Source organism: Coloeus monedula, assembly GCF_965178545.1.
Source record: "Coloeus monedula genome assembly, chromosome: 3".
Taxonomy (NCBI): Eukaryota; Metazoa; Chordata; class Aves; order Passeriformes; family Corvidae; genus Coloeus; species Coloeus monedula.
In genome coordinates this window covers 97,623,382-97,767,560 of record NC_138783.1, presented here as the reverse complement: position 1 = coordinate 97,767,560, position 144,179 = coordinate 97,623,382, and the positions used below count along the sequence as shown (strand labels likewise).

The 144,179-nt window shown below is 35.5% G+C and overlaps 1 protein-coding gene across 3 annotated transcripts; it reads left to right on the top strand.

Moving 5' to 3' along the window:
• Nucleotides 1-27,816: 27,816 nt before the first annotated feature.
• Nucleotides 27,817-142,972, top strand: NLGN4X (neuroligin 4 X-linked; the record flags this gene model as incomplete). Of its 3 annotated transcripts, XM_082278674.1 has the most annotated exons (6): nt 27,817-28,288; nt 71,176-71,235; nt 74,677-74,829; nt 130,541-130,726; nt 132,623-133,412; nt 142,123-142,972. In XM_082278674.1, 6 exons carry the CDS (start codon nt 27,817-27,819, stop codon nt 142,970-142,972), a joined length of 2,511 nt encoding a protein of 836 aa, XP_082134800.1. The 3 variants fall into 3 exon arrangements, with proteins under 3 accessions (XP_082134800.1, XP_082134801.1, XP_082134802.1); XM_082278675.1 differs by lacking the exon at nt 71,176-71,235; XM_082278676.1 differs by lacking the exon at nt 71,176-71,235 and having other exon boundaries at nt 27,958-28,314; nt 74,691-74,829.
• Between the last annotated feature and the right edge of the window lie 1,207 nt (nt 142,973-144,179).

Here is a 144,179-nt window from a genome sequence, read left to right as displayed (position 1 = left end):
TCTTCAGAAGATATGTTTTGTTTTGATTCAAAGTGAGTCTAATGTCTTTGTTTCCAGCCTGGTTGTTGTATTTTGGGTTTGTTTTGTTGTTGGGGGTTTTTTTAGTTGTTTTTAGGTTTGTTTTGTCTTTTTTCCCCCTCAGCATGGCTTATGTTTTTTCTGCAAATTTTCAGGTTTTGACCTGTAGTATTAATTACTAGGCTTGTTTGGAACCTCATTGAACCAATATTGTCGTCCTTTCATCCTTTGTTTTGTAATGAAATGTGTATTCTATTCAAATATTTACCTTCATTTATTCTCCTGATGAGGAAGAGTTTTTAATCTTTTTTATATGCTAGATCATTCATGATATCTTTTTTTTGATAGGTGGTTCAGGATGTTTCTGATGTGGCCCATGTGAGAAATTAACCTGTGTTTCGCCAGTTGGTTTAGCAAAAATTCATATCCAAATAACTTTGAAGGCAAGACTTCCCAAGAAATGTTAGTACTTTATGGAAAAAGTAAGCATCACTGCAAATTCATATCACTTGTTCCTAGATGCCATCATGCCTTACACACAGCTTCATTTCTCCTCTCCATCTGCATCCTGTGGAGATAGCCTCAGCCTTTCCATTCCTGTGTTACTGCTTCTTTGCTGCTGCTGTATCTTTGGTAGCAGCCCATTTTCTCTGAAGAGCAGTCTCTGTTTATTGTTTGTGTTAGGCTGTTCTGCCTACTTCCTCTGTTCATCTTTGGTCTCTGCTACACTTTTTCCTGCCCTTAGACCTTGCCAAGATTCATACAATCCTAATCTTTTGTTTTCTTGTAGTTTCTCTCTGAAGCCACCCACCTGTTTTGTAGGATATTTTAGTTATTTGTGGCTGAGGATACAGTCCCTCATCTCTGGCTTCAGAGTAGTGTCAGTCTTTTTTCCCTGCTTTCTCTGACTATTGCTGCCACAAGGGCATCTTTATGGGACAGGCAGAAATCAAAACTAGAGGTACAGAAAGGTTCAGAGGTTCAACTACTTAAAACAGAAATAGATGAGCAGAGAATCATGAGGAATGTATATGGGAGAGAAAGAAGAAACACAGGATTCACGTCTCTTTCTGATCTGCTTGAAGACAAGGACTGTAACTCAGAATAAGTACATTGAGAGGGAGTGTGTGGATGAGAGGCTTCCTGTCTTCTGGTGTGCTGCTTTCGATTGAAGTTCCAAAATGGGTCTGCAAAATGGGAGGTTTCTTCTAGATGAATTTCCTCCCTTTAGGCAAAGAGAGAGTTACTGCCTATTCAGCAAAGGAGAAGTTACATTTCACTGCCCTTGCATTATTTGATAATTAATTATATTTGGTTCAAGTAAAGAAATTAAGATACCACCACTCATTTCTTAGATATCTCAAAATCAACTTTACCTCAGCTGTTATATGTGCAGAGTGGGTTGTTCATTTTCTAATTTGAAGCCCACACCCTTTGACTCATGAAGATTAATAAGTCTTCTACATTTCAGGATGTCTTTTTCCCCCCCACTAAAATACAAAGGAAGCCTATGGTCAGATTTAGTTATTTTGCTTTCATATACTTTAATTAGAGGAAAAAATGATTTCATTTGCATATCTCTGATACTCCTCTAGCTGGTCTGTGTATATTTCCTGCTGTGAGATCTACCTCTAACTAGCTTTCCTCTTCTGAATGGCGCCTTCCTCCCAAACTGTCCAGGCAATAAGGAGTTGGAATAGCAACATCTGCTTATTTGATATTCTGGCTTCTGGACTATTGGTACTGAGGGAATATCACAGAACTGCCTGCATGCACTTACCCATGCTCTTAGGCACATGGTGATTCTTGGGGTGTCCTGCACAGGACCAGGAGTTGGATTTGATGATCTTGATGAGTCCCTTCCAGCTCAACATATTCTATGACCCATTGTTTCATTACTGATTTTCTGTTTATAGTTAAAAAGATTCAATAATTTAATTGCTGTGAAATACAATTGCTGTCACTACATATGAAATTTTTCAGTTTAACAGTAGGGAGAGCTTATTGTGAAAATTTTCAAAAGAAAGAACTTGGTATGAAAATGAATTGAAAGGGAAAAGTGTATAAACACTGTAAAGGTTACAGATTTAAAGATGTTAAGATTAAATTCAGAAGGGTGCATTTTCTTAGATTTCATGAACCTATCTACTCAAACAGAAGTTAATTACAATAGTCCAGTAATTGTGTTGAATAAATTTGAGCATCAAAGAATGAACAAATGTTTTTAGCTTATATCTAGGTATTTCCAGGAGCTCTCAGGGGTTTTGGGGATGGCTGGAGAGAGTGGGTCATCATGTTCAAAACAAAATGGTATTTTTTAAGAGACAGAGATTTTATTTCTCAAGTAGACTGAGATAACTGTACGCAATGACAGAATGTTGGTATTAATGGGTTCCTGTTGTATCACCTATAAAATCAGAGACAGTTGTGGTAATTCTGAGAAACTACTCAAGTAAGTAAGTTTAAATTGGGTAACATTAAAACTAGGGCCATTATAGCACCATCAGATTTAAGTTACAAATGCATCTGTGAGATGGTGAGCAAACCTGTTAAAAAATTTCAGAAAAAATATGCTTAGAGGGACTGCCAGATTCCCATAATATTTTTATTAAAATTTTGTGGGTATGAGGAAATCAGTTGTCACAGATATGAAGACAAAATAGCTCTATAAAAAAGAAAAACGTGTGTAGACAATGCCTATATTGTCTTAGGACTGAACTGCTATTCTTTTAATGTGTGCCCATGCTTCCCGATAGAAAGGAAGTACAGTATTTACTGTTGCTCTTTTGAAAGCAATTGACTATTGCAGAGATAAAGTCTAAACATGATCTGTAAATGGACATTGTGGTTTACTAAAATATATAAAGTTTAAATTATAACCTAGTCATCTACAATCAAATTCAGGCTGCCAAGGACAACTAGAAGACAGTGTAAGATAATATCAAGGTGAAAAGGATAAACACATAGGTACAGAGGTAAACTTGGAAAACCTAGTTCACAAGTAGTACTTTCTTAATTCATATTTATGCTTTAAAGTTGGAGATTATTTTGGTATCAAGGGGAGACAGTAAATGCAGTCCCTGTGTTTACCAGTAAAGCTGAACTCTCTTCTCTTTTCTCTTCCTGTAGCAGTAATTAAGCTATAAAGGATGTTGAAATAAAGAAACACAGGTTTAAAATAACTGAGAAGTGAAGCTGTGTTAGCTTTAGCTTATTTTCACTGCCATTCACAGCCATTCCTTAAATCCTTCCTTATTTCTTATACCCTAGGTTTAATCACATACTGCTTTTGGAGAATTGGAATGACTGTCAAAGTCTATGTGAGCAGTGAAATCTCCAGTAAAAGTGCCACTGTCATGTGGATAGATTTAAGACATTACCATAGCTTGGAATAAAGATTGTCCTAAACTTCAACATCTGATTCCTCAATGGGTGTATATGAAAAGCCACACTGTTGCCAGGCTTCCCCTGCAGCAAGTGTCCAGATGGACACTTTGACAGTTTAGCTAGGATGTTTCACACATTCCTTATTCATAAGGAATTCTGCTTTTCTTCATATTTCAGAATTTCTCCTTTTCAGATGTATATTCACATAGACATCCACTGGTACTTGTTTCCAGCCTATAAAGATAATCACTGTGTTTACACAGAACTGAGGCCTGTGTTTGCAGCTGTTACAATGAATTGCACTTACAGGGAATGGTTTGGCTGTAGAGAGTCAAACCATTCATGAGGAAGTATTCACTGTGATTCAAATTGCAGAATCTACAATCTGTGTGCTGAGCAACTTAATTAAAATAAGAATAAATGATAAGAAAGAAGTGCCTTTAAGAGTGATGCAAAGAAAAGTAGAGTGCATATTTCCCATAAAATCTGCTGGCTTTGGAGGGAAGAGAAGTAATTAAGGTATTAAAGTCTTGAAAACTATTAAAATTACCTGAAATACCTTTCTTAACACTATTAAGGTTTGAGTTTTAAATCACAGTGTCTCAAGATACTCTTGACAGAACAGACTGATGATAAATACCAGTATTTATCTAAATAGTCTATCTAAAATGGATAGTTTCTTCAGAAATGGTCTATCCATTAAAACGTCATTTGAAGTATAAACTATAGTTTTGAATTACACATAGGAAAGAATAAACAATAGTAAAATGGCTTAAAAAATTGATTATTTAGATTAAATTGAATATATTTTAATATATTCGACTATTCAAATTTTATATTTGGCTATGCATAATATATGTTTACAGAAATATTTAAAACCAAAATGTTTGGTCATGCTTTCTTCTGGTTCTTGGATTTCAAATTATTTACTTGCCTTAGCAGCTTCTCAAAAATGTATACTTTTGTGGTATACAGGTTTAAAGACAATTTTGTCTTCGTAGCAGTGATCAATCTGCAAAGAAAAAAATATTGCTAGCAATTTTTATGACAGAAATGAATACACTATGCTTAATGTATTTATTGTGTGGTAATTAATATTGTGACTTCCCTCTTTTTGGAATCTTGAAAAACAGCATTACAGGTGATTTATTTAAGTAACCTATTCACCATTTGTGACTCATAACCATGCATTTCTTTTCTTCATTTACTGAAGAACACTATATATTTTTTCCTAACAGGAAAAATTCCTGCTGTAACTAAAATGACATCATGCTGCCTCCTATGGGGGAATGCTGAAGCCGTCTCAAAAATACAACACAGTGGTAAGTACTAAAAGTATGTTCATAGCAATTCCTTTTTTCATAAAAATATGTAAAAGAAAGATGGCAAGTCTCTGTTGCTGTGTTTGAAATATCTTTGCAATATATTGTACTAGTTTGAACACAATCCAGTGGGAGGCACCAAGTCAGAATAACAATTTAAAAGGGAAATTTTAAAAAAAAGGCAGAAAACACTAGTTCAAACTGACAGGGTCAAGATACAGCCTGCTAGTCAGGGTGGTGGTAGCAGTCCGATGAAATGGTGGCTGCAGTCCTCCTGAAGTGGTGATCCTGTAGAAGGGTCTGCTCTTCCTTGGAAGGTCCAGTGATGGCTGTGTAGCTCCTGTCCTCTGGGAATCCCGTGGAAAGGGTGTCTGTGGTGTTTGGAATCTCAGATTATATCCTGGATGGAATGCTTGGTTCCTCCCTTTGGGTGGAGCATGTCACAATGCGATGATGAGTCATTAAGCAAGGCATTGATTGGGCTCATTAACAGAAGATAGTCCAGAGGGAGGAGGCAAGGAAACACTGCCCCACCTGGTTTCAACAGCTCATGAGGATTGTAATAGAATACACTGCAACCCAGGACATATATACATCCAGTTGAAAGGTTTGTTTACCGTGTGTTCATTCAATGAGACAGGGAATACAGTTCATTGTAAGCGTTAGCACTGTTTATGTGCTTACTAATGATAAGCATCAATTGTTATTATTTTTCCATTCTATAAGTATTGAATGATGCCAATCAGTTTGTAGTTAAAAGACATGAGATTAAACCTGGCTATTGTGACACTGCTACTTAGTAAAGTTTGGGGGTTCCTGGCCACACTGTACCAGATAGAGCTGACAGTCTTCAGTTTTCATTACAAGGTTGGGTTCCAGAGTTCTTGTGGGGCTGTACTAAAAAAGAGGCTTGGTTGCTGTTTCCATATTGTTACGGCAAGTGTTGGGGTCCCTCCCCTGCCATGGAGCCCTGGCAGAGGGGCCCTGAGGGCACAGGCACGGGGTTTCCCTGCCCCTGCTCAGCCTCGTTCCCATGGGTTGGTTTGTGTTCCCTGCGCGGGCAGAAGGACCCTCAGGTGCCGTGACTGGAACAGTTCCTGGGCAGAGCCCCGGCCATGCGGCTGGGGAAATAAACATCTCTGAAACAGCTACCACGAATCTGTCCATAGATATTTCTTTTCCACGGGACTCCTGGTTTGATATATGCGTGTTACAGTAATCCCCGCTATAGCAATAAGGATCTATTTTTTCTTCTCAGTTTTTAGCAAAATATGAGAGAACATATTTTAATGTATGGCATGCACACAGGTAATGCATGTAGTTATATGTATGTGTATATACATGTACACAGATATGTAAACATTCTTATATCAATAAGAAATACGTGCCAAGGGTTTTATTTAGAAATCTATGCATAGAATATATTCTATTTATAAAACACCCTAATCTAATTACCATTCTTCCATACTGTGCCTGACACATTGATTAGTGAGAAGGGAATGAGATATAAAAGAGACCAGAAAAGTTTCTCTGGTGCACATTCTTCCTTTTCACTTTATATTATCCATGAACTTCAAAGCAGATGTGACTTTTTCTGTAATCATTACACTAGCTGTAGTACAACAATGTTTCAATTTTCTGTTGACACTGGGACCTAAATTCAAGGAGATGGAATAATAATATATCTGATGTGATGAGAAAGTTGTGAATAAGCAATAATTCAAAGTGTGACAGGCTAGTTATGAGAATAGAGGGTACCATTATGTGAAATGTAAAATTCAGACAAAGAAAATAACAGCTTTGAAAATTCCTGTGATTTGCACCACTGAACCATGTTTATTCCAATTTGTAGCAATTTACATGCAATTGAACAAAAAATACTTTATGAACAGCGGCCTGTTTAATAGTTTAGCATCCACACTGATTGTGATAATATCTGAACTCTTAAGGGTTATATAGTGAGTAATACAATATGCATGAATGACATACATAGAATTCACTTACTCTACTTCAGACAACTCATGACTTTTTTTTCAGGAATGAGAAAAGCAAGTGATATAAAGAATACAAGGCTCATATAAAGCTAAAGTCAGGGTTGAAATAATAACAATTCCTTTGGGATTAAAAAATTGTGGTACATTTACCTTGTCTGGCACTAGAATAAGCCACAGCCATGTTTCAAGAAGGGAAAGTCTCATCTCAAGATAATCACAGTCCACTGAGATAGACCACAAGACGCTGGGGAGAGGGCTCTGAAGGGGAAACTGAGGGATGGTGTGATTTTAGTTTCCTCTGTTTTCTCAGCATTTTGTTTGTTCTTCATAACGCACAGCAGGAAAGTCAGAGAGAAGGAGAAGAAAAGGAAGCAAACAACATTAAAACAGAAAAGTGAGATGGAGCCTATTGATGTCTGGCTTTTAACTCACACTGCAAGTTAGTGAACATCAGAAGCCAGCTGTGCCTTTTGAAAATTTCCTTGTTCATGTGAGGTGATAATTGGACTATACATTAAAAAAAGCAACCAAAGGAAAAGAGATTAGTAAATGGAGTTATAAATCAGGATAAAATTTATTTCTGCTTCTCTGTTTGCTAATTTTCTGAAGTAGCCACAAATATTGGTGTTCAACTGCCAACCCTGAGGTACTCCAAAATACACAATAGAATTACGAAAATATTTGTTAATTTCCTTTTTTGTCTAGAAAAGGTTTGTATTGAGAATATTTCAGGAGACAAATAGAAATGGATCTGAAAGCCTTCATGAAAATGTATAATTCAAGCCAAACTAGCATTAAAGTTGTATCTTCAGAAGACAATAGGGATCCATTTATGAACAGAAGAACAAAAAAATTAAAAAAATAACTAGGGACAGTAACTTGGACAGGTTTTGACTATGACTTTGGCTATGTTGTACTCTTTTAGTTAAGAGAAATACAGAAAGAAATCCCTAAATTTTGAACATTTTAACTGCTTACTTGCTATCTTTCTCATCCGTAATTCCAGATAAAATTCTTCAACATGATAAACCCATGATCTTTCTCAAGAACAGAAAACATCAGTTTATGTTTGGGGTACATGAAATGTATTTTCTGGAAATGCACAATATAGTAGCAAAAATTGAAGCAAACAAATGGCCCGTGCCTTGTCCTCAGATTTTGATCTTACATCAGAAGTGTAAAGCGAGTTTAAATGGTGGAATTTCATTCTAGAATCCCAGCCTGACAGCTGAATGTGCAGATGGAGCCCTGTGGTAGTCTGTGAAGTGCTGTGTCTTTTCTTTGATATAGCCACATACTGTCAGATTCTTGATCATGTTCTCAGATTCTGATCAAACCTTCTGTCTTGTATCATTTATGGTAACAAATGTGAAGGAAAAATAAAGCCTTTATATTAGAAGGCAGGAATAAATTGCTCCAGTTTTAGTCTTGGGAGTTTTAGGAAACAGATCAACTCTTTGTTCTCTGAGGAAAATCAGGGCACAATATATTCTCATTCTTAGAGCTTTCAGCACTCCTCAGCTTACTTTTCAGCTCTTGGGATTCAGATAAGAATCTTTGCCTTCCTCTTGTCAGGATTTAAGGCTGTATGTGAAAGTGTACTCAGCTGAGCAGTCCAACTTCTGGTTAAGCAGCATCTTCAGCTCCTCCAGTTTTCTTTTTAGGCTCTCACTGATTTTATACTTGTAGGTGGAAAAAAATGCTCCCCACATTTTTTCTGTCTTGGTGAAATATTTGCACAATTTTAGTATGGAAATCTATCAGTTATGTAGGCTCCTAAGACCTGTACTATGATACATAGGCCCTGCTGACATTATAGTGTTCATTCTTCCTACCAGTTCTTAATTTTGAAACACAAGGAAGGAAGGAAGGAAAGAACCCAGTTTAAAATTCTTTCCTTTTATAAAGATAGAAGGTGTGTTTTCCAGACTGAAACATAACTGATAAGCAGAAGCAACTAATGAAGTTACCAACTGAACCCAGACTGATGGTCTGGTCATGTCAATTAATTGAGGCTGATGCTCAGCATTTCAGTAGGTTTCCAAATTGGAAACTGTATCTTCTTCAAGAAATTCCAGTAGTGTGAATTGAATTTAACACCTACTGTTTGGAAATTTAACCAGGCTTTAATTAGAGTTTGTCTAGATTTGGTTGTAGGATGTTCCAAAGCTCTCTATGCATCTACAAATTTGTTTCCAGGGAGAGTATTCTGAAATCATAAATCCAGTGCGTCTCAGTTGATCTAGAAAAAATAAATTATGTTGCATCATCTGCTTTGCTGTGAGATGTTACTGGTAAGCCTAATCTTAGCAAATCCAGTACATCACTGATATTAGGGTGTGTTTTCCATTAAAGGTAGAGACCTACTGTGAATAGTGGAATCAAAATATTCAGATTCTTTAATGAATATAAATAATTCCTTGCTTCCATTTGAATTCAAAGCGATGTATCCATTAATTTTTTATTCCAATATTTAGTTATGTATTTTGGTATGACTGACCTAAAGTACCTAGAAGTAGGTAAACTCTGATGACCTCCACCAATATGTGAATATCTGAAGAACCCAAATGAGAATGGAATACATTTTCAAGTATTACTCAGATATGAAATAGCAAACACCAAAACTTTTCAGGTCATTAAATTTACTTTCAGGTGGCAATGTAATTAAGTAATTTTAAAACTTCTACCTAAGATGACTGGCTTTATTAAAAGCTTTGGGAAGATAGTTAAACAATTTTATAAAAGTATGAGTCATGATTGTCTTGAATCTTTAAGACTCATACACTGTTCTTATCTAAGTAATGCTTCCAGAAATATAATTGATTTTGTAGAAAATTAATTTGAACGTAACATTAGACAAAGTATTGTACAACAATAATAGAGAATGGCTAAAGTTGTGTAATTTCAACATTATACAGACTTCATGGATAATGGGAGTTCACTGAATCATAACATCATGAGTAATAAGTAAAAGTGAAATAAAAATAATCACACTCTTTTGCACAGACAGCTCATTTAAAGTTCAGTCATGTTCAATTCAAAGAACTAGAGTGCAAATTTTACTATCTCAGTGTTTAAACTTGAAAATGTTTTATCACTGTGACTCATAATTTAAATCTACTGTACTGAATAACAGGTAGTGAGTGATGTTATATCTGTTATATCTGTTTCTACAGGGAACTCTTAACTCTTAAGAAAGTACATAATAACTCAGTGTTGGGGTTTTTTTTCTAAGAACAGTAAAGCTTTTGAGCACAAGTTTCCAGTGTAAATGAATTACAGGCAAGCAGTTGTCCTCTTCCTGTCAAGGTTCAGAACACACTGAATCTGCATTTTTAACCACAAGACCACAGTTTGTTTTGTTTGGACAACTCAGTAGCTGACAAGAAGGGACGACCATCTATATCTCTTAACAAATATCCCTTTACCTGCTGTACAGCAGTTATCTCCCTCAGTTTTCATATAAAAGGAATAGCTCTGTGTAATGGCAAAATCTTGTGTCCTTCTAGTATCCCCATGACTTAATTTGAGCTCTGCACCCTGAAGTTCAAGTTTCTTTTAGAAACAACTGACAGAAGATGATTTCTGGGATCATCAGCTCCAGCTTCTATAACAGAGGATGACCATATCATGCAATGCTTTTTATACAGGTTGTAATCTAGGTTTGGAAACCAAGGGCTACATTGATTACTGGTGGAAACCAGTAATGAATGATGTCTCTCAAAGGTCATACTGGGACAATGCTATTAAATATCTTCATCAGTAACATAGACAATGGGATTAAATGCACCTCAGCAAGTCTGTGGATGAGTGGTGCAACTGATTCACTTGAAGGAAGAAATGCCATCCAGGGGTACCTCAACAGGCCGCAGAAATGCGTCCATGAAAACTTAATGAAGTTCAGCAAGACCAGCATAAGGTCCTGCACCTGTGTCATGGCACTTCCAGATCCATTATCAGTAGGGGCTGGATGGTGAATGGATTAAAAGTAGCCTTGCAAAGAAGGACTTGGAGGTACTGGTGGATGAGAAATTGTTAATGAGTCAGCAGTGTGTGCTTGCAGCCCTAAGCCAACTGTACTCTGGGTTGCATCAAAAGAAGTGGCCAACAGGTCCATGGAGGTGATTCTGCCCCTTTATTCTGCTCTGGTGAAACTCCACCTTGGAATGCTGTGTCCAGTTCTGGAGTCTTCAACACTAGAAAGATGTGGACATGTAAGAGCGGGTCCAAAGGACAGCCACAAAGATGATCAGAGGACTGGAACACCTTGCTTGTGAAGACAGACTGAGACAGTTGGAGTTGCTCAGCCTGAAGAAGACTCTTATGAGGTCTTACTGCAGCCTTTCAATATATAAAAAAGGGCTGACAAGAAATGTGGAGAGATACTTTTTTTCAGGGCCTGTAGTGACAGGAAGCAAAGGGGAATGGCTTTAAACTGAAGTAGCATAGATTTAGAGGGGCTGTAAGGAAGAAGTTCTTTACTTTAAGGGTGGCGAGACACAGGAACAGGTTGCCCAGAGAAATTGAGGATGTCCCATCCCTGGAAGTGCTCAAAGACAGATTGGGTGGTTTTGAGCAATCTGGTCTAGTGGGTGGCATCCCTGCTTATGGCAGGGAGGTTGGAACTAGATAGTCTTAAAGGTCCCTTGCAACCAAAACCATTTTATAATTTTATCATATTTCTGTATAGTCTCATACAGTGATTATCTATGCATGTTTATAAAACATGCAAGAGTATTAAGGTAAATAGCTGAGAGTATACATGACTGATCAATTTTAACACTCATATAGCGCTAGATGTAGCGCTGTATGCACCTCAGCATCAGAACTGGAATGTGGAGATAAAGTAGAAAATCAGTAATGATGGAATCATATTCTGGGGTTTTTTTATGATTTTTAAAGCAATTATATCACACTGAAACCCCTGTGAGAAATGCCCTCAATGTAGCTATTTGCAGTTGATTTCATGGTTGTGTGCCCTAGCCATAGTACAAGGTTGTTTGTCAAACAGCACATCAGAAGAATTGAGGTTTTTTATTTTTTCAGACAGATTTGGGTTTTATAAATAGGCTTTCAGTACAGTTTTAGGAAAAAAACTTCCAGCACCACTCCAGAGGGCCTGGATATCCCATACATTCTATGTCATATCTGCTAAAATACTGAATTACTTCCATTCTGTGCCAAATGCAAGTAATCCACCACAATTATGCTAATCACTGCCCTGAAAACAAATTGATACAGCTGTTGAGTGACTAGGGAAGATGATGGCATATTTCTTTCTTTTTTGAAAGAAAAAAATAAAATGCTTTTGCCAGCAGGAAGCCAAACTGCTTGTAGAAATTACTTAGAATTGAAAATCACTATTTGATTCTGAAGGTAAATATGTTTGTTTGTATATATGAATACAAAATACATTTAGCTTTAATTGCATGCCAATTTAGACTCAGATAGTTGGTATTGTACAGCATTTTTTTAGAGCATTATTCTGTTTTTATTTTCTGTTGATGTTGTGCAATATATGTATACACACACACCCCCACACACCCACCGTGTTTTCTATTGGATCTTAAATACGGAAGCTGAAAGTATCTAAACCACTCTTTCTACCAGGTTTATTATCAACAACCCCCCCACATTTTCTTTCATATATACTGCTCTGCATTCCATTTTTCTTTTCCAAGAAAAAAGCCAGAGAAAGGGAACACAACACAAATATGGTAATATTATTATCCACAACTTTAAAAAAAGCTCAGAATATCTGAGTGCAAGTGAAACAACTCAGGTTAAGTAAAATCAGATTCTGTCAGCTTTCATTAGAGGCTCTGTTTCTTCTGAAAATGTATGAAGTAGTACTATTCTCTTTTTCACCTCGTTGCAGCTGTATTAATAGTGATGGAAATTCGCTCTTCTGCGCTCACAGCATGAGTGTGGATTTAAAGCTTACACAACTATTCACAGAATGTTAGAAAAACCAGCTTAAATTTTTATCTTTCAATATGACTTCAGGAAGTAACTGACAAAATTTGGTGCCTTGTTATAATCTTAAAAAGCTGCATTTTTTCTTGGTGTAAGAAATTAATAACCTGCAACCAAATATCTATTAAAATTGTGGTTTGTCTCTCCATGGTGGAAACAAAACTCTTCTATCTGGAACTAAATCACACATTTAATTCTAATGTAGTTTGCAGTCAGTGGAGTTAATTATACTGAAAAACTGTGTTGCTTCTATTGTTTGAGGCTTTTTCTCTGCTTTAAAGGTACGTAGGTGATATTTCCTATTCTGTATCATATCATTGTGACTACTCTTATGGGTAGGCATATGTCATGAATTTGATTCATTAAGATGAGATGCAAATCCTTGAAAACTAGCTCTGAATAATGAGCAATCTGGCTGGTACACTGAGACGCAGTCTATTCTTACTTAAACAATGTTACCAAAACAGGCTGCAGGTATCCCTCCTTGAGCAGAGGGGCTGGACCAGATGAACTCCAGAGGCCCATTCCAACTTCAAACAATATGTTCTCCTGTGATTTTCATTTAAGAGCAATTCAATTTTTCTTTCGGTGAATTTAAAATAACAGTATGACCCTTTCATTATATGGAAGTATCAAAAGGGTGGAAAAAATAAATAATGATGCTGAGTCACTTGAAAAGTTAGGTGATGAATAATTAGAGACTTAGTGTTTCTGTTGTTAATAAATGTTTAAAGGAAGAAAGTTAAAAGAAATATACTTTATTTGACCAAATGAAACAGAAGTAAATATTTTAAAGACTACTGAAATTGTTTTTGTTTAATATTTTTTATAAAATATTAGTGAAATACGACTCATTGAGTGGAATGGTGTGAGGCTACAATACAAAGTTCAAACAATGGCAGGAGTAGAATCTGTTTTCATTAGAAGCCATCAAAACTAAAATGTATAAACAGTGAGGTAATAAGCTATATAAAGGTACAAGATATTCAGATCTGATATATTCAGCATAAAATGTATATTAATTTGAGAGCAGAATTCATTAAACATCTGAAAGACAAAGCTTTAGGCTAGTGCAGAAATTAAGCAATCTAAGTTTATTAAGAAAGCAGGAGTTTCAATAGATGGGCTTGACAAAGAAAATGGATGTATTAGAATTTCATCAATGAAAATTGAAGCTGGGACAGAGCAATCACAGAAATTACACTAATAGGTCATTCTCTTGTCATCTTCATTGTCTTTTGGAATATGGATTATCAGTGCTTTGAAATATTAGTATAGTATTAGTACAACTTTGTCTGAGCTTGTTGCATTTTAAATATTACCACAGTATGCTATGAGGATAACTTAAAAAAAAGGTGTTAAAGAGTCATCAAAACTTGTGTTGACCTTTATTTAAAAACAAATTGAAAGTCATTTGATGCAAAGTTTTATTTCTGTGAAAAAATATCTCACGGGGAACTTAATTTCATTCCTTAGCTGAACAATTTTTCCCTATAGCTGTTTATGGTTTATCATTTGAAATCTATATGCTGGAAATCATCAAAATCAGAATACAAAAAAAACCCAAAACTCAGTTTCTTTTCTGTTTGAAACACAAAATATGTAATTGATATTGCCAGAATATGGGAACGACACTTACAGTTTGTATTATTGGCAGTGTAGCTCCCATGTCCAGAAATACCACCATCTTGGTGTAAGACTTTAGGAAAGATAATTGTTGCAATTACGATGAAATTTAGGGCCAGAGAAATAATGAATCAGGATTCCTTGATGGTTATCTTCAATACCTATAGAAGACAATATTAAATTCCAAAAAAAGTAGTTAGAACCTTGCCAAGGTGATAGCTGTATCATCCTTTTGAGGGGCGGACTTCAAGGAGCAGCTGTCTAAACAAAGGCAAAAAGGAGATTTGATTTGCTTGTTCTGAGAATCAGTAAGAATACTGCTGAAAAAACATGTGTACACTATCCCACTATTTAAAAATAAATAATTATATACAGCTACAAACAAGACCTTTAGATGATGGATTTTTTTTCTCTCATGCCAAAGAAGGCATTATGGAAGGAATTATTTTGAAGAATAAAGTGTAAGTCAGATCACACAGGAATTACTGATATATCTCCAGTATGAGGTAGAATAATCTTCTCCTCTGTCAATGGAATTTAATTGTCTGCCCTGACCTCCATCTGTTCTATTAATTGACTGCATTAGTTTGTGGCAGATATTTTTGGTTGGTATTATGTTTTATTGGTGAGATTTCTTAAGATGATATAATAGAAGCACACAGGAAGCTGTAACTCCTGCCATGTGACAAGGTATATTTTTTCTCAATCCTGACCTAAATCCGTTGACCGAGGGCAGGAAAAAATAGATCAGTCCTTCCTAGTCAACCTGGCAGCTGCAAATTGTTTTCTGGGTTTTTTTCTGCAATATCATCCCATATGGATATGATACAAGAAAAAAAGGGAAAAAAACCCAATCCAAAACCAAATAAATAAAGAAAACAAGAAACCCTTTACAAAATAAATGAAATAAATTCCTTCCACAAATTAAAAATCAATTTTGCATTGATTGATTTGATGGGCATATTACTTTTCCTGTATACAAAAGAAGCTAAAAACAAATGACCAGGGAGAAGAAAAGAGTCACAGGAAAGAATTATGATTTGGAGAAAGGAATATGCTAGCAGTGTGCACTCTATGAGAAAGATTTGAGAATTAGAAAAGAACTGAGAAGGCTATGTGCAAAAGAGGAAAAATATAGGTACTTTTATAAGACGACATTTTCAGGCAGGGAAAAACAAGAGTTAGACGGGTCTTGAAAAGGTACCAAGGCATAACGTTTTGTCATGGAATCATATTGTTAAAAAATATTTCTCCTCATTTTTTAAAGTGCCCATATAGTTTTGCAGTCTTGTGAAAGCACGTAGGTGTGCTAAATAGTATGATAATAATATTATTGTATGGGTCTTGTCAGAAAGTCATTCATAAATGGTACTCATTGCAACCAAAAAATCATGGGAAACATGTTTTTTTAAAAATAAACAACCCAAATGTTTCTAACATAATACTGTTTTTCCACAAACCTATCAGTTCTATGTTAGTAAAGGCTAGTATTAGGTGAAGATGGTACACCAGGGAAGATGCATTGCAGCAGTCTTTAAAATAACTTGAAGATGGCTATGGGAATAACAATATTAATGGCAATAATAATAAAAACAGCCCCAGAAAATAAAATTAATTGGACGTTAGGTGAGAAAATATCTGAATTTCAGTTTTAACTCTGCATACTGAATTTCCTACCAATGGATGCTACATCATCTTTGATAAACTATCAGCACAATTAATGATAGAACAGACAAAAACTGTTAAGAAATTCACAGCTGAATAAGATCTTCCTGATTTTAGTCATGAGGACTTTGTTCATGTATGAAACAAAGAGTGAAGTTACTAATTTCTTAACTCTGTGCTTATAAAGTTGATTCTGTATATATTGGTAAGAGATGAAAGAAAGAATCATCTTGCTACAGCTCAGTTAGGACAGTTACCTGTCTAATCTAGGCTAATCACTTGGGCTTTTTAAACATAATCTTCAGGATGTTTTCATAGTGGTTGACTTCAACTCATATTTAATGTCAAATACCTATGTTACAGTAGGAAGAATTGCTGCCTGAACTATATGCTTCTGGTATAGACAGAATATCTGACTTTCTCATATACAGTTTGGGAGATGAACATGAGCTTTAGTATGTGTTTCCAAGGTAGAGAAGGTACCTTATTCATTGGGCTAGGCAAAGATGGAAACATTCCAATAATGGGAGTGGAAGGATGAGCAGGAGGAGAAACGACAACTTCTGTGGTTTTTGTTGGCTTCCATTTCTGACTCAGATACAGCTCTACACATTACAAAGCAAATACAATATGTTGCATTAGATTTCTGAAAACCCTTTGATGCAAGAAAATATAATTAACTACATGTGAGATGGCTTTGAAGTTTCCCATGTAGTAGAATGATAGGGGTTGTCATGCAGTTAATTCTGAGAAATTTTTTTTTTTAACCTAAGAGAAAAGCATTTATTTATTATTCTGAGATTTCTCTTGGACTTGTTAAAAGACCATGAAAGATGACTGGATTTTTATCATTTGGGAGTGTGGGATCTGAAAGGTAGGACCTTTTTAACTGAACAGAAAACTACCTGAAAAAAATTTTTTATCTTTTCCAAGCTTAGCTTTCCTGCTTTTTTTGGCATGTTGTGGCATGTTTTGGCAACCAATAGAAAATAATAGTGATTAAAAAAACCTACACAAAACTCAAGTAACTGGCATGAAGACATTTTTCAAGCTTGTGACTATATGGAATTATTCTTTGTAGCATATCTTGCTAGTTTTTGTAACAATTTTAGAATTTGCATTTCCAAGGTGGTGGAATTTCAGAAGTCTGTTTCTTAGATTTCTACATGTTGCTGTTGGATTCTGCTTAATATTTTCCAGGCTTTTATTGTTGTTTTGGAAATAAATCTCACTTTTGTTGTTGTTGTTTTGTACATCTTTTCATATTACAGGTTTGTCAATATCTCTGATGTGAGATGACAGTCATATATCATTAATTTTCTGGGGGAACATAGCCTCTATTTTTCCCCCTAATTTTCTAGATTTAAGCAAAAACTGTACATTACATAAAAGTAGGCACAGTCAAACTTGGGGTTCAGGCATCCATCAGTGGTGAGGAAAGATATCTCTGGTTCTGCCCATGAGGTTATATCTCTTAGTAAGTAAAATAATCCAGCTCCTGTTCTCTGCCTCTGAGGCCACGTAACACAGCAGAGCATGCATGTCTATAGTGAAAATCTTTCATACTGAAAAGAAAAAAACCTATCTGTCTGTTGAGGAATACCTCTGGCCTATCCTACTCCCTGCTTATTCCTGTGCATTGGCTGGGAGGTATGAATACTGGGGCAGGACAATGTTGGAGTCCATGCTCTAGCCCTATCTAGTTTACTGCTTAGGCCCTGAATGCTTAGTGGGAAAAACAGCCTAAGATATGGATCCATAGTGGGACTTCTGTATGGTAATATTATGCTTAACTTTTAGTGGTCCACTAAATGTGATATAATTCACATATAAAGTATGTGATATAATTCACAACTCCCAGTACTTATGTCAGCTAGAAAATCAAGAATTTCATCCTTCATTATTGAATTCAGCATAGACAGGACAGTAAGCAGATGATATGCCACAGATTCTCTTCTAGGCAAACTCTTAAACTGTGTTTGCTGGGAAGAGGGGAAGGCAGCAGGCAGCACAGGAATGGTCTCACTAATGTTGTCTAAGGTCATAGAACAATAGAATCGTTTTGGTTGGAAAAGGCTTCTAAGATTCAGCACTGCCACACCCACCACTAAACCATGTCCCTAAGTACCACCTCCACCTGCCTTTCAAATGCCTCCAGGGATGGTGCTTCCATCACTTCTGTGGGCAGCCTGTTCCACTGCTTAGCAACCGTCCTGGTGAAAAAAATTTTTCCTAATATTTAATCTAAACCTCCCCCACTCCAACTTGAGGCCATTTCCACTTGTCCTATTGCTTGTTATTTGGAAGAAAAGACTGCCCCCCACCTTGCTAGAGCCTCCTTTCAGGTATTTGAAGAGAGCAAGGACTACCCCTAAGTTTTCTTTTCTCCAGGGTAAATGACCCCAGGTCCCTCAGCCACTCTTTGTAAGATCTGTGCTCCAGCCCCTTCACCAGCTTTGTTGATCTAGCAACACTGATCTAGAGTGATTCTGGTGATCCCATTTTTCACATTTTGTGGATACTTATCTTGCTGAGACATGTTCTCTCACCTCTTAAATATAAGTGGTCCAAGACAGAATTCATCGGGTGAAAGCCCACTAAGTTAGGAGGAGAGTCATAGAGGAACAGAAGCTGGAGGACACTCTTCCTTATGCTGCTGAAGTTGTCCTCTTTCAAGCAAAGAAAGAAAACCTAAGGGAAAGATCTAATTGATAAAATTTGATGATGTAAAAGCATAGTAACGATAATCTCCAGTCACAATTTTTATTTTATGAAATAATTCTCCTACAAACTGCTTGAGGCTTGCTTGAAAAAGAGAATACCTGTCCAAGGAAGTTTGTACTTTATGGGAATGCAACATTAGAGTTTTCTCAAAGTCCAAGGGTGAGAATCTCAGAATCAAGCCTTGTGGTTCAGGATTGAGAATGCTTCACAGAGTCCTCACAGCTATCCCGGCCTTATGTGAAAGCTAATGTTTGTAACTTGAAAGAGGAAGGTGTGGGTTTAGATTTCTTCATGTTAATGAGGGTAGCCACTCAACTTTCCCATTCCCAGAATGAATGCATAATTGTGACATTATCATATGAATGCAGGCAGTATCACCACCTGGTAACTGAACCAGGTAAGGCAATGAAAATGTCTTGCCTGTCTCCTGTGTAATTCAGTTCTAAGAATTTGTATAATAAAGCAGCAACTTTTTTTGGCCATATATATTAATGTGTGTGTGTGTCTGTGCTTTTGCATATGTTCACATGCCCAGCTGATTTAAATTGCTTTTCCTACCCTGTTTCTGGTTATTGTAATATTTTTAATGTCTCTTCTTCTGAGACTGGAATGCCAAGAGGGAGATATCAAATTCTAATCATTAAATAGCCTCAAGAGATCAAATTGCATATCAATCAGTCCCTTAGACAGTTTCTCAGTTGGTTCAGACTAGAGTTTTAGTTTCTTTCATCATTGACAAGGGCATGCACTTAAGTTCAATGGTGAAGACAAGAAACAGAGGACTGAGACCTGTGAGTTTCTTTGTATAATATTTAGACAAAACCTGATAGACTCCCTTAAGAATTTTTCTCTTCAGTCATTTGACCTTTCTTACTGGAGAGGTGTTAAGACTCATTCCATGTTACAAATGGGGTTTTTTTTAAGGTCTTACAGTGGTAGCAGGTAATGAACTTTGATTTTTTTTTTTTTTTGAGGGTTTATTCAACTTATGAAGGCCTATTCTGTAAGCCTAATGTATAAAATACTGATTTTTGTGTGCATGTTTTAATTTTTTTTCATATCCATAAATTAGTGGTTTGCTCTGGGCATAAGAGATTTTACTCTACAGGAGCTTTGCCTTACAGAAACTCAGGGCTGAACATTCTGTTTCAGATCATAATCTTTTTATTTTTGTAGTATCATTTCTGAATTTAAGCAAACACAGGTGCATAAAAGAAACAGAGACCCATACTGTGTTACATTTCTTTTACAAGGTTATATCAGAAGTAGAAGCTGGAAATTATGCCATCAGTTTTGCTAGACTGTACTGATGCCATTTTTTGTACATTTCCCTGATATGTACTAGAAATGTAGTATTTTCTTAAGACTTTGCAGCTGCAATTAGACCACAATTGAATGGCTTCAGTGTTCAAACGTTGATGGGAAACTTAAATTCAAATCACGATTTGAGCCGAATGGAACAGACCTGTAATTTTGGGATTATTAGTTATTTCAGGCTTATGTTTGTAAGCAGTTTATGCCGTGTTTTTCCCTCCTAATACTGACACCTCATATTTATTTGCAATCTTCATCAATTTATCTCAAAAAGCAGCAAGTATCATGAAAATTGTCTAACCACTGAAATTCTTCTATACTTACATGTAATAGCAGTTGAAATTACCGTTCAAAAAGTCAGTGAGATAAGTGCAACTGTCTTATCTGAGCATTCCCGGTTAGTCTTGGGTCCTTCTGGCCATACTGTTTTTTTATAATTTCAAATACAGGAAAAAGTAAGGGAAACCGTATCTGTGATTGTTCAATAACCCCCTCTTATAATTAGATCAAAACAGCTGATTTTTAGAAAATGCTGAGGTGAATTTCTTTGTTTTTTCTTGAAAGGGAGTGATAATCACATGTTTTCTTTCCCCCTGCTTGCTTTTCAAATTGTTTACATTATTGAGAGAATTGCAGTTTTCAAAAACATTGCAGGGACCACACAGCTTTTTCTTATAATCCCATTGTTCTTTTTGATAGTGTATCAGATTTAGAAATTCAGAATAAGAGTGGTAGCTCTGGGCAAGAAGCAATGATATGAAAGAAATGTGTGCCGGTTTTCTGAAAAGTGAATGATTATTGTAGTTTCTAACCTGAGGGATCTACTGAAACTGTCCAAGCCTATTTAGGCCTATCTATTTCTCTCACTTGGAGAAATTCATAGAAGGGTGAATGCAGCATGTTCTTTAAAAACAACACCCAAGCCTGCGTAATTTAATGTTTGTATGTAATTTTTGTTCCTTTTCAGTCTGTATTTCCATATTAAAAAAAAAAAGAGTAAATTATCTATCTTTGTCTTCAGTTACTTTTAATCATACAACTAAGACCAACTTCAAGGTCCATAGTGATGTTTGTATATCTGGCATTTATTTTCACTTTAAGCAAGGGTACATCATAGTTCTTAAATTTGTTTCACTTTCTTCTCAGTTTAACTTTTGAAGGAATTTTTTTCTGCAAATAAAAATAAATATAAATAAATACGTGATCCTGTGACACATTATTCAGATACTCATCCCTAGTGAAGTTTATAATGCTAAATTAGTGTCATGACCCACCAGTACAGGGCATGATGTTTGTTGTAAGTTCTCATCAGGCTGAACAAAGACACTGGACTACGTATCAGGGAACTCTTCTGCTTTATGGTATAGTTGTCTTCTTAACTGCAACCACCAGGTAAAGAGGAAGAAAGAGAAGAGAAAGTGAGAGGGGGCCCAATCTGCATGCCTCTTATGTAAATTAGACTTTTTGCGTGTTTTGTTCACTGCTGCACAGCCAGCTCTTCCCCAGGAAGTGAGTTGGGATGGGGGGAACTGAGCACAAGTCTCAAGGTAGAGCAGGAAGCTGGCTCAGGACAGCACTGCCCCATCTCTCCTTTGATCATCTTTCCTGTAGCAATGCTTGCAGTGTTTAAGAAAAAACATGCTTAGATCTGGTTGTCTACAGTTAAGATTATTAGAAGTCTAGATTTTTTTTTTGTTTTGTTTCATTTTGTTTTGAGGGTGTTTTGTGTGTTAGTGTGTATTTTTAGGAATAACTTAATAATAAATAATTTATTCCAGTTGGGAAAATGCTTACAAAAATACAACAAAATACATATATATGTTGTATTATGAAAAAGAATTTCTCGTAAGACTTAACTGCATGTCAATTTAAAGCCAGACATTGCTTTAGTTACAGTTCTGAGATTCAAAAATATCTTATGATTGGCCAGTTTTGGTAAATAAACTTCCCACCAATGTTCTAAGTAATCCAGTCCAGAAAGTGCACATAAGTTCATGATTGGTGCTCCTCTGTGTTGTTCACTATGATTTTGTCTAATATGTCTGAATAACTTTACGTAGCATAAGGAAGAATGAGGATTAGCTCATTTCAGTGTATCAAGAAAGCTTTAGAAGCTCAGAAAAAAAAATCTCTAAAGAAGTTATAACTGCTTTTTTTTTTTTTTTTTAATTTGAAAGATCGTAGACAAACCCAGTATGCATTTACTGATATTTGGAAAAAACTGTTTTTTTGTTATTGAACAAACATTTGAATACAGTAACTATTAAGAGGGTTATGAGGTAGATGTGCATTGAAACCAGCTTCGGGAAGAGGTTTTATGGAAGACAACTGTGTGATTAGTTTTCTGCTAATATTTCAAATCATATGGACATATTGCTAAAATTAGTACTGCAGGCCTGTTCAAAAACGTCTGTGTCTTGGGTAGCTCTTATTTACAGTATCATACCACAACATTAGTTTATTACAGAGCTTTATGTATGTTATAATATGATAATGTTTTAATTGCTTTTGTTTAAAAACAATCAACCAGACAAACACACACAGAGACACAAGCCAAAACAACAAAGAAAACCCAAAAAGCAAGCAACCATATATTCTCTTTCCTTAATAATTTCAAAATTACTTATTTCAAGGGGACAAAGAGAATGGAATGAAGATGAAACACAGTTCATGTTCTTGGTAAATGTAGTATTTTTTGAATCCCCATATTCTGTGAAATGCATTAAATACTTAGCAAAATATCAGTATGAGGAGAATCTGAAATTTTATTGATTACATCATTTGTCATTTTTTTTCTACTGACTAGCTGGTTGCTCTTACATTTCAGCTAATCAAGCTGACTGTATGCTTTCAGAGTGTATGTCTAATGAAAGGGATGTGAGTCTTTAACCCTGACCCCCTACTAATGTCAGACTTACGAATGTGCCCAAAAAAACCCTTGGGAATATGAGTAGAAGGAAGGGCCAAAGAGTAAAGGTGGTCAGCGACCGAAAGCTGAGGCATACTGTTGTGCACCAGTTGTTTTAGATAAAGCCTGAGAAATCCTGGTACGTCTGTGCAGTCTTCAGTTTCCTGTGTTCATATAATTTATATTTCTGTTCAGTTTTCTTGTAACTGTCCATGACCTGGACAAGCAGGTCAAAAAAACTTGAAATCACTTTAGTTTTCTACTCTATGCTGGAACAAAGAGAACTTCTAAACCATGTCTTCTATACTCCTAGCAGCTACAGAATAAGTGTAGAGCTACTGACAATCTTCTCCTCAGGTTGAAAAGTGGTAACTGCAGATCCTGGAAACCATCAGTTTAGCCCAAAGGCCTGATTCATAGACTATTTAAGCATCTCTAAGTGTGGCTTGGGGCACAGATTAATAAACAAGTGCAAGTGGTATTTCTAGATACAAATCCATGTTAACTTCAACCTGCATTTTCTTCAAAGGCCATAAATGTCTCATTAGCCTCAAATTACACTCCTCTGCCAATAATGAAATCATGTATGAACATATATGATTTCAGATCCTCCTTGACTTCTCTTTGTGTGTTGTGCTGCCAGAAGTTGTCATTTTAAACTGAATATTTTGATTTGGATTGATTGTTTTCGATTGTTTGAGTGAGTGATACTTCCAACTAGAAATTTTTTGCAAGGAAGTTTGTATGCATTTTTGTAATATTAGAAGCACTAAAAAAAAAAATGGAAAAAGTGCAACACTATTAGTGATAATAGATAAAGGTATGACAAGTACATGTCTTCCTGTAGACTCAGTATGTAAAAGCATATTAAATATCTGACTGTATACATATAACATCAAAGTAGTTTTGATATATCTAAAAACCTTTCTAGAATGTTTACAATTTTCTATTTAAGATTAACCTCTAACTGAAATCCGTGACTCTATTTACATCTTCCAACCTTTTCAATTATGTATCTAACATCATAGCATAGCCCTCATAGTTCACAAATTAATAGGTAGCATGCCTTCTTCCTTGCCTCTCGATGTTATTACTGAAAATTATTTTGTGTGTCTTTTTCTGTGTATGAGTGTGCATACATTTTATATGTGAAACTAACCTTAGGAAAATAGTAATTCCTCTAGTAATGTCAATAAACTGAAATGTGTGATATTTTCTGCCTAAATGGGCAGGAATCCCACCCTAAACAAGATTTTTTTTGCTTTTCTTGCCTCAGTCTGGGTTCTTTGCCTCAGTATAATACCAAAACCAGTTATCCCCAGGATGCACAGCTCCCAGAGCTGGAAGTTGAAGTATGGAAAGCTAAGTGAAGCCCCCACAAAGAAATGGTTAGTGACTTGATACTTATTGACCCATAGCCAATTAGACACCCACAAGTCTGTGGGCTCAGATGGGATGCACCTGAGAAAGCTGGTGAACAAGCTTATCAAGCCACTTTAAACCACTTACCAGCAGTCCTGGTTAACTGGAGAAGGTCAGGTTGACTGAAAATTAGCACATGCAATGACCATCCACAAGAAGGGTCAGAAGGAAGATCAGGGAACTACAAGCCTGTCAGCCTGACCTTGATACTGACTTGATACTGGGGAATGTCATGGAGCAGATCGTCCTGAGTGCCATCACATGCTAAGTGGTTTATAAAAATGGGTTTACAAAAGGCAGATCCTGTTTGACTAACTCGATCTCTTTCTATTGTAAAGCAACCTAGCTGGTGGATGAGGGAAAGACTGTGGATTTTGTTTATCCAGATTTCAGTAATGCATTTGATACCGTCTCCCACAGCATTCTCCTGGGGAAACTGGCTGTGTAGGGCTTGGATGGGTGCAGTCTTCACTGGGTGAAAAACTGGCAGGATAGTCAGGCCGAGAGAGTGCTGTTGAATGCTGTTAAATCCAGTTGGCAGCTGGTTACCAGTGATGTTCCCTAGGGGTCAGTACTGAGGCCAGTCCAGTTTAATGTCTCTATTGATGATTTGGATGAGGGGATTGCGTGCATCCTCAGTAAGTTCACAGAAGATGCTAAATTGGATGGGAGTATTGATCTGCTGGAGAGTAGGAAGGCTCTGCAAAAGGAACTCAACAGGCTGGATTGACTGAGGCCAGTTACATGAGGATTGATAAGGCCAAGGCAGAGGTCCTGCAGCTGGGTTGCAAAAACCCCATGCAATGCTCCAGGCTTGGGTAACAGCATCTTGAGAGCTGCTCAGCTGAAAGGGACTTGGGGGTGCTGTTTCAAAGCTGGCTGGATATGAGCCACCTTGTGCCCAAGTGGCCAAAAAAGCCACACTATTTAATATGTCACTTTTTTTATAGTTGTATATTATCTCTGCTGTATCAGTTGAGGATTTCCACTTTCCTTCCTGTTGTCATTTTTGGTTCTCTCCCTGCTGGTTATGTGTTTACTCTTGTTTGTTTGTCATTCCCATTTTCTTTTCTTGTTTTGTGTCCTCTTTTTTCACTTGCTGTTTGCCCAGAAAATTTTTTTCTCTATCATTCATCATCTGGATCACTGTGTTTCCTTCCACCTTGTCCATTTTCTTAGTGCTGTATTCCACATTTCTTAGAATGCCATTACAAACTTCTGCAGTGTGGGTGTCAAGGGAATAAGATCTGTTGCTCCTCCCTAAGCACAGATTAAATCTTCAGTAGGATATGACTGGAAAATCTGATTTGTGCTGCATGATCAGTAAAGTGTGCTGAAGTCAGCATGGGACAGAGCAAGAGGAATACTACTCAAAATCAATCACCTGCTGCTGACTTCCATTGTTAAAGATGGTAGCAGAAATCAGAAGAGAAAGTGATGCTTGAGGAGGAATTTTGGGTGACTCGTAGCTGGCTGACTACTCTGAGTGCCAGGGAGCAGCTGAAGTGGGGCTGCCCATGGGGGAGGATGACTCAGGAGCTGTGGACACTGCAGAGCTGTCAGGGCAAGACTCTGAACTCCTAAGGCCTCCCATTGAGGGTGGGTTGAGAACAGGGGCAGGACCCTGCCACCATCCAATAATCATCAGGCCAGGCAGGGTGAGGAGTCAGGTCCAAGATCTGTCTGGGGACTCAGTGAGGCCAAGGTCCAGGCTGGGCATGGAATTGGGCATAGGGCTTCCTGCAGCATAACTCAGATAGGGACTGATGGCCCTGGTGGTGCCCTTGGGGCATGAAAATTACAGCTGTTAATGATTTGTCCTTCAGAAATGGCACTCAAATTGCAAGTCCTAGAGAAAATGTCAATAGAAGTTTTGGTCCATCACGAGTGATATGTATCTGGTATTTTTCTGGCCTCTGGTGTTCAGGTGTTTCAACAGTTTTGTGGTAAGAGTGCTAAAATGAAGTAATTGAAGAATTCTAGGAGTTTTGAGAGAATAAAAATATCTTTCAAATTATTTTCCTTATCAGAGTCCTTATTGAAAACAGGACCTGCTAGTCCACTTATGTATAAGTTGGATATATAAATGTGTGTTCATCCTGCAAAATATAAGGTATCAATATCAGTTTCCTATAACAAGGCATTTTTTACCTGTGGAATTGTTGTCTGTCGTTTTGAGTTGAATAATGGGTAAAAAGGAAGTCCTTAATTTCTTTGGGCCGGTAGAAGAATGTTGATGTGTCTTTATTTGTACACTTGTAATGGTTAGCATATGAATGTAAGGGACTTGTATTTCATTAAAAATTAACAGAGTTATTGTATGAATTGCCTTCTACCTAAAAGTAAAAGTAGGAGAATGCAAGCAAGTAATGTTACATAATTGTAACATTATGTAGGCCAAAAGCTGACTTAAGAGACTGTATCATGGTTTATTTTTTCTTTTAGTTTTCCATTGTTCCGTTTGTCAGACATAGGATAAAGATATGAAAAACAATAAACTTGTATCTAATTTTGACTAACTCTTCTCACACTTGATTTGAACTAATTATTTTTTACATTAATTGGAATTTCTGAATTAGGTGGAGGTAAGTTAGGCTGTCCTACAGAAAATAAGTAATATCTGTGAAAAATACTCTGTAGTCATCATCTCATAGCAAAAAGAGATTATCCAATACAGGAAACAAAAGTAATGAATGGCTCCTGTGGGAGTGCAAATAGGCTTAAAAAGAAGATTCTGTTTATTTAGGGCAGAAAATATCCTCAAGCTAGCACTTAAATGTGATACTCTTCCTGAAATCAGAAGTGTTTGGACTGTGGTTTGGTTTGGAAGCATAAACAGAAGCAGAAATGTTTGTTTTGTGGTATAACCTCTGACAAGCTTATGGCTTCAGTTTTAGATGTCCTACCTTACATGTCTTTAGAAATACGCAGCCAACCACGATGTCTAAAGTTCATAAAACATCTGTGGGCCTTGACATGGAAGTAGTGTATGAATATAATTTTTGGTTTGTTTATTTATTTTTTTGTTTTAGGTTTATGACAATATAAATTTGTCTGTTGATTTGAATTGCTTGTTTTCTCTTGCCTGCAGGCTGACTGAGTGGGCTGGACATCACTGAAAGGAGCCATTTCACTGGGGCAGTGGAATAACTGCGGCTCTCTCACCACTCTACTTGTTGGGAAGTGCTGTGCATTGCCAGGATTAATTCAACACTACAGTCTGGGATGGGCCTTAGGGGCAAACACTCCCTTGTTTCTTCTGACACTGGGATTTGTCTACAGCCAGTCAGCTGAGGCACCTACCACACATCAGCTTTTGTTTTTTTGTAACCTGAACAAGGTTACATTTTGCCTCACTTCATCTCCTTTTGACTACTTTTTTATTAGTTTGCATTTTCCTTGACTGATTAATTTTCTCCTGGCGGTGGAAAAAAGAGCCCTGCTGATGTTGATTTAAATAATGTCGAAACCAATGGGACTCCTATGGCTGCCTTTGATCTTCACACCAGTGTGTGTCATGTTGAATTCTAACTTCCTCCTGTGGATAACTGCACTGGCTATAAGATTTACTCTCATTGATGGCCAAGCACAATACCCAGTTGTTACTACGAATTATGGCAAAATACGTGGTTTAAGAACACCTTTGCCTAATGAGATCCTTGGTCCAGTGGAGCAGTACCTGGGTGTTCCTTATGCTTCTCCTCCGACTGGAGAAAGGCGATTTCAGCCCCCGGAGCCACCATCGTCTTGGACAGGTGTCCGCAATGCCACACAGTTTGCCGCTGTCTGCCCACAGTACCTGGATGAGAGGTCACTGCTCAACGATATGCTGCCAGTCTGGTTTACAGCCAATCTGGATACTGTGGTGACATATGTTCAAGACCAAAATGAAGACTGTCTGTATTTGAATATCTATGTGCCCACAGAGGATGGTAAGTACCCTGAGACCTGCACTGGAGTGCGCTTACCAGTTCTACACGAGTAATGTCCAGGTCTTCAAAGCATCTTACTGAGTTTCCTCCATGTTTTATCTGTGGAAATGGATAATGCCTCTTAACATGCGTTACTAGTAATATTGTGTAGATTGAATATGCTGGCATGGATTCTCTCTTACATTTCAGTGCAACACCAACCTGTAGTTCAATTGCAAGTGGTGGCTAGGGTGTGTCTGCCAGTCTTAAGTTTACATCTAAAATACAGCTGAGAATCATTCACAAGAGAGGAAAGGGGAAATAAACACTAATCTGAAGTAACATAGTTATTTTTCCATTCATGAATGGTACAAATATACTGTTATATACTAATTTTTAAAGGACAATTTACCTAATTTTTTTTCTTTACTTTTATTATAAAAGTTCTGAGCCTACTGTTAACTCTGCTTGATTTTAATAGATAATAGAAAATTGTTATAGTAATTCAGTCAGCAGAGGGCTTTTTAGGATTTTCATCTGTGAAACTTTTCAGTCCAACTTATTTTTATTCATTCACTAAATTCAAAATGAAGTAAAGGTCATTTATTATGCAGAGCTGAACAGGTGGTTTTAAACATTCATCTGTTTTGTGCAATACTTTCTCAAGAGGGCTACTTTAAACCACTTTGTATAGACAAAAAGGATGAACACAATTGGTAATACAGAACTCTTTGAACATTTACATGATCTCAGTCTTAAAAAGTGTAGCTGCATGGCATGATGAATGTATCTTTGGTCATTTTGAATAGTATTGCTTCCTACAGGCAAGAAGATCTGTTTTCATCAGGCCGCAAATGACCTATTATTTCACAAGGAAATAAAAATATTACTAGCACTTAGATTTAATATTCCACTAAAAGCTCATGCTTTCTGCTAATTAGAATGCAGTTACTGATGTATAACATGACAGATTTCTCCCAGATATGCAAATCCCTTCACTTTTGCTGAGGGTTTGATTTACACAACCAAGGCATTGTTATTTCTCAGTAACCATACTCTAAATATGCAAATTTTCTACTTTGATTGTTATAATCCTTCTGCCTTGATTGGCTTCTTTACTCAGAATTTCCAAGCTGTCTGCCAGAAATAAACATTCCACCTTCTTTTCCTGTTCTCATCAGCTGAAGCAAAAACTTGAAAGCTAAAAATAAAGGGGTAAGGTTTGGGAATACTGGGAGCTTTGCAAACGTAAATACTACCAAGCTGCTTAAGGAAAAATGCTAGAAAGGAAAGCTGCATTTATGGGGGCTCCGTGTGCACGAGTGTGTGTCTGCATGTGTGTGTGTGCCTCTGTGCGCAGACAAAGGAGCAGCTCTTTTCAACCCAGTTCTTTCCCTCTTCCAGACTCATTGCACTCCTTCTTGGATAATTTTTTCCCAAATTTGTTTATGTTCTGGATTTGGTCCTTCATCTTTTAATTAGTCACCGGGGTAAGCTTGCTCTGAGAAAGCATTCTGGGTTAAGATTTTATTTGTTTTCACTGAAGGAATATCAGCTCTGCTAACTAAGTCTTATTTTAGAATCCAGTTTTAATAAATGCATACGTTCCTCCAATCTAATAGGAGGTTTCATTCATTAATTAGGGAATACAGGAAATTAGACATAGAAAAATATATGTGAATGTCTAGGTAAATAATATTTGATATCAAATGAAAAATAATGAAATATTGTGGGCTGAACGACTAGCAACATATAACACTCATCTTGCTATAATAGCTAATCACATTTGCTGTTAGATTTAAAACAGAAAGGACTGATAAATATAATTTTACCTTTTCTAGATTTTGTCCACTTCTGCAAAAAAGCATGGTTTTCTCTTCCTGATTTTAGATCTTCTTTACTATGATAGCATGTAAATAGTATGTAAATGGTAGATAGAATGTAAATGGTATCTATTTGCTTTTGTATCTCCTATTGAAAATATAAACACATGCATAAAAGAATATGTAACTGAATAATGAGAAGACAAGGTTTGTGTCAGTGATGAGGTGAAGGTAAGATTGCTCCTCTAAAATATGACAGGCATTTTTAAAAGGTTCCATTGGGGAACAAGAAGCTTAAGTACACAATGTTTTAATTGTATGCTGCATATCTTATCACTTATTAATAAAACTTAGTGGCTTTTTTGGTGAGGAATATATGCAATTTTCTGACCATAAAGATGCTTAAAGGGAACTGACCTACAAATCACATGTCCTCAGTTACTGTGTCTCCAAATCACTCTAAACTCTTAAATTGTGGTCCATGCAGTCTGGGTAAACATGTTATGCTTCATTATATGAGTCCTAGTTGGCAAAAATAAGCTATGTCGTTATGGAGACAGACCATGAAATTAGTTTTTGAAGCAAGATCTCAAAGTGAGTGACTTTGAGTTAAATTCACACATTTTTAATTCTTTCTTCAGTACAGGTTGATTTAAAAGAGCTTTGAGGCTGTTTTCTAGAAGAAAGGGTAGCTGGAATCATCCAAATCTAATAAATGCTCTGATTATGAAACTTAATCATTTTTTATGCTTTTTTTTTTTTTTAACTTTGGTGAGAAGAATAGATGAAGAACTAATGAGTTAACTGCAGTCATTTGCAATGCTTACTTCAAATTAATTCTAGTGAATAACCAAAATGAAGCTCAGGTTTGGGGGTTTTTTCATTGTTTTGTTTTGTTGCAGTTCTTTTTCACATATAGCATGACCTGTTTCTTATTATTTGTGTGGTTTGGCCAAAGGGAACCAAATTTTGATCATGTACTTTCAATAAAGGATTGAGGAATAAACGCACATATGCCTCTATCTGATTTCAGAATTGCTTTACTGGAATCCTTCCACTATAAACTAATGGAAATAAGAGTAGAATACAGTCACTTTAACTAGGTAGGTAAGTTTAGTTAGTTATAAAAAAATAGTTTAAAATGTTACTGGTTTTGTCTGAAGAAGTACCATGAAATGAAATAACAAATAAATCTATAGTTCCTTAAAATAATTTGAGCTTCTAGGATAAGAAATTAAAATGACCTGTTACACAGTCTGTGTCTGTATTAATCATAGCCTCTCTTTAGACCCGTAAGATTCTGGATTTCAAATGTCAAATAGCAGGAGATTCCTGTCAGAATTTCCCATGTTAAAAATGTCCTTATAAAGCAAAAACTGTCTTCGTTTTTAGGGCCTGTCTTTTTTCATTTTAGGTGAAAATATTATTTATCATAGAAATTAATACACATACCTAGCAAAATATTTCTGCAATTCTGTCCATGTAGATTTTTATTCTTTTTTCTGCTTTTCACTGGACAAGTGTTTTTTCCTTACAGTAATACTTCTGTTCCAGAGCACCTAAGGTAGCTGTAAAATTTCACTCTTTGGTATTTTTTGCCTTTGGAAGGGAAGGAATTGCAACCACTATAGTACTTTTTTTTTTTTCTTTTTTTTTTTTTTTTGCAATAAGTATAAATAATAATGCAGTTATTTCAAAGATACACAGTACAAGCAATAAAGATAAAATCTAGGACAATTCTTTTATATGTCAAACCTATAGTAATAATAAATTACTCAGAACTAAAGCAAATAAAATATTTATAGTGGAACTATCATTTTATCCAGTTGCTTTCTAAACATTTGGCTTGATCTTCAGAATTATTTGTGTGGGTGTATATTGTCTGGGCTGCTTTTTCAGTTACTATGAACTGTAATTTTCCACAAGAATACTTGAATGTCAGTTTTGAGGAGGTCATCTAGGGAAATGATATTGAGGACAGTGTGTTTATTATAACTTCAGTCTGAATATGGGTTTATCTACAATGGAAATGCTAGATTGAAGAGGACACAGACTGTTAATCGGCTGTGCTTAATCCCTGGCCTTTATCATTTCAATCTGTGGATTCTGAAGGAGATTGCTAACTCCTATCATAACTGGGGAAAGAAACTATAACAAGAAAAGAAAAAAAGAAAAGACCCTTAATTTGTATTTCTTTCATGATAAACTTCAACATTTTATTAATAACAAAGCAAGATTTAAAAAAAAATCAACACAGCAAAACAACAAAGAACAAAACCCACCAAGGACAAATCTTTTTATGTTTATCTAAAACCTGCTATGTTCAGATCAAAAGAGAAAATAAAAAAGATGACTTTTTGTGGTCTTTGCTTGATCAGTAGTAAGCATATATACTTTTAACTTATTTTGGCATATGAATAGAGGGTACATTTTGCACAAGTGTGGAGATCCTTATCCACTATATATCTGTTACAGATTAACTAATGAAGTATTTAGCATCTTCAGTGGTTTGCTCTTGTTTCTTTTTTGTGAGCTCTTGTTTCACTTACTTCAGAATAAATACAGCTGAAGTGCCAACAAAAGGTGGGAGACCATGGCACTTATTAAGGCTGAATGGAAATATAACTGCAGCTCTTGACTCTGTGTCTATTTGACTAGGAAATAACAAAATGAAAAATTTGAGCAAAGCTGATCAAGATGAGACTTAGACTGTCACTTTTGCATATTATGAAATGTCAAATATCTGCTTAATTTATAATTGAGTGTTTTCAGCCTTTTTGTCATTGCTGTTGAATTGTAATGTTTTTAACTTGGAAAAAGTATTTTTATCAAAGTTATTCTAATAAAACATAATTGATAAAAAACTGCAGTTTTTTTCCTTTTTCTTTGAGGCAAAGAAAAAGGTAGTGTAAAGATTAGTCTCTTCATTGCAACTTTTTGATGGCATAGAATAAAAAAGTAAGCCAATCCAAGGCCTCTTTGTTACTACAAGAAATAAGGGATCATACATAGAAATAATGTCGTAGTGAGCAAGATAGGTGCAATATTGTGCAACATTATTTTTATTGAATTATTAGGAGGTAATAATAATAATAGTAACTTTTCATTTCCAAATAAACTCAATTTTATATACAATAGATTCTTCTAAACCGCATGTAGTTTTAAGTTTCCGTAGATGTATATAAGTCATTTTTCAGATAATCTTAAAATTTTAATTGTCTTGTTATCTCTTCACTACTTTTCTCAATGTAAGTAGCGACCTTAGAAATCAAAGCAAGGATTTATGTATATATGTTTAAGGAATTAAGAATCCAGTATCTCTTCTCTATATATTTACAGTTTTTATTCTTCCTCAAAATCTTTACTACATATTTTTAAAAGTCAATTATAATTTCTGTAATTGTTATAGGAGCACAGAGTTTTACCTATGTTATCTGAAGTTTTTTTAAAAGCAAATTTTACTTTCTTCTAAAAATATTTAAAATCTGTTTTAAAACATATTTTGGACTTTTATAGGTGATATTGTTTAAACAGTTTCATATTGCAAATAATATTTTTCTGAAAAGAACCCAAAAATATAACAAAACTTTGTTTTCAGTTTCAATATAGTCATAGGTTTCGTCGGTGACTGGTTTATTTTTAACCCCCACCCATTCAGTCAATTGTTTGTTTACTTTGGAAAAATAAAAATTAATTATTAAAATTTTATTATTTAAATGCATTTCAGCTTATAAAAACCTATATAAAAATTACACAAAATAAGGCATGTACTTTTGTAGAATGTTTGTATTGCTTTCCAGAGTGAGAAGGATTGATAATCAAATGACAAAATGACGGTGTTTGAATTATCGCATACAGTACCACCAGTTGAACATAAACATATACTTTTTAGCATTAGAGAGAAAATTGCTCTCCATTGTGAAAGATAAACTCCCTGTTGTGTTAGAGTGCCTCAAGCCAATTTTTTCACTGTTAGGGTCCAATATATCCCCTTCTCCTAATCCAGAAATATTGCGACATCTGTGAGAAAGAAGGCGGCATATGTCTGGCTGTTCTCTGCCTACCAGGATAAAGCTGTGGGTAATCCAGGCCCTTATTTTACATTCTTGCTTTTAACTGTCGCAAATACCTTCTGACACCAAAGAACAGGACACTAATCTAGATGAAATAAAGTTCTTAAATCCTTAGAGATAAATTCAGATTTAGTTGCTAATTTCAAAATGCTGTCCTTCCCTCCAGGAGCTGCCCATTCCACAGGCACTTTACAGGATTGCACCCAAATGGCCTTCTCAGGAACTGATATGCAGTGAAGCCTAGCAAGAAGACTCAGCATTCCATAAGACTTTATTTAATCCCAACAGGATTTTTGGCACCGTTTCCTAGGGCCTCATCATTACTTCATATTGAAAAAGCTGCTAGAATGGGGGGAATGTTCTTTAAAACACAACAAATTAATGTTTCTTCTGCAAAGGCAAATTAATGTTATCATCCTTTTAATTAAAGAACAGTGCTTTTTGAACTGTAGAGGCTGAGCATTAGGCTCAGTGACACAAAAGAAAAAGTCTTTAGTCTTGTGGGTCATGAAACAAGATCAGATTTTACTTCATTTTGTCCATGGAATCCCACTTGTCTGTTCAAGGTGCTTTTTGTTTTGGTTTGGATTTTTTCCTGTGTGTTTGCTTGGGGTTTCCTTTTTGGTTTTTTGGGAGGTTTTGTTTTTAAATGGAGCTTTCCTCCTCACTCCTGCAAAACATGTCTTTGTACTCCGCTGCTGTTCTGTGTGTCTCTTCTTGCTTTCTGTCCGAACACAAATCAATGTGACACCTGCTAACACTGAGGCGGTGCCTCTGTCCTAGAGCAGTGCAGTGGGTCCTTGGCAGGCTTCTGAGTGGTGAACAGTGCGGAATACATGCAGTCAGATCTGATCAGTGTCTAATACCATTTGTATTAGCTTTGATTTCCTGTTAAGGCTTTGTGATATCATTGGTCTTCCTTCAGGTATTTTTTGCATTGGTGTGAAACTTTTGAAAGCTATTTGTATCTTTTCATTAAAATTTGATTCAGTTTCCTTTAATTTGCACATTCATTGCAGGTTCAAACAAAACTGACATATGCTGAATAGCTCAGCTAAATCACAAGGCTCATAAATCAGTCACATCTGTGAAAATATTTCAAGGAATTGTACCCACATCAATGCTACAGTCAGAGGTAGTTTGTCAACTAGGAAAAGTTACAACTCTCTTCTACAAATGTTTAGCTATCTGCAGAATAAATTAACACAAATTTGAAAAAAAGCAAATGCTCATTATTTGCTCCTCAGGATTCCTGAAAAAATTTTCAATAATTTCTCCTGAAATTTTGCACAGTACATTGGTTTTCCATCCTTTGTAGAGGGAAAGGATATTTCTGGCCTTTATTCAGTGCTTCTTGCTTACAATTCCAGATAAAATTCTTAGAATGGCATATAATCTATTATGTATGCTTACATTTTAGCATAGTATTAGTTGAACATATTAATTGTAATCCAAATAGAACAAAGGAAAAAAGGAAAAAAAGAAAGTTAATGATAGCAAATTTTATTTGTGATCTTATCATCTGAAGAAATATGGATGAATTAATTTTCTTGGGGTTTAAGGCTTTTTTAATCTGCACCTTGCTCCTGGTACCCAAAGAGAAAAACAATAAGAAATAATTATTATGAAACCGTGAAAATGAACTAATGCTTATAGCTATCTGGTACTGATGTGTTAAAAATCCATTACAGAATTGTAATAATAAAAGGAAAATTTTTCTTTTACAGTTCATGCTGTAGGCAAACTTTTAGTGAAGAATAAATTTACTTGTGATGCTAAGCCAAATTCCTACACTATATATAGGGAATTGTAGTTACAAATAGAATCTCTGTTGCCTCGTTCCAAAATGCTTATAATTGCTGGGTTGTTGTTAAATACATTTTTCATTGACAGGGTGTGACATATTTAATCTAATGGAGGGAAATTGCTTTGTACAGATTCAAATGACTATTCAATTAGTCACTGGTAATGTTTACAAGCCATCATAGCTGGAAATCATGGATACATTGTCTGTTTTATTAAATATGCAGTAGGGCAAATGAAAACCCAGTCCAAATATATACATTTCATCCTCTTTCAAATAAATTAGAATCAAATTATCTTTTGTGTAGTATTCTTAGGGTGTCCAGGAAATTCAAAAAATCATTCTGCATTTGTAATACTGCCCCCATGGTAGTGCTTTTGCTGGCTTTTTATGCTTGATTCAGACAGCAGAGGGAGCACAAGTTTCCAGCAAACTAATTTTCTGTCCCTAAGAATCACTGAAAGAGACACAAATAATGCTAGTGAATGCAGTAGTAAAACATTCAAACAGGTGCTTGTTTTTGCTGTTTAAACAGATAGGAAGGGATCTGATTCCACCTTTCCCAAGCTGCAAGTTAATAAAGTTGACAGTGTTGATTCTGGTGTTGTGAACCGATGAATTTATATGAGGGATAGAACTTTTCCAAGCAAAACATACACTCGCACTGACAAATTTACACAAAACTATTTTTTTAATTGTAAAATAATAAATGTTTAGGTGATAAGCATACTGTCAATGCCCCTGTTTTTAATTGGATAATACTTGCAAGGCATTCAATGAAAGAACAGATTCCAAAGTAGAGAACTTGATCTGTTTGGTTGTTAGTATAAACATGGTGAGTTAGTATAAACATTCCTGCCTAAAAAATTATTGATTCGGTTCTTCCATTTCAAAACCAAAATATAAAGAAAAGCAAATTTTTTTTTTAATGAATGCCATTCTCTTTCCATCTTCTGTTTTATAGTTATACAGCTAAATCATGTAAAGTGCCAAATGTGTTCTGCCTCCTTCTATTTCACTGAGACAAAAAATGTTGAGCATGTTGAAGTTTCATTCTAATTTAAAATATTTTTTAAGTTTTTGCTCTCACTTTGTTGGAATTAACAATATAACTAAACTATATTAAGTCATAGAAAGTGCCAAATTACACAAATGCTGGAGGGCTTCCCCTCCAAAATACCTTGCTTTTGGATTCATAATGTATCTGATTCAAAAAGACAGTTACTTTTCTGGTCCTAAGGATTTGAGGTGCTTTTCTCATCTACCTAAGCCATAGACCCTGTTCTGCCTTCAGGGATTAGATGCAATAGGCTGAGATGCAATTGATGTCAAGGGTGGTCCTTGGGAGTTGGATCAAATCAGATGTTTACTGTGATGATGCATAAAACCATCCCTATGGAGTAACTGCTATGCTTTGTCACTAACAATTACCTGAAAGTATACCTAAGTCAAAGAAAATAACACAGACATCGTACAAAAGGAGCAGTTCAGTAAGACAATCTCTCAGTGGGAATATTTTAGTGAAAACAAATTGAAGAAATAACTGAATACAAATAAGTGCATTAATGTGAATGTAAAGAATGGGATAAGTTTCTAAAAGTCATACTGCATAGTGTATTCTTTATTCTCATTCTCACAGGGTTATCCGTAATGCTTTCAATGTTATTCCCAGGAGTAAACTGTAGTAGATGGATTAAATAGGTAAATTTTTATTCTTAACTCTGTCCATTTCCAAAATAAACTGCTGAGAGATGTTCAAGCTTTATTTCTTCTCTATCCAATTTCACTATTCCTTGTAACCACTTCTTCTTCCCTACTTTGGCCACTATCATTTTATAAATGAATCCATTTGCTCACTGCACCAAGTAATACTATAAAGTGTAAACTCGGTTTCCATTTCCAAAAATGGTGTTATCTGCATATTCTTCCCTATCTATTTTTTTACCAAAATCACACAAAAGAAGCAGCAATAGGTGAGAAAACATCAGCTGTGATTCTTAAAAAATTTTAGCAAGGGTTGCTATGCATATATAATAGCTAATATATATTAAATACGCAGTGGAGGTAAAAGAATCAGGCCAAGAGAGAAAGCCTGATTCTCTTTCATGTATTAGTCCTTCTGTACTGGTTTCCTTCAGTGGGCCACTCAGCTATGCTTGCCAAGCTGCATTTGCCCCATAGGATAGTGCATGAGGATGATAATGTACCCTGCTGTAGTAAGTTAGGGTTTGCTTTAATTTAATTGTTGTTGTTTGCTGCTGTTTTCATTTTTCATTTTTTAGCTGAACAGTTCTTCCTTGAATTTTAGTTGCCATCATAAAGTGGTCACCCCACAGCCCATGGTATAAACATGCCTAGAAAGTATTTCGGATATTGCAAGATTCAAGGGGAAGGATGATGTTCAGATACTGACTTTTGAGGGTTTTGTTAAATGTCAGGTCTATGCATACAGTTTTGTATAAAAATGCCTGAGCATCTAGGAAGGCCATGAAAGATTTCTATCATGTAACACTTATTCTGCTTTAGTTCAAACAGTAGTTTTCAGTTTTTAGCACCTTCGAAAGTGTGGCCTGTAGTGCTTAAGTTAATTTTCTATTATTCTTAAATAAATGAAGAATTTAGTAAGAAATTATAAGTTCAGAAAGTACTAGGATGTATCAAGATTTTTTAAATATTATGAAATTAATAGTTTACTCCATTTTTGAGTGCTACTTCTGGATTTGTTGCTTCATAATACTGTATCAAACTTCTAAATGCAGGCTACTTTACCGTGCTTGTTTTGCATGTCTAATACAGTAAATCAAAATGGCTTGGTGTTGGGATTGTTAACTAAATTCTTCCAAATTCTAATATATAGCTTTTGTATCTGATTGCCTATATTAGTTTTCTTTTTCTTCTTGTGATTTTTTTCCTATTTTGCCTCAACACAAATAATACGATAGACACTATTAGTTCCTAAAACCAGATTATAAAACAGTTATTTCTGCATTATAAGTGGAGCTCGTTTAAGCATTTTTTCCTTCATGATGTACTAAGTGAAAGTATTATTTTGGCACAAGTTACTTTTATTTTTTTTTTTGTTTTGCGACTTTTCTGTTTCTTTTGTAAGCCTAAATTGGAACTACAAACACCTACCACTTAACCTACCGTTTTCTCAATTTCTTGTACAGAGAGGCTTTTTTGTTTAATAACGAGATGTGAAGTAAAATTGCCTTGGGTTTCATTCTTTTTTTTTTTCTTAAATAAATTACCAAAACCACCGTTATTGCTTAGGTACAGTGGCACTGAGGAGATCTGAGGTCTGAAAGAGAGAGACGTGAGATCGATCATCTGTTGCCTTTGTCCCTTGGTTGTCCATTTAGAAAATGAGTATCACAGTTTTTTTCTCTGATTAGGATTAGAAATAACTGCAAGAAGGAAGTATGTCTGGGTGAAAAAAGGCTCAAATTACTTCCCATATACTTATAACATAAAAGACTCGGTTCCTTTTTTTTTTTTTTTTGTGTGTGTGTGTGCGTGCAAAGTGTTTTTCTAGGGTCTGTCTTACTCTCCTTGGTAATCCATTTTCTGGCAGCACTTGGCATATCATTGCATTGTATTGTAACCTCCAAGCAAAACTCTGAAAGGTCTAAAGAGCAATAGATTTGGGTGCCATTGTACCATAATGAATTTAAATAATTAGGTAAAGACATTTAAAACTAAGGCATCTAGAAATTGATCTGACTCATTTACTGATAGAAGATTGAAGCCTTTCTATTAAAAGTTTGCATTTAATTCTTTATTCTCAATATTCACAGAGTAGTCAAAAATGAGACAGCAGATAGAATTTCTCCAAGAGTTAAAATACATACAGGCAATCAGACTTATGCCAGAAGAAGATCCCAAGGCATTTAAATACTGAAAGATGGGGAAGAATTTGTGACTGGGTAAAGTGTATAAGCTCTCAGTGTAATGTGTTCAAACTCAGAAGGGATCAGATAACCTTCTGAGGAATGCAAAGAGGTTGTTACTAATATGTGATGCATAATTAATAGGTTTCTCTCATAAAATTTACTGAAAGCAAGATGTCAAAAGTGGATTTTGGAAGAAAGTATACTCTTTGCAGATGCAACAAATGGCTTGGAATGTTTCTGTGAGTCCTTTAATTTTCTTCAGTATCTTTCAAGTAGTAAAGAAATTACTCATGAGTACAATATTAAGTGTTTGCTCTAACAAATCTGCCAGATGGCTATGATCTAGCTGGCATAACCCTTGTAGACCATTCTGAAATGAATACTTTGCATGACGTATAAACCCCCTCCTGAGAATGGACCTAATGGTATATGAACTTTTACACTGGGTCCAGAACTTTGGGGACACCAGATGCATTCTTTATGCACAGGATTTGTTTAGTACCCTTTTCACTCAGCTAAGATTGTGTAGATCAAAGACCCTAACCCATACTGACTATTTTTACTTTCTTGTGGCTGCTAAACCATCCTTGAGGGAGCAACCGACTACTTCTTTTTTCAGAGTTTAATTCTTCAAAGATATTGTATTTTGTATGCAGCACACTTACTTTGTGTTGAACTAGAAAATGTTTGGTTTGTACATAACCCGGGAGGTGGTTATTAAAAATATCCCACCTTTCCCTGGTTCCCATTACCTAAATAAAGCATTTGGTTGTGTATTCCTTAGCTTTATTCCTCTGATCAGTTAACTGTAACCTTGTCTGTAACCTTGTCGTGATTCCACAGTCTAAATTGTTCCATGGAGGATGTGTCCCCTTGGTACTACTGGCAAGTGCATTTCTCCGTCTTCCTCATAACTTAGAAGGACTGAAAAAATTTCAAACACAATTGGGCTATTGCAGTATAAGAGATAGCTGCATGAGTTGACTATGCACTTTCTTAGTCTATTATAAATGTCCTGGCTTTTAACCTAGGTGTAAAAAACCCTTAATGGATGATGCTTAAGCTAGCATGTTTTATCAAAGTTTGTTGTGAGTCTAAGGTACACATACTATGAACAGCCAGTTTATTTAATGTGTTGTAATAGTAATGATTCACACCCTAAGAACTTAAGCATGTGTCAGCTTTTGTAATCAAGATGTGTATCAATATGTAATTGGTAATTTTATGCTAGCCATATCTGAAGACAATGTGAACTACAGGGTAAACTGTGGAATATGGGGTTATATTTGTTAAAGTGGTTGAAGTGTCCTTCTTCTGTTAAGTTCTGTTAGGCTTCAGCTTGGTTTCAGTTGACATTAAGGGTATAAAGAGGGGGTAATTTTTGGAAAAAACCGGATCTTCTTGGGACATACAAGGGGGCCTGTCGTCTTTGCTCCCCATTGCTACATGAAACAGAATAAGCAGCACCCTTGTGTGTTCATGATCATAAAACAACATATTGGTCATGTTGAGCACCACCCCCAGTGACATATTGATGGGCAAATGAGAAGATTTTATGGGATTATTTTTAATCAATAATATGATTTCAGTAATTTGGAAATCACAGATAGATTATACGTGCGATTTGCTATGTTCTTTGTGGAAATTTTAGACCTGCATTTATTAACACTTCTTTTTTAGCCAGACAAAGCATGACATACTCCTGCAGGCTTAATGCCACTCAAATATAGCCTATGATAATTCCTGAAGTTTATGAACAGATTATTTTAAGAGCCTTGCACATTGTTTTCAAAAAATATGTTGGCTTGCCTGTAACCCAGAAGTTATATACACCCTTGGGAACTTTTCATAAACGATTAAAGTGCACTAACCTCTTTGCCTGATAATTGCCTTGAAAATTACATTCATATTTGTTTGGCATTTCCTGCAAAATTACCCGTATACACTGATAATTTGCATTACACTTCAGTACTTCCTAATGCAAAATAGGGTAGCATAGGTGAGCTTTCAGGTAAGAGAGATAAGGACAAACTCTACATTTTTACTGAAAAGTTACATTTCTTAGGTAAAGTCACTGACTAAAGAAATGACTAGAGAAAAATAAAATGTTCCTTTATTCTCTTACAAGCTGTCAATGCTTCAGCTTGGAGGAAAGTATTTTAGGGAAGCTGGTAGACTTCACAGTTCTCCACCTAAAGGAAAGCTTCTGTTGAGTGCAGCAGCCCTCATGGGAGGAGTCGCAAGCTCAGTTAGATATATAAGCACTGCATTTGTTTTCTTAAGGCCACAATGGAACCTTGGGCACTCCGCTGTCAGAACATCCAGTAAAGGAATATCTGATAGCAGCCAAATCTCACAGTGTGCCCAAGTTAAATACTTGAGCTTAATTATGGAGAAAGCTGGTTTGAGAAGCAATCCAAAGCTCTAGCAAAGTGGGGAAATGCTAACAGTTAGCAAATGGTCATGACAATACATTTCTCTAGTTTGAACCTCACTGAGCAGGACTGATTTGCTAGACCAGATTGCTAAAAGACGAAGCAGCCGTGACTGCAAGAAAAGCAATTTTCACCGTCATGGGGAAGCCTGGCCTGAATTCCTACCAGAACAAAGAGTACACAGAGAGCATCATTAATCCTCTCTGGTGAGACTGGACCATGGCAAAGTAGATCTAAGCTGCTAAAGAAAACGTACATTTTCCCAGAAATAACAGTACAAGTGGATAAAAAACAGTTGTGATAGGACACAGACATTTAATTATGACCTTTCCCACTTTTTTCTTTTCCCAAGTAGCACAGCATCTTCACTATTTCTTAGCTATGGTCCCTTTACTATATCTATCTCCTTTTTTTTCTCTGCAAATAAAGTGTTTTTATGAATCAACCTTTAGCTTTTAATTTTCTCCTTTTTGGACTTACATTCACTGGTCTGAATAGGCATATTTAGTAGTTTTTATTTCATCTTTTAGTGTAGGCCAAAAGCAGTTCTTTGTTTAGCCACAAGTGTATTAATTTTATGTAGAAAATTCATACTCTGTACTATGCTTGAGATATTTTCTTAGTGTTTTATGAGCAAAGTGATTTTTTTTTTGAAGTAAGCTGTATGATTGGACAACATTGACTTTTAAAGAATTTTGTCATACTTAGAAAGTTTAAATAGACTGCAATCAGTAGAAATATCTTTTTGTCTTAGGTCAAATGTATTTGTTTCACAAACAGTTGAAATTGACTTCTGCATAAGGGAGCACTCAGTATCTAATATATCCTGAGTGTATAAACACACATGCATGCACACAAATAAATAATACCTGTTCATCAAATTTCTTCTTATCTGGTGCATTCTTTAGTAATCTGAGATTAAAAATTTTAATGGAAGGTGCAGCCTGATCCCTTTCTAGACCAGAATTCCCATCTCAGAGAAGATCATAACTACTTTGATTCATGAAATCAAAGTAGTTCACAGAATCAGAGAATGTTTGAGATTGGAAAGGATCTATGGAAATCTTCTAGTCCAACTCTGCTGCTAAAGGAGGCTCACCTAGAGCAGGTTGCACAGGACTGTGTCAAGGTGGGTCTTGTATATCTCCAGAGAAGGAGACTCCACAGCCTCTGGGAGTCCTGTTCCAGTGCTCTGTCACCATCACAGTAAAGAATAGATTCAAGGGAGTCTATTTCCATTTGCATTCAAGTGTATTAATTATGCAGTTATTAATGACCATTTATTGCCATGGTAGTTAGAAACTTCTCATGTTCTGCAGTTTTAAGCATCTTGTGTATTCTCTCATGAATTTTTCATTCTAATTCTTCTCCTGTTGTGGTATTATGCAGGATATACCCAAAAAATTTCTTTTATTTGATTGTTTTCCTTCATTGATATATCATATAAACTTTGTTATAGAAACATTAGTAGCTCCTGGACTTTTGAGAAGCTTTGTCTTACATATTTGCTATCTTGTGGATTTTTTTTTTTCCTCAATTCATTGGCCTCTTTTCCAGAATTTATTATTGAACCGTTTGAAAATAATACTGCTGGACTTTCTTGAACACAGTGACTGCCTGCCTATCTGTTGCATATGAGTAGCCATGTATTCATCCTTGCAGCTTTTATGCAGCCTTTTCTATAATTCAATTTTACTCTGTCTTTTTTAATGAACGCTTCAATATATATATACTCTATCCCCCCAATTATTTTCTGTTTAAACTACAGAGCATATAAAGTTGTTAATGATCTTTTTTGTTGACAACAGTAGGTCTAAATTTAGCTTCAGAACTAGCAGGATAAACTTCAGTAGAAAGTCCTTGTTTTGAGGGTGTACACTGCCGATAATTAGTGTACTGCAATAATTAGTGTATTAGTAGCCATGTGACTTGGCAGATTTATATTCCAATTTTATATACTTGGAATCTCTTGCATTTTTAGGCATTCTTTTTTCTTTTTCTATCGAACAAGAGCAGTGCATCCAAAAAGGAGGAAGTCAAGCTGTGTGGACAGTATAATTTCTTTACTGCCAACAGCTCTTGCATGGACCACGAAGGCTAAATTCTGTGAGCAAAACACTACTACCAGTGTGTATAGAAAGAAAAAACATAAAAGAAAATAATGAAAATGTTTTCATAATACAAGCAAGAATTTGCTTTTAACTTGGTTCTGTGGAATCACCATATCTTAATTTGTATATATTAACAGATGAAATTGATAAGAACAGAGGAATGTTGCTGCTCCATGCCCCTGCACTGGCCCTCACAGATATTTAATATGAGAGCTCTTGCATAAATAATAATAATTTGAATACCAAAAAACCAAACCACCTTGTTCCTTAGACATTTGTACTCTTTTGCAGTCTCTCTGACTCCCCACCTTTCACAGTGTTCCCAGATCTTTCCATGTCCTGTGTGACAATTCAAGGCAGCAAGAGATATTTTCATTTTGGGTAGTCCTGACTTAAACGCCGGCTGTGCTAGACTGGTTAATATGGTCATGCTGGTTGGGCTGCCAGTTGTTGCAATAGAGAAGGCAGAGTTCCTGAGTCAATCCTGGCTTTCCTCAGAGGAAATATTAGTTGCTTGATGAACGAGTTCTTATTTGTAAAGAACAAACTATGTAATCTAGTATAAAAGAGCACTAAATTGTCAATTATGCATGTAACACAAGCCAGTATTGATTACCACTAATAACAGAGAGCAATAACTCTTGTGGACCAAATTTAGTCTCTGACTGTGATGTAAGAACAAAACTATCACATGAATATCAACATTAGATACAGAACAGAAATGAAAGGACTTTTATTTTCTCTTTTACAGCTTTAATTAAAGCAGCAGGGTAAATGCTTTTGCATAGAAAAGAATTTTAATGGTGAAAATAGAGTAAGAAAATACTTCTTGTCTTCCTGTATGAGACATTTACTGTTATCTAAGGATAAATTATTGTTAAACGTTGAACTTTACTTACTATTACCAATCTTGGTTCAAAGATATGGTACAACTAGTGTTTTATTATTATTATGTTGGTTTTGACCAAACTGAACACAACAGTAATTCCAATGATGCAATTATCTGTCAGGATTTTTTTGAAAATTATATGTTAGCTATATTGTGTTTTCAGAGATAGTTCTTTTTGTAGGGAGTACCCAGTATGAAAATAAACTAGCAAACAAATAAAACCATTGTGGGGATACCAGCTTCCTTCAAGGTTTAGTATGGTAACTTTGTATAAATATTCAACTCTAATGTGACAGGTATTTCCACAGAATTGAATGCTAGTCAAACTTGGATGGAGCAGGACACCGTGGATTTATGAGTGTGTATTAAATGTGTGGCAGCCTTCCCTTCTCTTTAATTGTATCTAACTGGCTGTACAATTTGATTTTTTTGCTGTTACCTAAGAAAGTCTCAACATTAGAAAAGACAGCCCCCACAAAGCCTGCACATGACATCCATCCCAGATAGAGCTGGCTGTGGTGGAAGGCCTCAGGGCAGTAGATGTGGGTGTAGCTCAGAGCAGGAGCCAGAGACATGCACCCCACATGTGAGCTTTTCACCACGGGGCTCCCTGCAGATGCATTCCACAGGAACAGCTCTGTGCCAGTGGAATGCATCTGCAGCGGCGTGGGAGGGTGTAATTACAGGAAGAGATTGTGAGGCCACTATGCTTGTCTCTGAGGGATAGCAAAAGAGCATGGCATTTGGAACTTCACTGATCTGAACCTGTTTGAAAGTAATACAGATGGATAAATAGGAAATAATACAGATAGATGAATAATGAGTATGTTTACTCTGAGCAATAAGAATACAATATACAAATGAGGAGGATTCAAATACCGTAGCTTGCACTTTGGTGGTGCATTTTCAGTGATTTTCATCTACTTTAGCTGAGTTTTCTAAAACAAAATATATGTTTATTTTATTTTTTTTTGTGTATTTTACATATATTTTTGCATATATTTTCTATTCCATATATATTTGTTTGTACATATATATACATATATATACTTATCTTGGAAGAGATTTCAAGTAAGAGACTGTCTAATAGAGTTTATCAATTTCTATTTGGAATTCTAAGTTGTAGTGCAAATTTAGGCCTATGAATTACACTAATGTAGGAATCAATTTTTGTAACAACACAGCTTGTTTTTACAAGGGAAAGAGAAGAATAATCTTTAATTGTTTATTCTTGTTCATAATGGTTAGAAGAAAAATAATAAAAATAATATTTCATTCAATTAAATAAGCAAAATAATAGCTTAATTTTTTGTAAATAATAATAACTAACTTTGAGAGTATTGGAGAGTCATTAGAAACAGATTACTTCATGTACAGATATTCATTTAAATTAATGCTGCATTTACCTCAGTTCTGCTTGACAAAGAAAGCCTGCATTCTTTCATTGAATTGTGAAAAAAAAATACATTTGTAATAATAGCAATATAATAATAATGTAATACTGCTACTATTTCTACTACTAATAATGTAATAGTAAAAAGAATTTTTCCCACTCCAGTGATTTTTTTACCCTGAGTAACCATTGCTATTTGACAGTACCAAATTACTGGTAAGTGCTCAAAACAGACACTATTAAAAAGAAAAGGATCTGTTTGTTAAATAGAGAATTTAACTTCATTCATTTTGTTTAAAGAGGCTCCACCTAAACTATATAAGTTCTCATCACTTATCAGACCTAATTAGATTAAGTAGGAAGAATGTGATAGAGGTTTTTCTGCTTCTTGTCACCAGTAAGTCTGCTTGGTTCTAGCTCAGGGATACCTGTATGCTGCTACTTTATATATGCCAGACAACCTTTTAGGGCCTCATGGAAGCTGCTTCTTTCTTCCACATACTTGAAACTTCTGTGTTCTTCTGAAAGCTGATTTGCATTTTAGTATTATGGGGGTTGTTTTTTCTATTTTCTTTCTAGTCATTGCTTTACCACTCGTTAATGTAATCTATAGGGTTGGTTGTTTTTCTTTTAAGTAGTAAACTGTACAGCAGAAATGGCAGAAACTCTGTTCACAAGAGAATTGTAGATACACATTTTAGAACTAAACTACTTAATGAGGACTCATAAGGCCTTCCTGTTACCTTTGGCACTTATGGCATAAATTGTTTTCGGGGGGGGACTTCTTCTCTCTATTACTCACTGAGGTGTAGTGCTCACTGAGGCTTTTTTTTTTTTTTTGATTCAGAATTTTTAGACACTGTGTGTATTATAACACTCAAGCTTAGTTCTCTGCTCCCTAGTCCTCTGTTATATTTCTAGCATTGCACAATAAATATTTACATCTGTGAGCAATTACATTGATTTCAGGCTATTCTTAGTAATTTAACATGTAGTATATGGAAAAACAGCAGAAATCTCACTTTGAGTTCAATAAGGGTTTAAACCATCTTCACAAAGAATGAGACATTGATGTCGGCCAAAACCCCCTATGAAATAGTTAGGATCTGAAACCTGATGCCTGGAGTTGGAGCTACCTCTAGTAGTCACTTTTCTTTTCCTGAAAAAAATTTTTTACAGGTTTCCACTTCATTTGAATGCACTCATGCATGGCTTTATGCACTCATGCATGGATTTCTGATTTTTGTTGTTCACTGACTCTTCCTGATGTTTTTGAACATAGTATAAATTATGGAAGTATTACACTATGTTCACTTATCTGAAGCTTGCTCAAATGATTACCTTTTCCTCTAGTTTTTGACAGGTTATTGGTTTCCTGTCCAATTCCTGCCCTCCAGGCAATACAACTACTTTATATGATATCAGACGTAGCCAGGTTATTCAATCATGTGTGCTATGTATAGTCTTTGATTAAGTTGTCCAGGTTTTTCTAAAGGAAACTTGACAGCAACTTTTGGTCCCATAGCCATCACACTGTTTCCAGAATGAATTTCCAAAGGAACAGGATAGAAACTAGGGAATTTTAGCATGGTCTAAGGCAACTAGGGAAGAAAAGGAGACATTGAAAAAGAACATGCATCTTCTTCTTTGTACACCACTAATAACTTAGGTCTTACTGGAGGTTTCATGGAAACATGGCTAATGTTTATTTTTTTTATTGCCTGAACTACTAATTAAGGTCCTCTTAGTCTGACGTGCTGTCTGCTTTTGACATATTCTCTTCCAGTCACGTATGGAAAGGGAGTTTAATTCTGGAACTTTTAAGGGTTTCTTATAAGAGCTTGTCGTTGAGTTTTGAGGCCATGTTCTGCTGTTAAAGAAGCTTCTTCAGAATTCAGTCCCTAGCATATAATTTCTGTTTATCTATAGGTGTCAGTGTGGATATCTTATCTGAGTGGACTATCAGAAGGAAGGAGTTAGCACAAGTTAGTTTCTTCTTGTACAAATTCAATATTTTTCTTTTAAATTGCAGGTAGACTTGAGATAGTAGTTCTCCATTAACCTCATGCTTTCCTTGGTATCATTTCCAGGTTTACATTTGCAGCATGTGTATAAGCAATGGAAGAAGCAGAACTTATGGTCTGTCATTCTAGCAATGCTTTTAGAACACATACGACAGTCGCCCTAACAGGTCTTGCAGCAAAGTTCACACTGTGTTTCATTGTACTGAGAGTAAAGCAAGGATTAAACAACCTGTTTGCCTTTCTGCTACCTGTTGACCCTTCTAGAACTTTTAGGATCCACAAACATACGTTTATGTGCACATACAATAGAATGCATTTCAGAAAGAGCAGATACCAAATTTAATGAGGGTTGAGGAGGCAAGTTGTTAATATACTAAATTTGTCCTTTTCTAGCTCATTTTCCCTAAGCTGCCAGAGGCCTACTTTTTCTTCAATACTGTCTTATTTCAGCAAATGGATATAACAAAATAGTCATCATCTCACTCCAGCTACACAAAATAATAACAGTATTTAGTGTGGAAACAAGACATATTCTTTCATAATGCTATTGAATGTAATCTCTGCCTAGGATAAAGTCAGTGGTTGCTTTTGCTGCTTATATGAAGATGCATTTCTACAAATGCAATAAACAGTAAGATTGTCACATTTTAAACAGGGATTAGAACTTCAGTATAACAGCAGTGAAAATAAGGACAACATAATGATTTAGGAAAAATCATGATGAAAAGAGTATATCTACAGCATTCAAGATAGTAAATCTTGTTACACAAAAAATGTGTAGTGGGTTCAAAACTACGTAAGACTGGATCTTTTAAAGGCTTTTTTAGATTCCACATGGATCTGATCAACTATTTAGGTACTTAATTTTCAGTTTCAATTAAATTTGACTTTGAGATTAGTTTGCAAAGATATGAATGTGACTATAAAGAAATATCTGTGAAGCTGTGTATCAGTAAAAAAAAAAAAGAACATACTTATCTGCTCATAAATTATTTTTTTTATGCCAGGGTGCATCATTTTGCAAAGAATTCTCTTGTGTGTGACAAACTGCTGAAGTTTTCACTCTGCTACACTCTACTTATTCCTTAAGAGCAGAAGCCTGATTATTTTAACTTAGCTTGTCATGTTGTGAATCCTTGCTCCTTGGGTGCAGGAAGAACACAGTGCTTTTCACTAAGGTGGTAGAAAATTACAGAATAAATTGTCTTACTGATTACAAGGAAATGTAGATGTTTTAGCATAAGCCTAAGAGCAAGTTAATCCATAAACCTAAACTTTTCCCTTAAAGGCTTTACATAATCTACAAAGGAAGCTTTTTCAATTTACTTAATGTTTATGGGATTCTGACCTGATTCAGAGTTGCTTAGAAACATTCTTGCTTTAGAAAAGAATGAGTCCTTGCTGGATTCAATGATATGAGTATTTATTAATATTTATATTAATATTATGGCTAGATTGTGCATTTAGGCAAAACCTGGAATGAAAGCTGATTCATAATTAGCATTGTCCCAGAAGGAGCCCTGGAAGGTATAGTGCCTTAGGAACAACCTTCAGGCTCAGTCTCCTTTCTTTTCACTTCCTGCTTCAGGGATTCAGTTATTTTAATACATCAGCTTTAAAAATTGATTGCTGTTCAAACACCGCATCTAAAGATTGTATTCTCCACATAAACCTAACCATATTAATAGAATCAGTCTGCCTGCACCATTGTATTTACATTGGCTTTGGTTTTGTTTTCCTTTAGAATGGGTCATTTAAGATTGTAGCACTTTACTCTTATTCCACTTGAAGTAAAACTGCCTCCAGTTTGACCTGATTTCAGAGAGGCCATATGTCTGATACATATATAGACTTCTCTGAAGTACCAGGATCAAGATTCCATTCCAGAAATGTCTTTCTCTTTCTTCTGTCAGTCACGGTTAGTCACTTTGACTGTGTTGTGATCGGATTCCAAGCACTTCATTAGTATTGTTTTACTATAGGGGGATTTGATTTGTCTTGTAAAGGTGAAGGACTAGGAAGAATATGAAGATAAATGAGATTAAATGCTTCTTTTGCAATTTGGAGTCATATATTTTTGAGGAACAGCTATATTGAGTGCCTTCATTGGCATCTGCTGCTTTGTGGCTCCTGCTTCCTGATAGCATAATACCGCTCTGTGTTCTAACTTGACTCTCAGAGATTGAATTATTGTTTATCTTTCTCCAGTAAATTCTTAATCCTTCCCTCTGTGCTAATCACTTCTCACCTGCTTAAGTATTTCAGAGAAGCGGATGCATCCTCTTCATACTGCAGCTGTGGCAGCAAAGAAAGTCACTGCTTGCCACCTTCCAATATAGCAATTTCTGCCTCTGCTTGTGAAGCTAGTCAAATGATTGTCTCCTAACCTATTTCAGTCAGAATGTTTTAGCTTAATCAGTTTAAACAATCATTCTTTGTTAACTTGACACATTTCTGTCTGAGACAAACTCTGAAGAAATCACATGTGCAGTTGAATTAGCTTCTAGCAAGAAGACAGTTACAAGCAAATGACAGAAAGGGTGGGATTTAGTCAAGAAATGGTAAACGCTTTCTTGACTATAACCTCCAGTGGAGGAGAATACATCTTCACATCTAAATTGAAGACCAACTTTAAAAAATTATTCTATTTATACTCAGTTCTTCAACAAAAAGTGAGATTATCAGTTTTTGTATGCATGTGTGTTTGAGCAAGTTGTGCGTGCATAGAGGAGAACAGAGTGGAAAATCAAAAGACTGCATTCTCTGTGTATACCTATTGCAAAGATAGACAGAATGGAAGAAACTGGACATAAAAACAACCGTCAAAATACGTTTTCAGTAGATATAATTTGACATAATTTATGCTCAAATCTGACAGGAGAAAAAGCAAGACTGTACTAGCATATGACATCATATTCTCCTAGCCAGTTTTTTTTGCATCCTACACACATGGCTATTTCTCCATCTAAACATAAATATTAAGGAGTATGGGATCAATAAAAAAATTAGTGGTTTTCTGAGTATACTGTTTATCTTTCCTATGTTTTAGCATTTAGAGAAAAGAGTGCTTCCCCAAGGATAATGTGAAAAAAAAAAGTGGGAAATAACAAACTTACTGTGACTTATGACAAGGAAAAGCTTCAACCATGCTTTTAAATATCTGTCATATTTTCAAATTGATGATACTTGTAAAAATTGCCCATACCCATATTCTGATGTTTCTGCTCAAGCACTAGGGGCTAAGAAGGAATAAGGTGAGACAAAGATTAGACTTGTTTGGCTTTAGTCTTAAATAATAAGGCAAATGATTACAGTTGGTGTGCAATATTAGTCTCTAATCACAGTTGCTGCTGCTGTCCCAGCTATTGGGACGTACAGCTGGGCACCAGCTCCACTATCAACCACACTGTAGCTGCTTCAGACTCCAGCATGTGCATTGGAGAAACAGGCAATGACACGGTTCCAATCTGTCAGCAGCCTCGTTCTGCATGAAATTGTTGCTTCACCTAAGCTGAAGCCTGGTTTGGGAACACAAGAGCACAACATCCATGTCATGTAGGAAAAGCTTACCATTAAATCCTGCCTTAAAGTTCTACTTAACACATTCCATAAAAAAAAAAAAAAAAAAATCCCACTTTTCCCCCTGCAAGAGAACAACCCCCAAGAACCCCCCCTGACTGAACACAAAGAAGTATTTTATCCTTAAAGAGGAAACATGCTTATAGTGAGTGATCCATCTGGTTTTTCTCCCCTGATTTACTTGTTCCTAAGTTTACTCTATAATATATTCATGTGGGTGGCTTTTCATATCATCATCAGACCAAGCCTTTCTGCATGTTCTACACATTTGTCTTAACATATTTAGGATGCTTTTTAGTTCTGCTTTCCTTCCTGCATTTTCTTAAGCCAAGAAAGTTTCTATTCACGACCAACCATAAATACCACAGGAATACAATATTTTTAATTAACACAAGCAAACCTCTCTTGGCCACGGTGATCATGTGGACAAGCTGAAAAAGTGCTGACTGTGCGATGTGTGCATTGCATTGCGACGGGTTACATCACTAGTCGTAACATGATGTAACCCAACGCAGCATGATGTAAGCGTCGTGATACATTGGAGATTTAAAGAAACATCAGCATTCTCTTCTCTCCCTCTGCCCCTTTCCAGGAATGTACTGTCATTCATGATCTGGTAGTTAATAACCAATCCCTCCTGTAGGTCTGTGAATGCTCATGTCTTATTCCTATTATTCTTATTACTCTTACTTTTACTTTTAATCTTATCCTTAGTTATAATAATATTTTCCCTTCTAACTATGGGCAATGCAGCTTCAATTCTTAAAAGAAATGTTATTTTAATTCTATGTGCATATATAGGTACAGTTGCTCTCTGTCAGTTTTCATAGATTTCTGATGAAAATTTAAAAGAAATTTAGTCATGCTGTGTTAAAAATGTTTCACATGTCTGAAGGGCACAAATAATTTATTCCAATTTTAAAATTGTGTAACCAAACTACAGGTTTGAAATACCTTTGATTTGTATTGCCAGCTGCATATGGGAAGCTGTGCCAACCTCACAGCTTTTTTTTTTTAATTTTATTTCTATTACAACTTGGTGCATTTTTTGCAACATCACTGCAGTTCTGAATCAGTTCAGCCTGTCTTCTGTGTGGATGTTAGGGTGATTTGTCTTGTGGCAATGGCTTCCTATTACCATTGCTGCATTCAGGACAGACTTTTGCATATTCCTTTCATTACTGTGTCCATTCTGAAACTAAGTTAGCAGGCATGTACACTGCAAATTTTAATTAAACTAAGAAACTGAGATGTACATCTTTCATGTACTTGTGTACAAGCAATTTTGTGATTGGCTTTGATGTTTTGAGAAAGTCTATTTTAAGAAAAATATCAAGCACAGGTAATTTTCTAAAGGTGAATAAAGGCCCACATTTTATCCCCTAACAAAATAATATTCCTTTTATGATCTTAAAGACGGAACAGAGTATGATCAAATAGTATAGTAAACTTTAAAGGTTAAATCAAGAAGAACAAAAAAAAACCCTTTTGGAAACTTAATTCTATGATTCTATGATGCCATGTGAGGACTAGGGACAGTAACTAGCCCTTCTTTGATCCTAGTATCAATTTAGCATGTGCTTTTGATTTCACTGCTGCCACATCTTAAATAATTATGTTGTTATAAAAGTTAGTTTTCTCCATGACACCATTAAAAACTGAGGTTGAAAGTATTTTAGGACCACACAAAATATTTTTATCCTGTTCCTTTCTTTCAAACTGTCAGTTCTCTCTTGCAGTAAGGAATCCTGATGGTGCAAGAGACTTCTGTGGGAACTAAACTTCCCTGTGATTTTTTCACAGAGAGTTTGGTGATTGATCTATGCCATGAAACACACAGTTCACGATCTCTACCCCATAACTTTTATTTTGAACATAAATCAGTCACACTTACCTCAGTTAAACTGGACATAACTGTGGGGTTTGCCTTTTTTTGAGCTATTGGTGCCAGCTATATGGTGTAACATGCTTACATGCTAATAATAGTACAAAATGCTAATAAATGTTTGGTATTTTATTGCAATATGTCATCGTAACTTTTTAAAAGCCTTTATTGGTTTTGAATTGTTAAAGATTAATGGCTTTTAGATATATTCAATTCTTTAGAGGAATTCAAACACCATGTTTTCACAGAAAAGCTGGCTTACTTCGTACTTGAGCTCTGTAAAGGAACAATTCAAGTGTTATAATTCTTGTTATTTTTTCTGTTCTCTGGATGTAATTGAGGGTTCTAACTTAATCTCTTCACATAAAAAATTATTTTTGTTCCAGAAATATAGAGTACTGATGGAAGACTTTCTGCTATATGCTGTGTAAAAATGAATCTGGATGTGAATGTATCATTCCTGATAAAACCTGCCATACCTGGTTATTATACATTAGTATACAATATTACTGTATTTTCAGAATAATTCCTGCTATGCTCTGATATTCTGAGTGTTGCATTTGGCATTTTTTTTAAGGTTCTCATCGCTATGACTAGAGTAATGCCGAAGGCTTTTTCTTTCAAAGTTGTGGATAATTTGGAATCTAACAATTATGTATCTGGATCCAGTTATTGCTTCCACTGTGCATGGCTATTAATTTTTAAACATACTACTTTAGAGGTACCTCCAGCTCTATGCTGTTTACTTTTTATTCAGAAAGAAAAAAAGAGAAAGAAGTACACCTCGTTTAAAATTTGTCTCAAACTGGGGCAGGCATTGTTTATCTCCACGGACTGCAGAGTGAATAGTTCATATTTCACAGGCATGTAGATGTTTCTGTGACTGAAGTTAAAAAACATCGCTCCTTAAGTGGTAAAAAACAAAGCTCCCTCATTTCCCTAGATTTATAAACTGTCTTTTAAGGTACTCATATTTTTTCTAGCCTTGGTTCATGTAGTTTCTGTGACTGGCAAATTGTACAGTATCATAATTCATCCCCTTCTCCAGATCATTAACAGAATATCAAACAAGATCAGATTAATATACTGAATATTTCACTAGACCATTAATCTTTTCCTAGATTGAAAACTGACCTCTGGTTACAATATAGCATACCCTGTGTAGCTTGTTTTTAATCCATGACATTACTTCACCTCTTTCCATGTGAATAATTATGTTTTCAGTGTCTCATGGCAAAAGGTTTATCAAAGGCTTTTTTTGAAAACTCAAGTACATTTTATCTAGAAATTTTTTTATCAAGATTTCTAGCAGATCAAAGAGTGATGCTTGTTCTTTCAAGAGAGTTACGGCTTATTTTCTGTCTATGTGTACAAGTGCTCTATGATGCTTCTAACTACTGTTTTCCTTAGGCTACAGTAACTTTTTTCCTTGACTTTAATATGTATATTATATGTTCCTACTAATCTCTTATAGTAACTTATTTCAATTAGACACTGAAGCATTTCACTGGCAGATCAACAATTTTATTCTCAACCCTTTTTTGGGAATAACATGCTGGTTTATAATTAATGCATCTAAGGATATAGGTGATAGTAATTATTCTTCTGACAGTTCAGTTTATCAAAATATAGCTTAACTCTCTTTTATATCTCTTTAATTCCTGAATACTCTAAGAGAAATGCATATTATCTTGTTACTTCTTGTAAAACTTAACACCTAGAGAAGAAAAAGAGAGTAGAACAAGGTGATATTAACAAAAATTAAGTCAGAGAAACTGAAATAGCATTTGTAGGAACCCAGAGTGCAGAGAATATTTCTCTTCCTGTTCTGAAGGGTTCTACCCCCCTGGACAACACTGTTTTTGACCTTCGTCCTTGGAGAAAATTGCCTACCCTCTGGGAAGAATTAGAATCTACACTGGTGTGAACTAGGTGATAGAATGCTATGTAAGATTGCCACAGGGTGAAAAATTTAGAAGATTTGGGTTTGTTCATATAGTAAATAGATAAAAGCAAAAAACTTCAAAATGGAGGATTGTTGTTGTTGTTCTCCAGACATTCTTCTTCTACTACTACTCCATATTCTGCAGTAGAGTAGTTTGGGATGATTGGATAAAGAATTCCACAGTTCCTCTCTATGCGACTAGATGATTTATCATACATTGGTGGAAAAGTTAAAAAAATGTATGCTTTTAGTGACCATTGGTTAATTTACCTTTAAAAAGGCTGTGTAATCTTGATAATTTGGCATTCTCCTGCATTCTCTGCTCTGTGCTGTCTGGGTCACATTAAGTGGCTCTATTTCTCTGATAAGGCTTAATAAACAACTATCTGAAAGCAGTGAAGGCTGATAGCCCTGTTCGTCTCTCGGACTCCTGGCAAAGACTCTTAAAATTCTCCCTCAGCCGGGGAGGTATAATTACGGCATGGTCAGTAATAACTGAATGCTGAAAGATGGAGAATTACTGAAGAGACCATGAGACTGAATTAATTTTGATATTCTAGGGTGTTGTCATAGTTTAACCCGAGCCTGCTCACTCACATGCTCACTCATTCTTCCCCCAGTGGCATGGGGGATTGGATTGAAAGGGTAAAAGTGAGAGAATTCATAGGTTGAGATAAAGACAGTTTAACAGATAAAGAAAAAGCTGTGTGCACAGGCAAAGCAAAACAAGGGATTCATTCACTGCTTCCCATCTGCAGGCAGTTGTTCAGCCATCTCCAGGAAAGCCGGGATCTATCACGTGTAACAGTGACTTTGGAAGACAAATGTCACCACTGAACATCCCCCCTGCCTTCCTCCTTCGTGCCCTGGTTTATACACTGAGCATGAAGCCATCTGGTGTGGGATATCCCTTGGGTCACTGGAGGTCATCTGTTCCCTCCCAGCTCCTTGTGCATCCCCGGCCCCCACACTGGTGGAGTAGGGTGGGGCAAGAGGCAGAAAAGATCTTGACTCTGTGCAAACTCTGCTCAGCAACAGCTCAAACATCCCTGTGTTACCAACACTGTTTCCAGCACAAATCCAAAACACAACCCATGCGAGCCACCCCAACCAAAACCAGCAGAGGTAGTAAAGTATATATTGTGCATATTTAAGCATGATCCTGGGGTAAAATTAATGGAAAAATTAAAACATTATGACGTAAAAAAATGAGGGAAAAGAAGAATCAAAGTCATGTAAAGAAGAGATAAGAACATCACTTTAGAAAGCTTAACTACTGTGAAGAAAAAAATGGTGTCAGAGGATGCAAAAACATGCAAAGGAAAGGAGGAAGAATTGGAAGAAAATAGCTTGTCAGATGATGTCAGTTTCTTGGTGCGAAAATCTGAGAGCTACTCTTGAGAGAGGGAACATTATCAATTACTTTAATGATCTTGTTGGTACCATACTGCTGATACTAATGGATTTGAAACCTATTTTCAAAGGCAAGAGTCTGAATCACAAATTAAGGGTTGTTACTGGAATTGCTGCTTTTTACAAAAATCTGTAATAAACTTCCAAGGGAAATTTATTTAGAGACCTGTGAAATGAGATACTAAAATGAAATGTGGTAAAGTCAATATGGGACAGAGAAGGGCTGTGCACTTTGATCATGAGGAAAATTATATTATCAGCGTTAAAATATGGGTGACAGCAGGGGTTTATTTTGAAATGCTAAAATGTAGAAAGTTGTTTGCACTGAACAGTATATGCAGAATTTGCAGAATGTCCCATCATAGATTTGTTGCATGAATTATTAAACTTGTTCCAAACCTAATGTACCATAGATTTTAGAAAACACACAAAATAAAACAACAGCCCTCTGTAATGGTGGACATGCTTGGTTTTATGCAGCCAAGATTTTGATTGTCTTTCTGGGCTGCAAGCCCACACTGACATCTCATGTCCAATTTTTTCATCCACCGGTATTCCCAAATCCTTCTCTGCAGGGCTGCTCTCAATCCATTCATCGCCAGTCTCTACTGATACTGGAATGTTCAGACCCAGGTGCAGGACCTTGCACTTGGCCTTGTTGAATTTCATGAGGTTCACACTGGCTGACTGTTCAAGCCTGCCAAGGTCCCTCTGACTGGCATCCTTTCTCTTCTGTGTGTCAACTGTATCACACAGCTCAGTGCTGTCCGGAAACTTGCTGACAGTGCACTCAATCCCACTGTGTCATTAATAGAGATATTAAATAGTATTGGTCCTAACACAGGCCCTTGAGGGACACCACTGGCTACTGGTTTCCACTTGGACATTGAGCTGTTGACTATTTTTGTTAGCAGCCATGGAGTCAATTCCTAATTCGTCTAAATAGCCCTTCCATCAAATGTCTATCTCCCTAATTTATCAGCAAGATTGTTGTGGGGAACCATACCAAAGACCTTACAGAAGCAGAGATAGATGGTATCCATAGCTTTTCCCTTATCACATAATAATCATTGAAGGCCACTGGATTAGTCATGCATAATGTACTGACGATTTTCTTTTCCTTTCTCCACTTTGTATGGCCAATTTTATCAGGGTTTACTGCTAAGAAGTATGAAATTACCCACAGTGGTGCCTGAAAAGCAAAACACAATGCAAAGGACATTCTCAGCTTTTTCCTCTGTTGCTAAAGGATCCAGGCATGAAAGCCTAAAAGAGTGTGAGAACTTGGCAAATGTCACACAGACTCACACGAACAACCACATACACATACAGTGGAACTAATGGAATTTGCCGTTTGGCAGCTGTCCAGCTGAGGAACAACTACTACAAAAATCACCTTTCACCTGGTGCTTTTGTTCCTTTCAAATTATGCCTCAGGAGAAAAACAGTTGGCAGAAACGGAATGTTCTTTAGAAGGGAGGGGAGAGTTTAAAGGCACAGAGTAAGTTCATCTGGTACACCACGTGGTTTTTGTCAGGAAGCTTTGAGCTTGGACAGGAGGTTAGGCTGGTGCTCGGAGGAAACCCTGACAGATTTGATCACAGCAATTTTTTTTGCTGTGTTTTTACATCTGATACCTTCTTCTTGTTGCCATTAGTGGTAGGAAAGTTGGCTGCGGTGCCAATATTTCTGGTTTGCTCGTGTAAGTGTATTTGAGTCCTGGTATGACTGACAGAGTAACAACAGCATACAGGCAGGTATAATTTAGACTGATGTTGTGCCAATTTTACCTTCACACAACCTCACTAAATCACTTTGTCAGTGACCTTCAACAGACTGAAGCACTGTGGCTTATTTTCCTGAGGAAAACTGTCAATTATAGTTAATTTCCTCAAATAGATGGTAGGTGTTTTAAATTGTAAATTGCACTGATTGAGAAAAGGAAGTATTCAGCTCTCGTCTACAGCTGAATACAAATGCAGAACTAAGTTTTTTTCCTGTAGGACTTGAAGGTACATATGGCAACAAATAACACCAACATACATACAATAATACTTACTGCTCAAATAAATCAAAAGAAGAAAAAATTTGACCTGTTCATTTTCTCCAGAACTACTTATATTTAGTCAAAGATGACCGAAATTCAATTTCTCAGAAGTAGTTGCATATATAAACTGTATCATTTCACATCTAATTCCATGTAGTTCATATATAATTCCTATTAAATGCAAAATTTAACTTGTCTTTCTTCAGATGGAATAGTAGATCATATCATACAATATTGATATTATATCATTCTCTAGTACTGTATTGTATCAAATGGCACATGCCATGTAGTATTTACATCAAAAAGGGCTTTTTATTAGTTGCTTCTAATTTCCTACTTCTGTCAGTTAATTATAATTGACAAACCACTTTTATTCCTTTCTAAATTTTGAGTAAAGCATGAGCCTCAACACTGAAAGTACAAAATGTGAATTATGCTTGGAACATTGTAAAATGGAAAGCCAAAATGAGATACGGGTTCTCATTGAGTTTGTTCAATGGAGAAAAGATTTTTTCACCAGCACAGATATATAAACCACAAATTATTCAAAACCAACTGGTATTTTCAAGTAATGGAGTTTAGATGGATCAGATGCTAGTGAACTCAGTGCTGTGTTGCTGAATTTTGAGTTTTAGTCACGATTCTGACCAGCAGTTTTGAGGCTAGCTTACTATAATTAATAATTATATAGAATCTGTAAATCAAAATCATCTTTGTTCAGCTTTAGTATTGTAGATAAAATAGCACAGCTTCACAATATGCTCAAAACTAATGCTTGGAAACAGTTGAACTGTAAATCATACAGAATGCTGCAGGTTTGTCTGTGCTTTCTCTCTCCTCAACCCTCTTCCCTAATATTTTTCTGTGAAAACAAAAAAAATCTTATCAAGTTGATGACAAAAAGGTATTGCCAGTTATTTGGGATAAGAACACTAATTTCTGTTTGGAAACATCATATACATTTTCATTACTGAGTATTAATGACTAAAATGTTTACATGAACTTTATATTCAAGGTTCTATCTTATTCCCTACGCATCTGTTATTCAGTTTCAGGGAAAATCTTTCACGTGCCTGTACTATTTTGTGAAGTATTAGAATAATTAAATATTCATATTTCACACTATAAAGCTCTTCATCATAAAAACTTAGATCTGATTTTCCCAGAAATAGTTATAATATATTCTATTCCATCTTTTAAGTTTATACACCTTTTATTAGCAACTTAGTTGTTTGATAGTCTAATTGTTTAGTTAGCTTGGTATAATTAATTCCAGTAAGATTTAATACGTTGTTGTGTGTAGATGAAGATGTCATTAAAATGTAGTAGAGAAAAAAACCTGAAAACATGGCTATATGCTAAAATCAAACAAAACCAACCAACCAACCAACAAAACCCCAAAACCCACAAAGTTTTTATCTCCATTGGCTGTCTCATATGGACCTCCTGTTTACCTGTAACTAACACTTCAAAGCTTTCCAAATAAAAACTAAGGTGTCAAAGGTCCAGTAAACATCAAAACATGGTGCCAAACTATTATCTATCACAATGGAATAAAATTATAGTTTCACAGGATCCACTGACATAACAAACACAATTATTTCCTGAATTCTCCAAAGGCAACAACAAATTAAACTAGTCTTCAAAATGAAGACTTAAATAGCTGCATCAAATAATTAGATGTATTCTTAAGAGTTGATTATTCAGTTCACAGCTTCCAGTGGTGCCTACAAATGTCCAAAGGAAGAATTTGCATGAAAAACTTCACCAGCAGTTGTTGAATACAGAGCGTGTGCTTGTGTTGTTCAGTTGTCTGCAGAAAGGGTTCATTACAGTCATTTTAAATGGCACACAGGTACTTACTTCTCTTAAGCATATTTGAAAGTAGTCACCCTTTAGTTATAGGTAGTATTAGGTCAACATTACTGAATTCTTGTGCAAATTCTACTTGCCTAGATTAACTAGAATGTAGTTGCATCTAGGCTTGGGAATTTTGATTATTTACAAAAGCTGAATTATGTCTACTAATTTAGAAGTCATATACATTATTGGCAACTTAACTGTAGTATACTCATCATGCCAACAAACTTTTGCCACTCAGCAGCTAATTGCACTCAGCCTGTGTCTTACACTCACTGACTTGACACTGACTAGTTGTGGATACAAATACGCTGCTAGCAAGAATTTCTCTTGCTTCTTTCCAGTCCTGTGAGATATTTTTCTCTCTCACAAAGATATTAGTAGAGTTGTATAAACTATGAACACCTGCAACCTTGCAAATCTTTGTTTATAGTACAGTAGAAAAATATTTTGACAATGGATGTTTGAGGATTTTAGCCAGTCACCCCAAGGGGTGGCTGATCCTTTGACCAATTAGACTATGAAGAAAAAAGTCTATAAAAGAGTTGTAAAATAATTAAATAAATCAGTCTTGCTGCACAATTCCTGCTGCTGGATCTCTCTTCTCCTCCCTACCACTGCGGGATACCGCAATAACTAGTCACTGACTTGACAGTGCGGTATTAATATACTCTGAACAAACTGCGGTGGGATTTATATATCCTACAAGTATACGGCCATGCTCCTCTGGCTTCTTGTGCACCTGCTCACTGGCAGAGTATGGGAGGCTGAGAAGTCCTTGACTTAGGGTAAGCATTACTCAGTAACAACTAAATCAACATTATTCTCATACTAAATTCAAAATACTGCACTGTACCAGTTACTATGAAGAAAATTAATTATATCCCAGCTGAAACCAGGACACAGCTTTACTACATTCACACTTTACCAAGTGCATCACTTCAGCAGAGAAATATCAGCTATTTGCGGTCACTGTTATGCTTTCACACTGTCAGTGCTTCAACTGATGTCTGCACAGAAAAAATGTGCTTCTTTCTGAATTAATTTAACTATATGATAGTTTTATAGTTTTAATTAGTCTTTCATTATTGAATCAGTAAGCATTGCAGGCTTAGTCCAGTTCTCCATCAAATAAAGCAGATTCTGTTACATTGGAAGCGCAAGAAACACTCATCTGTTGGAGGTCACTGAAAGGATAGGCTTCACCATGCCCTCTTTCTTTAGAGCCATTATGGACCGTTTCATCAAAGCAATGTATTGTATTTAGAAGACTGTAAATTCTAGTTATGGTGTAACTTGCATGACAAAAACCCTTATAAAAATTATTAGTTAATTTATGTGGCTATCTCATTTCTATTTTAGTTATGACTCCTCTAAAATAATAATAATTTTACTAATAAATAAAAACAATATGTTAGATATTAATTCAATTGTTTTAAAAATTATTATTCTTGGTAATTTTTATTCAAAGCAATTTTAGGGGGTAAAAAGTGTGCCAAAACAGATTAACACAGTATGAAATATAAAAGGTACCCTTTTTATAAATTCTTTTCCAGGATGTGTTGTAGTCGCTAGATTTATTTTAGCAGGCTGTAGCTTCCTGAGAGCTCAGCGGGCACACTTAGGGCAGTGCAATCCTGGTTGCCCTCCTGTAGTCCACTTCGGACGGCCCCGCGATCTTGCTCCAGCAGCTATCAACTAGTGATGGCAAAGGAGGCGAGAAGGGTCTCCCAAAGAGGTTTGAGAGGACTTTAATCACATCTTGTCCCCACAATCCCCACAGGCAGAGAGACCTCATGATACCGGGGCGGGGGGGCTTTGTCAGGGGGTCAGGGGCAGTCCCTGGGTGGGGTTGGGCTACAGGAACCAATAGGCAGAGCCCTAGGGAGTGGCCAAGGCTAAGGGCAGGGGAGAGCAGGAGGGGGAACGTGGCATCGCAAAAGCAGTGGGTTAACAGGTTACTACAAGGATGAATAAATACAATCTCAGGAAATGCAAATATTTTCAGAAAAAGAAATAACTTTTAGGTGTGTTTCTTTCAGTAGCCATAACGTGTACAGCATAAGTGTCAGTGTTTATCTTTGTCATAGACCTATTTTTAACAATCTTAAAATACATGGTTCACTTTCCAAAAATGAAATATATAGGAAAACTTTGAAGTATATAGGAAAATTTTGAAGTATAGTGAAAACTTTGACAAAAGGGAAAGAAACATGATTTTCCCAGTTACTAAAAGATTTTTCTTTTATGTCTTACACAGAATAAGATCTAGTATCTGTTAGCTGCTGAACAGAGAGTAGTGTAATCAGCATGTAGACCAGCCAAAACTTCATGTAACGACATCTCTCCAGAGTAATAACTGTTGCTGCTATTTTGGTCCTAACTAGTGATAAGTGTTGCTGCTATTTTGGTCCTAACTAGTGATTAAAAACCCATATTATCTATAGAGACAGTCTAAAGATTTTCCCTACCACAGAATCTGTGGGATATTATAATTTCTTCATTGAGTTGAATTCTTTGAGTTGATTCTATATCAGCACACTGAGTTGGACTAAACTTATAAGGAAAGGAACTCCCATATGAATCCCAGATCTAATAACTCTTATTAAGTCATAGTGAATAATTGTATTCACAAATCCCTACTTCTGAGAAGAGCTTGTAGTCTTTTGTAGAACTATATAGGACCCTATAGTCACTCTGTGTGACAATTCATATAGTCCATTGCCCTTTATTAACTTCTTGAAAAATCTCATTTAAAGCATGGGAAACTGAGTGATGGACTGATTTAATGTGTTTGTTCTTGTCCAGGAAAACATCTTGTGGGAAGCACATAATTTAGGTCATGGACTACTCGTCATACACAGGATTCAGTGTACTACCATTTGTAAAATATCATCTGTCTTTCATTGTACATGGAACAGTTAGTGTCCGGAAAGATTCAAGCAATTTTTTTATGAAATAAAAAAGGTTTATGTAATCATGTAATTGAAAGCTATAGGCAACATAGAGTACAGAGTTAAGGTAATATAACAATTCCATATTTTTTATGCAACCCCTTTTTCAACCTCAGAATTTTTCTTTTTCAATAGATTTTTGTATTGGTTCTCTGAAACTATTTGAAAAAGCTTGTGAAACAGCATTTTCTTTTTTATTTAATCCTCGCTAATGCATGGAACACAAAACTGTAGGGATTTCAGCTGATCTTCCTTACAGTCCATCCACTTATGAATATTACACAAAATTGTCCTTTAATTCTATTTTCTTGAAAAGAAACATTTCCTGGATATACAACAACATCTATGTGTTTCCTCTGGAATCCCAGCAAATCTGTGTGTGTGCTGCAGCTGGAGTGATTAAGAACATGAATTCAATTATGTTGCATGTGCCTTAGTCAAATGCTGCTGCTTTACAGAGCTAGTACTTGCAACCCAAATGGTTTTGGTTTGTTGTTATTAATGGCATTAGAATAATGGCTACTTTAATCGTGTGTCTTCTGCTATTCAGTGATAATATAGGAATCAAAACAAAACTAAACACATTTCATTCAGGCAAATTTAAGCAAATATCTGAGCTTTCATTGCATTTCACATTGAGAACTACCTAGAACGGTAGGAATCTAAGTCTTCATGTTAATAAGGAAAGAGACAGAAGGCATCTAATTTATGGCTAAGGACTGCATTGAAATCATTAAATATGGCTGTTTGCTAGAGTTTTGCACATTATTGATGTATTATAATTTAACATGATTTTGGGAAGGGAGTGGCAGAAAATAAAACTGGTTTCTATCTGGAAGCCGATTAGCTGTACAGAGCTTTTTTATGTGCATTTATGTGTACATATTTGCGTATATGTATACACCCACATGTTGCCATTATTCAGTAAAGAGTTAAGAAATAATAGTTATTTAAATCTAGTCAATATGAATATATTTTTCTTTCTTTGATTAAATGAAAAGACTTCCAAACAAAAGGTATATAGATATATTGCCTGTCTTTCTGATCTTTCCTAACATAGGGGATCCACAGTCGACTTCTAATTTAACAAGCTGAAATTCTCAACTATCATTTTCCTCCACTTTATTTGAAGTGTCGAATGCCTCATTGGATCTTTCTTCAGCTGCCAAATTAGAACTTCTTGTTACAATTATAAAGGTAGCTGGAGAGCCTTGGCCATAGGCATGAGCCAGGTACAGTCTTGTGACAGCCAAATTGTCCCACTGATGGACCCCTTCTTTTGGACATGACTCAAGTCTTGCACACTAAGTGAGACTCAAAGTGAAGTTATCCCACCAATTTTAGGATAAATGTAGAAAGGAAATTTTGCTTTCCTAATGCTCTCTTGAGACTGTAATGAACTGTTGACTTGATCTGATTGTAAAATTATAATAGTTTTCCTGGGGTTGGAAAACAAGAGCTTTAGGGTTCTATTAAAATGGCTCTATAAATAAGACATATCACTGAGAGAATGACTGTTAAATCTTGTGTTAATCTGGTTTGAGATGGAAATTTCCAGAAGGTTAAGCATGTGCTATGTGAAACTGGGAGGTCATACAACTAATAATGTGCTGTGTGATCTCTGAAAACGGAGCCCTTTTCCAAAATTAAATGGGGTCAAAAGGTATACTGTGTGACAGATGGAGCAATTGCATATAAAGTGCAAAGAAATGGCATCAGCTTAAGCAGTTGTGGATGATTTTTTGCTGCCATTAGAGGCTTCAGAGTGAATACCTAATACGCAAGCCTGGGAAACTGCATGCCTGGGACCTGCCTATATTACATATATGTGATTCATATTATCAGAATGGAGGAAGATGTAGCAAAAATTGCAAATACAACTGGGACAACTTACAAAACTACAAAATCTGTTTGTGAATGAGATTTTTGTTCATTATGCAAAGGAAATGTGATCCAGAGGACATGCTTACAGCAGGGTGACTTCTTCATTTGTTGTAGATTTATACATGGCATTGAGAACAAATCAGGGAATACAAGGTGACTGTACATCCATAGATAAATGAAATCAACTACTTTTTAATAGTTTATTAACACATTGACCAGTGTTTCAAAATTAAAACCTTTTAGAGATTGCTGAATTAATGTTTACAACTGCATTGCTTACAGGGCTCCTTAGAGAGGAAAAAAAGTAACTTACATGAAACACTTCTTCGTTATGACCATATTGGCTGGTGCTGTTTTCAAAGTGGCTCACATACGCTTGTGTTAGTCTGTATCTGTACTACCCATATGTATATACATATATATATATGTATGTGAAAAAGAAGCAGTTCTGGCAGACAGAAATCCTTCACAAAAAACGTTTGACAAAGTTCAGTAAAATACATTGCACCATGCTCTTTTCACTCAGCAATGAATGGAATTGTAGGACAAGTGAAAAGAGGTCACCTGGCCTTTAATATGTGCGTTACGAAGACACATATTTTTCTAGTAGTTGTTATTAACAGTAAGATGTTTTTCTAAAACAGGAACTTTTATACAAAGGTATTCTTCAGTAGAGCTATGCTATCTACAGCATATTTAAGATATGTAATTAAATAGTTCCTAGCCTTTCCTAGCCTGTGGAAAAAAAGTTCTCATCCTTTTTACATTTTGAAATATTTTTCTTTGTTACTTTTCAGTATCATGAAAAGTGAAACACAAACTTTACAAACCAAGAACTCAAATCAATCACTAGGTTGGTCAATAATAGAGAGACTAAGGGAATCCAGTCTTTAATTCACTAGATCACCCCTCCCATATGCCCTGCTTCCTTCTCTACTGCTGGATCCTGGGTTGCTGTTGAAATTTACCATCCATGTTTCATGTGGGATGAATGAGTAAACAGTTCTTAGACTGCAGAAGAGCCAAATCTTATAATACAGTGATAATGTTTACTTGGTGTATGGGAACTGAAGGCTAAAATTGATGCTCCTGTGATATGGGATAAGGAGAATATGAGACATGGGGAAAAAATTGTCCCAACCCTGAACATTCACAAAATAAGCCCCAAAGCAGAGGGAAGTGTTGATCTGTGGGACAATCAGCTGTTACAGGCAGGGAATTCTTCTGAGCAATGGGAGTTTCTGAGTCATAATTCCATTCAATCTCCTAGATTAATACAAACTTAAACTAGCCTTAGAGGCATAGGGATCTTTTTTGTCTTATGACAGGGATTACCATATTTTTTTGGAAGTTTAAGGACAAATGAATTGACATTTTTAATAAAAATACACAACATGGTTGGAAAATTCAAATTTTTGCTCTCTGCATGAGATAATAGGTTTCTGGAAGCTTATATTTTTGAAAGATTCATGTAATTTTTCTAAGCAATACTCCTGAGTATTTTAAATGGTTTTGGAGCTACTGAAATAATTCCAACAATAACATGTCTGTTCTCCTCAGACAATTTCACACTGACAGTATTACCCACATGGCTTGTATCAGCAGCAGTGTGGCCAGCAGGACCAGGGCAGTGATGGTCCCCCTGTACTCGGCACTGTTGAGGCTGCACCTCCAATCCTGTGTTCACTTCTGGGCCCCTCACTGCAAGGAGAACATTGAGGCACTGGAGTTACTGAAGGACAGCAGAGGTTGTGAAGCGTCTGGCCACAAGTCTGATGAGGAGCAATTGAGGGAGCTGGGCTTGTTTAACTTGAAGGCTATGAAGCCCAGGGGACATTTTATCACACTGTACAACTACCTGAAAGGAGTTTGTAGCCAGGTGGGGATTGGTCTCTTTTTCCAAGTAACAAGGGATAGGGTGAGGGGAAATGGCCTCAAGTTCCACCAGCTGGGATTTAAATTGGATATTGGAAAAAACTCATGAAAAGGATGGTCAGGCATTAGAACAGTCGGTCCAGGGAAGTTGTTGAGCTACCATCCCTGGAGGTATTTAAAAGGTGTAGATGTGGCACTTAGGGGCACAGTTGGACTTGATGATCTTTTTCAGCCTTAATGATTACATTATCTTGTGGCTGGTACACATAGTACGAAAAAAATCCAATGCGATAGGAACAAAGAAACCTGGTTTGAGAACTCATTGATGTAATCCATTTTATCAGATCTTAAAATGAATATAAAATCCTCTCAAACCCAAGAACTTATGCATAAAAGTGTATTCCAATTGCCAATAGACAAATGATTGTTTCACAACATATAGGAGAAAGAGCATGCCCACTCACATTGTAATTAAATACATACTAAGTTATAGTAATTTCTTCTGAAAATGGATTACAACATGATATTTTAAATATTTAAGGAACATAAAAAAGAATAAGGGATGTTTCAAATATTGCAGATAACCTTTCGTCACATACCTTGTTAGGTGATATTTGTGTATCATCACATCTAGTAGCATGGTGTGAGCACATTTTCTAAATTCTCATTACATTTGTGTTGTTTTTTCAGAAGTACGCTGAACCACAGTCACATTGGGAGACATTAAAGAGAAAATCCTTGCAATATGTTATTGACGTGTATTGAAGATTTTGGGAGGAGATAATACCCAAACTAAAATGTTCTGGGACACAACTACTCCTTTCCCTCAAAAATACTTGAAATAGGGATTACAATCCTAACAATTGCACACAGTTTTTGTCTACAGGTACTGTATATATGGGCTCACACTGATTTTGATTTTTTTAATTCATAGCAATAATAAATATGTGGTAGTTGAATTTATATTTGCCATATGATGATCATATTTTTTATCAACCAATTAAAAGACTACCTTCCTGGAGGAACTAGTATTGAAATTTGTTATGTGCATTCAAACTTGTGTCTATATGTATTCATTGCCTATAAATAATTATTTCTCATAAATATTTTACATGAATCAAAAATAGTTTAAGGGCAATGTATAGGTGGAGTACTTAGTTTATTTAAATACAAAAATAACTTTATTTGGATATCACCTGAGAAAGTATTCAACCTTCATTTGGATATAACTAATTTGGAACAATATTTCATAAAAGGAAAAAACATGGATAGTGACTGAGATTATGAGCCTATATCTATTACCTCTGAAAGAAATTAGAGTTTAGAGAACATCTATATTTCATTGACAGAGATATTTTACCTAGTTAATTATGTACAGGATATATATATTGAATCCACTGGTGTACTGCATAAACAATACCTTTTGTACAACAACATGGGAGATGAAGACTTTATGTGGAGATGGAGTATCACTCACTGCTTTGCACACTTTGACTCACTAATCATCATCACTGCTTACGTAGTGGCACTGTTTCCAGAAAATGCCTGTAGAAAATCCATATCCAGAAGACAAATAAACTAGTACAATGATCCCCAAACCATATATATTAAAAATCTTAAATACTTTAGTAATAATAAAGACATTCTGTCTTAAAATCAGGGACAAAGATTTAATTGAACCCTTGGATTTTGAGGGTTATAAATATAGTTAAAGATTAGAATTTAAATAGCAGAATAAAAGGAGCTAATCACATTTTAGTTAAATATGATGTATCTGTGACAAATTTAGACTTCATACATAAACAAGTTAGAGTATACTGTTCTTTTTCAGCATGTCTTGAAAAGGCACTTCAAAATAAAGACAGTTCAAGAAAATAGTCATTAGACTATTTTATTTCTTTAGTAGCTTTATTAATTTCTAAGCTATATTATAAATTGAGTTTCCTATTCGTGTTTCACTCCTTATCAAATGTTTACATTACAGAGGGCTACCTGCTGCAGGAGTAAGCACAGCATAATAGAATGCTGGGTGCAAGGATAGCCTGGTGTCTTTTTATATTTTTAGTCAGAAAACAGAGGTATTGCCCAAGGATGGGGACGGTGAAAACCATGTTTATTTCCTCTTGCTACCATAAGCATAGCCTATGACATGTATGAGCAGAAGTGTTTGTGTGTGCCTATGTGTGTGTGTGTGCATGTTTACTCCTCAAAAGTATTTTAAGAAAGCATATTGAACACAAATTAAAATAGATTCTTTACTGATCTTCTAATAAATAAATGCATGTTCTTTATCATGGTAAGTAAGTGGCTTCAGTTAATTTCTACATTTCTCTAAAGAGCATGAAATGTGGTATATTTTGAACGAAGGCTGGTTTTGGACCAATTTCTTGTCTGAGATTGACTCAATTCTGTTTCACTTTTGTTTTGTTTTGATTATCTTTTTGCTTATATGGGAAGCAAGATTAAGTTTTAAGGAGGTCTTTATGGTCTGTCTTAGTCCAGTCAAGTTGTGTAAAACTCAAATGATAATTTTATTTACATTAGTTCCATCAAAAATTCAGATTTTGGCTGATTCTTAATAAATTCTAATGAGGATGAATAAAATGTTAAGTCATTGAAGAAAGTAACTGAAGGCATTATTTCTTCAACGTTACAGAACAAAATAAAAAAAAATTGCATTTCTTATGTAAAAACATAATTTGGTGATTTTTTAGTATACTTTTTTGGTTTATATTATTCTTTTTTAATAGCACATTAATTTGGTTTTTTTGCAGAAATCACTTTTAACTAAAGTACTGCATTGTCACAGAATATGATACATTTTTTCAAATATTTTCAATTTGTTCTTCTTGACATTTTATGTTTATGTGCAGTTTGCATCTTTTTTGTTTTTCAATTTCAAATGTAACAGATTTTGACATTTTTGTTACATTTTTTGTACTAGTGGTTTTTTATTTTTGAGAACCTGCTGGTTTTGAATTCTCTTTTTTCCCTTTATTCTCCTCCTCAATATGAACCCAGGAGCCAACACAAAGAAAAGCGCAGATGATATAACCAGTAATGATCGTGGTGAAGATGAAGGTATTTTTTGTTTTTTCAAAGCCTGACCCTGATGCATGAACATAAACTTTTCAATTTTTGTTATAATAATAATGATTATTGTTATTGTTATTGCTGTTATTTCAACATGATTTTTAGTCCCTTATTTGCAGAAGCTCACATCAGTGTGCTTCTTTATTTTCTTCTTTAGAATTTACTTTGATTGTTTTTCTTTTTAAAATCTAAATTAGCATATAGATGAATGCAGTTCCTCCGTGACATAGGTGTAAAGTTTATTCCTAAATATGTGTGAAGTGAGTAACATAAATGTTATTTGAAACCACATATTTTTTCCCCTCTATTCTTTCTTAGGTTGAGAAAATGGAATTTAAAAACATGCATGTGCTCTTTTTCCTCCTACACATTTTGTAAATTCACTTGTTTGAAATTCATTAAAAACCTCACATATATATCCTTCCTTTTCACACATATATCCTTTCACTTCCACTGTTTCCCCAGTGCACATGCCGTACATTGATGCAGTGGAATTGTGCTTTGTCTTTTCTATTTTTATTTACTTATTTTCTTTCTCACAGGATGTGGTTTATTTCAGGACACAAAAATAAAGGAAGCTGTTGATGTTCCTTTATATTTTTTTTTTCCTGTAATCAGCTAGCCTCTGAGACACATTCATTCTGACTCTGACCACATTCCCACTGAAATCAGTAACAATCATTTTCATTGACTTCTTTCAAAGCTGGATTGGGTTTCCTGAAAGGAAATGCTAGAAGTTCACAGTGAAGTACCCCAAAAAAGTTTCAGATGGAAACACATTTTTTTTTCCTTGCCTTGAAACAACAAATCTATTTAGGATGCACCAAAATAGAAAGAAGTCATGAAATCTTCCTCTATTCTCACCCTTCTTTTTCATTAGTTACATTTTCAGTTTATTTGACTTCATGTATTTATCAAATTAGGAAGAAAATATTTTCAAATTAAATGAGAAGGTAACAGCCCTGGGTAGTTTATTGGTCTGGCTTCAAAGCAATATGTTTATTAATCCTCTCATGCTTGGCCGATCCAAAGTGTTATTCCATGTCTTTTTTCCTGTTTTCTCCTATCTGACATAAATTCAAATAACTTTGAAACATACGTCCTCTCTGTTTCCCTTCGAAACTTTCACACTGCAGTGAGGATACTATCACCTCTTTTCCTGGGAGTTCAGGTCTATTGTAGCCACTCTGTCTATATATAAAATACCATAATAAAATGCTATCCTATTTCTGTGCGACATACGCTTTTTTCAAATAATGGTATTATCATTTCTATACCAAATTCTGAAGTTAAAGCAAAGGACAAATAGCAAGCAAAACCAAAATCACTTTTAAAATAAAGATAAATATTAGATTATGAATATGTTATTATTCAGCCTTTTTTAAAATTTATAAAATGTTAGGATTTCATGATTAACAAGGGTATCCACTTTAGATCTAAGCACATAGATCACTGAGCTAATTTCCTTTATGTTGAAGATAGTTACTTTCCCACTGAAGGGGAAGGGGAAACCTTCTATTGACTTCAGCAGTGAAAGATTCAACACTGAGGTAGAGCTGGGTGATAAGAAAAGATTAAACACAAAAAAATCTTGCCATGAGACTTTGGGGAGAGAAGGAAAAGGTAATTCAGCAGCACAAATAATTCTGTTATTCAATTTCTTCTGCTTTCAGTTTTTTTGAGGGCTTAGCTGTGCATTCAGAAAAGAAGCACTTTTATGTACTTTGCTGAAAATGCTGATAATAAAAAACCAAACCAATAAATCCACTAGAATGCACCTCATTGCTTTAAATGATCTGTTTAATTGCTGTACTACTCTTATAATCACAACAATTAAAAAGATCTTATCACACAAACTTTTGTTCTGCTGCTATAGTACAACATTTAAAATACAACATGTAAGTATGTATCCTTTCATGTAAAGGAGGCAGATTCAATGATAAGCTGCAAACTCTGACAAGTAGACAGGTGTAATTTGCAGCCTGGACATTCCTGAACTCAGATGGAAATTTATGATATTTGAGGTAGTATATACACATGAGTAAAGCAAAAGTGAGACATAGGAATATGACAGTCAAAATTTACCTTTAAGTATGCTCTAATTAGTTCCACATATATAGGACATTAAGTATCTGGTACCTCATTGCTGATCAACTTTTTGTGTTTCAAAGTATTTCCTAATAAGCCTGAGGGGAGGGAAGAGGTTTGGAAGGCTTTCAAACCCAGATCCCTCACCTGTAGCTATTTAGCTCTTTCAGCTTTTTCTTTGCCTGCCTCCCTTCTCCACTCTTCAATATATGCCGATCCAAAAGATTTTTTTTAAAACCTAGTTGAATAATCAGAGACTCTGGTTTTCCTTGTATGTTGTGCTATATACATGAAAGAAGTGCTGATTCCGAAGATACACTGAATTATTTGTAAAAGATTTGTATATCTAATGGCAGCTTGCTGAATTGCCCTCTACTTTATCAAGAAGCTTAGCCCCTCTTCCCCCTGTTTTTTAGAGAGCAGAAGTTCTAGATTTAGGTATGCTGAACCATCTCTGGCATCAGGAGACTAACTTTTTTGTTTAATCTGGTCCTAAATATACCCCAATCATTGATTAGCATATCTTTATAACTCCCTATGAAATATGGAATATCAATTTAATTTAACTTTCTTTTAGAATTTTTTATTTTTTTCAATTTAATTTAACTTTCTTTTAGAAATAAATACCCAGCTATTTACCTTTTTAAAAGTAGTCAGGAATTTTCTGTATATACAAAAGATCAGCGATACCATTAACTCAAGGCTGTTCTTTGAGGCTTAGCTGCTACCATGACTAGGAAAAGTGCAACACAAAAGACATAGTTTGATTTAAACACAAAAAAATCTGGGCCATGAATTCACATAAATCCTCGCTGTTTGTTAACTCCTAGGCTGTTTAAAAGAAGGAATGTCTTCTTCTACCAGAACAGTTAGATTTTCTGATATTATCTCTTACTGAACTATATGGAATATTATTTTAATAATTATGTCCCATGAGAAATGGGAAAGTATAAATCATTGCTATAATTTTATTATTAGATGCACAGATATTTCTAAATTGGTATATATTTGAATCAGAGTATTCTCAAAAACCCAAGATTTTTTATAATCTAATTTTTTAGGATTTAAGATATTTCTATTAAAATTCAATTTCTTGAAATACAGAATGCATTTCAAGTGTTCTGAGACCATTTTAGAGGAAACAGTATTTGAAATTTCAAATTACAAATATTAGGCTTGTAGGATGATCCTGAACTGTGTAACCTAGCTGGTTAAAGTGGTGGTGATATTGAAAACATAGGAAATAATGAAGACTATTTTTAGCACTGCTAAAAATTGCTAATGTAATTTTCCTTATGTTTTTATTACTTTATTGTGTTTTCCTTACTTGAATTTTTTCAGATATTCATGATCAGAACAGCAAGAAACCTGTTATGGTCTACATCCATGGGGGATCTTACATGGAGGGTACTGGAAACATGATTGATGGCAGCATTCTCGCAAGTTATGGAAATGTCATTGTTGTCACTATCAATTACAGACTGGGGGTTTTAGGTAAGTGACTCTTTTCTTCATTGAAATATTTACACAGAAGTATTTGATGAATTTTTCCATTGATCGATCATAGATATTTTTCTCAGTTTTGATTTTAAAACAGAACAATCTCAAAGACGGATTTTGAATTCTGTCCATTTTTTATGGAAACTGGGCTAAACTACATATTTTTGACAGCTGCCTTCACCTTGGAGAGAAATGACTGGAAATGTCTAATGTTTTGAGTACTCATATCTTTTTTTTTAAATAATTTCTACTCTATGTTAAAAAAAAAAGAAGAAAGTTAAGAATGAGTCCTCACAATTTGAAAACAGCTGGTAATGGCAAGAAGAAAGAAAATGTTACTATTCATCTGTGTTTATTATTTTTTTTTGCAAACTGGTTTTTAGAGATACATACAAAAAATAAAAGGCCATATACACTGATGGAATTTGTGTTGCAGGTAATAGGCAATTGAGAGTCTTCAAGGAGTACCATGACATTATCTTCAAAAATATAAGGAGCTCCATAATAATGAATTATAATACTGATGGAAATTAATATTTCTGTCTTTAAAACTGAAAAAAGAGCTGCATCTTTATAAATGACATTATAAAGATACCTGTGTTACCATTAGACTGAATAATGAAATAACCTTAGATCCATGACAACAGATCAAAAATCTTTGCTGCCTTCTCTGTGATTCCAGTTCCTGGCTGTTAGCGTGTACCAAACTTTCATCCAAAATAAGGTTAATTTATTTATTGAAGTTCTGCTTTTCCATAGAAAAATAAAATTTTATAAATTTGCAGATAATGGCAGACATTAGAAATATTTGTTACCTTAATCAAAAAGCTTATAGTTTGTATAGAATAGCATACAGACTGCTCAAATGGTCATATTTCTGACATTTTAAATACATAAGGTAAGGTACAATAATTTTGTTTGTGTGTCTTTTTACAAGGATTTTTGATCTTTTTTTCTTAATAACAAAGCTGATCTATATTCATGGCGTGTACTATTTTGGAACACAGAAGACTTCTTTTGCTGAGCTACCTGTTCCTGCACTTCAACAACTTTATAGTTCATCAGAGTACTGAATTGTCCCTGATTTTGAGTCTTCTTTAAATACAAAAGACCATTTTTTCCATGATGCAAACAGATTTAAATGTAAAGCCAGAAATATAAAAAGATATCTTCATATATTTATGTGTGCAGTCTTGGTACTCAGAAGCACCCAAACAAACAAAAAAAAAAGAGACAAAAAAGGAAGAACTCAAGACACAAGAAAATGAATTGTTGTTTTGTTTGTTGTCAAGCAATGTGTATACCCAGAAACTTGGTAGTAGTTATTTATCTGTAAAAAAGGTTATTCAATGGATCTCTTTAAACGGTTTTCTCTTGATTTCTAAAAACTAGCATTGTTGAAGGATACAGATGAGTGTAAACCACTATAAGTGGTTTAAAATGTTTCATTGTCCCTCTGTATTTTATAAATCTAAAGGGAAAGTCCAATATTTGCATTGGTGAACTCCTATTTTATGTATTTACATTGAAAAAAAACAAAATAGAAGAAAGAGTCAGAATGCTATTTTTTTTTAATTGTGGCATTCAGGAAAAATGGCACAATACAGAGACATTTATATGATAAACAGAAAAGTAATAATTGCCAGGATTTTAAATAGATTAGGAAAAATACAATGTTATATTTGATATTAAATATTGCTTTCTCAACAGTGGCAAATGTAACTTTTGAGACTCTAGGGAATTTATTCTTTATTACAAGTTTATGTTTGAATTGGAAAAAGAGAAGATACTCAGAAAATGTGTACACACTTAAAAATCAGAGGAATTGAGTTTTATGAACATATTTGTGTTTTTTCTTCCGGGGTGAAATGTAAATGTGATCATTGAGAACTCATTAGGTTCTCCCTGGACACTGGAAGATATTAGGCAAATTCCATGTATTTTTGACTTGCTTCATAAGTAAAAAGAATGAAAAAAAGCAAACACAAATTTCTTCAGAGAAACAACCATGTGGAAAACAAACATGACTATTCATAAGAGTAAAAAAAAGTAGTGTCATTATTATGACATACAGTTTGAAAATTGACAATATTTGTATCCATTTCTTCTAGTCTGGGTTATTGAAGGTCATATTTCAGTAAATCTGGTGTGTTTCAATGGCATTTGATTTGTAAGTGCATGCACAAAGTCACATACAAAGCTGTTGTTAATGACAACATTAACAATGAGATGTGTAAATCTATCACTATCATCTCACCCTGTAATGAAGGACTATACATCAAATTGATCACAGTGCTGAATTGCTGGAAATGGTAAAGTCCTTTGGAAAATTCACTTGAATGGACATGAATACCGGATCTTATAATCTCCATAAATGTTAATACTGTTCTTGAGGCACATAAAATTCTTTTTCTTTCCATCTATAGTGCGTCATTATTAGCAGTAGATAGAAAATTAGGAGGGCCTAGATAGTCACTGGACAATCTTAGACATACAAATCATTGAAAAATAGAATGGTTTGGGTTGAAAAGGACCTTCCAAGACCATCCAGTTCAACCCTGATGCCATGGGAAGGGACATCTATTACATCAGGTTGCTCAAAGCTCCATCCAACCTGACCTTGAACACTTCCAACGATTGGGCATCCACAATTTCTCTAGGCAACCTGTTCCAGTGCCTCCCCACCCTCATACTAAAAAATTTCTTTTGCCCCCCGTCTGTTACCATAGGCCTGGTTAAAAGTTTCTCCATCTTTCATATAAGCAACCTTTGTATATTGAAAGGCCCCAATAAAGTTTCCTAGGAGCATTTTCTTCTCCAGGTTGAACTGTCCCAATTCAGCTTTTCTGACCATTTTTGTGGCCCTCCTTTGGACCTACTTTAACAGGTCCATGGCTTTCTTGTGCTGGAGACCCCAGAGCTGGATGCAGCACTCCAGGTGGGGTCTTACAAGACCACAGTAGACTAGGGACAGAATCACATCCTCCAACCTGGCCACATTGCTTTTGATGCAGCCCAGGATGTGATGAGCTTTCTGGGCTGCGAGTGCATATTGCTGTCTCTTGTCCAATATTTTCATCCGCTATTATCCCCAAGCCCTCTCATTCATCCCTGGTCTGTAAAATACTGGATTTTTTCCAGTGCAGGTACAGGACCTTGCACTTGGCCTTGTTGATCTTCTTGAGGTTCCCACTGGTCCACTTTCCAAGCCTTTCGAAGTCCTCCTGCATGGCATCCCTTCCTTCTAGCACATCAAGTGCAATTCTCATCTTTGTGATGTCCACACACTTCCTGATGGTGCACTTAATCCCACTATCTATGTCCTTAATGAAGGTATTAAATAGTGTTGGTCCCAGTAATAACCTTAAGGGACACCACTGGTTGTTGGTTTCCACTTGGATATTTAGCTGTTGACTGTAACTTTTGAGTACGGGGCCATTCAGCCAGTTCCATATCCATCTAACAGTCCATCCATCAAACTCATATTTCTTCAATTTATTGTCAAAAATGTTATGGGGGATCTTATCAAATTTCTTAAAAACATCTAGGCAGATAACATCGTTTGGTCTTCGCTTGCCACTGATGGAGTCACATTATTTTATGTGGCCTCTTATTATTGTAGATTAGCCAGACATGATTTGCCCTTGGTGAAGCCATGATGCTGTCTATAGTTCCATTTCTGTCTTGCATATGCTTCAGTGTATCTTCCATGAGGATCAGTTCTGTGATCTTATTGGACACGGACGGCAACCTGACTGGTCAGTACTTCCCAGGGTCCTCCTAATTACGGTTTTTAAAGCAGATGTGATATCCCTCAGTCACAGGCCTTCCTCTGATTACCTGGATTTTCAAATATGGTGGAAATGGGCTTAGTGTCTACATTTGTTATTTTCCCTCAAGAACCTGGGATGTATTTTATTGGGTCCTATGGACTTCTGTATGCTCAGGTTCCTCAGATGGTCTGAAAACTGATCTACTACAATGGTGGGGACTTAATTCCCCCAATCTCTGCCTGGAGGTTTGGGGGATTTGACAGATGTAGGAAGAGACATTACCAGTGAAAACTGAGGAGCAAAAAAATTTTTAGTACCTCAATCTTCTCCATGGCATTTTTCACTACTTCTTTTGTCTTATTTATTGTGGGAAGTACATCTTCCTTTTCTGAACAACACATCTGTAAAAGTCCTCCTAGTCAGTCTTCATATTCCTTGCCAAATTCAGCTCCAACGGTGCCTTAGCTTTTCTGATCCCATCCCTACATATCTGGATAGCATCTTTATCTTCTTCCTAGGACATATGTCCCTGATTCCATTGCTCCAAAGTATGGCTACAATTGAGAAACAGAAAATTCTGGTGTAAAGTTAATGAAAAGACAGACATCTGCGTCAGAAAACCCCTTTTTTAAATGTAGCTGTAACATCGTGACATTCAGGGTTATAAAACATTTAAACTGAATGATAGGGCCAAAGGGCTTCATCTGTATCTTTTCTACTTTCATCTGGCTAAAATATGTCTTTAGATTATACACTGATCAATATTTATCTGTAACTAAAATACTCCCTGTCTTAGAGGACTGCAGAGATGCTCTGGGAATAATTTCCTCATCTCGCTCTTTCTCTCTCAGTAGCACCATGACAAAATAGCAGACAGATGGGCCCAGGACTTTCCAACTTCTAATTATCTCTCTCTTTCCTTTGAATTCTAGAACTTCCTGTAATTTCTAGATCCCCAAGAATGCATGCAGCAATAATATGGGTAGTTATTTAGAAGGCCATATTTTCCCTTTGAGCATAAATATCCATTTATCGAAATGCATTCAACAGATAAGATCCTTTTGGGGCAAAACAATAGAAATATTTACATTTTCCTTCTACTTATTGTAGTGGGCACTGTTTGAGAAGTGGAGTGCTGTTGTCCGGTGTTTAATTACTTGTGTACTTCAAGGCTTGTGAGGATCCTGGCTCTGCCCAGCTAGGAAACTGCTGTTTTTACTCATACCTCACCACAGCAATGACTGAAGATGCTGCTGGAGCTAGAGAAGATTGCTAAATTGTCCCAGTGTGAGGCAGTGCTCCTGTGTATTGAAAATTTCAATACTGTAAAACACAGAAGAAGACCCACCCCACACCATATGCTTTGAGCATTGTGTAGGATGACAGTACTTTTCTATTATACATTTGAGTTTTTCAAAATCTGAGTTTAATTTACAAAATTCCAAAGCTATTTACAGAGTTATTTAACAGAAATAGTAGAAATTCATCAGAGCAGGAGGGAAAGTAGATATCCTAATTAAAATTATGTTCTAGTATTACAAAAAATTGAATGGTTTGAATGACCTGACTAAGTCAATCCAGATACTGCTCAATTCCTCTTTTTTATCTACCTTCTTAGTCTTTGTGGATATGCTTTTAGAAGTAGCAACATCTTTCAAACACAGCTATAAGCACTCTTTTAGTGCTTTTTTCAGTATTATGTTGGCAGGAAAAATACAAAGGAGGGATTTATGTTTAGTATTGTTTTACAGAGACATGAATCACCTGTCTCCTGATGAGATTTCAATATGCTGAATCTCTGTTTAGATCGTGTAACAGCAAAAAGTAAATCTGACAACCCACCCTCCCAAAAAAAAAAAAAAGCAAACCAAAACAAAACCTCAAAACAATAAAATCAAAGCCCTATAATATTTTTCTATGCAGTTAAATTTAATCACGGTGTTATACATTTTGAAGAGAAGCTTAAGCAATCTTCAAAAAAGTTACCATATTCAAAGAGGAATGTTCTTGTGTGAGCTATTAAAGAAAAAAACAGAGATGATTTCTGGAAATATGAATCAGGCATTTGGAAGCCAGAATCTTATTTCAGAAAAATGGGAAATGCAAAACCTGAGATGAATTCTAGAAATACGAATGAGGTATTTTGGAAGGCAGAGCTAAATGAAACATCTACTGCAGTAAAATGAGACATGCTAAGAGTTCAGAATGGTAAAATTGACTTAGCATTTCTGAGACCCCTTGCAATTTAACATTTTCTTCCTCTTAGAATTCCAAATCATGCAGATAAGAATAGACTGTCTCTCATCTATCTGTCTTTTTCGCAATAAGCATCCCGTTTAAGTACTCTCTCTGAAAAGGCTGGACTCCCTTTTAGTAGAAATTATATCCACATGCAATTATAGTCTCTATAAGTAATCATATTAGGCAGTGGAATATAAATCAATTTTACAAGGAAGCTCCATAAATCTTTAAGTTACTGAGAATTTTAGCTTGTTTTATTTCACTGACTAACTGCTGTGCAAGTTAAAACACTAAAAAAGTGCATGTTGTGAATGAACTGCTTAGGATTTGACTATTATAAGTCCCAACTGAGCTACATTCTTTTCTATTCTATTCTATTCTATTCTATTCTATTCTATCCTGTTCAGCAGTAATCAAATCAAGCAAGCAGTATATGACCTGATGGGCCAGATTCTTGTGTACAAGACTCTATAAGACATTGAACTTTATCTTCAATAGTGTCATTGTTGAACAGAATTACTCTGTATTTTAAATTTTGACATGCAGATATCTGTTCCCTTTGTGCCTCTGGACAGCCCTTCTCTACCTCCAGTGTGTATGATTCCACTAGTACAAGAAACTTAAAGGTGGTCTCCTGGTAGAAAAGGCCAGAGGTAATACAACATGGGAATGACCCAGGAGCTGGAGTGGGTTAAGTAAATAAATTTCATGCTTACACAGAAAGGAGGTTTATTTAGACTCATTAAGCTTATTGTGACTGTTTCCATTGCTGAAGCCAATACAAACTTCACTACATTGCGTCACGCTTTGTGACATTGCCTCACTTATGCTTCATGCAGATTTCCTGTCCAGTTTGGTCCCTGGTATTCTCAGTTGGCTAATAATTGTGTCAGCTAATGTCAGTTTTCATAGCTGATTTTCTAGTTCAGTGTAACTCCTAAATTCCCACAATGACACCTGTTAATCCCACTGCTATCAACATATTTTTGTAGCCATTGCAATTTGATCTTTAATTCTTTTTTTGTTTGTTTTTGGTAAACCTTATGTTTTTCTCATATTTTAAATCTATTTTTACAGTCACAAAAATTGTATTTGTGCAAATGCAGCTCATAAGGTCTGTCCATATACCACTGGGTTTAGACTATTCCAATTCAAATACCAGAAGCAACAAATACTTAAGCTACAGTGTCATAAGAAGCTATGTGTACACTTATAGAGTCTCTAAAATTAGGTATATTGATTGTTGAAATGTAATTGTTAAAAGTGGAATTTAGCAAGGAACTTTTGACAGAAAGTTCCATTTACCTATATGCAACAAATTCCGCTTTCTCCAGAACTGATGGATTGACCCAATTGACTAAGCTAGTAGGGAATGGTCTTATAAAATAATTTTTATCATAGCCTATATAGTAAAACAGAACAAAAAAACCAAAAAAAGCTACAAGAAAATGTAAAAGGACCTTTTAGGCCTGATCTGTGAGCCAGTTATTCACCAATCCATGATGTGTTTATCCAGCTGTGTGCTGGACATTTTATCCAGAAAGATACTGTGAGAGACATACTTTTAATACTATTATGAAGATTCTGGCTGAATAAAAGAAATTCATGTAAATCCACCATTTTGTAGAAGTTAATATTTTATACAGAAATTCGAATTAAAGAAAAAGAAGTAAAGTGTAATTTAACGTAACCACCCCTTGGAAATGAACCTCTTAACATAATCAGAATGGCAAAAGTGTGTGTGTAAGGTAAATGTCATTATGTTACTCACAAGGAGACAGGGGAGCATCTTGCAGTAGTTAAAAGAGTTAAAAGTTGCATGATTGCACCAGCTCTTGGAAGGATAGCACAAAACAAATGCATTTTTTCCTGAATTATTTCATACTTCCCATGTAATTCCTTTCAATTACAGCCTGGCAGACAGTGAAGGATCAAAATATGTTTGCTGCTTTACAATACCTATTCACACAGTTTATGAATATACAGTATAGAGAGCTAAAGAAATGCTTCCAGTGTGGTTTTGGAGTTTCCATTTTTGAACAGACAGACTTTATTTTTGCTTTAATAGGTTCAAAAACCTCTGTAAAGTACCTTAGAATATTGAATGAATAAAGCTTTTCTGGTGATGGATGTTAAGTGCATCCTTCAATAGATATCTGTAGGTAAAGGTTACCAGCTAAGAAAGGCCATCCATTTTCATCTTTTCACTTCTGCTTTCTAATTGAAAGTTATGATTTCCATTTAGGAAACCAAAATAATGTGTTCTTTTGGCTTTCACTAGTGCCAAGTCTCTTGCTATAGCACTTGTTCATTTAAAGCTTACATTAAGAGAATGCATAGCAGTACAGGATGTAATAAAATTACTGTTGAAAAACTGAGAAGGAAAAAATATTTTAAGAATTTTCCATTTTTCTCCTCCCCATTTTTCACACCATCTGCGGATTGTATTATGTATGTTTCCTAAAATAAAGTATCCCCACTTTGGGATCTGGGAAAAGGTAAAATAAATAGTTATACTTCAGAAGAATTTAAGAGAAAGGAATAAAACCAGAAGGTACCTAAGTTTCTTCACTCATACAATCTTAATTTGCATTAAGTCAGATCTTAGACATGTAAAGAAACAAAACCAATCTCTGTAAGTGTAATGATGAGTTTATACTTACGTTTCTGCTAGAAATGTTAAATCAATGTTTAACATTTACTTAGGTGTGTGACTCTTTTTGAAACGATTTTTTAAGTATGATTTTTCACATTTCACTTGTGTTCCATATAAAACAAGTTATGTCTGACTGTAAATATTTGTGCTCTTTGAAAATATTTCCATATTTTAAAAGCAAGTAGGTACCTAACTGCCTTATGTCTCTGTTATGATCTCACCCATAACGACTAGTTAAGTTTCTATCAGAAAGTATTTCAGCCAAATAAAAAGGTAACAAATAATACATTGATTTACAGAGAATGTCTAGCCCACAACCAAGTACCACATTGAGACTAATTAATCATGAAAAATAATTAATGCCTTTATACTTTCAGTGGGATTGTATTAGTCCCCAGAAGGACATAATCAGTGAAACTTTTCTTCTGTTGCAAATCTTTCAAGGAGAAATACTGTAATCAAAGCTTTATGTTTTTGATACAGATGACTTAGTTACTATAAACTTCTAGGAGATTTGCCTGTAAAGCTTCTTAACGTCTGTATCATTTTCTTTTTATCAAAAAATACAGACAGGACTCCTGTTTCTTGGACAGAGGGGTAACAAGCCAAGCCAGCAACCAAAAAAATCTTACACTTTCTACGTCATTTTTATTTTACTGGGGGAAGTAGGAGCAATCAAACACACATTCTGCCCTATATTGTTAATTGTTTTTAATCAAGGACTTGGATTAGTCCTTGATAAAAATACAAGGAATTCAATTCTGAATATCCTTGAATAAAGGGTAGCTTACAGATGTTGTACTCCCAAAATAGAAGAGAGAAGAAGCTATGACTCATAAGGTCCTAATTTCATCTTTACTTTTCCCTTGCTCTTGGGAGAAATTACATTGCTTCAATTGATGACTTTTCAAAGAAGCAAAAGATTTCTCTTTTCTTTTTTGTTAATGTGGATTACAGATTGACAAAAAAGTTTGGTTTTTTCATAGCAGTAGAGTGAAAGGAGAATAATTACTTTTTTCTTTACAACCACGACCAGGAGCTCATTGCACTTTGTATCTGCTTATAAGTATGCGCATGGTCTCTACAATGCTAGACTCAAGATTGTTTTGTTCTGAAATGCTCTTATCTTCACTTTCAAATGTTGTAAATCTGTTTTTAAAGAAAAAACCATTTCAATCACTTATCTTGGTGCATGGAAGTTTCTGCTGTTTTTCAGAAGTGCAGAATTTAAATTATTTGGTGATTTTATGAGGAAAGCAAAATGAAGCCTTTGTGAAAAACCTATCCTCTCATATATTTGAGCCCTGACACCAGCTTTGATGCTGTCCTCTGGATGGATTCAAGGACTTTGACATTATTCTTAAATTATGGGGCCCAGAACTGTACAGTACTCAAGGTGAGGCTGAATAAGATGGGATAACTGTCCAGTTTGAGCAGCTGGTGATACACCCCAGATGAGGTTTGCCCTCTTGGCTGCCCAGGCACCCTGCTGACTCCTGCTGAGCCTGCTGCTGACCAGCATCCCCAGCTCCCTTTCTGCAGGGCTGCTCTCCAGCTAATCTTCTCCCAATATATATCTTCATTTTTTTCCTGTGATTCTAGTCAAGGCTCAATTGAAATGCAAGTTAATTTTACTGACGCCTTTATAGTGCCTACTAAAGCCAGCTAGTCATGCCTGTGGCTGATAAGAGGGAATAAAATCCAGCTAGCCTTCTACTTTTCAACAAATATAATTAAGTTTTCAATAAGTTTTATCTCTTAGGCACCTTTAAAAATCTAAAAAAAAAAAAAAAATCTATCTAAGCAATGTTTTTTATTAAAAATACTTTGCCTCCCTTATAACCTTCATAGAGCATATGTACATGGACAACACTTATGAGAAAATATCCCAGAGATTTACTTCAAATACAGTCTTCTGAAAGAGAAACTTTATGGGGAAGGAAAAAAATCCATTTTGCATGCCTGCTAAAGTAACACAGACCTTGAACTACTATTTCCTCTTCATAACTGCATTCAATATATTCAATAACCTATGGGACAAACTTTTCTAACATTCATGATGAAATCCTCCTGCTGTTTAAATCAATAGGACTTTTGCCTTTCAATTTAAGGTATCCAGTTTTCACCTTCAGATTGTTTTCCTTAAAACACAATATCTTCTCTTACTGCAGAGAAGATCTTCCTTTTATTTTAATAACTTGAATCAGTCATTTGCAAAGATCATAACAGGAAGAAAATCACTCCAACAAAGAAGTATATCAGTCTGGTAATCAGTTAGCTATATAGCTGAATCATCCAGGGCAAATTGCCTGCATCTTGGTATCTGCCAAAAGATGGTACCTAAAAGGAGAATATATTAAAATTCTCATATCTGGAAACACCTTCTATGTCATCTCAATGAAGAGGAATTAAATTTAGAAACATAAAAAGACCAGTCACCACAGAAGTTCTAAATTGGTGACATTTTACCCTTTCCACATTTTATTTTTTTTTTCCAAAGGCAGTACTCAGGATGCATGACTTTGATATACCCTGCCTAAGGGAAATGAAATTGATGTCTTAGGGAAATAATATATAGAGAGATCCTGCTTTAGAAATTCTAATGAATCACCGATGCAATTTTCTATTTATAAGAAGAAGTAAATAGAAGACAAGGTCAGAAAAATCATATAGTCGTAGATTCATAGAATGGCCTGGGTTGGAAGGCACCTTAAAGATCATTTAGTTCCAACCCCTCTGCCACAGGCAGGGACACCTCCCACTAGACCAGCTTACTCAGAGCCCCATCCAACCTGACCTTGAACACTGCCAGGGAAGGGGCATTCACAGCCTCTCTGGGCAACCTGTTGCAGTCCTTCACCACCCTCAGTAAAGAATTTTTTTCTAATATCTAATCTAAACCTACTCTCAGTTTGAAAGTGTTCCCACCTGTCCTGTCACTTCATGCTCTTGTAACAGTGCCTCTCTGTCTTTCTTGTAGGCAACTATTAGGTCAGTCTGAAGCCTTCCCTTTCCCAGGATGAATAATCCAAATTCTCTTAGCTTTTCCTGATAGGAGAGGTGTTCCATCCCTCTGATCAACTTTGCAGCCCTCCTCTGGATTCACTCCAACAGGTCAATGTCCTTCCTGTGCTGGGGATTCCAGGTGGGGTGTCACCAGAGACCAGAGTATAGGGACAAAACCACCTCCCTCAGCTTGCTGGTCATGCTTCTTTTGATGCAGCCCAGGATATTATTTGCTTTCTGGGATGCAAGCACACATTTCTGGGTCGTGTCCAGTCTCTCACCTACCAGCATCCCCAAATTCTTCTTGGCAGGGCAGAGAAAATAGGAACTAGTGATGTTGTCAAATACAGTTTGACGTATTTACAATTTAATATATTTTATTTAGGAAAGAACTGAGCATCTTCCCTTTTGGTAAAAGGAAACATGCTTACTGTTGCTAATAGGAAAAACAAAGCTGCATAAAAAAATTCTGAGCAGGGTCTTTGGTTAATCACACTGATCACTACCACATAGCATTGGTTAAAAATGTGATTTAAGCAGACAGGTTTAGAGAAAGTTCCTGTACTGAAGAGTACAATAGCAAAAGTTACACTCAGCATGTATCTAAGCAAATTGTGATTTTCTGACTTTCCATGTTTTTAATTTGTAAAGGACATCTGCAGGATGGTCTTGAACTATACCAGCATTCAAAAAACTACATCCAATTCAGTGTGTTGTAAGTTTGTATTCTAAATGATTGTTTTACATTTTTCCTGGTTTATGTTTCTTGATATTTCCCTGAAATAGAATAATCAATCAAAATCAATCAAAATCACTTATGACATCCTGCATGTGGCAAGTCTGACTGGCAGATGTTAAACAAATTTGGTTATGTTGCCTGTAAGCAACTACCTGTACTTTAGCAATTGAGACATTTTACAAAATTTACAGAACATGCCAAAACATTGGTTTAAGAACTGTAGGCAGTTTGTCCATGCAAATTGAATCCTGAATACATAGATTCTTTTAAAGGGTAGGAAGTTGCACTGCTCTCTCATGCCCAGGCATGCAAGACAATAGTTTGGAATAAAGTATATGGGAGATGTACTGAAAGTGCTGTCAGAACTTCAGCTTTCAAAAAAAAAATATAAAGGAAGCAGTGCTTGTAGATAAAAATTAATTTTTAGTTTTCTTGAATACATTGGAGCCAAAGTTTAGGGGGAAACTCAGAATTTTGAACATTAGACACCTCAAAACTTATTGCATATTTGCTTCTATTGTTTTGCAGAGGTTCTGAGATGGAATACTATTAAATGTCTTCAAATAGAGTTTACTCTTCAAGACAAAAAAGTGTTTAAAGTGGTTTATTTAAGCAAAACTGTTAACTTTGTTCATCACTCAGGGGATTAGGAATCAGACTACATCATCTTAGATAAAGCTGTTTACTGAGCTTCCTCACAGCGATATGTGTGTACTCATGTTGAAAGTGAGCAGAAGTAGTGAAGTAGCAAGAGGTGATAACTTCATAGACATTCAGAAGATCAATGGGGAATTCAAGAATACAAGTGTCATTCTTTGAATGCTGGGCTAGTACATTCTGTAATAAGTAATGACTATTTGAAAACAGCTGCTATAGAAACCTTCTACATGATCAACACAAAAGATATGGGCAGAGTCAATTCCCTTTGAAAAAAAGGATTTCAGTATGTTGTGGTTTCATCCAGCCAGCTACCGAGTCCCCGTCAGCCACTCACTCACTCCTGTACCTGTAAGAGGAGGGAGAGAACAGGAAGGGTAAAAGACAGAAAACTCATGGGTTCAGATAACAACAGTTTAATAGGAAGCCACACACACAAGCAAAGCAAAACAAGGAATTGATTCAGTGCTTCCCATGGGTAGGCAGGTGTTCAGCCTTCTCCAGGAGAGCAGGGACCCATTATATGTTACAGTTATTTGGGAAGACAAATGCCATCATTCTAAATGTCCTTCCCCTTCCTCCTTCTTTCCTCCTTCTTTCATCCACTTTATATACTTATCATGATGTCATATGATTTGGAATATCCCTTTGTTCAGTTGGGGTCACCTGTCCTGGCTCTGCCTCCTCCCAGTCTCCCATGCACCCCCAACTTCCACCCCAGTGTGGCAGTAGAAAAAGCAGGAAAGGCCTTGGCTCTGCGTAACTACCACTCAGCAATAACAAAAACATCTCTATATTATCAATGCTTGTTCAGCACAAATCCAAACCACAGCCCCATACCAGCCACTGTGAAAAAAAATCACTCTATCCTAGTCAAAACCAACACATATATTTATTTTGGTTTTAATTAATATATCCATAGGTGACCTTTTATGCCATATGGGATTATTTGATTCAACAGGAAATTAGTTTAATAAGTTTTCAATTTTTGCCAAGCAAAGAAAATATACTCTTTTAATACAAATGGAAATATTTTAATCTTTCTCTGCCTTTCTCCCATCCTTTTCACTTACTTACTAAAAAGAAAACTAAGTATTTTCTTGAATCTACGTAGTTTCTTGTTCAAACTGTTATGTATAAAATGGGTGCTTATCTGACTCTGAAATTTTTTTTCACAAAATTAGTGAGAAATAGATAAATATTGCCCCTTTTAAATAATAAGCCTTTATTACTTTAAACAATCATACATTTTTTAAATTAAGAAAATACAAGTTTTGGAGAAATTGCAGGTGTGAATTATGCCATTTCTTAATGAACATCCTCTGATGTATATAAAAGCAAATGGCTTTAGGAAAATAGAGACTAGTTAAAAAAGGAACCTAGCTTCTTTTTATCTCTTGTGATCCTAAATTGTGGCATCTTTTAAATTTTTATCTTTCAAAATAAGATAATATTGCTAAGCAGAATGTGTGGTTTGCAGATACAGTGATTATTAAAATACTGGCCTTTAAAATAATGATGATTCTAACAGCCAAGATAACAGAGAAGAAAGGGAGAACTATTGAGCGGAATGTTAATTTCTTCCTATGCTACTTTTACACTTTTTTTTTCAGTTTTACACAGTTCCCTAATTTTTGCTACAGTTGAAATAAGGTCAAACATTTCTAAGAGCAGCTGTTACAAGAAATTTCTTCTTGCATGGATATTTCCCTAGGGCACTGACTCTTTTCTGTCCTGTAAAATAGTTTTCCTCCTTAAACTAGCACTTTAAGTATTGAAGCATCTAAGACTAGTGCAAAGATAACAATTTGTTATCTTGTAAAACCAAGAAATTACTGAATCCCGACAACTATTCCCTATTTGGAATTAACCAAAATGATGAGTACTTAAGGAATTTATTTAACACTATTCACTGTTTTGCTCAGGGGGAAAAAAAAAAACACAAAAATGCTTCCTCCAGCCTGAAGTGTAAGATTGAGGTCTTGTATAAAGTCATAACTCCTGATTCTCAATTCTTTCAACAATAGCAATTTCAAATAGTAATTGCTCTGTCCATATTATTTTTTATTGTTGTTGTATTCATCTTTAATTAGAGTTGTAGCTTGGTCATGGCTTTTTCTGGAAATTTCAGATCATATTAAGTGTTTGCTGACTTTGAAAGCCCTGAAACAACCTTTGATCACTGAATTTTTCCTTCTCCCATTTCTCTTTTAATGATAGATAAGGACACAGGATAGGAATCTGGGAGAACTTGCCTTGAACTGTGTGATGAGTAAATCAGAGGTAAAGTTCTTTCCTTTAATCCGTTCTAGAAAACACGCAGCTCTGGACTGAGGGAAAGCATTTCACAGATCTGATTTGAAGCAGTTTCTGCAGGTCATAGTTGTAGACTTCAGCAAACTCATCTGATGCCATGAAGATTTTTTGCCTTTTCTTTTATACCCGTTATACCTTTTTACAGCTTCTGTATTCCTAGTGCTTTTTGCCTACATTCTTGGACTTGTTTGTTAAGCTAAGAGACTAAACATTTTAGAAGCTTTGTAGTTAGGGATCAGTGTGCCCCAGACCCCAAGGTCCTCTCCATAACACATTCTGTAAACCAAGATAGAACCATCCAGGGGAAGGTTCCCTGGGGAGGGGGGGGCTCACTTGAGCCTCTCATTGGGGAATCTTTGATAGATATGCTAATTAGTAAAACCTATAATGTTATACCCGGTGTTGGGGGGGGAAAAAGGAGAGACACGGACACAGAGATAGATTCAGCAGGGTGCATCTCGATGCATATGACCTGGATGTGTACACCTAAGGATCCTTAAAATAAATACCAAGGTAAAATCCCTTTTCCCCTTCGAACCGTGTTTGACTCTTGATTTTAAGACCAGGAAAAGGCATCAATCCATTTTACTTATGGCTGCATAAGCATAAGAACTGGCATATGCAAGAGAATAGGAACGGTGTTTTGCAGCCTGAAATTTAGAAAAACCATAAAAGGAATAGATCAGAGTCCCATTCTCAGATGCTTCCAATATAATAAATATAAATTTCTAAAAATAAGCATGACAGCATCAGAAACTGTGCAACCCATGTTTGTGGAAAGGTAGTTCTTTGACACAGAAGTGAGCTGAAATGTGTTCATCAGATTCTTTGATCATCTGCTGCTTCTATGACTTTTTCTGAAAGATACTGGTGTAACTTTGTTATATTTCTTATGTCTTCTAATGGTGCCAGGTAGGTTGTGCACATCCCTGAAAAGATGCTTACTCAAATGCAATCAAAATGACCATGGATGTAAAGCTTGCAGAAAATGAAAAGATATCCTTGAAACAGTTTGATTTCTTTTTCTGTAGACTTGACTATACCTTACTTTATTTCAGTGCATATATTTACTCCGTGTAGTGTTTTCAAAGTAATACTCAGACCATGTTAAATAGTGGATATACCAGTTGCAGTGCAAAACAAAAAAGAAAATTTAAAAAGTTGCAGATATTTTCATCCGTTAGCTCCTCTTGGTGTATTCTACCTCCTATGCCATATAAAGCAGTAATCTTTGACCCATTGATGCAGGGACATGAAATGTCATATTTCCTTAAGTTGATCCCTTTCATGTATTCCTCCTATTTATACCATGTATCTTTGTTCTTCCTGGTAACCTAGGAATCACATTCAAACCCTGTTAGACAGAACTGACTGTTTAATATATGTGAGCATCAGACGTTTCTTGAATACTGCCTAAGGGAAAAAGGGCTGAAGGTTACCTTTGACATGGTTTCAAGGTCTGATTGCACATTGTGCTATAATCATTTTCTGAAGCTCGCTGTGTTTTTTGCACATGGACTGGCTGAACAGTTATGTTCAACAGGATGATTGGCTTCTGACAATATTAATTAATTTAATTACAAGTAAAGTGGGAAAGAGCAAACTTGAATGCCAGGAGCAGAGCAAATACTCAGATGCCAGGTAAAGAAAATGCAGACACAACCAAATCTGAACTAGATAACCATCATGTTGAATAGAATCTGAATTTGGTCATGAGGCTTAAGATGAAAGGACCTCCAATTGTTAGTTATTAAGTATTTATACTTTTTAAACTTATTTTTTAATATCATGCCCTTTAAGTTCCTATGCATATTGCCTCCTATTGGGTTTTTTTGTAACTGCTTAATTATTTAAAACCTCAGTGCTTTTATATGACAGAGGCTGAGCAACAAGAATATCTGAATGGAAGCTGTAAGTGTACACTGAAGGGAAGGCTAAAAATCTGTGATAGAGGTATTGTGCATGTGGCTATCACTAAGTTGACATCTAACTTGCCCAGTAAAAGACCTTGTGATGTGATTGACAACCTCGTGTGTTTAGAAAATAGTCTGATCTGGAAAACCATAGTTTGTGCCAAGAACAAAGAGCCCATTAAAAATAAATAAATACTATTTTCTTTCAAAACAGCTTTCTTAAAGGAAGGAATAAATAAATAACAACACATTATACATGCATATATTTTCTTCTGTATTAACTTTTCTAAAATAATGCCTGTACTAGTGTTTAGTTATGTTTGAGAGATTTCCTTATTTTCCATTGTCTAATTACATTGTTTTAAATGGTACTTATGTTTTTTTTTAGAATCATCTGTTCTGAATTCTCCTGAACATTTTTCAGATAAGAATATTAAAACTAAATCTAGATATTGTGTAAGCAAGTTCTAGGTGTTGCACGAATGTGGAAAATGGAATTTTTATGTATGCTTCTCAGTAGTAATATTTTTTCTTGAGTGATTCTAATCCTTATCTACCCAGTTTGTTGGGCTCAAATTTCACTTCTTTATTTCTCTGCCTACCTTCTGTATGCAGATATGTAATTTTTACAAATACCATGGTCATTATTTTGGAATCGACTGAAATAACATACATTTATTTACTCATAGAGAAGAAAGTCTTGTCAAAGACCTTGAAAACCAATAGAGGAAAAACAATTGCCTGTTTCTGAAGAGCAGTGTCTCTTGCAGGGAGAATCAGTACATTCCTCACTGGTATTAACAAGTAGACTTATTGATGAAAACCAGTTCTATATACTGCCTGGTGTACAAAAGATCAGTGCATTAGCATATTTTAAGCATTTTAAAAAGCATTCTAAGCACATTCTGAATAGTTCTGCATTTTTTTTTTTTGCCATAAACTACCTTATCTTCTGAATTTTGGGAGGTTGTTTTTTTTTTTTCCCATGTAAATGCTAACACAAAGTTGAAGGATCAAACTGCACATTTTTTAGGGGGGGGGAAGAAGTAGGGATTTCAGTGGTGCCTTTAGAAGACAGAACTTTTTTATAGTCATGGAACAGAGAAACAAAAAACTATTGCAGCTGTGTTTATACTAAGCCCTGACTATTCAAAGTAGTGGTTCGTGATGCTTGAATAAGAACTTGATACACGCTCGTTTGTTCATTAATGTCTTCATGATCAAATTGAAGAGAATTGCGTCTAAATACAGTGAAGAAATGTCCTTTTCAAAATCTCTATATATTTAATGTATTGAATTGATACATTAGATTCTGGTCTAATGTTTATTGAGCCTTACTTACTGAGTGCAGATTATGTCCTAAAATCTAATCCAAGCCTTCAAACGCAACAAACTACACTAAATAGTTACCAGTGAGAACACATGCTATATAAACACAAAGAGAAAAGTTGGTTATTTGAGTCTTCTTCAGTGCTATGAATATTGACTGTGGTTGTTTGAATATTAGAGCTTAAAAAGAAAGAAGTAAAATGACATGTTTCTTACAATTTTCCTTCATTTAGTAGAAAATATAATTTATCCCTTTATCTTGCCGTGAAGAATGTACTCTGTTGTGTATCCAAGATGCTTTATTCACATAGATAACCACATGAGCTGATCTCCATGCTAGAGAGTGAAGGATTGGTCATATCTCACTGAGTGGAACTAACAGCAGAAGAGTAATCTAACATAATCCAAGGAGAAGTACATGTTAAAGATACTTAATGGCACCTTGTCCTTTAAAATAAAGGAGATGGTAGATGTGAATGAACTATGACTGAGGTCTTGGGTCTCACAACTGAAGTTAGGAACAACACTACATGGAAGAGGTTGCTGACAGGACAGAGGACAGGTGAGTTATAGGTGGGTCCTGAGCCCTTAAATGGCTGCTGAAAAAAAACCCCATCCTTTTTTATTTTTACTTTCTCTATGGATACATCTAAGGTTCTACTAGAAAGTCTTTCTATTCTTTATGTCTCCCAAAGGGTTGAAGTACGAACAATAGTACTCCCATAAAATGAGAGCTGTTGGTGTTTCCAAGAACATGAATCATGATTCATTTTTAGATGCCTTTTATGGCTTTCAGCAGCTTTATAGCCAGGGGCTGACTGGAAAACAGTGAGGGTGTGAAGTAAGCAGAAGCCTTTTCTCAGCAGGCTCTGTAATAAGTAAGTATTTAGCAAGGAAAAGAGACTCCTTCAGGGAGTGCTCCAGAGCAGGAGCCCGGTTCAGGTGAAGTTTCCTCTAGGAGAGCTCTCAAATCTCACTGACTGTACTAGGAAAACAAAAAAGACTATGTTCCTTACAGAAATACTTAAATTTATTTGATTTACTTAAAAAGAAATCAAGCACCCTTCTTTTAAAAAGTGCTTTAAAAGATAACAATATTTTGTTTCTTTGGGGTTCCTTTGTATGGGTTTTTTAGCGGGTTTGTTTTGTTGGGGATTTTTGTAAGAGCTAAGAATTGTTTAAGTGAGGGAGAAGGATTATGCATAAAAATGCAGTGAAAGATACTGCCAACATTTATATGGGCTTGTGTATTTCTCTTGCAGCTATGCTGGGTACAAACCACTAAAAAAGAATGGAGACAACAGAAAATGTAGTGAGATAATTGCAGAAAAATATTTTAAATTAGTAACTGGAAGCAAAACTCCTGTCCAAAAAATAATGACTTGGTCTAAAATACACTGAACTTCTGAGATTGTATTATATTATTTTATTTCTTTTAAATACTAAAAAATGTCAACAGCTCTATAACAACTTAATCAAAAGGAAAAGAATGGTGCCACACAGGAGTTAGAACTGACAGTTGGGCTTGGCAGGGCCCAAGAAATGTTTGGTATTGTAAACACAAGAATATACATAAGGAAAATTGTTCTCTTTTTCTCTCCAAGGCTGTTTCATAGTCAGCTATGTCAGAGAATATGACTAGATGATCTACACGTAAAGATATAAAGCTTTTCTTTTCAAAATTATAGGCTCAATAAGCAAATAAATTAATTTGTCACCTGGTTCTGTAAGGTGCTGAGCAGTTGGGTCTGATCCAGCAAAATGTTTCCCGTCTACTTCAGTCTCATTAACATCTATATCCGTAAAATAAATGCTGGGAATTCACTGTTAGAAAAAAAGGAAAAAAAACCCAAACCTAAACAGCCTCTAATTCCACAGATGCAATTATGGAAGATTCATTCATCCAGAGAGCCATTTTAGTGTTTTGTAAAGATCTACTTTTAAACCTGCAAGGGATTGCTGCAAAATTGAGTTGAAACAACTTTTCAATTCAATTTTTTTTTTCATGTAGGTAGGTTGATATTTTTTGCCATTGCATACTTCCTTTTTTTTTAGTTGGTGTTATCAGAAATTGGCCTGCTTTTACCTAATGTTTTGAAAGATCACTCTATTAAAAAGTTACACAGCATCTATGTTTTATCACTGTTTTATTGAAAGATGTAAACATGAAACATAAAACCTTTTTTGATGTATCCTTTGATTCTTTGATTTAGAATATTTGTCTGGTTCAAGTCTATCTAGACTCATGATATGAAAGGGTCAAAAAGGAAGGCCTAAGTCTCTAAAGGTCAAGTAGCCCTAAATAAAAAAAATATTTTTATATTTTCAGTGCTTGGGAACATGCATGGTTATAGAAAAAACAGAAGCTGAAAAATATACTGAGTAAGCAAACCACTGAATAAAACTAACCACCTCCAGCCCCGAGCGAGCTTAAACTCACAGCAGCTGCTTTCTTTACTGCAAACAAGACAGGTTGTGAGAAAGAACAGAAGGAAAGAATAACCACAAAACCTAAGATTAATTGGAGGTTGAGGGGCTTGGTGGAATGTCACCTCCTTACCTACCTATTGCTCTGAGATACAATACAGGCAGGTTTTGGATAAAGATCTGAGAACACAAATCTCTTGGGAGACCTCAGAAGCCAGGCAATGTCAGGACTATAACTAGCTTCTTTTGACCTGGTTGTTGTGGTGGATAATAGTTTGATGGTTCAAGTACTTACTTCAGAAGAGGGAAACTGGGGTCATCACCTGTGCTGAACACTGTGGAAAAAGTAACCAGCAATTCTCTGCTGAGGTGTGTTTCTGCTTTTTTTTATCCTAAATTTTTGCCTACTCTTCCTTTTCTCATATTCTCAGCTGCATCTTTTCTCAGCTTGATGAAACTTTGTTTTCCATGAAAAAGTGGAGAGTCCTGTGCAAGAGTTTAATGTGTCATGGTGGGTAAGACACTTCTGGAAACATGGTGTCACCTTTGCATTTTCTGAAATCACTGCTTTGTTTTACTTCATTTACTTCTACCTTAGACTGAAGTAAATAGCATTCCTTAGTATTTCCTATACTTGGTGGTTAAGGCTCATATCTGACATGGGTAGACTGGATCACCTTTCAGAATCTGTGAAAATGACCTAAGACATTAAATTAAAGAAAGAAGTCTACACCTCCTGTCTTTGAAAGTGATTTTAAACCAGAATTAATAGATATTGGTTATTAAATAATTTGACAATGGAGCTAGCAGTCTACCTGCCCAAAATTTAAATAAGAAATCATGAGCATGAAATGGAAAAAAAATTCTCAGAGCCTTTTAATTCTGACAGAACATCTGGTCTTTAATATTACTCCACGTGATTCCCAAAATGACCAATTTTCAAACCTTTTTTTAACAGTTCCTGATTAAAAATATTTTTACTCAAATATATAATGATGCTACCTGTATCTACAAGCTTGAATTGATGACACTGGAATACTTTCTACATGAGGCAACAGTGTCACCTCTTGGGGACTTGGGAGGGGAAGTGTAGTTGGCAGCTAATCTCATTAAGTAGACTGGGAACTTACGCAACTTGGATGTCTATCTATATTATCCTCTCCTCATAGTAGAGGTAGATAAAATAAATCTGTTTAATTTCAAGCAATTAATTAAGAAGGGGTTAAACTAGAACTGCCTTCTTCTCTAAACTTACTGCAAGTAAATTCTTGGCAGCTCAGATATCTGAGGGAGATAGATTCCTGGGGAAAACAGTAGATGTTGTCTGCTTTGACCTCTGAAGGGCATTTGACACTGTCTCCCATAACATCCTCATGGGTAAGATCAAGAAGCATGGGTGGGATGAGTGGACAGTGAGGTGGATTGAAGACTGCTCCACATGAACCTGCTTAAGGAGGGGGGTTGGCCTAGATGATCTCCAGAGGTACCTTTGTATCCCCACCATTCTGTAATTCTGTGATGTAAACTATATTTTTTTGGCAAATCCTTCCTTGTATTCACAAATAATATCCCACTTAAATATTGTGACATTCTTTAGAATCACATTCTTTCCTTACTGTTTTTGCCATGAAAAATGATTTAAAGTTATAGTATCATGGAAAGTTTTCTGCTGATGTTCACAAAATGTTCTCCTGAGTCTAATCTATTGTCTGTTTACAACATTTGCGGTGTTTTGAAGTTAATTTCAGGGAGTTTTTGTGCATGCTTTTTAATAATTCAAACTTAAGTAGTAATAGTGTTCTACAAGTTTGTTTATTCCTTTTCAGTCCTGTCATTTCAACATGAATTAATGTTAAAAATGTAATTATTTTGCTTTAGTACAGTCAAATACACTCTATAAAACTGTTGTTTCATTTTGCTTTTTATTTTAATGAGACTTTTAGGAATATATAGTTTACATGAAATTAGCAGTAGAAGGTAAGGTTTGCCTAGCATCATAAAATTTCTAGTGAAAGAGATATACCATTACTGTCAGTTGTGAAAAAATATTTAGCATGTTTAAGAACCAATGAATTTTCTAAAACAATGTCTTCTATACAGCTGCCATAAGTACAAATGTGTTTTTAGGATAACTCTACCATCTTCAGGAAGCAAGAGGAAAAACAAAGAAACAAAGAAGCAAACAAAAAACCTGACCCAAAACCAGTCTTCAAAGCTTCTAGGAGCCAGTGATCTAAAAAGTGACCCTTCGCAGTCAGATAATAGCTTAAAAAAAAAAAATAAAAGGCTTGTTTGAAGTTTGTCTGTCATGAATTAAAACATGACCTCAGTTCTAGTGAATTTTTATTTCCTGAAGGGTTTTAAAAAATTAACGGGAGTGAAAAGAGTACCACTTTAAAAATAAATTAAAATAAATTAAAAAACATACCCTAACCTTTTTAATTGGGAGGAAATGAAAAGCAGTTAAAATTATATCAACTGACTTTTAAGAAGTCTTACAGAAACTTATTAAGAAATTCATAATTACAGTAGATAAAGCTGATTATATTGAACGAGTAGTCAGAATGTTTATTTAAAAAAGAGGATATTTTTAACATGTTCAATGGAATTCAAAAATAGTAAGAAGCTTGCCAGCTACAGCTGTTAAAAAAAGAGTAAAAAATCCCTTTTTCTACCACTGTGACTTTCAAGTAATGGCAACCAAAATTTTGACTTAGCATTCAAGTAATGGTAGAAGTATTTGAACTACAAAAATCCTCAGTCTAGGCAACTCCAAAAGACCTGAAATTTTTAGGGTATTGCAATTTGCTTGTACTGGAATTCAAAGCACAGTCTTGTCACTGGACATGATAGTGCTTTTCAGTTTCTTTGTAGGGGTAATGGGCACAACAAGGGTAAGTAAGGATTGCAAATGACTCATGGGTTTCTTGGGGTACAGGAAGGAGGTGCTATTTCTTGCTACTATTAAAATAGTATTTCAGACGTTATCTTCTTATTTTGGGGTTTTAGACATAATATTTTTTTTTGTTCTGCTTTTTTTTTTTTTTATCCTGTAAGTCATGTTTTGATGGATTGTCAAATATGAAAATGTGCAGAAAAAAAAAGTGTAATTTGCTGCATGGAATATTTGTTTTGTCTGTGATGTGAACTGAGCTGTGTCACTACTTGGCACTGTAGTATAGGTACAGACAATTTTTTTTCTGCTGTTTTTTGTTATGAGGTGATTTTATTACTCAGATAATACTTTTTGCATTCTTTATACTGTCTGTTTATTTTCAAAGTTGAACTGTTGACATGCTTGAATAAAAAAACTAGAAATACAGACTTTCTTACTTTTGGAGCTCTGAGAAGAAGGATGTGGGTTGACAAATGTAGAATCAAAACATATTTACTTCTGATGCATTTGGATGCAGTCTCTGGAATTAGTTGGTTTTTATTATCAGGGTAAGTGGTTTCTGTTTCTGTTAAATAATTTATCATTTTTAAATAGAAAACAAACCAAACTAGCAAAATATGCAAACGTATTAAACAAACTGTGTAAGTTATTTTACAGCAAAGTTATCCTTTTAATACTTGCTAGTCTAGTAAGCACTAGTAAAATGGGGTTCCCAAAAACGTGGAATCTTGTTTTACAACAATTATCCAATACCCTTAACCAGCCTTCTCAACTTTGTATTCTTCCCTGAGTTAATGGAAGGAATAGTTTTAACAAGAAATATAGATATATTGGAGATAAAAATGACATTATCTAGAGAAACACCAAATAGAAGTGTCATAGAGACACACACCCTGATGTCACTTACAATGCAAGACATGCTGAATAAAAGGAATCACAATTCCCAGAGGGGGCAATGTACACAATATTTAATGGGAACACTGCACCTCAATTCTGAAACATGGAGGAGACCTGACAGCTGTTTTGACAGCAGAAGATGAGGCGCCAGTGTATGACATCTGACCTTAAAAAAAAAAAGAAAATCTGTTTCCCTGGTTATGAAATGCAAATAAAAAGGACTTGTCAGAATGGGGTGACTGAGTCACCGTTTCCTTCAGCATGACTAAATCCAGGACAGATAGGACACAAATATGTACATATCACTGGGGTTTCATTTTTTGTCCTTACAAAGGTGGCAATTTATATTATTATATGTCAAAAAAAACCATTATACCAGAGAAACAGAATATTAAAAAAAATATAAAATTTCATATACTTTGAAAACAACAAATTAAGATGAGTTTATTTTTGCATGACCACACTAGCAGCTACGTCTTATTCACATAATGATCTTGTAGGCAGTTGGATTTATAGCAGTAAAACCAATGAACAAGAGAGCTCTTTGTATAGCAGAGGAGAATATCTTCATTGTTACTGAAAGGTCCTGAAAAGATATCTAAAGGCAAGACAAAATAATAAAATTATGTATCTAAGACATCATTTTCCTATTTTGTCATGAATATGTAGCAATTTTCAGTTTGTCATTGAGATGTTATGTGCATGACTTTCAGATGACATTAGGTACTTTAGTGTAAGTCACCTCAAAAATGCTTTTGTGTAAAAAGTAGTTTAACTGTTACACTCGATGCATAAGATATTGGAGCAGCTCAAGGAAAAAGAAGGGAATGAAGAATCAGAATGAAAAATGAAACGTGGACTAAAAAGGATCAGGAACACTTATTTATCTACCTTGTGACTAGTTTAAAAACTTGCATTCTATATCTATATACAACAGCTTGTCCATGTTTTATTCCCATAATAAATAAATATCTTCCCTAGAGAAACAAAATCTTCTAGCTTGTCATCTACTTTGTAAGTTAATTTGACCCCCTAAGTCTAGTTTTTAATTGCTGGAGTTGCTAAAATTGATTTATCTTCTGATGTCCCGGTGGGGAAGAAAATGGAGTTTCTGGTGGAAATAGCAGCTTAGAGTAATGTAAAGGACATATCATTTCTTTTGTTCTTCAAGTGCGAGGCAGTGTTTTAAAGAAATAAAAGTGGAATCTATGGAATATTGCAGTACCTAAATAATCTGAAATTTGTCTAACAGACCTAATTTTAGTTTTCACACACATCTGTGATCATTTCAGTTATAAAATACCTACATATATAAATCGGTTTCTTCCAGAAAAGCTGCTGTGATAGATTTAATATGCTTTGGATTCTTTCTCCTCAATTATTCTAATAGGCTTCATCTACTATATACTGCATTCAAACTCTATCTCCTTTCTCCAAGTGGGGAGATATTTTGAATTCTAATGGATACGCAGACCAAGACAACAAGCCTTTAAAATGGAAGGCAGTTATGAATCTCAACCACAACAGTTTGCTTTAAAAAAAACTCATATATTTTTGACTGAAATTAAATTTTGATTGATAAATCTCTATGAATTTTTCTGTATAAAGATAGATAGTTACCTCGATTTATTGAGATGTGTACACAGTCATGAGGCAGTTATTTTTTACCCATAAGATTTCTGGAGGAGAGTTATGTAAGTGCATTATATTCTTGGAGAAAATGGGTGACACTCTGCATTTACAAATGATGACATTTACAGCCTCACTGCTACTTACTTCGCTCTAACTAGAAACAGCATTACCATGAAAGTATTTAATGTGCTAAGATAGTCTCAAGACAGTCAAAAAATGGGAAAGAAATGGTAAAAAGGCATCAGTGTCTTCATTAAATGCTAATGTTGGGGGCATATTAATGAAATTTTGAATTTTTCTGATTTTGAAGAAATCCTCATCTTTGTCTACAAGTACAAAACATATGGCAATACCAAACATCTGCAACATCAGTCCTTGTCTGCAGGAATAACTTGACAACAATGTAAGCAGCCAACATAATTTACAGGAGATCAACGAGTGCTTATAAATGGTATGAGCATGTTGAAAGTGATATCTTCATGACCAAGATTCTCTTTGCATCATTATTATGTTTCTTTACATCTTAAACCTGATTATGCATGTGGTCTGGAGCAATACTTTGACAATGCACCTCACTTACATTCTTTATTTCACATCAGAAACCAGCAGGACATCTTACTGTCCTTCCTAAAGGTTGGGTATGAAGACAATTGAATTTAGAATTTTTTATATTAAATTAATGAAGTGCTGAACACATAAATATTCTTTGATATTACTGGAGTGAACAAATTCATGGGGTTTTTTTCAATATCCAGAGATAGGATACTGATAATTCTGACCATAATATCAACGTAAATAACCAATTTGAGTAAAATAAAAGGAAATATGATCACTGTGTGGTAAAGAAATTCAGTTCTGAGCCTTTTTCTTATTTCTGGCTAGATCATCATTTTCCCATAAAAATGCAAAGATGCAGTCTAGACAGCAAAAGTATTCAGCTATATTAAAGATTCAGATATCCTTCATGAACATTATAGATTAGCAAGATCTAAATAATATTTGGATGCCAAGAAGATTTTTGCCTTTTCTTTTATACCCCTGTTATACCTTTTTACAACTTCTGTATTCCTAGTGCTTTTTGCCTACATTCTTGGACTTGTTTGTCAAGCTAAGAGACTAAACATTTTAGAAGCTTCGTAGCTAGGGATCAGTGTGCCCCAGACCCCAAGGTGCTCTCCAGAACACATTCTGTAAACCAAGATAGAACCATCCAGGGGAAGGTTCCTTGGGGAGGGGGGGCTCACTTGAGCCTCTCCTTGGGGAATCTTTGATAGATCTGCTAATTAGTAAAACCTATAATGTTATACCCAATGTTGGGGGGACAGACTCGGTGGGGTGCATCTCGATGCATATGACCTGGATGTGTGCACCTAAGGATCCTTAAAATAAATACCAAGGTAAAATCCCTTTTCCCCTTCTAACCATGTTTGACTCTTGAATTTCTGACCAGGAAAAGGCATCAATTTGATTTCAAAATTGTATTGCAATATATTTCAAAAATTCTCAAAATTTGCCTCTATTGATAGTATTTGGGGTGATCATTTTGTTTTCTCTTTAATCTTAGGTAGGATTATTATTGAGGAATAATTTTGGGACTTGTGTGGATTGGCCCACTTAGACTTCAAATTTTTTTTTATGGGAGAATACATCAGCCACAGTGATGTGCACAAATCTGTCTGTTTCACAGCTAAAAATGTGCATCAGTGGATTTTAAATACTTTAATTCCTAGATAGAAATATAATCTAATGGATTAGACACTTGAGCTGCTTAGAACATTCTCTGTTTATTCCATTCTCTTGATCTAGTGAGTCTCTTTTACTGCCTCCTGCCTCTTGCATTCCTATTTGTTCAGCTTAGTGTCAGGGAAACAAATTCTATAAGGAGGATTTTTTCTAGAATGCTTTTTGGCCTAATGTTTGGGACACTTCAAGAGTGTAGGAAATGGGATTTCAGTTTCTATGTGGTTCAGCATAACTGAGAGTGAGAGAGAGAGAGAGAGCTTGTCTGTTATTTTCTGACATCCATCTCAGCTTTCATTGATGACCATGAGTTCATCCAATGGATTACAGAGGATGGAACTAGAAGGATGGAATTCAGTCTGACAGAGGTACTGAATTCATTATATATTGCATGGCTTGACCCAGAAAGATGATTTTGTTAAATGACTGGCATTTTCTAGGAAATATCAGGAAAATACAGAAATCAAATACTTATAATACATTTACTTGGCATGCTAGAGATGTCCCTCTCTATCTGCCTGGGTTTTGTTATTTGGTTTGTGGGGTTTTTTTGTAAAATATTATTTTGAACTCCACTTTATGTGAATATAGAGGTCCCATTATGTTGTTTCAAAATCCACATATTATTTATGTTGCTTTGAAAAGATCCCTGACTCAACTATTGCCACCAACTCTACCCCAGCTGACCCCTTTATTTTTTGCATTATTACTCCATTACCTTGGCACTGGTATACTGGGCTTGTCTTTGGATTTTGCCTTATGATATTGCAAAAGGAACAGCATTCTCTGCCAAAGTAAAATAAAACAGCTACACTGATACAGCTGAAATACTACCTATTTACATCAGCAGAAAATTTGGCCAAATTTTTAGCCATTTATATTACAAGATTTATCAAGGAATGCAAGGTTATTGACTCCTTCAATTTATCAGAATGATGAACTAAAGCCCCAGTACTGTTAATAATTACATTAGTCACTAATTTACCTACACAGGGTGTAGGTCTGAGCCTTTGAATCCATGAAGAATACCTGCTGGCAATATTCAGCAAAATGCTGTTTCCTGGTACAGGAATGTCCCACCAGAGCAGTTTGTCAGCGCAGCTGTTCATCATTATGTACAGTGAGCTACTCTACAGCCTCCATCTTTTACATAAATGGAAATCTTGCATGATTCTCCCCCTCAGAAACAGCACTAAATATCAACAAGGCCTTTGTGCCATCTATAAATTCTTTATGAATATGTGAACATGAATCACGAAGAATTTCTATTTTATTTTTAAAAATGATGGAATTTTCCTGTATGAAATCAAATGAAATGTACCCATTGAAATAAGTAAGTATTTAAGCTTTAAATTGCCCTTAAGCTTAAAGTGGATGTGTATTCAGTTCTAAGAAAATGCTGCTTCTCCGTCATTAAAATAAATATTAAGCACTATGAAGAAGAAATCTTCAGTTTACACACTCATTTTCACACCTATTTTCCATTTTCATTGAACAGAACTCTTGAACTTTTAAGTGTGGCTTTAGAATTTGACTCATGAGTATTTATTATTCTGATGCCATGATCATTTTTTGCTTTTTCTTTTATACCCCTTTTATATACCTTTTTATAGCTTTTTGTATTCTTAGTGGGTTTTAGACTACATTCTTAGACTTATTTTGTTAAGTTAGGAGACTAAACATCTTAGAAGCCCCAGACCCCAAGGTCCTCTCCAGAACACATTCTGTAAACTAAGGTGGAACCATCCAGGGGAAGGTTCCTTGGGGAGGGGGGCTCACTCGAGCCTCTCGTGGGGGAATTTTTGATAGACATGCTAATTAGTAAGACTTATAATGTTATACCTACCCAATCTATTGTGGGTGTGCATTGCGGTGTGCATTGGAGTGCATTTGACCTGGACGTGTGCACCTAAGGATCCTTAAAATAAATACAGAGATAAAATCCCTTTTTCCCTTCTAACCTTGTTCGATTCTTGATTTTAAGACCAGGAAAAGGCATTAGTTCATCTCAACTTTTGGACAATGTACCTACTCAAAACAGTTCTGAGTAATTTACTGTTGTGATAACTGAAAAAAAATGACACAATATATGAAAATGATCAAATAAACTATTTGGAAACTGAAAATGGTTCTTTGGGCTGTGACATGAAAAAATTGCAGGATTAGAGTAACAGCTAAAATGGATATATGGATATTACTTCCCCCCCAACCCGCTAGAATATTTTATGTAAAGAGGTCTTCCACTGATTGTTTTAATACATAAAATTCGTTCATAACCATATCAAAAGATTCTGAGCATCTAAGTCAAATAAACAGCATGATTTTGCATAAACATTGTGGGTAAATGTCTGACCTGACAGAAGACAGCAATGAAATGTCTCTGTGTACTAAATAAAACCTACTTAAAATCTACTGAAGTTAGTTTTTAGTTAATATGTACTGAAATCGTGTTATTGCTACTATTATTAATGCTATTATAGTATTACTTACCCTGCAGTATTTTGGTGCTAGGTACACAGATTTCCATATCACAGAAAAATGAGTTTGATATCTTAAAGATTCAAGCTTCATGCACAATATATTCTAGCTATTCACAGGAAAGCATATTGCTATTTCTCACAAACACTAAACATCATTAAATTCTACTGATCTTCAGAAATGTAAGTGCTGTAAATGCTATATTTTATATATTTTGTCAGATTTGAAAGTCCAATTCTTTTTTGTGTATGAACTTTATAAACTTTACTGTATGCATTCCTCTAATAATTCAGTCAGAGATTCATGTTTTATATGATCTATTTTCCAAGACCAAAATTCTACTTTCTTGTTGTGCTTTGTATTCTTTTGTATAAGACTTTGACTCACAATACTCTTAGGGATGATGGACAATATCATGTTTCATAGTTACTACAGAACTGATTTGAGAACCTTTTGAAAAAATGGAGGGACTAATCTTTTCTTCTGTAGTTTCTCTGAGCAGGAATTTTTTGTTGGTTTTGGCTTTGGTTTTGGAGGGTGGGTTTTTTTGTTTGTGGTTGGGGTTTTTTTTGTCTGATCGTTTTGGTTAGTTGGGGGCTTTTTGGGTTTTTTTTGTGTGTATGGATATTTTTTTGTTTGTTTTCCTTTTGGATTTGAGTGGGGGTTTTTTTGGGATGGGTGTTGTTGGGTTTTTTCTGTAATCCTAATACGTAGGCTGAATATATGCTAAGGAATCTGCCTAACCTTTGGTGGTGTCAGATATTTGTGGTCCCTTTAGGTAGCACTTGCCTTTAGGATTAATAACATTTTCTTCCTATGGGATTTACAGAAATGACACCTGGCCCTGTTAGAAAATGCACAGCCACATAGCATTAGGCTTTCTCTCTCCTAAAATCTTAGTTTAAAAATGACAGGCAGTCACAGTCTAATGAAAGGAGGATAGCAGAGGTACATGGTGATCAAAGGAGTAATGGATGATAATTTATTTGAAGAAAAGTCATTCTTAGGAGGATATCTAGCAGAAAGAAATAAGAACTAGGCAGAGACAAAGGACGAGAGCTGAGGTGAATGTGCTAAAGAATGGACAGCTAAGAAAAATGAAAATGGGGCAGAAAATTTACAAAAATACCGACAGAGAGTTCATTCAAAAACTGCTAGTAATTTACATCCCCAAATTTGGCTTCTCCATACCTGCTTCTACTAGTCTGACTTCTTTATGGTCTTTGCTCTCTTGGAGCAAGCATAAGACCAAGGAGAATGTCGTTTAATGTCTTTATATCTGGAGACAGCTTTGGTAGCTTGCCTCAAGAGAAGTCTCTATGCAGTGCAGCCTTTGATTTAGTTGCTTGTGCTCTGACCAGTTTCAGCTAGTTCTTGTCTTCAGTCTTTTCTGTGTCTGTAGTGTCTTGTTTGTAGATCTACCAATCATTATCATGCCTAAGTAGCATAGGAATGTAATGGAATAATATAAATGGAAAGGTGAGCTAGCTACTGCATGTTGCCAAACCAAACCAAAAAAAAAGTGATTTTCTGTTTTGATTCAAATGGCTTATCAATTTATTTTCAGTGCTATATTAAATCTTTGCTATTTAAATGTTTCTAAAACATGGCTTCCACTAAAACTGACTCCGTGTTGCTGGCACATAACAATACTTGACAAAGGAAGAAAGAACAAGATACTATTTTATAAACATATTACAAAAAACAAGAGGTAAAGAAAGATAAATCACACAGAATCACACAGAATTTACTGAGTTGGAAGGGACCCACAAGGATCATGGAGTTCAACTCCTGGCCCTGCACAGGACCACCCCAAGAGTCACACCATGCACCCAAGAGTGTTGCCAAATGCTTCTTGAACTCTGTCAGCCTCTGTGCTGTGACCACTTCCCTGGAGAGCCTGTTCCAGTGCCCAACCACCCTCAGGGTGAAGAACCTTTTTCTAATATCCAACCTAAACCTTCCTTGACACAACTTCAGGCCATTCCCTTGGGTCCTGTCACTGGTCACCACAGAGCAGAGATCAGTGTCTGCCGCTCTGCCTCCCCTGATGAGGAAGTTGTAACTGCAATGAGGTCTCCCCTCAGTCTCCTCCAGGGTGAACAGACCCAGTGACATTAGCTTCTTCCTTCCCTTCAAGGCCTTTCACCATCCTTGTTGCCCTCCTTTGGACACTCTCTAATAATTTAATGTCTTCCTTTAATTGTGGCACCCAAAGCTGCCCCCAGCCCTCAAGGTGAGGCTGCCCCAGTGCAGAGCAGAGTGGGACAATCCCCTTCCTTGCCCAGCTGGTGATGCTGTGCCTGATGCCCCCCAGGACACGGGTGGCCTCCCTGGCTGCCGGGGCACTGCTGATTCATATTTAACTTTCTGTTGATCAGTACCCTTAAGTCCCTTTCTCCAGCACAGTTCTCCACCATCTCATTCCTCAGCCTGTACATTCAGGGTTGCTCCATCCCAAGTGCACAGTCCAGCACTTTTCTTGTTGAACTTTTTATGGTTCATGATTGCCCAGCTCTCTAATTTGTTCCAGACTCTCTGCAGGACCTCCCTCCCTGCCTTTGAGGGAGTCAACACCTCCTCCCAGTATTGTATTGCCTGTGAACTTACTTAGTATCCCTTCCAGTCCTGCATCCAAGTCATGAAGATGTTGAGCACAGGGTCAAGGATGGAGCCCTGTGGAACCCCGCTAGTGACAGGTCACCAGTCTGATGTCACCCCGTTCACTATAACACCTTGTGCCCAACCTGTGCACTAGTTCCTCACCCATCACATGATGTGTTTTTGGGAAAGGGAAAGATACAAGTTCTTTGTTCTTATAACAGTAGGATTTGTCCTTTTTTTTTTCACTTATGAACGATTTAATAAATGTAAGTCTTTCCCATGTTGTAATTTTTCTTCTCTGTTTAAAGGATTCTTTTTTTTTTCCTTGTAGAGTTACAAGTAATTCATTTTTATAAGAAATCAAGTCCACAGTAAAAGAAGCTGGAAGACTTTGCTATTTCTCTTATTTGCATACATTTATTCAGAAAAATATATAATAATTAATAATTTTTAGAAGGCTTCTGAGTCTCCTGGGGAAAAATAGTTTTAGAAAGATAATGTAAGAATACAACAATATCTCCCACAATATGTTTTTTAAAAGTCCTGCCAATTTTACATTAATTTAATCTCTGGTATAATCTAGGTTTGTGTAACCCTGAGAGCACAATATTACAGTGAATCAGAGGACATTGGTAATGCTTTCTTTTCTGTGAAAGTCAGTCAAATATAGAAATAATCTGACCATTAATATTTTTGAGGGATTAGGTTGCAAATAAAGTGGGAATTGAAATGAGCATTTTTTACCAGAGAAAATTGAGCAAGAACAAAATTACTTCCAAGCTTAAAGACCTCTAATAGTGGATATGGAATAGACATAAAAATATCATTATTCTTAAGTGTGTATATAAATATTCTCTAGTGTCAGTTAAGACTCGAATGAGAAATGTTGCTGGTAATGACCTGTGTACATAGTATAAATAATTTTCTAGCCTTGAGCACAGCAGATTTACTAACAATCTCAGAAAATCATCTATTTCTTGAATTAAAATTTATTTCCAGGTTTGAAATGCATGGAAGATTTTTTTTGGACAAGTTTGTATTCCCATCTTCATAAGTGAGACAACTTGTGTCAGTATAAGAAGAGTAAATCTAAAGTGAAGGTAAAAAAACCAACAACTGTAAAGAAATAGCCCCATTCCTATCTCAGGGTAATGGGTCTGCAGAGGGAGCTGTCTTGAAGGAGATACTGAAGAGTTCTTTATAACCAATATCCAGTCAATCTTTGTGCAGGCATATTTAGCTTCTTGCTTCTCAGCTGTTTAGATGATACAAAGAACTTCAGTTGTCCTCAAGATTTTTTTTTTTTTGCTTGTATTTTTACTTTTCTCCTTTTTCCACGCATCGTATGGACACTCAGCAATTCCTGCATACAGAGTCATGATGATAAGAAAACAATATCTTTTTATAACATTCATTATACAGCATGCTACTCTATCACTTGTTTTCTTGCATAGCAGACGGGAATGTGAAAGGGTACATCATTCAAAATTTATATATATATATGTATATATATATATATTGCAACTGCCAATCCTTCGGGCTGTACTGTCTGTACTGGCCAGTGCAGGAGTTTGTGAGAGCTCTGAAGATCCTGTATAAAACTCATTGTATAAATTCTACATTTATAACTGCAGATGCTCATACAGCACTTGTGTATATGCACTCATGCGTGTATGTGTAGCTGCTGTAGAATTTAGTATAAAATGACTGCATTCCACTCTACCATACACTTCAGAAATTTTAAGCATCTATTAGTTATCCCTTGCTGTTAACTGCAGCACAGAAGAACTAAAGCTAAGGCTAATAACACTTATCCCATCTAAAAAAATATAGGCAGAGCTGTCATTAAGCAGTTTCCATTGACTGACTACAAGAAAAGCTAGATGATAAGATTCAGCAAGGTCCTTTACCTGCATAAAGTTAGATGAAGAGAAATCCTTTTCTTAAAATCTTCCTTGAAGTCTCTAAGTTTGGTTAAGCTCCTGTATTACCTTAATACCTTCATTTGAGCTTAGGTAGACACATCATTTTCATCACTCTGACTATTTTGAGGCCCACTGTAGAGAAGAGAACTCAGCTCTGTGTCTTCGTTGCTTGCTGCTGTGTGTGTGTTCAGACTGTATGCATAAGAAAAGTCATAAGCAGGAAAGGATGATAAAAATCTGAAAAAAAGACAACAATCAAAGACATAACATTTCCAATTTGATTTTCACTCTCTATGTTAAAAATGTTGGAAATAAAAAGTACTTCCCAAAATGACTGAAAACACATCAAAACTATATTCAAAGTTTGAAGTGGCTCGCATTTTTCAATATTCAAGGCAAAGAATTACTTTTCCAGTATTTATGGGGCTTTGAACTGACACTGACATTTTGATTTATGATGCTTAGCTTTTTTTACTCCTGTGTATTCTGTTGATGGCTGAAGATACATTTAACATATTAAGTGCTCTACATAAGGCCATAGAATTGTCTGTTAAAGCTCTAATGTCATGTTTTAATAGAATACTCCTGTGCTAATTGTATGATAACTCCTTATTGATGGATAATTCTATGTAGGCTCCACGTATAGTCCAAATTACTAGTACTTATGGTCCCTAATTTTTTTTTATTCACGGTTTTAAATGAAACTCTCATTTGTTTTAAGTTATCCTGAATGAAAACTACTGCATCTGTTATTTTGTTTATTTTATCCAAGTCTTCTGGAGTCAATGGGCATCTTTGTAGGGACTTGCATGGATGTGGGATTTATGCCATTGAAGAGTGCCCTTTCAGTGAAGCTTAAGAGAATGGGGCTCACTTCCAAAGATTTGCAGACTTAGGCTTGATCTTGGATTTATTCGCAAAAGTGTATAAGGATCCAAAGTTCAGTTTTGTGGTGTGCACAATTATGTCTCATTTCTTTTTCTGTAAGGGAGGGATGATTACAGTTTCTCTCACAAATTGTTCAATTTATCTGTCTGAAGTCTAGGGACATAATTTAAAGCAGGTAAGTATCAATATTAATGGCTAACTGCTATTTTTGAAATCCCTGTGCAGGTACGGCCTAATCCTTTAAGAAGCAAGATCTCTTTCCGTTCTCAATATAAAGCTATTCACACAGAGGGTTTCCTAGATCATTTTAGAAATACTCAGAAAATAGCCTTTCATGGGAATAACTAGGAGGGAGAGAGAGAGAGAGATGAAAAAATACACATGAAAGGCCACTTAAAGCTGTCCAATGACAGTGCCTGCTGTCTCAAAGTTCAGTTTATAGTATCTTATATATTCTTTACTTCTGCATCCTTTTGAGAGGAATAAAAAAAGAAGTAATAATGGTTAAAAATTATAAATTTTGTAACTTAAGTGGTGTTTTAATACTGCTGCGGATGAAGTTCTTCCAGGTTCTCCCCCTTGCCCATAACTCAGATCTGAAATATAAATAATTTATTGGTGCTTACCATTCATGAGGAGTAATTTTGCAAGGATTTCTCCCTGGAATTTTGAAGGGATCATCTATAATGGGATCTGTATAAAATCCTCAATGTGTTGCTAATAATATTTCTGCATGATTTATTTACAGTTATTTCTCTGTTGTCAGAGTTTGCTTCCAAATTGTTGATTTTATACTGACCTTTCCCATTGACTCCCTTCTGTTTAGAGCTGATCATGGCAACTTAGTAATATCACAAATGTCTTTATGTCAAATGTAAAATACATCTTATGTAAGAGATAATACATATATATATTACTCTGTTTTTAATTGATATATTATGATTGCAGTATTTCTTTGGAATTTTCATTTAATACTAACATTACTTTTTATGAACTTTCAAGTTTCAGTCATTTTCTTAGGACTAATTCTCATTCTTTAATTCCTGTGATGTCATTTACTTACCTGTGAAACTTTTTAGACTGGCAAAGTTTACTCTGAAAGGGATGTTATGCTGTGGTGCTTCTCCTGAGGTCTGATAGATTTGGTTATTGCCAGAAGAGCCGTTTGTTAACCCTCCTTTGTTTTGATAAACAGGCTGCCATTTGGGGGAGATGTTCCTCCTGTAATATAGATGTGATTGCAACTGGGAAAGACAGTTCCACTTCATTTAGCTTTAGACTAATCAGGGAAATAAGTAATAGAAAAAAGTCTTGTCTAGTGAAAAGTGCATCACACTCTGGTATTTTTAGATAAAACCTGTTTTCCTCACAGATGGTAAACATTAAATTTGCTGCTACAGGATTTTGCTTTTGGGAAATGGCTCCTACAGGACATGCAGGCTGATTTTGCAAGCATTTAAGAATATGGGGAGGGGTCATTGACTTCAGAAAACCTAATCATATGTGGAAAGCTCTCCTTTTTCATAAGTATTTGTAAGACTGGAATTAAAACAGGTTCTCTGCCTTAAAAACAAACAAACAAACAAGTTATTGTAGTTCATTTAAGCTAAAAAGGTGAAGGTAATCCTTCATTTCATCATTTTATTTTCTTTCACACTGGAGGCCTATTAAGTCACCAATTAATCTGTTATTTGTTTTGTGCTCTGTTTTAATTTAATTTCTTTGCATTCTTGTGACAATGTCCTTTTCACAAACATTGTGAGGCATTAATTAATAAGTAGGAAAAATCAAGTAATTTCTACAATGAATTACTCATCTTAAAAGTTGTGATAGATTAATCTGTGCTGTTGTCTGGAAATTAATTAATTAGACACTGAAAATGCTGGTTAAAAATTAATTCTTTTTTCTCTGTAGTTCATTCCATGACATGTCTCTACATCCCTTTGTTCTTTGGAAGAGCTGAAATCCAGTTTAACATATAGATTTGAACCATAGTTTTTTTCAGTGATTTACATTTGTGGTCTACCTGTCTTTATAATTGTGCCTTGTTTAAATTAAATTATTATTTTTATATTTTAAGTTCTGTTTCTCAAAAAATCTACTAGCAAAGGGTTAATTTTTGTGTAAAATATTTCTGTTTTCCTCAGTGGCAGGAGGAACATATAAATATGAACATTCATAGCATATGAATAATATAATAAATTATTTCTGGTATATTCATGGCTCAGTAGTAATATGGAATGGGTTACAGTGTTTCTATTAATAAAAATTACAGATTTGAAAGGAATATGGCCTTCTATCCCCCTCCCCCAATCACCCTGAAATGTGTTAAAAACTAAGTCTATGAATTTTACTCTTTATTTCTCAGAACATTGACTCATTTTGTATAAAAACTGAGTCACCATTAGAAGAAAGTAATCCTCAGCTACACTTGTAGTAACACAGAATCCCTGAAAAAGAAACGAGGAAAACTGGGTTAGCTGTGGCATGCATTCAGAGGAAATCATAGGCAAAGCTAATATCCACTTTGTTATGCAACCTAACATTTTCATTCTAGATGGAATTACTGGGCTTTTTGTTGCTGTATTGAAAAGGCAACATATCTCAGAGATTTTGAGAGAAGCACAAGTTCTTATAGAACTGTTGATTTAGTGCCATGGTGTGAAGAAGCTGAACTGCCATTCTAAACAAGGGTAAGATGAATGGATAGATTGTTCCCTTATTATTGCATAGGTGATTAGAAGTTGCCATATGAAAATCACTGTTTTATTATAGACTAACAGCAGTACCCATTCACAACATTGTGACGATCATCTGCCTCTGTTTCTGGAAGCGGAACTGAATACATTCCAGTGGCTGGCCTCTGGTATAATCAGTAGTAGAAGGGAAGGAAAATTTGTTCAGGAAAAATATACATTCAAAATGAAATAGTTGCACATTAATAGAAAAATGGAATGGAAGTAAGAATTACTCCTTGTAAGAAAAGAAGCTTTCATCAATGCATGAAATTGAAATACTTAATGAAAGGGTCAAATCTGATGAGGGTTTCTTGTGCTATAACTTTGCTTAGTGCTGCCAATATAATTCTCACTCTATAAGGACATTCCCCACTAACTGCTGCTGGTGGGTTCATAGTTAGCTATACCATTCAGTAGTTGTACATAGGGGCTTACATGTAATTTTTAATGGGTCTGCAGCAATTTAAAATGAATCATCTCTTGGTCCTAGACTAGAGCATAAACTTCAGTTCCCTTCTCTATTGGTGGATTGAAAGATAATCTCTGTGTGTTGAAAATGTGATAGTATAGCCACAACAGAAAGTTGCCTTTCAGTACCTCAGCAGAGGTATGTTTTGTGAAATAAAATAATTAGTCATTTAAATTTTATGCTACTAGATGTATTCTTAGAAGGGTTGTACCAACATCATGCACTCACCTTTAGATTAAAGTATCAACAGTACTTGCTCTTTTTAAAAAACCCTTCATGTTTATATCTCATTTGAATTTGTCTCAGTTTAGCTTACTGCCTTTTTGTTGTTGTTTTTGAGACTTTTCCTTGCCAAGTAAGTGAGAGTTTTGTGATCATAAAGATATTTTTATATTGCAATTAAGTTCTATTTCAATCTTTTCGCAAAACCTCAGCACACCTGGGCTCCAAAGTCTAAAGAATGGAATTTGATTATATGTGTATGCCTTAAATGTAGTTACCCTTAAGTTTAAAGAGAGACATAGAGATCTAACTCAGTTCTCTACACTGACAACATATGAAACTAAGAGAGATGAATCCTATTGTTTTTTCTCTTCTCCTAAAGTCCTGCATTTTTTGGCCTATCCTTTATTCACACTGTTAATCTCTTAAAATAAAAACCTCAGAATGGATTGCAGTGTTCTTCACAGGGATGAAGTCATCTCTCTTTTCTTACAAACTGCTTCCTCCTTAAATATCCAAAGATAGCATCAGTTTATCACACTGGAATCTTCTCTTCAGTTGCTCTAAAAAAATCCCCAAACCCCTGGGGCTTTGCTAGTCATTGATTTGTAGGTTACTGCCCATTGCTCCTCTGTTCACATACATTCCAAAGCTATGGCTTCCATTCCGTGCTCCTGTATAAGTCTGTGCTTTGCTCTGGATAAAGAATTTTTGTTTGAAGGAAAAGGAACAGAATACTAAGTGTATTTGTAGCATGCTGCCTGGGTGTTTTATCCCCTTTAGATCACTCATCTGTAAGATTTATCATCTGTGATTTTCTATTTACTTTCAGATCCTTGATGAAAACATTTGTTTTACAGCATGCTGAATAAGAACTGGAAGCCATGTACTTCTTTATTCCATTATTAATTCTAAAAGTGTTTTTCTCTGTTTCTTGGGTTTTCAGTTTCTCTACTCCAGTTTCTTCATTTGCAAAATAAGGATAAGTCTACTTTATTACTCTCAGAGTCAGGGCACCAATAAAGTACCATGACATGAAACATAAACAAAACCAAACAAAATCAAATAAATGAAAAAAAAAACCCAAACCAAAAACCAAAACATTGGGAAGAGATTAAGAGGTGAAGAGAAGACAGAGGAGAGTGAGATAAAAGTAACCCTACCACAGAAATTGCTCTGTAGACCTACAGTCAGCAGAGGCTAGTTTGACTAGAAAGCATTTATACACAGCTGTATGTCTCTGCCACGTATTTTCAATCAGTTCCTTTACAAGAAGAGCAAAGCAGTAGTGACATATGCACTTGTACTTGTTGCAACCTTAACTATCTGAGCAATAGCAGAAGAAAGACTGACACAGACGTCTGGTAATTTAAGATAAAATCCCTTGATATTAAGCTGTCAAAAAAAAGATCTCTTGGAGGTTTTTTTTAACCCAATTTCACACCATCTATTTCTATTGATGAGAACTGTGTCTTAGCTTCTAAAATTTGGTGTAAACAAGATTTTTTTTTTTACATCCAAATTATGATGCCAGGAAGTTGTGAGCCTGGAAGTACGAGGAAACTTGGAAATTGACACTTTCAGATTTCTATCTCTCTGTGTAGCTCAGAAATTCTGTTAAATGGAATGGAAATGATCTAAAGTTTAAGACCCTGGAAGCAATAATTATGGTGCACTAACAAGGAAGTAAAAACTCTCAAATCAGCCTATGAAAATGAAGAGCCTTGTATCCATCTATCTTCTCATTGTAATGAAGATTTTTTTATATTGAAATTTATGCTTTTTGGGGGATATTTTGAATATGTGTGTGGGTTTGTGTGTTTGTGTATGTGTATATTAAATATTTCAGAACACACAAACATTAAAGATATGCTGTACTTCATCCAGGAGGTTGGGTATTTTCTTAATTTCTAGTCTTCATTCTGAGACACTATGCTTTGGTATTAAACAACACAGAAAATATATCTGCACTGATATATGTCTCTTCAGCTCTTTCTCAGGAGGATATTAACATGATTAAAAATCTTGGATAAAAATAGGGGAAAAAAATTTAAAAGTGTGAATGGGCTGAATGACCCACTTAGAAACATATTTGGTGACCTGCCATGAAATAGTTAGGGAATGAAAAAGGCACCATAAAAAATTCTGCATCCTGTTGGGAGCTCTGATATCTTCAGTAAGAATATTGGTACAAAGACTTGTTGTCGCAAACAGACAAACAGTGCTTGTGAGTCATTGCTTTGATCCCAAAGTAGCATGCAAGAAAAATTGTCTCTGTTCGTAATGCAACAAATTCAGTAAATGGTGACAAACAACTCACCAGCTTACATAAAAGAGCACAGTATCCATGCTGAATTAAAAGTTTCATTAATTGTTAGGTAAATACCAATTCCCGCTACCTGTTTTACTTTATTCATTTATTCTGTATATGTTTGCATTACAAAAGCAAAGCCCTCTGTCTATTACAGAGTGGGTTTTCTAAAACTGGGAGCTTTCTAAAAATAGTCTGAAAATAATTTAAATAAAAATTATTCTGTAGTAAGAAGTGCTGGAAATCCTTTCTCGAAAGTTTAATTTAGATATCTGTAGATATGTTGGGATGTTTATTTGGTAGCACTGCCTATTAGTTACTTGTGTTTCATTAGATGTTCAACTCAAGTACTATCTCTATGGTCCTTGCAGATGCCTGACTTCATATTTAGGGTCTATTCTACGAAAATAAAGTATTTGTTAGTAATGCAGTCACTGGAGGAAGATGGGCATCTCTGGAGACCACAGGAAAGACTGACTTTTTCTTAGACAAGTTTTTCCTAAATAAGACAAAGGAACCATCCTACAGAAAGCAGACACTGCTGGGAGCCTTCTCTTTAGGAACCAGTAAGGCTTGCTTTCGGGAGCAGGCAGTGTAAAGAAACAGCTATTTCTCATCTTACCCTGATAATATTCATACAAGATGTAGTAATCTATTTTACAGACAGCCTCAAAAAGAGATATTCCAAGTGAGGATAGAATTTATCTTTCTGGTAAACTGGGGTGGCTTCAGACAGGTCAAAAAAATCATGGGGCCATAAGACAAAGAGGCAAAAGGAAGTTGTGTGCATGAATAATGAAAAAATTCAGAGAAGGGAAAATAATTGGAACTGAGTAAACCATTTTATTTTATTTTATTTAGATTTCATTTGCATTATTCTTTAAATTCCCATGGGAGAAAGGACAACAAAACAAAACTGCAACCACAGCCCAGAGAGTAAATTCTGCAACCTTCTCCTATTTAGCAATTTTTTTTCTTACATTTCCTTTTCTAGCAATAAATATCACTTAGTGGGTTGAAGTGTTTAACAAAAGACAGATTTGTGTTTTTCTGTTTGTATTTAATGAACACTAAATACACACAGACAGACACACACGTGTGCTTATTTGTGTGTTTATAGCTGTATAAAAATTCCACTGAAGGCCAATATGTATAGGAGATGTACACAAGGCAAAAAAAAAAAACAACATTAAATTGGAAAATACAACTTTGGATAATCATAGGGGTTTTCAAGCAAGATGCTTTGCATCATATTCACATCCAAATAAAACCAGACCAGTAAGTGAAGCTAGGAATGTTGATTGCCATAGCTCATTCTCTGGGCCAGCAATCTAGTGAATGGGCGCAACAATTCATTTAAAAAAAAGCTGGTGAAATACTTTGAATGTAAAGGAAAGACCATAAAATCTTGCTGGAGTTGTAGGTATCTTCAGCAAGAATGTTTTTACTGTCACAAGCAATGGTAACAAAAAAAGGCAAAGAAAGTTAACGAAAATACTAGAATAAAGAATTATTTTCATCTATGATTGCTTTTTTTGTTCATGTGTATTAGTTATATAAAGTAGCCTTCTGATCTGTATCTAGGCAACACAAAATTGCTCCATTTTAATAGTAAGGTATGAATATAAATAATCATTTTAATAGGCACATACTGCAGAAGAAATAAATTACTGGCTTACCCTTCTGTAAAAGGTAAAGAGTAGCAAAAATTGCATTTTTGAATAAAGGATCAACAATAATTAGATTTACTAAAAATCTTCAACAAAGTACAAGCATAAATATGAAGAAGTCCTTTAATTTTGTCTCTAATGACGTAACTTGAAGAAACTTCTGTACACAGTCACCCTCAACTTTGCTTTTCTTCATTGGGAGGAATAATTTCACTCCTATCAATGCTTTACCTAGACAGATGAGAAACAGTGACTTCTGGGGATCCAAATATGAAAATGAATTTCTAGTGCTTTTTTTTTTCCTCGGTTTATTTAATACTTCTTAACATTGTATTGTATTTCTTTTCAGTATTCTTTAGAAGCAGGATAGAGTGAAATAGAACAAAAAATGTTGTGTCTGGTCATTCCTAGATATTCTTCCTTCTGCTGAACATTAATCTAGGGACAGACAACATGCAGTGGAAGTGCTTTTAATGTGCTTAATGGTAACTTTGTTTCTTTAACTCTCAGAGGACTGAGAGTCTCAATTTTAGGATTATGTTCTTAAATACTTGATAATAGGGAGAAATATGAAATATGAAGATGTAGAAACCAACCCAAAGAGCTTAGCCAAAACTGCAGAATGTGAATTCCTAGCCCTTAGAACTGGTTTCTAAAGAAACTATTATTTCTATTACATTCACTTGTTGAAAATAACAAATACAAAATTATCAGGTTTATAAGACTATTTTGAAACACTCAAAACATGAATATTTAGCAGCATCTAACCTTTTCTTCTCCACAATAACATCTGTTTCATAATCAGAAGAATGCATGATGAAAAAAACAAAGTCCATATACTCAACATTTACATTTCATAAAATAAGATACATATGTGCAAATCCAGACACAATTTAGGCTTTCCTGTATATTTAATAGATCTTTTAGAATTGTCTCTCTTAATCTTTTGCTATGCTAAAGAATTTGAAAGCATCATAATGGCTCCAGGAAATAAATATTTTTGGCTTTATAACCAAATTAAATCAAAGCTTTTCAGGCTTCTCAGATACATCTGCTGTGAACAATTATTTCAGAAGATCTGTCTTTATCTCACTGGAGTAAGCAAAGTCTGGATACAGTCATATTACCAGTTTATAAAATTCCTCCATATTTTCTGGTTGATAATTATCATATTCTTACAACTACTTTGCTAGAATTTAGCCCTGCAACCTCTTAGCTTTGCTTGTTTTGTAGAGGATCTCAGTTGCCTTCAGACATATTGAGGATCACTTGTAGTAGAAATTAGCAGACACACAATTTCTAGTAGCGATATATTGGAGTACAGGTGAATCAAGAGTGCTTGCTGCTCTAATGCATGCCAGCTAATGCCAGGAGAGCTGGACTGATTCCACAGGAATAAGATTCATGTGGGAGATATTGATAGCATGTTTCAATTTCTTAAAAGAAGTAGTAGTACAAATTAGCATATGAAATACCACTGTTCTGAGAAGCACAGGAACTGCTGTCACAACCTTGCTCAGCCCTGACAGACAGCAGCAGTTCTTCCAGCCATCCCTCTGACCTGCACTGCTTCCCAAGTGGGATCTCTGTAATTTCCATCTTTCTTGTACTTTCTTTAGAGAGTAGTAACTGATCACCTTCTTCCCTGCTCTTTCAACACCACCTTGCTGGATTGGAAGATGAGTCCTGTCTGACATCCTTCTGTGGGTGCCTTGCACCCCTGGTGGCACATACCCCCTGGAGGTGCTGAGGTGGTGCTTGTCATGCCCTTAAAGATTATTTCCATTAAACTTTCCTTGTCTTGTGAAGAGTGATTGCTTAGTGGAAGATCAGACCACAACTGTAATTCAGTGATTTAATTTGGCTTCTAGAAAGGTGGTGGGTTTTTTTCCTCTCTCTCCTGCCACTCTCTATAATAGAAGATTTTCTGAAGATTAATCTTCCTCTACAAAAATTTGCCCCTGTGAGTAGGGTCCTCCTACAATTCATATTTTTGTCTGAGAGGCCAAATTATTGATAATGTTGTGAATATTTTCTAGCAACTGATCAAGGATTGAGTTACTTTGGTTTTGAAATGTGTTGTTTTGAGTACAACAGCAGTGAGCATTGGGAGACAAGGTGGAGGCTATCCCCAAAAATCGTATCTGGCACTTGGGAATTGTCACTTCATCATTTCCAGTGGTGTCTCAGAAATCACCAAAACTGAATCCATCCTGGAGAAAAAATTAAGAGCTAGAGCATAGTTTGGAGATAACTAGGAATCCCAAAAGGTGTTCTAAAGACAATTCTAGCTTAGTCTCTTTATTCAAGTATTCTTTATTCAAGTTTTCTTGCATGGTCTCATGGATATAATCACTACATGGATATGTAAACATAAACAGTGTAATAACTGAAACTATCACTATTAGCTGAACGAAGTAAGGGTATCCTGAGGTTCATTAAAAAAAAAAAGACTAATAATTCATTAATGTTAACCTTTATAATGATTTAGTGCTATAAAACATACATTATTAATCAAAGAAGCACAGGAGAAAGCACCAAAACCCAAACCCAAGAATAAATATATTAGTAAGGAAAATCCCACATTACCTGGAACATTAAATTAAAGAAATCTAATCAGCATTTCCTTTTCTAAATTATGAATGTAATAACTGAAAATCTAATTCCTCCCTAAGGCCTATAGTAATTCTATTAGGAAGCCATTATATACCACTTGAGGAAGTTTGTGTGGTGCCTATGAAATGGTAGCTGTTGTACCACAAACTCAGCTACCAACAAGTGACTCATATTAAAATGTCCAAAATTTACATGTTGGTTCTTTCATCTTATTTTAAAGGATGAGTTTTACTTCCCTTGTTATTACAACTTTAAATATCAAACTACATCACCAATGACATGGATAATAACATACATAAATACTGCCAGATGACACAAACTGAACAATGAGTAGGACAGTCTTCCATCAGGACCCCATTTCATAGAATAGTGGTCACTTCCACCTGCTAATTTATTTTAATATTTATATTGTTATTTATCTATTATATTTTAATTTTTATGTTTGTGATTTTTGCATATATATAGTATTATTGAGAATAAACCTAACCGAATGCCTTGCAAAATCTTCAATTGAGTAAGAACTTCGTCAAATCTTCTAAATCATCAGATTTTGGCCAAAACTGGTGCAAAATAGAAATAATATTTCACCTGTTATGATAACGTTGTAGGAATATTGTAGGACAAGACTGATCATGACCTTCCAAATTTATTCAGAGCTTTATAGAAAACATGATATAATGTGCTAAAACAATCAAGCAACTTTATCTTTTCATTGATTGGAGCATAACAGATTATTATCTTCAATATTTTTTTCCAAGTTGAAGGAATGCCTCAGATTATCAAAAAAAAAGCCCATCTAACTTATGACTCCACTGTCAAAGTTGTCTGGCAAACATCATAGTTATAGATGTTTTGCTTGGTGTTTCTCTAGGGTTGCTTTAACTTAGAATAGTCAAAGTATACTTTAAAATATTCTGATCTCTGTTTAAATGATTGTATTACTGAGGCTATGGAAGTAATAAAAATAGGATTATATGTAGCTGAGTAAAGGAAGCAACACAGCACAGTGAGGTAACTCATTATGTCTTGCAACAGAAAATGGTGCATAAGAGGGTGAGAATTGTCCATGGAACAGAAGCAAGTAAGACCCCTGCTAGTGATCACTTGTTAAGCACCAGCCTTTTCCCTGTGGTCAGTCCTAGCAGAAGTCTGCTATCTGAAATCATATTTCCTTTTCTAACAGGCTCATGATGTCTGGCTACCTAGTAAGCATGTCGTTTTTGCTAAATGCTGTATTTTCACATTTTCGTACTTTTTTCACCTCACCTTGAATACTCTGCCCAGCTCTGGGACTGCCAACCTGAGGACAACAAGGCTCTGTCTGAATAAGTCCAGAGAAGGGCCATGAAGATGACTGAAGAGCTGGAGTACCTCTCTCATGAAGACAGACTGAGAGTTAAACTTACTCAGCCTGGAGAGTTGAAGGCTCTGGGCAGACCCTGTAGCAGCCTTTCAGTACCTGAAGGGGTAACAGGAAACCTGGAAAGGAGCTTCTACAAGGATGTGTAGTGATAGAGCAAGGGGTAATAGCTTTAAACTGAAAGAGGAGAGATTAGGAAGAAATTCTCTGCTGTGAGGGTGCTGAAGCACTGCACCAAAGTAAGCCCAGTGTTTGCCCAGAGAAGCTGTGGATGCCCCATTTCTGAATGTGTTCAAGGCCACATTGGATGTGGCCAGGTTGAGCAGCCTGGTCTAATGGGTGGCACCCCTGCCTGCGGTAGGGGGTTAGCAATTTTATTTCTCTTAAAAGTAACATTATATAAAAGCAACAAAAAATGTTGAGTAACTTCTTTTTTAAATACTGAAGAAAAAAAAAAATTACCTCATGGAGTTCTTAACATTGTGAACCAGTTCTTTCTCATTTTCACAGTGTCTTGTAAGCACTTGGTTTTTGACACAAGTATATTAATGCAATAATATTGTCAGCTTGGTCAATTGCTGTTTTTCCTACCAAGAAAATATTACACCTAATATCCTATAACTCTTTTATTTGAAAGATTCTAATCTTTTGGAGATGATAATTAAAGATAAAAATCTGCTTGCTGTTTCTAAAGCTGGTGCTTGCCATTTATGTCATGCAGGTTAACTTTCCTGTCATTTTTAAGGGTAAACCTAATGTCTTTTTATGTCTTTAAAATATGTAAATCTTTTGTTTCTCTCTATTAGAGATATAGAGCTACACATGTTGTCTCTTCATCCTAATATTGATTGTTTAGTTGAAAAAAGACAAAAGTATGTTAATTTAGTCTCAGTTTCATAAAAGTTTCATCTATATTTTGTAATGAAAATAATAAAATTATTTCTAGCTTTCATAGACCTACAGCACATCTCTTCTGGACAAGACAGGCACTTCCACAAAGCAACCAGATGCTTTATAAATGGAGATTGTGCAATGGAGTAATGTACTGGGCCTGGCTGGGATGGAATTAAGTTTCTTCAGAGCAGCCCATATGATGTGGTTTGTGTCTATAGCTAACATAGTGTTGATAATAGACTGATATTGTGGCTGTTGCTGAACTGTGCTTACACAGGTCCAAGGCTTTTTATTTTTCCCATGCTACCCCAGAGACAGTAAGTTGGAGGTTGACAAGAGTTCAGGAGGGTGAGCAAGAACCAGGACATCTGACCCACATTGACCAAGGAGATGTCCCATGCTGTATCATCACGCTCAGGAGACACGATGTGAGAGGAAGAAGTGGAGTGGGTTTGGCTTCCAAGTAGCTGTTGTTCAGAGGCTGGCAAGCCTTCACTACACTTTTGGGAGATGTCAAATGTTGTCCTTTCCTTAGTTACATTTTTTCTCTTTCTTTCACTTACTGTGCTTTGTCTCAATCTATAATTTTTCTTGTTTGTTTTTCATGTTTTCTCATCTGAGGAGAAAGAGTGTGAAACTGTATTACTGCTTCATAGGTACTGATGGCACATTTTTCTTGTTAAATTCCTTTGGATTTGACCATCTAGATCAGTGATAATGAAATATTTTCAAATCATAGGCTGACGAGCCCAGGTATTTATCAGTCTCTCCTCCAACACACACACACTTTTTTTTTCCCTGGCAATAACATTCCTAGAGCAATGAATTGATTTTAGCTTAGTTTAATGTGGTGTTAATCAGGCTGTTAATAATGTATTCAACAGTATTCCTTTTAATTGAACCTGCTGTTTTATTGATTGTATATTATGTAATTGCAGGTTTAACTTGTGAAATATTTGGATAAATAGTAGGTTAGAAGACAGTAGATCAGTGAATGCTTTCTGAAATGTTTGATTCTGACATTGTTATTTACTATATTTAAAAAAAATCTACATTCTTAATGATTGGCAAAAGCTTCTTCAGTGACACTTCCTATAGAGTTATGTGCTACTCATCATGAATAATGACAGTAGAATTGAATGGTGGGAATATCTTAAATCTCTAATATTTTAGATAACATTCATTGGCCTAACCTCACTGCACAATAGCTTCAGAGAATTTTGCAATGAACAGGGCAAATTTAAGAGCAGTTTAAGTTTTATGTACTAATTTCAATTAGATTCATTAAAAATATTTCATTGTAGAATACAATGGCTTGACTGAAGGAAACTGTTGATCTCCCTGGTGTTCTGATAAATTTATGTTAAGAAGCTTTTCCCTTTTTAGAAATATGCATAAAAATAGGTTTTAATTCTTGTTAAAATGTATCCTCTTTTCTCATTTTATACACATCCATTATCCAGGACATTTTTGATGCCTTAGGTTTTAACTTTCATATTTTTCAAATCCTGTACTGCCTAGTGTGTATCTCTGAAAATTTCTTGTAGCCTGTTAACTTCTGCTCTCTTGTGCTAGGTAGACATAATAAAGCCTCTCCAGGCTTGCTCTTCAAGGACACTCAGACCATCTTAGGCCCAAAAGCATAAACCAAAAGCCTCTAAAGGGGGGGCAAACTTGGGGAAATTACATCATTAACTGAAGCTTTAATTGGAGAATTAACCCTGATACACAAATGAACCAAACCTATAAAAGTGTGAAGAACTCGTGACCTGTCGTCCATCTTGGGGTCCATCTTGGCAGTAGCCTCTGGTTCCCCAGGGACCTTTGAAGGCCTTTCAAATAAATAACTACTTTTATTCCCTTATCCTTTTCTAGTCTCTGTTTTTAGGTGGCCTCTCAAGGCATCATTTTCAAAAGACTTTTATATATTTAAGATTAGATATTTTCCTGGAATTGTAAAAAATAGACTTTAGGTTTCGGTACTGAATCAATATAGAAACAAATAATATTCTCACTTCACCATCTCTGATCTATTCTTTTGTACTGCATGTAATAATTAGATGTTCTTTCTAAACAAGCAGATTCAGGTTTTGTCTTCCCAATAGAAGTAATTTGAAAGAATCCATCAAGGCAAACTCAGAAGAGACTGTTTTCTTAAGCCTGAGTTAGAGAATTGAATTAAAAGCATCACTGTCCTTTATATTTTAACATAATCTATGAACTCATATGAAAACTTTAGGGTGAGTTGTCTTTTTTCTTATTTCTTATTTCTCTTACTTGAGTTAAAATTTAAATGAGTGTTATTTGCAGCTGGATAGGGTAAACAGCCATAGCATGCAGAAATTCCCTTTTGTGACCACTATTTCAGAATCACAGGCTATCCTACTATTTAAGTTTCTGAATATTAAAACATTTGTTCTGGCAGGAGCACCTGCAAATTTCAAACAATTTGCAGCTGTAGGAAAGGCATTGTTCTGTTTTCAGGATGAAGAAGTATCTATGTAACATTACTTCTGTACAGACCCATACATAGCCAGTCGACAGTCCACTCATTTGTTTTAGTCTCTAGGTAGATGTTTCAGGCGCAGCAGTGATGCTTACTCAGCTTTGCATAGGCCAGTCATGCTGCAGGAATTTTTTTCTTCTAAACCTGTGCCAAGGGCACCATCACTCTATCTTGCATCCCACTGGCTTTGCAGTGAAGTTTACATGGTACTGTTAATAGACATAGAGTCAAAACAACAAAAAAGGAATATATAGTTATATTGATTCCAACCAAGATATCATCCAGCCAAACATCCTGTCTCTGAACACTGTTGGGGATGTTTGAGAATGGTTAGGGAAGGGCAAGTGTAGGACAAACTCATATGATAATTCCCTCTAATGCTTCTCTATTCTCCAACTATTTGTATTTCAGGGTCTTCCTGTAGTCTTCATGTTCTCTGTAATCCCTAGTGAATTTCATTTTTGAATAGGTCCACTTTTACAGTGGTAAATGTGATAGGTACAGACAAAAACTATTAGAAAATATGAAGGCTCTGCTGTATGCTTGACAGTTGCTCTTTGCTTTGAAAAGCCCCTACTCTGGTATTTCACAAATATAAACAAAACAGACATGATTGTACTCTGAAACACAGTCTCCAGTATCTTATTTATATTGCTTATGTCATAGTACTGATCAGTTGCTGTACAAATCAATCTTTGTGGTTTGCCTGACAAACAAACTGCAGCAGGCTATTCAGACTTGGACAAGAGTCATGAAAAGGCGTAAAGAAAAAAGAAATGTGAACTCAGAAAATACAGCAGGGGCTTAAAAAGGAAAAGTTAGATAGATCAAAATGCACTAGCTTGTTGATTTTCTACAGATTTCGTGTTTAATTTCTCATTGTGATATCTTGGCTATTTATTGTGTCTTACTAAGTTCGGCATTATTTTTTATGTGACAGCTATATCTCAGAAACTAAACATTTTGTTTTTAAGAAATCCTGTGAAGGGCAGAAGATGAAGCAAAAGTACTTAATTTACAAAGAAAATTATGCCTTATTTCAAGATGCACTTTTAAAATTGATTGTAGTTGCTAGTAAAATGCAAGATAGAATCAAGTTTTTCATTATTTATATTTATTATTTATATTTTCCCTTCTTAAATCAAAATAATTGATTGACTTTCTGATTTTATATAAATCTGAAAGTCAGTGCAGTTTACCAGTACCAAAATGTAAGTTTTGATACTATTTTGAGCCAGTAAGATAATACCAGCTTTCACACATCAAGTCAACCTCATCTGTTTCCATTGGGAAACAGTCCCCCTACATGGGGGTTGGAAGGGAGGGAGAGAGGAAAAGGCACAAAGCAGTGGAGAAACATTCACAGGTAAAATTTACACTTTCAGCCAGCCATCAAATTGATTTAATATGCATTAGGCCCAGGGGCCAAGATATGAAGATAAAGAATGGACTTTTCCTGCAGTGATGTAATATTGGGTATTACTGTGTGCAAAATGTCAAAGGAAAGTTGTTGTGAATTTTTTTTTTTTTTTTTAGTAATTTAAAAAGAAAGTGAAAGCAGGTCATAGAAATATTTTAAAAAAATGAAAATTACTGCAAGATTGCAGTTATCTTGGTGATTTTATTTTTCTCTAAGGGTGAAGTTGTAGTTCTCAGATCATTATTTACTATCTTTAACAAAATGGTGTTTAGGGGTTTTTCTCCATTGTCTTTATTTTTTCCTAAATCTGTGTATGTTAAATTGAAATTCTGTTGTTGGGAAAATATAATTTTGATCCTGACCATGTTCACATTAGTGTTTTAATTCAGATCAAGAGTGTATTTCCACAGAAAACCTCAGTACTGTCATCACTCCTTGCACATTGTTTCACATTGCAGAGAGTTCCTTACAGCCTGGACTCTTCCTGGTGAGCCTCAGCGGGAAGATGTCCTACCCCTTATGCAATATGTCCATGAGAAGTCATTCGTTCAGCCCATGGACCAGACAGTAGTGTGGTCATGGTGAAATAAAGTACATGAAACGTGTACAGTGGACAGGAGGTCCACCTGTTCTCTTTAGACTGACTCTTGAAGTTCTGCCAACTGTGCTAGTGTAGGGATGGCCTCCAACCCCTGGACAAGGCTGGAGCTGGACAAAAGTAAACTGTCTGTGCAGATTTTATAGGTATATTTCCCTTCTACTTGTCCCTGTGGGTCTCTGCATGACTTTTTAGTAGTAAAGGGGAAATACCACCATTAGTATGTTGGGATTTGTTTAGTATCTCAGTAAGATTTCTGTAGCACATGGGAAAACCAGCTATAAAGATAGAACTAGGGATTTCTTTTTGTCTAAGTGGGATCTAAAGGAGCCTTGTGTGTAGCTTTGTGTCTTCACTGCATTATCAAAACAGTGCAAGTGACAGCATATAGCTTTTGATTACGTACATTCTTAAAAGTTGCAGAAAAGGAAAATTCCCAGCAATTTCCATTTGTAATCTTTTTCTCCTCAACTGTTGCTATCTAGTAGTTTACAACTAAAGCATTTTTCTTGAATTCTTTTTGTTCATAGAGTCAGAGAAACATTAAAACAGTTACTTCAGGAACTTCGGCTTAAAGAAGCATTTTTTCTCTTCACTGAAGTAATATAGAAAAAAACCCAAAAAACTCTTAGTGTTGTGTATTTCTGGACAAATAGTTACTATTTGCCTGAATTTCTTCAAATAGCTTTGAAGAAATATTTTGATCTGGTACTCAGAGCATGAAAGAAAATACATCCTTTTCAAGAAAAGACAGATTTATGAATTCAGTTTGTGTCATGTGGGGCTGACTCTTTGCCATGGTGATTAGTTTTTAAATTAAGAAAATTTGTTCTTGCAATTAATGAGAATCAGCAGAGAACTGTGGAAAAAACAGAAAAAAAAATCTTCATCTGTTGAACATTAGATATCCATTGACTGCAGTTTTATCCAGTTCACCTTTTAGTATATTTGGTAAGAATTCAAAATTATGAAGTTCAATCAGCTTTAGCTTGATGCTGCTAGTAGAACTAAAACATGGTTAGGCTCTGAATATTAATTACCACCCTTCTTTAAAGGTTACAACACTCTCTTTATCCAATGGATGTCATAGTTCTGATTGAATAAAGCCTTAATTATAGAATATTGCAGTGAGCTGCAGCAACAAAGCCAGAAAATGGGTTACTCTTTCTTTGACAAGCTTAAACGATAAAAAAGGCATGTGAAAAAGAGAAAAACACATCTGTTAAAAAAATAAATTGAGACAACTATGGATTAATAGGTTATTTTTTCTCCATTGGTATAGAAGAGAAAAAAAAATGTTACTGCCATTCTTGTAATTCTGTGTGCCATTATTAGAGACTTTTTCAATGAAAAAGCTGAATCAAATGCTATTTAGCAATATGCGTATGATTTGTATTCTGCTTCCTCCATATTGTGAATACCTTCCTCCCTGTGTATTTTCATTCTTCCTATCAACAAAAAAATTATTACTGCCAGTGCAAAGAGATCTGTTCCCCTTTGCCAAAGCACAGGAACTGTAGCACAAGGTCTTTTTATTCCCTAGGGACCTAAGACACCCTTACCAGTCAGGATCATGGAAGTCTTTGTTACAGTAAGTTCAGGTGGTTTATGATAACAGACTCATTTCAAACTGCACAAGACCACAGATCCCCTGAGTCCTGTATCCCTCTTCTAGAAAATTTGTCTGAACTGATAATTAGCTGGAAAAAACCTGCCAAGAGATGTCTTTGTTTTGTCTTTGACAGCTGTCACTGGTGCCTAAATCAGTAATGTCCATCTGAAAACTTCCATATGCTGTAAGGTCTTTCTAATAGACTTCTGACTTTGCACTTGTCTCACAGGAAAAGGTCTATGGGAGTTAAAGAGAGGACTGTGAGTACGTCTCAGTGTGGCAATTTGAACATAGCAGAAGGTCTTAACTGTGAATGATAGGCAGCAGGGATAACTGCAATGTTTCACCTTGGTTACAAAAAACCAAAATTAATCTCAGTCCTAATCTTATGGTCATTTTGTTCTCAGTTGCAAGACAAGCAGCAAACATGGCATGCTTTGTTTCTAGAATCTGATAACCACAGCACAGGAACAAAAAACAGCAGTGCAATTTCCCTGCAATTTCCAAGGAGAAAGACAAAACCTGATTTGTCCAGATAAAATCTCCCTACCAAAGGCTATACTGCCATGGATTTACCTGCTTTCTTCCTAATAAATATCCTCTGTGAAATTGAAGTGTAATTTTTTTTCCTAGGCTTTTTCGTGTTCCCTTTACTATTTACTTCAGCCCTCTTTCTTCTGTTCCAAGTATGTCTATCCATATCACGAGTACAGTAATTTAAAGAGCTATGTAGTTCAGGACAATTTTGGTAAGAATTATTTAAATTAATATGCTAGGGGGTATTGTTCTCATTCATAGACTGGCTATCTCACATCTTTGCTCAAAAATTATTTCCTAAGGCTTTGTACTCTACTCACATCAGTTATAAAATGTTTAAAATCTTCCTTCTGTATTGTTGCACTGTTACAGAAATATTTCAGAAAGGAAATAGTGTTTCTTCATAAATGGGACGTCTGAATTAGGGAAAAACAAACTAAAGCTAAACAGCACACAGAATGAGTTTCTCTGCTTGTGCTGGAGACATTTAACCAGGACCGTGACCTTTAAAAACAAACAAACAAACAAAAAAAGCAGAGAAGATGAAAAGATGGGAAGATGTGTTGTAAATATGTAGATACCCTGTAGCTAACTCTGTATCTGGTGAACTAAAATTATGGAGTTTTGCCTTATAGGTTTTTTAAGTACTGGGGACCAAGCTGCAAAAGGTAATTATGGATTGCTTGACCAAATCCAAGCTTTACGATGGATTGAAGAAAATATTGGATCTTTTGGAGGAGACCCGAAGAGAGTTACTATTTTTGGATCTGGGGCAGGAGCTTCCTGTGTCAGTCTGCTGACACTCTCCCACTATTCAGAAGGTAACAACCCTCTAGGCAAAGGACTTTTTTTCTTTTAATGTTAAAATGTAGTGAAAGTGCCAAATGAGGTAGGCTGAATTAGAATTACATGAGGTCTGTAATATTTGTAAAATACCTACTAGCTAGAATTCTGGATTTGTGTTAGTCAACATAAATATATTTATAAGGAAAACTAAATGCTATTACAACATAAATCTCATGCATCAAATGCCATGGGCAATATACTTTTTCTAGTTTTATCAACAGACTCCACTGGCTCTTCTATCAAAGAATTTGCCCTAATTAAAACGGAAAAGAGCAGTGACCTTTTTGATTTTTTTACACTCTTGGCTGCACTTCCAACATATATATAGATGTTTTCCTTACTTAGTAAAAACATAACTAAGCCTTATTTAAAACGTTATTTAACTCTCCACAAGTACTGTGTGATCCTATGCAGAGTTATTAAGATTTTGGTAAGTCAGCTGTGGGATTTCTACCCTCAACACCTCACCCTCCAAAAAAAACCCAAACCCAGACCCCAGGAATGTACAGCACAAGTACTGAACCATAAATATTCCTGGTGATAAGACCAAATCTACAAAGACTTGGTAAAAGAAGACAACACCAAAATACCTATTGTATTTATAAATCCATGCCATTTCTATCACATTAAACCAGACAAATTTGTAACAGAAAGCTAAGCCCTAGCAAGAAGTTACAGCAGGATGACTGGTAAACACGCCTCATTTTGAAATACATAGAATTATGTTTGACAATTCAGTCTTTTGATACAAATAAGATTTCAGTGAATAACTGTTGGCCAAGCCATGCCAAAATCAAGCAGACAGAACCATGAAAAACCTTACTGATCAAATCATTGAAATTTTGTAGTGTGTGCATTCAGTAATAATCTCAACGGTATATCAACAAAATCTCCACATGCTTTGGTAGCTGTTACTGTCTGACATTTTAAGAACTTGACAGTAGAAACCATGTGCAGAAGATACCCAGTTATTCAGTTTAAATATAAAATAAGCCATTTTAGTGATCTTACCAGAAAAAAAAAAAGGATGGGGAAGATTCACCAGTAAGCTTCCCTCGCCTTTCAGTGCTTTAAACAAAGAAGCTCTTCAGACTGGGTTTTCATTTCTCTTTATATTAGTGTACACAAAACAACCAGAAAGAGCCATTGAATCTCATCTAACTCTCTTGCAAAAAAAATTTAAATATATTTTAATTCAAGATATAGGCAGGGTTACAAACACACACACAAAATTCAGCATATAGGCAGTGCTAACAGATAGACACAAGAATAATTTAAAAAATTAAATGGTAAATAAAAAATGTCAGAGTAGAAGATTCAAACATACGAAATTGCTTTTAACAGAGCAGATTTTTTCAAGCTAGTATCATGCATTGATTTTGTGAAGAAAATGAGAATGTGTAATTTTAATTTGACCTTTAAACTACTGAAAGGCTCATTTATGAGTGTCATTTACATGTCAAAGAGGATATGATTGCTTTTAGCTGCCAGTCCTTCAAAGAAATTTTCACAGGACTACAAATGTGGTAAAGCCAGAGGACTTCCATCAAGGACACAAGAAAACTGCAGTACAAGAATGAGTTTTGTTCTTGAAAGAGTAACCTGAAACCTTCATGCCTTATGTGTGTGAGCATCAAGAACAGGAGGGATTTTAATTAGTAGCCTATTCGACATAGCATAAAAAGGGAGCAGTGAGTAGGATTGATGGAAATTGATTTGAAATTTCAGTGTATGCATTCTTTAGGGATTCTGTAATCAAAACTTTGTTTCCTTAGGAAAAAAATACTTTTCATTTTTTTGATATATACTTTTTTTTTTTTTTTTTTTTTAATATCTAATTGAATCTGTATTTAAACAATTTGCACCTGCAGGTTTGTTCCAAAAGGCAATCATACAGAGTGGAACAGCCCTGTCCAGCTGGGCAGTGAACTATCAGCCTGCCAAGTACACTCGGATATTGGCAGATAAAGTGGGCTGCGACATGCTGGATACCACTGATTTGGTTGAATGTCTGCGGAATAAGAATTACAAAGAACTCATTCAACAGACTATCACTCCAGCCACGTACCATATTGCCTTTGGGCCTGTGATAGATGGAGATGTGATTCCAGACGACCCTCAGATTCTAATGGAGCAAGGGGAATTCCTTAACTATGATATAATGCTGGGTGTGAATCAAGGGGAAGGTTTAAAATTTGTGGATGGCATTGTAGACAATGAAGATGGTGTTTCTCCCAATGATTTTGACTTCTCTGTCTCCAATTTTGTGGACAATCTATATGGTTATCCAGAAGGGAAGGATACACTGCGAGAGACCATTAAATTCATGTACACCGACTGGGCAGACAAAGAGAACCCCGAAACAAGACGGAAGACCCTGGTTGCTCTTTTTACAGACCACCAGTGGGTTGCTCCAGCTGTTGCCACAGCTGACCTGCATGCCCAGTATGGATCTCCAACATATTTCTATGCATTTTATCACCATTGCCAAAGTGAAATGAAACCCAGCTGGGCTGATTCAGCTCATGGTGATGAAGTCCCTTATGTATTTGGGATTCCTATGATTGGTCCCACAGAACTCTTCAACTGCAACTTTTCCAAGAATGATGTCATGCTCAGTGCAGTGGTTATGACATACTGGACTAACTTTGCCAAAACTGGGTAAGTGTGACACCCAGCATTCATTTTGTTGATAGCATACTTCTAAAATACTCAGTATCACATTCCAGTGGCCTCAAAATCTGATTTTGAAGTAGTAGTATAGAAATATTTCTGTTAAGACAGGAGGTAAATGAGGCTTATTCATATTTAATGGATTTTTAATTAGTGTGTTCCCTCAAACTATTTTCTTTAGTAGCTCAGTGAGAATAGTAACACACTTTATTTTTAGTTCAAAAAATAGGACAATTACTAAGACAAAAAACATGTCTCAGAGAAAAGGTGGTTCACTAAGATACTGAAAAATCAGAGGCAACATGTCTGCTACTTGAAGAAGGAACTGTCAGGCAGATAGCACTTATCTGCTACAAAAGAAAGGAAGTTCTTGTTTTTCAGTGACCTTCACAGGGATGACGACTCAGGGAGGAATTAGAACAGAAAGGCAGACACTGGAAATTTTTTTCCCTCTGAGGGCTATAATGGCAATAATAAGTACTTGACTGGAATGAAGAAGAGACTTAGATATAAATTTTTCTTTGAGAAGGTTAAAAATTTAAATTAATTCTGCTTACAAAACAAAATAAAGGCATCAATATTTTGCTGAAATAGAGTTGTAAACATCAAGGAAAGAACCCTCAAAGCAGCTTAATCTGTGAGCAATATTAATAAATTCTGTTCTCTTCCTATAGCATTCCTTTAAAGAGTATTGCAGTGTTTTAATTCAGCAGCAAGGGCTTTTTTGTTAACCTTGAGTCTTCAGTACTGAATTAAAACAAAGATACTTGTGGCACAAAAGGGCTGTAAATCTTTCCACTGAATGTTTAATGGTAGGATTGGGCTCTGGAAACTGCAGCTTTACTGCACTGCAGTGAGCGGTGTGCAGATATATAAAAAAACCTCAGATGCCTATTTTGAAGCACTCAGAGGATTTAGCAGCCCTTGTAGCCTTCCATGAATCTAAATGATGTTCAAGGGAGAGAGACTTTGCAGTCTTAACAAGAACCTCGAGCATAAATTGAGTAAAAACTAATCAAATGCTTCAGGACAACTTTCAAGGCAAAAAAAAGCTTCTGTTGCACTGCATATTAGACAAACAGGTACTTTTGAATGCAGAAACCCCAGAGTTCAGCAACAAAAGTGAATTAACTGTGTAATATTTAGATATATTTGGCAACAAGAAGTCATCAGTACTGGGATAGGCAAACTTCATGATGAAATCATGGCTTATGGACAGACAGTGATGCATGCTGGCTGTACCACATGCTCAGAGATGATGATACCATCAATTTGTCTTTATTTTGGTAGATGAAATGCCACATATACATAGAGGACTTCAGATCCTTACAAATATACCTCATTGGAATTATTATGGAGATGCAAGATCTCCATGATCTCACTATTGTTTACAATTACTTTATGACTATTCCCTGTAGATTAAGAAGCTGTATTTAAGCAGTTTTTGAGGCTGACAGGAGCTTCTCACAGTCCCAGCTGCCACCGTTACTCATAATTTCGTTTTCCATCTGTTGCTACTCAAAAGCTAATTTCAGCTGGCTATACCCAGTTCGCTGGTTACAAAGCCATTGTCATGCTACACCTAAAGGCAAAACAGGTGTTTTGGGAGAGGCATTAGTAATTTCTGAAACTTTCCCATTGCTGATGAGACAGGAATGGTGTATATATTCTATTACAGACTCACTCCCTTACAGGCAGTCTGAAAGATGTGTCATTAAAAATGACCTCTAGCTGTAAAATTTCAGTTTTCAAAGGAAAGGAAAAGAGCAACACAATATGTATTACCTTGATGGGGTCTTTTCTTTCTTTGTGTGAACAATGATTAATTGTTCTGAATAGTACAATAGAATACTTGGAGGTAAATAGTATTTTAAGATTACATTTGTTCTGCACCTCTGGTTCCTCAAACAGAAAGGCAAAGGTTGTAGCACCTTGAGCCTAGAGCAACAGGGGCTCTCTGGGGTAACTGTGCTCTGCTCTACTCACTCACTTATAATCTGAAATCCCTGTACACACTCAGGTCCTTCAGCTCTCAAGATGACTGATTCAGTTCAAGACTGCTTTGTTTTTGCTCTGCTTTGGTTTATTCCCCTCCCTGTTTTTTAATGATCATTTCCCATCCTTATTAGGATAGAACTTGACTTGCTTTGTGTTTGTACCCATGGCAACACATGAAAAATCTTTTAACTGAAAGATTTTACTATTTCACATTTCCCTTTAGGTAAGCCTTGAACATTAAAACTGCAGATATATTTATTTATTTTTAATGTCTTTGAGTCTTTTCCAATTTCGATGACTCTTTCACAGAGGCTGCATCCAGGTACTTACTGTATAATTATGGCTCAGGTGGTGCATCATTCAGATGGACTGTGCTAGGCTTTTAATGACAGGCCATCCGTTGCTAAAAAAGACACATTGTTTAATGGGCCTACTGCCAAGGCTGGGTTTGGAGGGCAGGTCAATCTTGTAAAATCAGCAGGTGAAAGATACAACACAAGGCACAGTGCTTTTATTGTGCTTAACTCTGAAGTCGATTACTGCAGCTAGCAAATAGGAAGTGACAATTAAAGTGTTTAATGGCAAATGGTTTGTGCTTGAAATGAAAGCTGGAAGCCGCATTTTGCTAATCCTCCATTCTCTATCTAGCTATGACTCTTTTTTTTATTATGGCAATTATTATTATTATTATTATTATTATTATTATTAAGAGTCTTTCCTTTGGCCTTTTCAAAACTATGTTTCTAACGTGCCTTAGAAATAGGAAAACAATTTGTTATAGAGTAAGTTTGAGATACTACATTTGGGATACAAAAATGACATGAAAATACAGTTTTTAATTCCACTATGCACAGAATTATATGTGAGAGCTTCATCAAGAGGTGCACTTGGAGCACCTAACTGCTATCCTGTGGTGCTATCCTAACTGTAATGGTAATTTTATATGCCAAGTGTTCTTAGTGCCACGTTATCTCCTTTGCAGACACATCAGCAGGGGAAGAGTGAACAATGTGAGGGGTTGTGTGCCAGTCCTTCACAGATACTGTGGCATCTATGTTCTTGTGAAGAAGGATGTGAAGTTTCACACAGTAGATTCAAAGCCTGCTCTCATTAGAGTTATCTATCTATCTAAAAATTGCCCTGTTTTTGAGGAATTACAGTACTCTACTCTTGCTCCCATTCATCCAGCTCTGCCTGTGTTGATATTGGGAAAGTTAAAGATCTAAAGGATATACCCTTGTTTCCTTTGTATTTCAGATAAATACTCCAGAATTATTTTGCTTCCATGGATTCTGAAGCACAAACCTAACTGAGTTATTAAGAATGTCTGTGTTATATAGTCAGCTGGGTTCTCTAATAGAAGACATGATTAAACTTGCAATTATTAAAGTGTAGTTTCAAATCAATTCTCAGTGAACTCTTTGATGAGGCTGTTGCACTTCTTTTTGATGTTTTTTTTTTTTGTCTGAAGAAATAACTCTCTCCAATGGCAAATCTGTGTTAGTCAAACAAAACAGTGTAGTTATGGTTTGTGTTCCTTAGTACTTATAAGGAGTCTTCAGCTGTTGTCCTTAGCTGACTGGGAGCAGGGAAGCAGTGGGATCTGGTGATAATTGAGGAAAGGAGGTAAGGGAAAATATGCCTGTGTACCAGTCCTTCAAGTAGGAATGGCTGTGCCGTTATTCGTATTGTGACAGCATGAAAAGAATCAACAGAAGGATGAAGAAAAGCCAGTTTTTCTCTCTCTTCCATATGGAGAAAAGAGTACTACTGAAAGAAAATAAAGTATCTAGAGGCCTTTCAGAGTCTTGGAGACAAAGATTATGTAACTGTGAAGACATTTTGCTCTCCATTGAAGTTAGAGAAGGACAGAAAAATTATAACACTTCAAGTGCATTAATGTAACAGTTCCATTGTCCTGAGTGATAGTCAATGCTGTGGCAGAAGTAGTTAAGACACAAATGGTATTTTACCATCTGATATGGAATTTGGGATATGAGAAAACTTCTTAATTCATCATTCTTCCCATGAAAATATCATCACATATGAAATGCCCAGTTCTTTCATTTGCCCTCCAGGTCAGTTACTAATCTCCCTTGTGAACAGGAGTGTGTGTTGCTCTTCAGTCAATATCCATTGCAGGCATATTTACTTTATATCACCTGAGAAAAAAATGATGCTTTGATTTTACACCTCTAGCTCATGAGGTGTGAATTGAATGACAATATACAGCAACATCTTAAGTTGTGCAAAATTGGTGCAGACAAAGTTGGAGGAAAAAAGTGACAGGTGAGATGGGATTATTCTGCACATAAACAAAAATATAACTTAGGTAAGATATGGTCTTCTGTCGTATGGAAAAAGAAGTTCAGGCATTTCGTGATGGGGACGTTTTTTGATGTAGAAGCTGTTTGAATTCTAAAGGTGGTAAAAATAAGTAATGAGAGAGCAAAATAAATAATAATAATCATCAATCTTGTTATAGCAGTAAGATCAAGGAAAAAAAACAAACCTCTCTACCAAGTGGCAAATTGGGAAACAAGAAATCTCCTCCCTATGAGAGCCCATACTGTAAGAAGTACAGAACTGGAAATATATTGTTCAGATTATACTGTTATCATCATGATTGCAGTGGGTATTTAAAGGAAGGTTTCCTAGCAGCTATTTTTATGAAATTACACAATTGAGACTCAAGAACATCTAGAAACACAAAGGGGTTGTGAGAGTCTTAAAAAGCAAGAGAAAAATTGAAATTCAAGTAGCAGATCGAGAATTTTGTTGAACAGATGATTTGATAGGAGAAATGATTGTCTGTACATCTATGTTTTATTCCTACCAATAAAAATGGAAAATGGTTCATAGTAGGATAAGCTGCCCAACTCCCCAAGAAAAAAACTTCACAAGTTGTAATCTTATGAATTTTCTGCAGTATACATAGCTGCATGGCCAAGGAAAGTAAAAATTCTCTTGTTTATGTCTACTGAATATTTTTCACAAATGATCATTAGTCTATAAAACCAAGCTCCAAGGCCACTATCAGATCCTTTATTTAGGACTGGACTAAGTTATTCCCCTTTTTTGTAAACAAAAAAAAATCGTATAGATATCTATCTTCCAAATTCAGAATGTTCAGATCATTTTATTCATTTTTTAAGTGATCAGCCCTAGAATTGATGTCAGTTGAAGAGCTCTGATATCCTCAGCAAAGAAATTACTTGTCTGTAGGGCTAGCTGATTTTTTCCTGTTTCTTGTTTCGATGGACAACTTCATGCCCACACACAGCCATGTAAACAAATATTCAAATACAATCCCAGACTCAGGTAATGTTATTTTCTCTCTTGTGTTTGGGGGAGGCAGCAGCATAATTGGCTGCTCCTGATAAATACAGTTAAAAATGACAGATGGAGGTAGAGGATGAAAGAGAGGGAAAGGGAGGCAGATATTTACTTGTTTTCTAGGCTTTTTGTAGGGGAAGGGAATGACACAATAGAAAATTGTAAGGCTGGAAGGGACCACAGTGAGAATGCCAATTTGTTATTTGCTAAAATAATCATCTGATGTAATTTTTATAGGACCACTAAAAATTTTAAAAGTGCATGTCCATTTTGGCTGCTTTCTAAAATTAGTGTTCAGCTTCTTCATCTCCTATACTGTGTATCAACTGCAACTGGTTTACAAGAGCTAACTTAAGGAATCAGTTCTCTATAGGACCATTCCCAGAGTTTTTTTGTGATATGAATAAGAACAGCAAGGGGGAATGACACAAGATTTTGTGCTAGAACTCTTGCAGTATTTTGAGTTTCTGAGAAGAAAAATGTTTCACATTTTGATAACCTTGTTGATTTTTAATTTGCCTTAGAATTTATATACTGAGCCCCAAAGTTCTGTCAAAGTAAATATATTGAATTGGGCCAGTATCTTTGCGTTTAGATTTTCCAGATCTTTCAGTCTGTTCCTTAATAACAAAAGAAATAGCTTTATTTCCTTCTTCAGTGCATGTTAGAATCCCTCAAAGTAGCAGCATACATCTGTTTCTGTACTGCTTGGAAGGGAATATTACTCCTCTAATTTGAACTGGGATGAACAATCACCAATCAATTATCTTTTTTTTTCCAAACTAACACAATTTGGCTGTGTTGAAAGAAAAAGAGAAAGAGAGAGAGAAAGCGAGAAATCGAGAAAGAAAGAAAGAAAGAAAGAAAGAAAGAAAGAAAGAAAGAAAGAAAGAAAGAAAGAAAGAAAGAAAGAAAGAAAGAAAGAGAAAGAAAAAGAAAGAGAAATAGAGAAAGAAAGAGAAAGGAAAGAGAGAGAGAGAGAGAGAGAGAGAAAGAAAGAAAGAAAGAAAGAAAGAAAGAAAGAAAGAAAGAAAGAAAGAAAGAAAGAAAGAAAGAAAGAAAGAAAGAAAGAAAAAGAAAGAAAGAAAGAAAGAAAGAAAGAAAGAAAGAAAGAAAGAAAGAAAGAAAGAAAGAAAAAGAAAGAAAGAAAGAAAGAAAGAAAGAAAGAAAGAAAGAAAGAAAGAAAAAGAAAAAGAAAGAGAAAGAGAAATAGAGAAAGAAAGAGAAGAAAGAGAAAGGAAAGAGAGAGAGAGAGAAAGAAAGAAAGAAAGAAAGAAAGAAAGAAAGAAAAAGAAAACAAGAAAGAGAGAAAGAAAGACAAAAAGAGAGAAAAGAAAGAAAGAAAGAAAGAAAGAAAGAAAGAAAGAAAGAAAGAAAGAAAGAAAGAAAGAAAAAGAAAGAAAGAGAAAGAAAGGAAGAAAGAGAAAGAAAGAAAGAAAGAAAGAAAGAAAGAAAGAAAGAAAGAAAGAAAGAAAGAAAGAAAGAAAGAAAGAAAAAGAAAGAAAGAAAGAGAAAGAAAGAAAGAGAAAGAAAGAAAGAAAGAAAGAAAGAAAGAAAGAAAGAAAGAAAGAAAGAAAGAAAGAAAGAAAGAAAGAAAGAAAGAAAGAAAGGAATGATAACAGTTTCAGAACCCCTAGTTTGTATTTTATATATCTTATTGAAATGGGAAGGATTAGATATATTTGAATATTTAAAAAAAAATTCAGCACACTAAACCACCCCAAAAACCCCAAACACTAAAACCACAAGCATTAGTAAGTCAAAATACCAAAATTATATAGAAAAAGAATTCTTCTCTTAAAAAAGAGGTAAGATAAATTCTTTCAGGTAAAAAAGAATACAGGAATCATAAGATTATTAAACTCAAATTACCTGTCTCATTTAAAAACTTAAGAAATAGGTCTTTACGTACAGAAAAGGAATGCTAAAGTAGGCTATCGAGTTCGTGGGCTTTAGAAAATGGAAAAAGAAAACAGGTGCATTAAAATCTGTTCTGATGGGGTTTGGAATTCCCAGTATACGCATAACTGTATATTGGAAGAAAAGGAAAATATTAGAATTGTTTTCACAGGAAATAAACTAATGCATACAAATGAATGAAAAGGAGAATGCAAAGTTCTGCACAGGAAATAAATAATGTAATGCACAGGAAATAAATAATGTACTCTCAGTATTATATATCACAAAGTCCCAGAAAATACTCATTGCTAGAACAGAAGATTCAAACTCATGTGCAACATACTATTAAACTTAGTATTAGCAATTTTAACTTCCTTAAATATTTATTTAAGTTTTACTAAAATTATATGGATGTGCATACATTAACCATATCTAAATGCTCTTTGTGGCATTGGTTTGTGTCATGGATTAGCAAAGCATAGTCCCAGAAGTGAACAGTAATAAGTATTTTGGACCAAACCACTACAGTTTGTCTTTATTCTGAACCTGTAAGAAAAAACAAATATTTGGCTTACCAATTTTGAAATTATCTCTGACTTGCTACTACTACTACTTAAGTAGTACAAAACTTGTTGATCTCAGTTAATATATTTCTCATCTCTATATAGTGGGTCACAGTTAAGGCTCATTGTCCTATGGCCGTCAAACACAGTACTTCTTAGCAATGATCACATGGAACTTTCAAATAGTCATCTGCTAGCGGAAATGATGGAAAGATTTGTGACACAAAGGTATCAAAGGTTTTCTCCCTGAGTAGATATCTAGATGCAGGAGGACTAATAGCTCAGTGAAGGAACACAAAGAGAAATAGTTCCCACGTACATGTATCAGCCCTGCTACTTCAAGTTTTGAAGTTTTGTTTTTTTTCTTGCAATATACACAGCGAGTGTAATTTTGTGTGTTCACAAGGACTTCCAATATCGCCATTGGGTTTAGATGCTGATATTTACTACTTACAGCAGTGGAAGTAGTGGTGCCTTAAATGAGAAAGTTAGTATCAAACCTGGAGAAGAGTTGAACCTACATATTTACTATGGGAAGAGGTAATTAGTACCTCTCTAAGATAGCGTGTTTCTAAGACATACTCCTAGGAGTATGGTATTGAATCACAGAACTTCAGATGACCTTTTGGGAGCTGAAACACTATGCTTTCTGCATTTTCATGTAAAAAAATATTATAGTACCTAAGATGCACCGTACAGTAATTTTCTTTTGATTATTTATTAACCGCTGTTCTTCAGGTAGGGAGGGCTTTTTAGCTTCTACTTTTAGGTTACTGTAAGTATTGGGTAAACTATTAACTATAGGACAGAGAGAGTTTGGTGGTTTTTTCTTTTGTTTTGTCTTGGTTTTTTTTGTGGGAAGGTTAATGACTATAATATTGTCTGTTTTCATTTTTTTTTAGAGATCCAAACCAGCCTGTTCCACAGGACACAAAGTTCATCCACACAAAACCCAACCGCTTTGAAGAAGTGGCCTGGTCAAAATACAATCCTAAAGACCAACTTTATTTACATATTGGCCTGAAACCTCGAGTTCGTGATCACTATCGAGCAACAAAAGTTGCGTTCTGGTTGGAGCTCGTACCACACCTTCACAACCTGAATGAAATATTTCAGTATGTTTCCACAACAACTAAAGTCCCCCCTCCTGACATGACCTCCTTTCCATATGTGACCCGACGTTCTCCTGGTAAATTATGGCCAGCCACCAAACGCCCAGCAATGACACCTGCCAACAATCCCAAACATTCAAAAGACACCCATAAAACAGCTCCAGAGGATACAACAGTTCTGATAGAAAACAAGCGAGATTACTCCACGGAGCTGAGTGTCACCATTGCTGTGGGGGCCTCCTTGCTGTTCCTCAACATTTTAGCTTTTGCTGCATTATATTACAAGAAGGACAAGCGGCGTCATGAGACTCACAGGCGCCCCAGCCCCCAGAGGAACACCACCAATGACATAGCACACATACAAAATGAAGAGATCATGTCCTTGCAGATGAAGCAGCTAGAACATGACCATGAGTGTGAATCGCTGCAGGCCCATGACACACTGAGACTCACCTGTCCACCTGACTACACGCTCACTTTGAGAAGATCTCCAGATGACATCCCGCTAATGACACCCAACACCATAACCATGATTCCAAATACATTAACAGGAATGCAGCCTTTGCATACTTTCAACACCTTCAGTGGAGGACAAAACAGTACAAATTTGCCCCATGGACATTCAACCACTAGGGTATAGCTCAGCCCATCCCCATCTACCCTCACAAGCCACTTGGAAGAAAGAAAAAAAGAAAAAAAAAAAAAAGAAAAAAAGAAGAGGAAAAAGTTATCTATCATCCCTTGAATACCTTGTCAAAATCTAAAGTAAAAATAAGTAAAAGAGAAGGACAGTCATTATTTTCTTACTGATCCTTCCCACAGAAACTCACTGATGTTAAAGATCAACTACAAACCCTGTGAAATGTGAAAAGTGTACATTGCTGTTACGATACTGCTTTAAGATCTCAGCCACTTTGATTGAAAGTTTAGGCCAGAAGAAGTCATTTAAAATGGTGTTTTAAGTGTAACAAGCAAAGCAGAATCTTCTGGAACACAAAGCCAGTGACTGTACAGGTGTTTTGGTTTGGGGTTTTTTTTTTAATAAATAAAAGTATAAAAAAGATTCTTTATGTGCCATACCATGAATGGCCGTTGGTAAAACAAAGACATCACCATGGGCTTTTACCCAGCATATGAAGCTGTAATTCAGATGGGGAAAATAGAATTTTATTATTAAAAACAAAAATGAAAAAAAAAAAAAAAGAGGAGGACTGACTATGCAGTAAAACACGTATAGTTCTGTGCAAAGAGATGACTTGCCAGCCTGAACTATATTTAAAGAAACTTTGTAAAAATGTACATAGCTGTGAGTTTAAAAACAAACAAAAAAGAAGCAGCTTTTATTGATGTTTTCAGTTTGAAAAGAGCTTTTAGAAAGATTGTGCATTCGATTGTGACCTATGTGTATATACATTAGTCATATGACCTCTGTTTCCTCCAAGACCAAAGGAGGAATTTCTTCTTAATTACTAGTGGTTAACAAAAACCATGAGTTTTTTCTAACATGTTTCATTTATATGAGGCCATGGTGTCATGCAGAGGATACAGTTGTCTGTGTGACCTGCGTATTTTCTCTTACAGGTTACACTAGTGCATGTTAAAGTATTCATAGGAGATTGTTGTTCTTTTCTGAAACATTTTTTCTATAATTTAATTTTGTGTTAGCCTTTGTTAAATTCCAACACAGCAATGGATTGGAAAACAAAGAGAAAAAATACAAAAGAAAATAATTACTATTTAAGCTTGTTGAACTGAACCAAGAAACATCCAATAATATATATTTGGAGTTCAGTTTGTAGTTCTTGGTTATTGTGATACATTCGGAAGAGTTTTGTGCCCTGACAAAA